This window comes from Bos grunniens, chromosome 15, assembly GCF_055505025.1.
Source record: "Bos grunniens cultivar Pamir isolate PY7600 chromosome 15, Bosgru_T2T1.0, whole genome shotgun sequence".
Taxonomy (NCBI): domain Eukaryota; kingdom Metazoa; phylum Chordata; class Mammalia; order Artiodactyla; family Bovidae; genus Bos; species Bos grunniens.
This window is the reverse complement of record NC_141179.1, coordinates 78776547-78920725: the sequence shown is the minus strand read 5'-3', so window position 1 is coordinate 78920725 and position 144179 is coordinate 78776547. Positions and strand designations below refer to the sequence as shown.

The following is a 144179-nucleotide window of genomic DNA, read 5'->3' as shown; positions in this document are numbered from 1 at the left end:
ATACACCTGTGGTGGATTCATGTTGATGTATGGCAAAAACAATACAATATTGTAAAGTAATTCGCCTCTAATTAAAATAAATAAATTTAATTTAAAACAAAGAAGTAATGAAACAATATACTTCCTAATGCATATTATGCACCCAGCATAACACTTACACCAGCATGACACAAGGGCATCAAGTGGAAATAATTAGATTAATAGCTCACATTAGCAAAGACACAAAATTTTGAACAAAATGCTTGTTTTGATTCCTTTGGGTGTTTTCTTTGAGGATTTTTTTAAAATACATTGCTGATACAGGTCTTGAAGCTGGTCCTGGGATATTCTCAGTCTAGAACTATTCATGTCCCACAACTAATGAAAATTTTTCAAAGTATTCAACCAACAGCACTGCCCCTGTAAATATGAGGTTTTCCAGAGAATGAGAGTAGGCTCTCTTCCTGACCTAGTTTGAAAACCAAGCCATCCTCTCTAATTCATCTGAGCAAATTTCTCAGATATTTCTCAGATATCAGGTGTTTTCCTCAGATGCACACACAGATCAGTTCTTTGATGTATACTTGAGATGCATCCTCTTAGCTATGCATAATTCTCTCTCTTTCTCACACTCAGCCTCTCCAGGACTATAGATGCATTTTCTGCTTTAGTGTCCTTGACCGTGAATTTCAGATTCTCAACTCAGAGGCAGCATCGTGATCTTTGGAGATCTCCCTCTCTGTGCCACATCATGGAAATTTTTGGTATTGTTGTTGTTGAGTGTCTCAGTCATGTCCAACTCTTTGTGAGCCCATGGACTGCAGCAGCCAGGCTTCCCTGTCCTTCCCCATCTCCCAGAGCTTGCTCAAACCCATGTCCATTGATGATGGTGATGCCATCCAACCATCTCATCCTCTGTTGCTTCTTCTCCTCCTGCCCTCAATCTTTCCCAGCATCAAGGTCCTTTCCAGTGAATTGGCTCTTCACATCAGGTGGCTAAAGTATTGGAATTTCGGCTTCAACATCAGTCCTTCCAATGAATATTCAGGGTTGATTTCCTTTAGGATTGACTGGGTTTATCTCCTTGCTGTCCAAGGGATTCTCAAAAGTCTTCTCCAGCAGCATGGATTGAAAGTATCTAATCTTTGGTGCTTAGCTTTCTTCATGGTCCAACTCACATTCATACATGACTACTGGACCAACCATAGCTTTGACTCTACAGATCTTTGTCGGCAAATTTATGTCTCTGCTTTTTAATATGCTGTCTAGATTTGTCATACTTTTCTTCCAAGGAGCAAGCGTCTTTTAATTTCATGGCTGTGGTCACCATCTGCAGTGATGGTCACCATCTGGAGCCCAAGAAAATAAAGTCTGTTACAGTTTCCATTGTTTTCCCCATCTATTTGCCATGTAGATGCTGCTGCTGCTAAGTCGCTTCAGTCATGTCCGACTTGGTGCGACCCCATAGACAGCAGCCCACCAGGCTCCCCCGTCCCTGGGATTCTCCAGGCAAGAACACTGGAGTGAGTTGCCATTTCCATCTCCAATTCGTGAAAGTGAAAAGTGAAAGTGAAGTCGCTCAGTCGTGTCCAACTCTTAGCGACCCCATGGGCAGCCCACCTGGCTCCTCCATCCATGGGATTCTCCAGGCGAGGGTACCGGAGTGGGGCGCCATTGCCTTCTCTGATGTAGATGCTAAGTAACACCAAAAATAGAATTATCAGCATCTGAGAACCCTGGGGAAGTCCAATTAGAATGAATTCAGTCACATTCATCCTGTCTTCTTTCATTTTGATGCTGATGATGAATTCAGAAGTGAGGAATTTACCTAAAAATAGTTTCCTGACAGATTAGAAGAGAATGGCTAGAGTAATGAACTATGCCACTTGACACTGCTGCTGATCATAGAGCTTCAACGTCTGTCTATTGTCTTTTCCCTTCACTATCGACTCTGTTCTTCTCCCTTCACCTTCCACTAACTTCTCAGCTGATTTTAGTGGCTTAGCTAGAGGTATAGCCTAGAATTTTACCCCTGCGATGCCTAATCACGTCTTCAGTCTACCCAAAATGCAGGCCAGGTTCCTGAAGTTTCTTGTTTACTGTCTCAATGTGAGTTGCAAGAGGTAGCCAAGTGTTAATAGGTCACCTGAAATGCAAAAGCATTCTGCCCTGTCTCCACTGTGGTTTAGTCCTTGTTGTATGTACCTGATGATCGAGGTCAGTTACTTCTGCCAGAGTCGTATAAAGAGCCTTTTCTCTGAGTTGTTGTAGATAGCAATCCTTCTAAGTGCCAGGTAAGTCAGATTTAAGATCAGTCAGAGAAGAAAACAACAAGAAAAGGACTCCTTTGTGGCATGTTTGATCCAATATATCAACTAACTGTGAATCTTAGGTTTTTTGAAGTTTGCAGTCATGTTAGCCAATCAACAAATATCCTTAAATTTCAAAAGCATTTCAGTTGATCTTTCTGTCACTTACAACCAAAAGGATACTACGGAAAAATCCTATGATTCTGAGTGAATTTATAAGTCCTATTACTCATTTACATTATATCTATCTTTGAACCAGTACAACATGATTTTACTTGTAACATGATAATTTGTGTTGTCACTAGAATGACTCATTACTCTTTCAAAAGTGAATTGCCAGGACTCCCTTGGTGGCCCAGTGGTTAACATTCTGCTTTCAAAGGAGTAGACACAGGTTCAGCCCCTGATTGGGGAACTGAGATCTCACATGCCACAGGGCGACTCAGCCCATGTGATACAACTAAGACCAGATGCAGTCAGAAGTATAGATTTGTTTAATTTAGTTGCTATTTGCAAAATGTTATGCTTTCTTTTTTTTTTTCTGTTCTTTTTTTTTTATTTTATTTTATTTTTAAACTTTACATAATTGTATTAGTTTTGCCAAATATCAAAATGAATCCGCCGCCACAGGTATACATGCATTCCCCATCCTGAACCCTCCTCCCTCCTCCCTCCCCATACCATCCCTCTGGGTCGTCCCAGTGCACTAGCCCCAAGCATCCAGTATCGTGCATCGAACCTGGACTGGCAACTTGTTTCTTACATGATATTTTACATGTTTCAATGCCATTCTCCTAAATCTCCCCACCCTCTCCCTCTTCCACAGAGTCCATAAGACTGTTCTATACATCAGTGTCTCTTTTGCTGTCTCGTACACTGGGTTATTGTTACCATCTTTCTAAATTCCATATACATGCGTTAGTATACTGTATTGATGTTTTTCCTTCTGGCTTACTTCACTCTGTATAATAGGCTCCAGTTTCATCCACCTCATTAGAACTGATTCAAATGAATTCTTTTTAATGGTTGAGTAATACTCCATTGTGTATATGTACCACTGCTTTCTTATCCATTCATCTGCTGATGGACATCTAGGTTGCTTCCATGTCCTGGCTATTATAAACAGTGCTGCGATGAACATTGGGGTACACGTGTCTCTTTCAATTCTGGTTTCCTCAGTGTGTATGCCCAGCAGTGGGATTGCTGGATCATAAGGCAGTTCTATTTCCAGTTTTTTAAGGAATCTCCACACTGTTCTCCATAGTGGCTGTACTAGTTTGCATTCCCACCAACAGTGTAAGAGGGTTCCCTTTTCTCCACACCCTCTCCAGCATTTATTATTTGTAGACTTTTGGATCGCAGCCATTCTGACTGGTGTGAAATGGTATGTTATGCTTTCAAATGAACCTTGGAAACATAGGAATGTCAACCATCATTTCCTTTTATGTGGAAAAGACTACACTATTGTTTTATCATTTTTCCACCCAAGGATATATACTGAGTATACTGTCAAAAATTTTTTAAAGAATTTTAGATAAGACCATTATCAAAATAAGTTAATTCAAAGTAACTTAATTAAAGGCCAAGGATTCATACATAGGTTGTAGGTAACTTACAAAAGACCATTAATTGCTTAAGATGGATTTATCTTGAGATAGACATTTTATTTTGCTTTGGACTTCACTTAGCCGGCAATCCAAAGTAACACTGAAAACACCATTAAGCTATTGGAGAGAGTTTTGTGTGAAGTAGGAAAAAATAGCTTTATTTGCTTTGCCAGGCAAAGGGGGTCAGAGCAGCCCTCAAAACCGTGTGTCTCCACTTGGAGAGGATAGTGAGAAGTTTTATAGCAATGGTTCAAAAAAATGTGAGTGGACATTATTCTGATTGGTTGGTAAGTGGGCGTCAGCATCACCAACTTTCTGGTTCCAACTGGTCTAGGGTCAAGTGCATGTGGGCAGTATACCATTGTAAACTTCTCCCACCTGGTGGGGGTTTCAGTATCTGCAGAACAGCTCAAAGTGGATGTGTGTATCCCTTGATGGGGAATTAGGATCTTCCCCAAGACTGACTATTATTTCCTGATGTTTGCTTTTCCCTTGTCTCACACCTTCTTCCTTACCTAATTAACAACTGCTTGAATCTTCCATTTGGAACTCGGGGAAGGTCAGCGATGTTGAATGAAATCAATTTTCTGTAATCAAAGAAATGAGGGACACATAAAGGTTTTTATGCCCAGGAACCCCACATGGCTTTTCTCAGTATCAACTCCCCCTTTTCTCTGATATTCATCAGTCTTGAGGAGAAAAAGTGTTGGGCAAAAATGAAATAATCATTTTGGATAGAGACGTTAGTCAAACTTAGTAGAGGAACTCGGTTTTATGGGAGATGACCTTTAATTTCCCATTAGGTTAACCTCCCCTAAGTTTTTCAGGGAATGGGGGGACAAATGCTCTGGCTACTTCCAGATGAAATGGGGCATAGTTCTGCCTCAGTTCATGGAATGAATATCAGGTTGAAATATTCCTGACTTCCAAGTTGAGTTTAGTATGATTAAGAACTCAGTCACTTGGGATTTAGAAGAATAAGTCTATCTGGGCCTGACACTCAAGGGAGACTTGCAGCCAGGTAGCCAGTTGTTTAACTTTATCTAAGTAGGTTTTAACTTCTGATGTGGTATATTGGCCACTACATATGTCTCTGCTTTTTTGTTAATATCTGACCTAAAACAATTTTAGTGTAGAAGGTCTTAAGAGTTACAGGAGGATACCTTGAAATCATAAGGTTGCAGCTACCAGTGACCAGTGCCATCCCCTAATCTGACACAGCTCAGAAAATTTAAGTTCTTAGCAATACAGGAATGTGTCTGAAATCCACAATAGCCATCTAATTTTACCTTCAGTATCTGAACTACAATTATCCCATTTTGACTTTCAAATTTATTTCCTTCCTAATGTCTGAAGCAGATGTTTCTGTTAATGATTTCAGTGCTTTTCTAGACATGAGAAGATGTAAGATTTGTGGCTCATAAAATCTTCTGAAAATATCGATCTGAAGGCCTGTTCTGCCAGCTTTTCTCAGAGCACAGAATGCCTCATTCCAAATCTCTTCCCTGAACTCCGTTCAGTTTTGAGGGTCAGTGACTGTGGTGACCATCGACTTAATCCTTGCAGAAGCTGACAAGTGCCAATTTCCAGTTGACAAGGCTCCTTCAGGGTCTTAATTTCAGATATGGCATTAAGGACATTTTATGACTATTTCAACCCATGGTGTTAGAAATGCTCATTCAAAGATCTGCTGAAAATTTCACAGAGAGGCCACTCAGTGTGCTATTATTGGACTAGGGCTTATTAACAGTAGCCCAGAGTCTCCAATTTTTGAAGTAAACAGGCAGAGGGAAAAGGAAAACATCTCAAGTCTACTCACAGAGGCATACATTACCAAATTGTTGCAAATAATAACCAACAATATATAGAGGAAGGATCTCCCAATATCTGGAAATCACAGATCAAAATCAACACCATTCTAGACAAAATCCGTAACAATTATAAGCATATTCACTAGTTCACTTAGTAACTATATATTGTCAGATATATAGTGTGTTCAATTGAATAGATACCTAAATAACATTGAATATGTAGTTACAATTTGTCATAGGAATTCACATGAGATTGGATACAGATCTGAGAGTGTGGTGGGATACATACATGTGTACTGTTGGATATAGGCCTAGGAATGTTTGAATAATCCCAAAGAAAATGAAAGTGAAAACGAATTCGCTCAGTTGTGTCCGACTCTTCACGACCCCATGGACTACTGCCCACCAGGCTCCTCCATCCATGGGATTCTCCAGGCAAGAGTACTGGAGTGGGGTGCCATTGCCTTCTCCAAATCCCAAAGAAAGGCAATGCCAAATAATGTTCAAACTAGCACACAATTGCACTCATCCCACACACTACCAAAGTAATTCTCAAAATTCTCCAAGCCAGGCTTTAACAGTATGTGAACTACAAACTTCCAGATGTTCAAGCCGGATGTAGAAAAGGAAGAGGAACCACAGATCAAATAGCCAACATCCATTGGATTATCGAAAAAGAGAGCTCCAGAGAAACATCTACTTCTGCCTTATTGACTATGCCAAAGTATTTGACGGTGTGGGCCACAACAAACTGTGGAAAATACTTCAAAAGATGTGAATACCATAACACCATATTTGCCTTCTGAGAAATATGTTTCCAGGTCAAGAAGCAATAGTTAGAACCGGACACAGAACAACAGACTGGTTCCAAATTAGGAAAGGAGTACATCAAGGCTGTATATTATCCCCCTGCTTATTTAACTTATGTGCAGAGTACATCATGTGAAATGCTGGGCTGGATGAAGCACAGCCTGGAATCAAGACTGCTGGGAGAAATATCAATAACCTCAGATACTCAGATGACACCATACTTATGGCAGAATGCAAAGAACTAAAGAGCTTCTCAATGAAAGAGAAGAGTGAAAAAGTTAGCTTAAAACTCAACATTCAGAAAACTAAGACCATGGCATCTGGTCCCATCACTTCATGGCAAATAGATGAGGAAACAGTGGAAACAGTGTCAGACTTTATTTTGGGGAACTTCAAAATCACTGCAGATGGTGACTGCAGCCATGAAATTAAAAGACGCTTGCTCCTTGGAAGAAAAGCTATGACCAACCTAGACAGCATATTGAAAAGCAGAGACATTACTTTCTAAGACAATACTTTCTTAGACATTACTAGTCTAAGCTACAGTTTTTCCAGTGGTCATGTATGAATGTAGGGTTGGACTATACAGAAAACTGAGTGCCAAAGAATTGATGCTTTTGAACTATGGTGTTGGAGAAGACTCTTGAGAGGCCCTTGGGCTGTAAGGAGATCAAACCAGTCAATCCTCAAGGACTTCAGACCTGAATATTCATTGGAAGGACTGACACTCAAGATGAAACTCCAATACTCTGGCCACCTGAGGTGAAAAACTGACTCATCAGAAAAGACACTGATGCCGGGAAAAATTGAAGTCAGAGAAGGGGACGACAGAGGATGAGATGGTTGGATGGCATCACTGACTCAATGGACATGAGTCTGAGTAAACTCCATGAGTTGTTGATGGACAGGGAATCCTGGGCTGCTGCAATCCGTGGAGGTTACAAAGAGTCGGACATGACTGAGTGACTGACCTGAACTGACTGATATACCTGTGACCTTTAGAAATGAGCTATAATTCACACCAGAAAAAGACACTGACTCTTCTCTGAGCTGTTCATTGAAAATGTGTCAGTAAATCAAATGCAAATAAGAGAGTCATCCTTTTCTATAAGAGAACGAAAAGACAAGATTTGTATACACTCTATGGAGATACTTATAAATTTTTGTTGAGACATCAGTGAATACTTTACGATATGTGTCTTATTCTGGATGAGAAAATATAATATTAAAACATGTAATTTTCATCAAAATAAATATATAGTGTTATGACAAGTTAAATATACTTTTTTTTCAGTTTTGATTTTATTTTATTTTTTAACTTTACAATATTGTGTTGGTTTTGCCATATATCAACATGAATCCACCACAGGTATACACGTGTTCCCCATCCTGAACCCTCTTCCCACCTCCCTCCCCGTACTATCCCTCATATACTTTTACGGGAAGTTTGCAAACTGTTCAAAATGAGCTTACTGTTTAGAGCAGGAGGAGAAGGTAGCAAAGGAGGAGAGTGATGAGGAAGAGCAAGTTCCTCAGAATTCAGCCTTCTAGATGGTGTAATACCTCACATAGTAAAAAGAAAATTGTCAAATAAACTGAAATTAATGATTATGTTGATAGATTATTTTGCCTGTTGGGGAAAAATAGGCTTAAATATTTCCCTATCACAAATAAAAGTAAATTCTAGATTGTTAATGAATAATTGAATTTTTATTTCTTCTATTGAAGGGTAGTTTACAATGCTTTAGTTTTTGCTACACAGCAAAGTGACTCAGTTATACATATATATATATATATATATATATATATATATATATACATACATACATACACACACTCCTTTTCGTATGTCTTATATGGTGTTTTATTGCTTTATCACAGGACATTGGATATTGTTCCCTGTGCTATACAGTAGGACCTTGTTTCCTACACAATATATACGTAATAACCTCCATCTGCTAATCTTAAATTCTCAATCCATCCCTCTCCCCGAATAACCCCCTGGCAACCACAAGTCAGTTTTCTGTGTCTTTAGTCCCTTTCTATTCTGTAGAAAATTGTATCTGTGTTATAGTTTAGATTCCACATATGAATGAGGTTGGATGCTACTTGTCTTTCTTTTTCTGACTTACTTTGGTATGATACTCTCTCGGTCCATCCATGTTTATTTTTAAAAAAAAAAAAAAGAGGTTAAAACTGTAAAATAATTGCTAGGAAATGAAACTTTTCAAAAGTAATGTGATAGAAGAAATAAAAAGGAAAAGTATGAAAATAAGAGCTATCTATAAAACACTTAAAATTTAACACAAACAACAGAATACATGATTGTAAGAGATGTCAAAGAATAGTAATATTTTTGAGTATATTTAATGTAAAAAGCTTTCAGTAAAGATTCTCACTCCAATAGATCAATAATTCTGATAACTGACAAAACTATAGAGTGGATTCTAGGTCCCATACACTGTGCAAGGAATAGAAAATACAAAGGCAGTTAGAACAATGTCCCTGACTTCAGGAAGCTCATAGACTAAGGAACATAGAGAACTAGCAAACATTTTTATCTTATTACTTGAAATAACTACACAAGTTTTAAAATTAACTAAACATATGTCTTGGTATACTTTGCATATGGCCTGTTTTTATGGAACATCATAGACTAGAAGATTAAGCAATAGGTATTTATTTTTTCAGTGGTTTGGTGGCTAGGAAATCCAAGATTAAGGTGCTGACAGATTCCATATCTGGTGAGGTCCTGTCCCTAGTTCACATACAACCTTTTTTTTTTTTTCCTGTGTCCTCATATGCCAAAGAGTTAAGTGAACTCTCTGACCTTTCTTTAGAAGGGCATCAATCCCACTCATCAGGGTGAAACTTTTATGACCTACCCATTACCCAAAGGGCTCCCCTCCTAATACCATCACACTAGAAAAGATTTAACTTATGATTTTGGAGAGGGAAGTAAACTTTCAGTCTATAGCAAATCCCAAAGTGGAGAAGTAAATTACATAAGTTCTGATAAACCCAAATGCTTGTTATTATTTGGTGATTAGTATTTTATTTGAGAAGACTTTGAGATAATAAAGGGCTTCCCTGATGGCTCAGATAGTAAAGAATCTGTGTGTAATTCAGGAGACACGGGTTTGATACCTGAGTCAGGAAGTTCTCCTGAAGAAGGAAATGGCAACCGACTCCAGTATTCTTGCCTGGAGAATTCCATGGACAGAGTAGCCTGGCGAGCTACTCATGGATCCCAGTCCATGGGGTCGCAAAACGTCGGACACGACTGAGGGACTAGCACTTTCACTGAGATAATACGAGAAATCCAGGGATTAAAATCAGGATGTACGGCTTCACACACAGTGTGATTTACTAGTAAAAAGCACTCATCACCCCGTAGCCTTAGCACCTCATGAAACCAGAGTAAACAAGAGAGGCAAAATGATAATCTTCTTTGATCACATGCACTGACCATATTAGAGGCAGATAATATTTTGTTTCAAGCCTGATTTAGAGGAGGATTTTATGAATACTGTTTCTGTCAAATGAAACAATATATCCTGGCAATCTCTATTATATTAATAAGAGAGATAATAATGGTATATATTGTCAGAATATTTCTTAACAATGATATAACTCCAAATATTTAGTGTCAAGTTCCAAACTAAATATTTAAAGTGCACGGATGATGGATTGTGCTAAATTTACGTATGAGAGAGATCCATGTGCCTGGGTCTCTACAAAAGGTTATATAAGCAAAAACAGTGACCAGGATACGGAAAATGTATCTGGGGTCTCACCAGGTTTTCTAAAGTATCTGGAAAGTGGAATGAGCCACCTTTATGAAAATGTAACTCCAAACAAAGCTGACAAAAATGAGGCAATAATATGATTACCCAATTGGAATATTGAGTAAGGTTTGTTTATTTTTCTGTAAAAATCTTTAGTCTTTCAGATTATTTTTACAAACATAACCTCCTCAATAATATTATGACTGAAACCTTCAACATTAACGTGCTAAACAATAGAAATAAAATAATGTGTATAAAGGATCTCACAGATAGAGAAATAAGAAATCTGCATCAAATATTAATATCGAATGTCTTTGTATATAGAGGAATAAACCTATTTTTTAATCATATTTTAAAAATTATTTTTCCTGAAATCTGTAATGAGCTCTATTCTGAAGAATATTATATTTTTGAAGAGAAAAACATGAGAAAACCTTTTCCTAATTAAAAAAAAGTTGCAGTATTAGCTGCAGCATAACTCATCATATAGAACATAAATCTATCACTTTAATAGAGATAATTTATACCACCAAACTATATATATATTTTCGTCCAAAACTGTGGAAATCATAAAAATGTATTTCAAACTAAATATATACTTTGCATTAGGAAAATAAGAAAATTTTATAAGCTTATTTTGATCATTCAGTTCAGTTCAGTCGCTCAGTCGTGTCTGACTCTTTGAACCCCATGAACCGCAACACGCCAGGCCTCCCTGTCCATTACCAACTCCTGGAGTTTACCCAGACCCATGTCCATCGGTTCAGTGATGCAATCCAGCGATCTCATCCTCTATCATCCCCTTTCCTCCTGCCCTCAATCTTTCCCAGCATCAGGGTCTTTTTAAATGAGACAGCTCTTCGCATCATGTGGCCAAATTATTGGAGTTTCAGCTTCAACATCAGACCTTCCAATGAACACCCAGGACTGATCTCCTTTAGGATAGACTGGTTGGATCTCCTTGCAATCCAAGGGACTCTCCAGAGTCTTCTCCAACACCACAGTTCAAAAGCATCATTTCTTTGGTGCTCAACATTCTTCACAGTCTAACTCTCACATCCATACATGACCACTGGAAAAACCATAGCCTTGACTAGATGGACCTATGTTGGCAAAGTAATATCTCTGCTTTTTAATATGCTGTCTAGTTTGGTCATAACTTTCCTTCCAAGAAGAAAGCGTATTTCAATTTCATAGCTACAATCACCATCTGCAGTGATTTTGGAGCCCATAAAAATAAAGTCAGCCACTGTTTCCACTGCTTCCCCATCTATATGCTATGAAGTGATGGGACCAGAGGCCATGATCTTAGTTTTCTGAATGTTGAATTTTAAGCCAACTTTTTCACTCTCCTCTTTCACTTTCATTTAGAGGCCCTTTAATTATTTTTCACTTTCTGCCATAAGGGTGGTGTCATCTGCATATCTGATATTATTGCTATTTCTCCCAGCAATCTTGATTCCAGCTTGTGCTTCATCCAGCCCAGCATTTCTCATGATGTACTCTGCATACAAGTTAAATAAACAGGGTGACAATATACAGCCTTGACGTACTCCTTTTCCTATTTGGAACTGGCCTGTTGTTCCATGTCCAATTCTAACTGTTGCTTCCTGACCTGCATACATGTTTCTCAAGAGGCAGGTCAGGTGGTCTGGTATTCCCATCTCCTGAAGAATTTTCCACAGTTTATTGTGATTCACTCAGTCAAAGGCTTTGGCATAGTCAATAGAGCAGAAGTAGATTGGAAGTACTCAAATGATAAACCTTTTTCATCATACCCAAGTTATTTAAACTGAGGAGACATTTATTACAGTAAAACACACACACACACACACACACACACACGACTTTCCTTGCTCATTGAAAGAGCAATTGTTTGTTGAAAATAAGTAATATATTTTGCAGCTTCTTCATTGTTTTCTTCTGATCCAGAGCTTTTTCATGGCATTTTGCATCTCTCCATTTCTCAGAGTATAGATTAGAGGGTTCAGCATGGGGGTGACAATGGTGTAAAACACAGCGAAGCATTTATCAATGGGTAAGGTAACAGGAGGTCTCACATACGTAAAAATACAGGGCACGAAGAAGAGGACCACCACTGTAATGTGGGAGCCACAGGTGGACAAGGCTTTACGCTTCCCTTCCTGACTGAGATTCTTCAAAGAGCGCAGAATGACCCCATAGGAGACGAGTAAGAGTGTGAAAATGGTCACACAGATCGCCCCATCGTTGGCAACCACTGTGACGGCAGTAATGTGGGTGTCGGTGCAGGCCAGTTTTAACAAAGGATACGTGTCACACGCAAAGTGGTCAATGACATTAGGGCCACAGAACGGAAGGTTGTAAAAGAAAATGATATGAAGTAGAGCATGTAAAAACCCACCAACCCAAGCCAATAGCAGCATCAGAACACACACTCTCTGATTCATGATTGTCAAATAATGCAAGGGCTTGCAGATGGCCAGGTAGCGGTCATAGGCCATGAAAACCAGGAGAAAAACCTCAGCACCACTAAATAGATGCTCTGTAAAAAGCTGGGTCATGCAAGCTTGAAATGAAATGGTTTTCTTCTCATAGAGTAAGTCTATAATTGTATTTGGGGTGATTGAAGTAGAATAAAAAGCATCCATAAATGATAAGTAGCCAAGAAAGAAGTACATAGGGGAATCCAATGTTGGGCTGAGTACTACAGTCAGGACAATGAGTAGGTTGCCCACCATGGTCACGATGTAGATGAGCAAGAACACGACAAATAAAATTCCCTGCCCCTGGACACTCTGAGTGAGCCCCAAGAGGACAAACTCAGTTACATTTTTCCTTTGTTCCATAGGTTCTTCTGTATGTCTTATTCCAGAGTTCAGGACAGCATTATCTATAAATACAATTATTAAAAGTGACTTCCTAAAATCTTACAATAATTTGCTTTTTATTCAACAAACAGTCCTTGTGGTTTATTATGTTTGGGTACTTTCAGATATTATAATAGAAGGCTGATTAAATCATCTTCCTTGACCACAAACTAATAGATAGGCAAATGAATTTTTAAAAAGTGGGAAAAGAATATCAAATAAGTGAAGTCCTGCAACTAATTTTCTATCTAGAAACTTTAAATTGTACATATAGCAAATATCTCAGACAAAAATAGAAGCTAATTAAAGTTTTAAAAAGAAGTAAAGCAAGTTTTAATGTCCATTTCATGAAAGAGGTGACTTTCCTCCTTCTAGGGTTGGAAGTTTACTTAACTGATTAACGTTAACTGATTAACGAATCAGTTAATCTCAAATACATATATCTGACAATTTCAAATATTTTAAGGACCTAGGAAAGTATAACAAAACACCACTGGACCAAAAAGTCTGAAGATACGCATGTTAGATGATATGCACAGAGTTATTGAAAGTAAAGATCTGTAAGCAGTTAACTAACAAAAGATAAAAATATGAAATAAATTAAAATATCTACAAAAAGAGGGAAAATGTCTAATTTTCATATTTTTATATTTCATATTTTTATCTTTTGTTGATCATTTAGACCAACAAACATATGATAGGATGCTGAAGCTCATCTGTGAATAGAAAAGTAGGACCTGAAGTCACAGCTTGCTTAGTACAGTATTTGCTTGAGTTCTTGGAAGTCAATCAGTCAAAATATACGGATGCTACCTCATCACTTAATTTTAACAGATTAACATGCTATGTTTAGAGAACATAAAAATTGAAAGTAGGGTCAGATATATAAATATCTGAAATGAAAATATTGTCAAATCATTAACCTTGAAATTACTTTCTAGGAGTACTTTCTGGAAGGTAAATTTATTTCAGATAATTAGAATATGAAATTATCCAAAAAGTGTATTGCTGAATAGAATCAATTTTTACATATTTAATAATCATGAAAGAATCCTAACATGACTGATTATGAAAATCACAAAGGAAAACTCTTAAAGGATTGAATTCTCACTCCACCAATGGACTCATAAAACAGAAAGCCTCGTTAAGAATTTTGTGTCTGAATACACTTCCTGGGTTACCTGCAGAAGATGGAAGTTATTCAATCCATGTTCTGAGCTCTGGTGCCATCTCTTTAGTCCTTCATGCACTGGTGCCATCTCTGGCAAAATAATGAGCAAGGTACATTCAGCATCACTGGATTTTGAGTCAATCTTACAGGACATGTAATTCATCTCAGACATTCAGAAAAAAAAAATACTCGTCAATTATTGGAATTTTCAAAATGAATATGAATGTCCTCTTACCTAAGGAACTCTGAATCTAGATTGTGAAAAGAAACTCAAAATGTTTACTACCATCAGAATTTGTCCTAATAACAAACAAATGTTAAATCACCATTTTAATCAGAGAAAGAGAGAGAGCGAAAACTTCAAATTATATAAGGATTGTTTAAAGTGAAAAAACTTAATCTGCTGCTTGTGTATATACCAGCGAAAGTGAAATGGACTTTGCAACATTTTGATTCTCACTTATATTGTCCTGTCTTCAAACAGCATTGTTGAATTTTGGGTTTCTTGAAGGATGGGGATAATTTCATATACACACTTTATTATGTTCTGAATCCATCATTTTAATTCTAGCAGAAGTCTGTCATGTGATTGCTGCTGCAGACAATCACTCCTCAGGTAAAGGCAAAGGGCTGTCCACACTCGGTCTGTATTTAACTGCAGTACGGACAGGTGAGGCATTCAGTAGGTACATCTCCAAGGGTGATTTTTGTCTAATTAAATTCACTGGGACTTTAATCATAATTTTGAGGGTAGAGTCTTTATCTCCAGAGATGGTACCAAACAATCACCATGTGGAACAGGACTTTTAGAATCCTGTCCTCTGGGGGGAAAATCATAAAGTGTAAATAGAGACCATATCACCAAAAGGGAAAATCAAATCTGAGCAGAAATGAAATATGTAAAAACTTTCTATCTTAAATCAAACCTTAAAAATAGGCAAATAGTTTTAAGTTTAAGCTTTGTCTTTGAAGATAATATCTGAATTTATTTCCAAATAGTATTAATGTTAACTTCAGAATAAGTTATTTAAGGTTTATTTCAAGTACAGATAAAAGTTGTCATATGATTTCAGACAGACAAGTTGATAGAATGTGTTTTAGTGTTAAAATTGTGAAAGAGAAAACATTTGTGGGATTATTCCATTTAACTCAAAGTGCTCACAGGGCCTTTGCCAAAGTAGAAACACCCTAAGCTGTGACAGAAGTCGTTGTACATTTTTAAAGATTTAAATCATAAAGCATATACCTATATATGTAAATATATACTTATAAATAAAATAAAAATATAACATTTTTCATTTACAAATTAAGCAATACAAGCCTAAAATTACCTGTGTAAATTTTCAGACATTTTCTACAGAAAGATAATGATACACATTATATAAAATAATCTATATTAAAGGTATGTAAAAAGTGAGACTTCCCAGGTGGTGCTAGTGGTAAAGAATTTACCTCCCAGTACAAGAGTTGCAAGAGATGCTGATTTGATCCCTGGGTCAGGAAGATCCCCTGGACTAAAACATAGCAACCTGCTCCAGTACTGTTGCCTGGGAAATCTCATGGACAGAGGGGCTGGTGGGCTACAATCCATGGGTCCATGGGGTTACAAAGAGACAAACATGACTGAACATACATATCTAGAAAAACAATTATATATATATATATATATATATATATATATATATATATATATAATATACACACACACACACACACATAACTTTTCTTCCAAAGAGTAAGCATTTTTTAATTTCATGGCTGAAATCACCATCTGCAGTGATTTTGGAGCCCCCAAAATTAAAGTCTAACACTGTTTCCACTGTTTCCCCATCTATTTCCCATGAAGTGATGGGACCAGATGCCATGATCTTCGTTTTCTGAATGTTGAGCTTTAAGCCAACTTATTCACTCTCCACTTTCACTTTCATCAAAGAGGCTTTTTAGTTCTTCTTCACTTTCTGCCATAAGGGTGTGTCATCTGCATATCTGAGGTTATTGATATTTCTCCCGGCAATCTTGATTCCAGCTTGTGCTTCTTCCAGCCCTTTCTCGTGATGTACTCTGCATATAAGTTAAATAAGCAGGGTGACGATATACAGCCTTGACATACTCCTTTTCCTATTTGGAACCAGTCTGTTGTTCCTTGTCCAGTTCTAACTGTTTCTTCCTGACCTACATATAGGTTTCTCAAGAGGCAGGTCAGGTGGTCTGGTATTCCCATCTCTTGAAGAATTTTCCCCAGTTCATTGAGATCCACACAATCAAAGGCTTTGGCATAGTCAATAAAGCAGAAATAGATGTTTTTCTGGAACTCTTTTGCTTTTTCCGTGATCCAGCAGATGTTGGCAATTTGATCTCTGGTTCCTCTGACTTTTCTAAAACCAGCTTGAACATCTGGAAGTTCACGTATTGCTGAAGCCTGGCTTGGAGAATTTTGAGCATTACTTTACTAGCATATGAGATGAGTGCAATTGTGCGGTAGTTTGAGCATTCTTTGGCATTGCCTTTCTTTGGGATTTGAATGAAAACTGATCTTTTCCAGTCTTTGGAGGGAACGATGCTAAAGCTGAAGCTCTGGTAGTTTGGCCACCTCATGCGAAGAGTTGACTCATTGGAAAAGACTCTGATGCTGGGAGGGATTGGGGGCAGGAAGAAAAGGGGACGACAGAGGATGAGATGGCTGGATGGCATCACTGACTCGATGGACGATGAGTTTGAGTGAACTCCGGGAGTTGGTGATGGACAGGGAGGCCTGGCATGCTGAGATTCATGGGGTTGCAAAGAGTCAGACACGACTGAGCGACTGAACTGAACTGAACTGAACTGAACACACACATAAAGGAAAATATAATATGTATATATTAACTGGATGCAACTAAAAGAGTGCTTAGAAAGAAATGTAGAGTTTTCTTTATATGCAAATATTAGAAAACAATAAATATTTTTAGAAATGGACTCAGCTATTGTCTCAAAATACTAGAAAAGAAAAATTAAAATAAACCTAGAGAGCATTGTAGTTTGAAACAGTATTGAGAACACAGATATCATTTAAAGAGGAATTCTTTAAAAATAACAAATCTATTTAAAACCAATAATTAGGTCTTTGAACTTTAAATAAATTGATACATTTCTAGCGAAATGTACAAAGAAAAAAATTATCAGAATCTAGATTGAAGAGAGGGGAAATTCCCTGATGGTCCAATATTAATAATCCACCCTACGGTGCTGGGCTGTGTGCTTAGTTGTTCAGTCATGTCTGACTTTTTGCCACCCCATGGACTGTAGCCTGCCAGACCCCTCTGTCCATGGGATTCTCCAGGCAAGAATACTGGAGTGGATTGCAATGCCCTCCTCCAGGGAATCTTCCCCATCCAGGGATGGAACCCAGGTCTCCCACATTGCAGGCAGGTTCTTTACTATCTGACTTTACTATCTGAGTCACCAAGGAATCCCCACAGTGCAGGGGATTTGGGTTCAATCCCTAGTTGGGGAACTAAGACCCCACATGTGTGTTTGTGCTAGTCGCTCAGTCATGTCCACCTCTTTTCGACACCATGGACTGTAGCCCACAGGGCACCTCTGTCCCTGGGATTTTCCAGGCAAGAATCCTGGAGTGGATTTGGAGCAAGTAAGTTCCCGCCGCATTCTGAGCCTGTGCGCTCAGAGAGTTGACACACTACAAAGAATGATCCTGCGTGAGACAACGGACATCCCTCAGGCGGAACTAAGACTGGATGCACTAATATAAATGAAATTTTAAAATAAATAAGTAAAATGTTTTAAATGGTAGATTTTAAACAAATATTGAAGAAATAGTCATCACTCTCAACTCTAGAGATCTTAAAAAGATGATACAATGATATTATAAATGAATTCACAGAAGTATACTTGCCAAGAAAAGAAAATGAAACACTGCTATGAGACAACTTTCTAATCAGACAGAGCGAGTAACTAAAAGCTGGAATAGTCTAACATCTAAATAAATCAATGCTTAGAATTACTTTCCCCTCAAAATGTCATTCTCACATGGCATTCATCAATCAGCTCTATAACAGCTAATCCATAAATGGTACCAACCTTACACAAACACTTTCACAAAAGGGAGAAAATGAACATGCCTCCTAATGCATTTTACGCCCCCAGAATAACCCTTAACAAGGGCATCACAAGGAAAATAATTGGATCAATTTCTCACATTAGTAAATACACAAAATCCTGAACATAATTCTTATTTTGATTCCTTTGGATCCTTTTTCGGGGATTTTTTTTTAACTTGTTAATATGGTTTTTGAGTCGCATCCTGAGAAGTACTCAATCTAGGACTAATCATGTCCCACTACTGACGTAAAATCTTTCTGAGTATTCAACCAACTGCACTGTCCCTGTGAACGATGAGGTTTCCCAGCTGGTGAGAATAAACACTATTCCTGGCCCAATGTGAGCTCCAAGCCCTCTTTGTAATCCATCTGGGTAAATTTCCCTCCAGCCTCAGGTATTTTCCTCAAATGCAAGCACAGATCAGTATTCTGATGAAACTTGAATAATGAGTAATCTCCCTCTCTCTCCCACAACCCTCTCAAGACTCCAGAACTATAGTTGTATCCTCTGCAGTATTTTACTCTCATAAATTTAGCTGTCTTGGTGTCCTCAGACCCTGAACATCATATTTTCAACTCAGAAAGTCTATTGGGATTTTTTTATTTTTATTTTTAAACCTTACAAAATTGTATTAGTTTTGCCAAATATAGAAATGAATCTGCCACAGGTATACAGAAGCAACACAGGTTGCTTCTATGTCCTGGCTATTATAAACAGTGCTGCGATGAACATTGGGGTACATGTGTCTCTTTCCCTTCTGGTTTCCTCAGTGTGTATGCCCAGCAGTGGGATTGCTGGATCATAAGGCAGTTGTATTTCCAGTTTTTTAAGGGGGATTTTTTTTTTTTTTGATGTATCCCTCTCTATACCACAACATGAAACATTTTTTTTAATTTTATTTTATTTTTAAACTTTACAATATTGTATTAGTTTTGCCAAATATCGAAATGAATCCGCCACAGGTATACCCGCATTCCCCATCCTGAACCTACCTCCCTCCTCCCTCCCCTACCCTCCCTCTGGGTCGTCCCAGTGCACCAGCCCCAAGCATCCAGTACCGTGCTTCGAACCTGGACTGGCGACTCGTTTCCTACATGATATTATACATGTTTCAATGCTATTCTCCCAAATCTCCCCACCCTCTCCCTCTCCCACAGAGTCCATAAGACTGATCTATACATCGGTGTCTCTTTTGCTGTCTCGTACACAAACATGAAACATTTTAAAAGTAATAAACAGGAAAACACTTGGAACTCAACTAAATTTCCATCTCTCGGTAATCACTGCCACTTAATTCTTATATCTAGTACCTCAAAAATAATCATTTTCTATTTTTTCTGAACCTGTTTGCTTGTTTCTTAAAAAGTTTACACGCATATTTACAGTAGTTTTAATCATAAGTTAAAATAGCTGGAAACAGACAAAATATCTCTTAACCAAGAAAAGCTTAAAAGGACTGTGATACATCCACAAAATGGAATGCAAATTAGGAATAAAATGAATAAACTATTGATAAACACAAGGATGTGCATAAATCTCAAATCAGAATAGGCATAATCTTTATACAGAAAATACAGACAACTGAACCAAAATTGCTGGATCTAATAAATAAATCCAACAAATTTTCAGGGTACAAAATCAACCTGCAAAAATGAGTTGCATTTACATATTTAACAATCAAATATATAAAGAGAAAATTAAGAAACTAATCCCATTTAAAATAGTATCAGTAAGAATAACATACATAGGAATAAAGTAAATAATGGAAGTGAAAATCTGCTAAACTGAAAAATATATGACATCAATGAAAGAAATTAAAGGAACAAAGAAGGATGCCCAATGTTCATGAATTGGAGGAATAAAGAAAAATATTGTTAAAGTGGCCACACTATCCAAATCAAATGGAAAAGATCAGCAATCAAAGAAAATATATGAAGTTAATTTATAAGCAGTTCATGGAAAAGGCATACAAATGCCTTAAAACATGTGAAAAGATGCCCAAACAGATGACATTCTGACAATAACTATAAACATCAAAATTTAAATACATAAAATAATTGACTCAAAAATTCCACTTCTTGGAACTCATACAGACAGATTTTAAAAACTTCATCACAGAGTTATTAAACTGAAAGAAAACATGAAAATGACCAGATGCATCAATTTTAGTGTAGCTGCATGAAAGACTTAAGTAGTAGGAACTAACTAGACTGAGTTAGGATCTAAGTAAACTGGCATGCACAGATCTCCAGGAGGCTGTGCAGTAAAATGAAAACTGTATACACTGAAGCAGAAACACAAACACATAAATGAAAATATGCCTGTATTTGCAGATTATAACTCGAGCAATCTGAGAAAGTGAATATAGTGACTGCATCTGAAAGGACTGGAAGAATCTGGGTTATGATGGGGATAAGTTTTATTGTAAATTATTTCATTGCATGAATTCCATTACTAGAATAGCATTTTTTCTTACTTAAAAAATTAAATGAATATTATGCTAAAATTTCATATGAATACAAAAGAAAGTGAGGAAAAAACATTCTATACACACAATATATTTTAACTAGTACAATAAATAGAAAGAAGATAAAAAATAAGAATCTAACAATTAAAAAAAATAAGAAAAAATAAAAGTAAACACAAATTAATTTAAAATTAGTAACTATAAAAATTTCATTGGATTCATTTTGATATTTGGCAAAACTAATACAATTATGTAAAGTTTAAAAATAAAATAAAATTTTAAAAAAAAATTTCATTGACTAATTTGTGACATATTATTTATTGACTTTCTAGTTTAAATGTATGGTACCTTTCAAGATTCAATGATAAACTAGATATTAGTCAGTTTATATGCCATCAGGGAATTGCTATTAATAAATAGCATGAACATATAATTTAATTATAATTGTCATTAATCTGTTAAAGAAATGGAAAGTATGTATCAAATTTATGAAGACTTTTACATTCTAAGGAGTTTGGCCTCAATGCTAATTTTCTAACTTCATAATGGATACTGCACTAATTTAAAACCTGGTCTGCTTTTTTTCCCTCTCCAGAGCTTATTTATAGCATTAATCATTTCAGAATTTTTTAGACTGCAGATTAATGAGCTCAGTATGAGAATTATGACTGTATAAGATACACTCAATTATTTTTAATGGGGAAGGTCTTAGCAGGTCTTCCTTATATAAAAATACCAGAACAAAGAAGCAGACAATCACAGTGATGTGGGAACCACAGATGTGAAGGGCTTTCTGCCTCCCTCCTGACTCAGGTTCTTCAGAAAGTGCAGGATGACTCCATAGGCGATCAATAAGAGCAGAAACACAATAGTGCAGATCAGTCCTCCTTTGGCCAGTACTAAGAGGCCAATAATATAGGTGTTAGTACATATGAGTTTCAATAAGTGTTCATGTTACACATAAAGTGATTAGTGACTTTGGCGCCACAGAATGGGAACCCATAATTAGTGCTAAGTTGCATCACTGAGTGCAGAAAACCTCCAACCCAGGACACTACCAGCAGTAAAACACATACCCACAGCCCCATGCATTTATGTCTATGAGTTCAAGGTCTTACTGAGAGTTTTAGTCATGATAATGTGCAGGTGGCCCACCATTATCAAAATATAAAAAGAAAGAGTGAGGCCTAAGAGAACTAAGAAATACTGTTCCTTGGTTCCATCTAGTCTGAACAGAAGCTGAGTTCACATTTTAGAAGCAGTTAACCTACAAAACAAGAGGAAACACTTTTCAATGACTTATTAGTTCACTTCAGTTCAGTCACTCAGATGTATCCAACTCTGCAATCCCATGAATCACAGCACGCCAGGCCTCCCTGTCTATCACCAACTCCCGGAATCCACCCAAACCCATGTCCATTGTGTCGGTGATGCCATCCAACCATCTCACCCTCTGTTGACCCCTTCTTCTCCTGCCCCCAATCCCTCACAGCATCAGAGTCTTTTCCAAAGAGTCAACTCTTCTCATGAGGAGGCCAAAGTACTGGAGTTTCAGCTTTAGCATCATTCCTTCCAAAGAAATCCAAGGGCTGATCTTCTTCAGAATGGACTGATAGGATCTCCTTGCAGTCCAAGGGACTCTCAAGAGTCTGCTCCAACACCACACTTCAAAAGCATCAATTCTTCGGCGCTCAGCCTTCTTCACAGTCCAACTCTCACATCCATACATGACCACAGGAAAAACCATAGCCTTGACTAGACGAACCTTTGGTGGCAAAGTAATGCCTCTGCTTTTGAATATGCTATTTAGGTTGGTCATAACTTTCCTTCCAAGGAGTAAGCGTCTTTTAATTTCATGGCTGCAGTCACCATCTGTAGTGATTTTGGAGCCCAGAAAAATAAAGTCTGACACTGTTTCCACCGTTTCCCCGTCTATTTCCCATGAAGTGATGAGACCAGATGCCATGATCTTCGTTTTCTGAATGTTGAGCTTTAAGCCATCTTTTTCACTCTCCACTTTCACTTTCATCAAGAGGCTTTTTAGTTCCTCCTCACTTTCTGCCATAAGGGTGGTGTCATCTGCATTTCTGAGGTTATTGATATTTCTCCTGGCAATCATGTTTCCAGCTTGTGTTTCCAGTCCAGCATTTCTCATGATGTACTCTGCATAGAAGTTAAATAAGCAGGGTGACAATATACAGCCTTGACATACTCCTTTCCCTATTTGGAACCAGTCTCCTTTAGGATGGACTGATTGGATCTCCTTGCAGTCCAAGGGACTCTCAAGAATCTTCTTCAACACCACACTTCAAAAGCATCAATTCTTCAGCATTCAGCTTTCTTTATAGTCCAACTCTCACAACCATATGTGACTACTGGAAAAACCCTGGCTTTGACTAGACGGACCTTTGTTGGCAAAGTAATGTCTCTGCTTTTTAATATGCTGTCTAGGTTGGTCATAACTTTCCTTCCAAGGAGTAAGTGTCTTTTAATTTCATGGCTGCAAAAATCATCTGCAGTGATTTAAGAGCCCAGTAAAATTAAGTCAGCCACTGTTTCCACTGTTTCCCCATCTATTTGCCATAAAGTGACGGAACCGGATGCCATGATCTTAGTTTTCTGAATGTTGAGCTTAAAGCCAACTTTTTCACTCTCTTCTTTCACTTTCATCAAGAGGCTCTATAATTCTTCTTCACTTTCTGCCATAACTGTGGTGTCATCTACATATCTGAGGTTATTGATACTTCTCCCAGCAATCTTGATTCCAGCTTGTGCTTCCTCCAGCCCAGCGTTTCTCATGATGTGCTCTGCATATAAGTTAAATAAGCAGGGTGACAATATACAGCCTTGACCTACTCCTTTTCATATTTGGAAACAGTCTGTTGTTCCATGTCCAGTTCTGAATATTTAGAACAACTCTAATTATAAGTTCAAATAGCTGGAAACAGCCAAAATATCTGTTAACTGGGAAAAAATAAACTGTGGCAGATCCATAAGTCACAATATTACTCAGCAATAACATGAATAACTTACTGATGAACACACTGACATGCATAAACCTCATATGCATGTTACTAAGAGCAAGTAGCCACATTTAACAGAGTACAGAGGAGACAATCTTACATATAGAAAATGCAAATAATTGCACCAAACCTGTTAGAACTACTAAACAAATCCAATAATGCTTCAAAATACAGAATCAATATAAATGTTAACTCTATGACATAACAAAGGGAAAAGCTCTATGGAAATAGCACCTATAGTTCTTCAAGGTGCTACCCATGCCAAACAGGATATCAATTACTTCAATGACTGTGCTCAGTCGCTCAGTTGGGTCTGACTCTTTGTAACCCCATGGACTGTAGCCCGCCAGGCTCCTCTGTCCATGAGATTTCCCAGGCAAGCATACTGGAGTGGGTTGCCATTTCCTTTTCCCAGGGATCTTTCTGACCCAGGGATCGAACAGTCTCTCTTGCATCTCCTATATCAGCAAGTGGATTCTTTTCCACTCCACCACCTGGGAAGCCCAATTTAATTCACAACAGAGGTAAAATTAGTAAGAATATATTACATACGAAAAGGCAAATCACTGTACTTGAGCTTCTTTGAGATCTCACATTGGATAAATGAGCATCATGTTACTGAAGGAAAGAAGTTAGATTGGGAGATTGATGTAGGGAAATAGGGTGACCACAAAACCGTTCAGCGAAAGCAAATCACAGGCAGTTAGAACAGCAGGGGAACTCGAGGGCCAGGGTTTAGATGCATAGGTCAAAGTCAGGGACAGACAGGCACAGGCTGGCGAGGAGGGAGCAGAGATCCCAGGAGAGTGGACAGAAGCTGAGTTGAAAAGAGGTTGGAAGATTGAAGGCCCAGTGAAGAAGGGGAAGTGAAAAGCACAGGGGAATTGCAACCAGAACCAACTAGAGGTGAAAGAGAGCAAGTGAGACTGTGGACGGCAAGGTTCCCATCCTGGAGGCCCAGAAGGACAGACACTGTGGAGACGGGGACAGGGTGCAGAAGACCACACTCAGGGAGAAGACGCGAGACTCTGGAGGCGGGATGTGGTGCCGGCAAACGAGACCTACTCCTAGCGCCACACAGACACAGCAGGGCAGCGCTGTTCCACCCATCAGGTCGCCAGCCAGGGCCACAGCCTCTCAGTGCTGGTTCCTGAAAGGAGAGGCTGCAGGATCCGCCAGGTACGCTGTCCGGAAAGTCTCCCCGGGGGCCACGTCCCTCCACTGTGCTGCCTGCAGCTTCAGGTCAGCAGACTTGGCTGCTGTAGGTTGTTTGTGTCTCCTCTAGACATCTCTTTTACCCAAGTGTCCCTCCCTTTGAAATGCAGCCTTGAATTTCATTTCTTGAGCCTATTATATCCCACTTTTCATGATGCCCATGAAGGATAATACATCTACCAAAAAGATATCAGCAGATGATTTTCCTTGACACAAATGGAATCAGGAGTGTGTGAGAAACCTGGGAAACTGAGACCAACAGAGAGATGAAGGAAAGAAATCTCCCCTCCAAAGAACAATAGAAGAATGCCTCAAAGACAGTCTTCACAATGTGGCCAATGATCAGACCTCTGTTTTGATATTTTCCCAACAAGGAGTGAGAAAGTAGGAAAGTGATATCTTCCCATCATGAAGTGGGATGAGTAGAGGAAGCAGAGTCTAAAAGACTTCATATTCATACTTAACTTTATTGAGTCACTTTTGTCTTGTATAAAATGGATAGAAATCTATTTACCAATACTTGTTCCTACAGTAGTAATGCATTTAAAGAACCTGTCAAGATGTATGCTTCATAGTTTATCAACAGTAATTAGCTCACTTCCCTCACTAACACCTAACATTTTCACCAAATGATATCCCAGATTAAACCAAATATGTTTATACAACAGATCCAAACATTATGTCTCACTGATTTTTAGGAGAAACACACTTATTCCCTAAATACAGATTTTTAATGAATAAAAAATAGTCACATGGCAGTTTATCCTCAGGACAGATTTTTGAGGCTGTGTAAAGGAAGATTTAAAAGAGCTTTAAATTTACTTACAATCTAGTAAAATTGCATCCACTGTGAATGCCAGACTGCTTTCATTTCCTTTTTCAGTTCTCATACCTTCCAAGTTTTCCTGTTGACAATTTATAATTTGTGCTGCTTTAATCTTACTCCTCCACTGAGCCTCCGGTCTAGCCCATAAAACATAATCATTGGCCTTAGTTTTTTTCTCTTTTTAAATGCTCTCATTGCTCTTAGAGTAGAAACCACATTTACTCAAGACTTATCCTATCCTTGAAGAAAAATGAAACTGAAGGTTTACTCACTCAGTGGTGTCCAAATCTTTGAGATTCCCTGGATCATAGCCTGCCAGGCTCCTCTGTCCATGGGATTCTTGAGGTAAAAGTGCTGGAGGGGGTAGCCATTCCCCTTCTGCAGGGGATCTTCCTCATCTAGGAATTGAACTCAGGTCTCCTCTATTGCAGGCAGATTCTTTACCACCTGAACCACCAGGGAAGCCCATGAATACTGGAGTCGGTAGCCTATCCCTTCTCCAGGGGATCTTCCCAGCCCTGGAATTGAGCTGGCGTCACCTGCATCAGGGGAATTCTTTACCAGCTGAGCTATCAGGGTGTATGTATGTATATATACTCGTTCAGATTCTTTTTCTTTATAGGTTACCATTACTATACTCATGTTGGTCTTTGTAAAAGTGAAGTGGCATAACAAACCTTCAAAAAGAGAATAAACTTGCACTGCAGAAATATGTTGTTACCTATAAGACGAGGCTGAAGCATACTGACACCATCTACTCGAAGGACAGAGTCAATCATTAAGACTGCAGATCATTTTCTCATCTATAGCCCTAAACATAAAACAGAAAACTCTCTTTCATTTGAAAGAGAGTAAGACTGAGCTTTAAAGACCTGGATTGGTATTTTGTAGGTGAAATTGTTGACAGGAAACCGCAATCCAGTGTAATATTCCTGACATACTTTAGGGGAAACACATGTGATTTGAGTCCAGTAAATTAGTAAACCTCTATTTGCTTCTCTTTGTGCCTAATAGATAATAAAGTGTTCATGTAATGTAAATATATGTATCTCACCTACATAACAATAGCTTTGGAACCTACCCATATGCTTTTTTTTTGTTGAGATTTATAAACAGATCTGTACCTTGTTTCATATGGTTCCTGAAGTCTTGGTATAGAAAATGAAAATATTTCCTTTATACACACAAAAGAATGTGAGTCATAAAGGTGTTTAACAAAACAGAGAAAATTAAGAATACCTTCAAATTTTCTGAATTATTTTTTGTTAAGAAAATAATTAAAGATAGTGAATTATTTGGTCCTCCCCAGTGGTTCAGAGGTAAAAGAATCTGCCTGCAATGTAGGAGACATAGGAGACGTGAATTCAGTCCCTGGGTCAGGAAGATACCTTGGAAGCGGAAATGGCAACCAACCCCAGTATTCTTGCCTGGAAAATTCCATGGACAGACGAGCCTGGCAGGCTAAATTCCACATGGTCTCAGAGAGTTGGACTCGACTGAGGGACTAACACACACAGACAGTGAGTTACTCTTTCCTTTTGATTAGTTCATAGTACAGAAAAAATTCCGGCTGCCCCTTCTCCACATATCTACCTAAGAATTTCTGTCCCTTATTTGCTTTACATCAGGTGAAGCAAAAATGGAAGAAGTTCTGAGATCAAAGTTCTATGGACAAGCCACCAATTTAACCCAATTAACACATATGAAGAATTTGGTAAGTAGGAAAGATAATGGAGAGATACTTACTCTACAAGCATCAAACCAAGGGTATATAGTTGTTTTTTCCATTGCTTATTCTGAATCTAATAACACAAATATAGAAACCTCAGGAAAATATATTGAAGCTTACCAAAATGCCTAAAACATGTGTAGTCAATATTAAATAATCAACAAATGTTAATTTCTGGGCCTTATATTTTTGTCCATGATGGAAAAAATTCTTCATTGTCATCCACAACTTACAACACAAATAATCTTCCCTATGTATATAAATCATTATTCTCTTGGCATCGTGAACAGCTTAAGTCACTCTCTTCTTTAACAAACTCCTCATGGCATTTTTCACTTCTGTGTTTCTCACTGTGTAAATGATAGGATTTAACAAGGGCGTGAGGATTCCATAAAACACTGTCACCAACTTGTCTGCAGGGTAAGTGGCCACAGGACGTGTGTAAGTGAATATACATGGTCCAAAAAAGAGCACCACTACTGTAAAGTGGGAGCCACATGTAGAGAGGGCTTTGCGTCGTCCTTCAGAGCTATGGGATTTCAGGGAGCTCAGGATGACTATGTAGGAAATGAGAAGCAGAAGAAAAATGAGCAAGGCCATGCCCCCAGTGTTAGCGGCCACCACCATTCCAAGCCTGTAGGTGCCGCTGCAGGAAATTTCCAACAGTGAGAAGAAATCACACATGAAGTGATCGATGACATTGGGACCACAGAAGGTCAAGTCTGTGGTGAAGAGAATCTGCACTGAGGCATGCAGGATCCCCCCTATCCAGGCCACCACCACCAGGAGCTGGCAGAGCCCCTGTCGCATGATGGTCTTGTAGTGCAGAGGCTTGCAGATGGCCACATAGCGGTCATAGGCCATGACGGTGAGGACGATGACCTCTGATGCTCCCAGGAAGTGCTCCATAAAGAGCTGAGTCAGGCAGCCTCCCCAGGAGATGGTTCTCCTCTGGTGCAGCAGGTCAAAAGTCATTTTAGGGGTGCTGACAGAGGTCAAGGAAGCATCTAACAAGGACAAATGGGTGAGAAAGAAGTACATGGGAGTGGAAAGCGTGGGGCTGAGAGAGATGGTGATGACGATGAAAAGATTGGCCAGGACAGTGAACAGGAAAATGAACAGAAAGACAACGAAGAGTACTTTCTGCAAGTGTGGATTCTGTGTGAGTCCCAGGAGAACAAATTCCGTCACATTGTTGGGAAGCCTGAAGAAATCCATTTAGAAAATAGCATGTTCCTGGGGTCTCAATTATCTACAAGGAATAAAGAATGATACCTATTAATCATGAAAGGATTGTGTTCTAAACTTATTAGAAAAAAAAACAAAACAAAACAAAAAAACAATCTATTCACTGTAACTGTGGGGCATTTCCTCAGCACTTCTGCCCCAGTATTTGTTTCAAGTCTTTATTTTCTCCATGATACTTTCCGTCTCTTCGGACACTTAGCCCCCGTCCCCTGTGAAACACCTCCACAGCAATATTTTATGTGTAATTTGCTGAGAAAACATTGGGCTGTCTACATGACATCTGGATTCTCATTCTGGTTCTCACTCATGTGACTCTGCAAAGCTATCAGAGTGTCCTAGGCTTCTGAGTTTTCCTCTGTGTCTGTGAGGTTACAAATTATACTTCTCAGATGTAACTTTTAAAGTTTACAATTGTTTCAAAGAATTAAGAATTTTTCCCACTTCCATGAGGATTTGCATTTGAATTCTCTGCTCTAAAGTAGAAGGAAAGGCACCATCAATAAGTATCTGTTATAAGAAGGGAATTTAGTAAAATGTATATTAGTCATTGGTGATACACTCCAGCTGATATCAACCAGAACACATAAACTATTCCATTGTTTTCTCACTTACCTCTAGTACCTGGCATGATGCCTGCAGTGCTTGAATCCTATCACCTGGGTGCTCAGTCGTGTCCCACTCTTTTTGAAACCATGGACTGTAGCCTGCCCACCTGTCTCCTCTGTCCATGGGGTTACCATTTCCTACTCCAGGGAATCTTCCCAACCCAGTGATTGAACCTGTATCTCCTGCATCTCTGCATTTGTTTTTTTTTTTTTTTTTTCCTCTAATTTTATTTTATTTTTAAACTTTACATAATTGTATTAGTTTTGCCAAATATCAAAATGAATCCGCCACAGGTATACATGTGTTCCCCATCCCGAACCCTCCTCCCTCCTCCCTCCCCATACCATCCCTCTGGGCCGTCCCAGTGCACCAGCCCCAAGCATCCAGCATCATGAAGATAGATTTGTTACCACTGCACTCCCACGGAAGCCCCTGAGACCCATTAGGTGATGAGTAAATACGTAGTGAATTGCCTTTTGCCCTGAGTAAAGTACAGCTGCTTCCCCTGACCACACAGCTATGATAGATTCAAGTGTTCTTTTCCCCCTGCTCTGTTTATCATTAGTCTCTACTTCATGAGAACCATAAATAAATATTTGAAAGGAACCTGCACTCCAGTTTAATAGTTCCTCACACACTGTTGTGTGGAATAAATATGAATATATCTAGTTATCTCTAGGAAAGAGTACGTTACTGGGTTACTTTACCTTCAGTGTAATTATGGTGTTTGTTTCTTGTTATTCTTTAGTCTGCAAATTATGTTCCACATACAATTTGACATAGTTATATTCAGTAACTTTACAGCTTCTGTAGATGTGGATAAACAACTCTTGCATAGGTGTTAAGTACACAAAGATCTTTCATGCAGAGGATATCCTTACTTTCAAAGTTCTGAAAGTAAAAATTTGATGTGAAGAACGAAAAGAAATAGATTGATAGGTAAGATAGAAAGTTAATGTGCCACACATATAACATGTATACGCAGACTAACACAGACGCATATGAACTCTTTTACTTAAGTACCTATCACAGGCTTACTCATTCAACAAACATTTACTGATCACTTATTGTGTGTGTTAATGTATGTTTACACAGTGTCATGAAGAGGGTCCTAGTTAAATGCATTTAATGCCTGAAATTTCATTACCAAAGAGAGGTGAGGCGTCCATCCATGGTAAGAATGGAATTCTCACTCCTTTATGTTTCTGCTACATATAGAACTGTGTCTTCTTCTCCCATCTTCCCATAGCATTCATCTTCCTGGTCCTAGGTTACCACATCATTAATAACAGAACGAAAAATTGGGAGAACATACATTTTCCAAAGAAAAGAGAAGAGAAAACATAAAATGTATTCTGCAAAACATATGTCTTTCTTTTCAAAGATAAATGGATAAAATCTTATATTTTTCAATTATCCAGAGGAAAATTTTTTATATTTATGGACAAATGTACAGCAGCTCCATTGCATTTTATTATTTTCAGGTGGGATTCCCCCAGCAGAACAAAAAAGGACATAGTATACAGAAAATAAGAGTTAGATCTACTTTAAAATGTTTTTGAAATAAATATGAAAAAATAAATCACTTTTCCATTTTTCTTTGGCTCCACAATATTCACTCTAGGAATAAACGCTGACAAAAAATACTTTTAAAGGACAAAAATAATTTATAATTATGTTCAATGCAAATATTAAGAGCTGCAGAAACTTAGAAACAGCATGGAATGTTCAAAATTGGAGAAATGGATGATTAAATGTAGGTCATTACTTTGACTACTGTGTAGATTTTTAAAATTGTTCAGTATCACTGGAAGATTCTCAATTTGTAATATAAATGGAGAAAATCTGGATGCAAATTGGAATTGTATAATTATTTTATTTTAATCCCAACTTGTGTATAACTCAAACTACATTTAAATATGTATCCATAAGAAATAAAAAACAAACTTTTTATTTCTAAAATTATATTATATATGTGTCTATCTTTCTTAAAATTTTGTATACTGAAAATGAGATTTCAATGCCAGGTGCAGATAAGCAGTGATTACATGATTTATAAGGTCAATTTAAACCCAAGAATCTATGATTATACAATTTCCTGGGGGGAAAAAATCTCACCTGCGCTCACCTATGTGTGACATGGATCCATGGCCAGGGCCTCAGGAAGCTCTTAGTTGACCAAGAAAAAAGTGAAGTTGTAAGATTTTAAAATGTCAGCTAGCTCAGCTACAATAAGTATCTTTGTTGATTTATAAATGATATCTTTGGATGAGCCTTAAAAGTATGACCATATATATTGTTTGTAGGAAAATCTATAGTTTCCTAGCTGTGGCTAATAGGACCCCAGGGGTGTTCATCATTAGCAGACCTTGCCAAGTACTCAATTATTTCATATAAGTTAACTGAAGAACACAGGAGAATTTTATAGAACCCATCTTTAATTTTGAATGCCTCTTGTGTCTACAAGAAGACAAAACATTATGACAAGAGCAAGAAAATAGTTGAGTACTTATGAATTTAGATATTTGATAACATGAGTTTATCATGAGGTCTTAATATTTAGTATTATACATATTAAACATCTAAGTGGGTAACAGATTTTAAAATTTTATTATAATAATTATTTTTAATTATTCTACTGTTCACACTAATCATAATTTTAAAATATTGCTTTCAGATATACATCATTTGTAATTATAAATCCTACTGCAGTATTGTCACTTCACATCAGGTATAGTGTACAGTTCTTTGAATTCTTTCCTGTGTCAATTCTGGAATTAGATTAGCATGATAATGTTGAAGAAAATTCTATTATTCAGTTATACAGAGAGATGTTGAACTGCATTTATTTCAGTCATTTAAATTAATTGTACAATATTTATATGGAATACAAAAAAATGGGCTTCCCTCAGAGATCAGTTGGTAAAAATATCTGCCTGCAATGCAGGAGACCAGGGTTCAATCCCTGGGTTGGGAAGATCCCCTGGAGTAGGAAATGGCAACCCACTCCAGTATTCCTGCCTGGAGAATCCCATGGACAGAAGAGCCTGGCAGGCTATAGTCCATGGGATCTCAACAGTCAGACACAACTTAGCGACTAAACCACCACCACAAAAAATGGGCAATAATATCCACAATTTATAACAGGAAAATATAAGACAGGAAAGGAGAATGTCATTTGCCAAGGAGAAATAAGAAGCCAGGAGACCAAATCTTGGACCAACATCCTTATCCAAATTATTGTTTACAACTGAAGTGACATGACACATTTAGGCTGCCACCTACTGTAAGGCCCATTACAATTGTCTATGTAAATAAATAAATACTGATGTGATATTTGAAAACATTTTATAAATAAATTTAAATAAGTTCAACTCAGAAATATTTCTGTATAGACCAACACTCATTCAGCATGTTTGATTATGCTTGCATTACTAGGAAGAAAAATACATTGTACCTAACACTCAATTATAGGGGTTCCCCAGGTGGCTCACACAGTTAAGAACTGCCTACAATGAGGAAGACCTCGATTTGATCCATGGATTGGGAAGATCCCCTGGAGAAGGGAATGGCTACCCGCTTTAGTATTCTTGCCTGGGAAATCCCATGGACGGAAGAAACTGGTGGGCTACAGTCCATGGGGTTGCACAGTGGGATACTACTGAGCGACTAATACTTTCACTTTCTTGGTGGCTCAGATGGTAAAGAATTTGCTTGCAATGCAGGAGACCTGGGTTTAATCCCTGGGTCTGGAAGATCCCCTGGAGAGGGAAATGTCTACCCACTCCAGTATTCTTGCCTGGAGAATCCTATCAACAGAGGAGCCTGGCAGGCTACCGTTCATGTAGTTGCAGTCTGACACAACTGAGTAACTAACTGGTGGTTTAGTAAAAATCAACTGGCTCCAGAGAATGTAATCACTGAGTGCAGCATGTATTATAAAAGAAAAAAGTTTAAGAAAAGTGAAACCACTTGATCAAACTTATATTCACTGGACAGTTCAGTTCAGTCGCTCAGTCGTGTCCAACTCTTTGCCACCCCATGAATTGCAGCATGCCAGGCCTCCCTGTCCATCACCAACTCCCGGAGTTCACTCAGACTCAAGTCCATCGAGTCAGTGATGCCATCCAGCCATCTCATCCTCTGTGGTCCCCTTCTCATCCTGCCCCCAATCCCTCTCAGCATCAGAGTCTTTTCCAATGAGTCAACCCTTTGCATGAGGTGGCCAAAGTACTGGAGTTTCAGCTTTAGCATCATTCCTTCCAAAGACATCCCAGGGCTGATCTCCTTCAGAATGGACTGGTTGGACCTCCTTGCAGTCCAAAGGACTCTCAAGAGTCTTCTCCAGCACCAGAGTTCAAAACCATCAATTCTTTGGTGCTCAGCCTTCTTCACAGTCCAACTCTCAATCCATGCATGACCACAGGAGAAACCATAGCCTTGACTAGACGGACCTTTGTTGACAAAGTAATGTCTCTGCTTTTGAATATGCTATCTAGGTTGGTCATAACTTTCCTTCCAAGGAGTAAGCGTCTTTTTATTTCATGGCTGCAGTCACCACGTGTAGTGATTTTGGAGCCCAGAAAAATAAAGTCTGACACTGTTTCCACTGTTTCCCCATCTATTCCCCATGAAGTGATGGGACCGGATGCCATGATCTTCGTTTCTGAATGTTGAGCTTTAAGCCAACTTTTCCACTCTCCTCTTTCACTTTCATCAAGAGGCTTTTCAGTTCCTCTTCACTTTCTGCCATAAGGGTGGTGTCATCTGCATATCTGAGGTTATTGATGTTTCTCCCAGCAATCTTGATTCCAGCTTGTGTTTTCTTCCAGCCCAGCATTTCTCATGATGTACTCTGCATGTAAGTTAAATAATCAGGGTGACAATATACAGCCTTGACATACTCTTTTTCATATTTGGAACCAGTCTGTTGTTCCATGTCCACTTCTAACTGTTGCTTCCTGACCTGCATACAAATTTCTCAAGAGGCAGGTCAGGTGGTCTGGTATTCCCATCTCTTGAAGAATTTTCCACAGTTTATTGTGATTCACACAATCAAAGGCTTTGGCATAGTCAATAAAGCAGAAATAGATGTTTTTCTGGAACTCTCTTGCTTTTTCCATGATCCAGCAGATGTTGGCAATTTGGTCTCTGGTTCCTCTGCCTTTTCTAAAACCAGCTTGAACATCAGGAAGTTCACAGTTCACGTATTGCTGAAGCCTGGCTTGAAGCATTTTGAGCATTACTTTACTAGTATGTGAGATGAGTGCAATTGTGCAGTAGTTTGAGCATTCTTTGGCATTGCCTTTCTTTGGGATTGGAATGAAAACTGACCTTTTCCAGTCTTGTGGCCACTGCTGAGTTTTCCAAATTTGTGGGCATATTGAGCACTATTTGTGGTGTCAGATGCCTAAACATCACTCATTATCAGAGAAATGCAAATCAAGACCACTATGAGGTACCATTTCACACCAGTCAGAATGGCTGCGATCCAAAAGTCTACAAATAATAAATGTTGGAGAGGGTGTGGAGGAAAGGGAAGCCTCTTACACTGTTGGTGGGCATGCAAACTAGTACAGCCACTATGGAGAACAGTGTGGAGATTCCTTACAAAACTGGAAATAGAACTGCCTTATGACTCAGCAATCCCACTGCTGGGCATACACACTGAGGAAACCAGAAGGGAAAGAGACACGTGTACCCCAATGTTCATCGCAGCACTGTTTATAATAGCCAGGACATGGAAGCAACCTAGATGTCCATCAGCAGATGAATGGATAAGAAAGCTGTGGTACATATACACAATGGAGTATTACTCAGCCATTAAAAAGAATTCATTTGAATCAGTTCTAATGAGGTGGATGAAACTGGAGCCTATTATACAGAGTGAAGTAAGCCAGAAGAAAAAACACCAATACAGTATACTAACGCATATATATGGAATTTAGAAAGATGGTAACAATAACCCTGTGTACGAGACAGCAAAAGAGACACTGATGTATGGAACAGTCTTATGGACTCTGTGGGAGAGGGAGAAGGTGGGAAGATTTGGGGGAAAGGCATTAAAACATGTAAAATATCATGTATGAAACGAGATGCCAGTCCAGGTTCAATGCACGATACTGGATGCTTGGGGCTAGTGCACTGGGACGACCCAGAGGGATGGTATGGGGAGGGAGGAGGGAGGAGGGTTCAGGATGGGGAGCACATGTATACCTGTGATGGATTCATTTTGATATTTGGCAAAACTAATACAATTATGTAAAGTTTAAAAATAAAATTAAATTAAATTTAAAAAAAGACAGTTTGAATGAGAATTTGAAACTATCTAAACAATAATTAAGGGTATGGATTTTCCTGAAGTGTCATCATGAAAATGTCATGAACTTGTCTTTGTATTTGGAATGAAAGTCAGATCAGAGAAATAGCATGGACCGACAAAGCCATCATTCCCAACTTCATAAAAGATTGAAACCCATTCGGAATTGTCTGTTAAGTGGCCATCCAGTCTCTACTTAATTAGCTACAGTGCTTGGTAAAAATTGATTTAGAACCCCTATACCTGTCTATTCAACTCCCCAAGCCCGGAAACAGCATAAAAAGGAAAGAGAGTGGGATCAGGTCCAAATCATAGAAGGTTTCCATAAAAATGTTCTTCAAAAGAGGAACACCTGGAACTATACCAGGAAAGTCTGTTTCCAGAATACAAGATCAAGGACATAGTGATTTAAAACTCCAGAGAATCAGCAACTAATAGTCTCAAAACTGAAGCGTAAATCAGAAGGAAAGCAAGAGAAATTATATATGGATCTTATTATAGTTGATCATAAATTAGTTGAAGGTTGGTCCGATTTTTGTTGTCAGGGACTGATTTTACAAAAACAAGGTACCTGCTAAAGAATTCTTATGGGCAGCTTCATGCATTTAAATAGGTAGACAAACACATCCTCAAAATAACAAAGCCCTAAGGAACAGAGATAGTATTTAGTCCAATCCGAGGACTCTTTCATCACAGAAGGACAAGGACATCTCCAAGGTTTTTTTACCAGAAATGGAAATGTTTTGGGGAGGTGAACTGTCATCCCAAAACTCCTCCAATTTTACTTCTAATTGAAGTAGAAGTAAAATAAACAATATTTATGGCAATAAATATATTGTTCTGGGTGTAATTACAGAACTTGGAAACACCTTTCAATTTACCAAAGTAAAGTACTTGTAAAACAAGGGAAAGCTGTTTAAGGTTATAGAAGATGATGGCATAGTCTGAAAGAAAACTAATGTCTCCTGATCTTGAAGTTAATGTCCTTACTCTCCATCACATTTTCATGACAATAATATGTGCTAAATATTGTTATGACATAGAGTCCATTGATTTCTTTTTTTTTAATTTAGCAACCATTTTTCATTTTTAAAAAAATTTTATTGATGTATTGTTTTTTTAATTAAATTTATTTATTTTAATTAGAGGCTAATTACAATATTGTATTGTTTTGCCATACATCAACATGAATCCGCCACAGGTGTACATGTGATCCCAATCCTGAACTCCCCTCCCACCTTCTCCCACAATATGCACTTTTGAGATAGGATGGCAGAAAACTTCATCCTAAAATTCATATGAAATCTCAAGGGAATCTAAATCGGCAGAACAATCTTGAAAAAAGAACAAATTTGTGGGTTTCCTATTTCTGGTTCTATAACATATGACAAAACAATGGTAATCACAGCAGCGTAGCTTTGGCATAAAGACAGACATATAGGAGAGAGTTGCCAACATGCAGGGTAGGAAAACCCTGAGCTTACTTCTTTCCATGGGGATACCAAAATTATAATTATTAACAGAGCACTTTTCAAGTGGCAAAGAATCTACCTGTCAATGCAGGAAATGCAAGAGATGCAGGTTGTATCCAAGTCAAGAAGATCCCTAGAGTAGGAAATGGAAACCTGCTTCAGTATTACCTGGAAAATCCCATGGGCAGAGGAGCCTGGTGGGCTATAGTCTATGGGGTCTCAAAGAGTCAGACATGACTGAGCACACACACAATAATAATAATATAGAACAATTACTAAAGAGAACAACCTGAAGACTAGCAGGATAATCCCCTACAGCAAAAGATATGATATAAAGAAGGAACCTCAACAAACAGGTAGGAAATGTGAAGACATAATATAGTCAAGACCATGACTCCGAGTGGGTGAACCACACAGGATGGTAATAACAGTTGCAGGCTTTTTCCCCAAGAAGTCAGGAGTCTGAGCCTCACTTCGAGCTCCGCAGCCAAGAGTCCTGCACCAGGAAGGGGGACCCTCAAAATATTCTGGCTTTGAAGACCAGTGGGGCTTCCTTTGGGGAGAACCAGAAGATAGCTGTAAGAACCAGACTCCAACATTAAAGAGCACACATGCAAGTCACACAGGCTCTGGCACCCAGAGGATAAACAGTATTTTGAAAAGGGCTCAGGTAGACTAAGGTGGCAATGATGATGATAAAAAAAGTAATCTGGGTTTGGTGAACAGAAGCCTGAATTGGTTGAGGAAAATCATGGCCCCTCATCTAATTACCAGATGTAAAGACTTTTTGGACTCCTCAGGTGGTGCAGTGGTAAAGAATCTACCTGCCAATGTAGGAGACATAAGAGAGGCCAACTTGATCCCTGAGTCAGATAGATGCCCTGGAGTAGAAAATTGAAACGCATTCCAGTATTCTTGCCTGGAAATTCCATGGTCAGAGCAGCTGCAGTCCGTGGGACTGCAAATAGGCAGACAACACTGACCATGCTGCTACTGCTGCTAGGTCGCTTCAGTTGAGTCCGACTCTGTGTGACCCCACAATGGCAGCCCACCAGGCTCCCCCGTCCCTGGGATTCTCCAGGCAAGAACACTGGAGTGGGTTCCCATTTCCTTCCCCAATAACACTGACCATACACACACAATTTCTTTCCAGATTTAGAGACTTCTAAATGAAAGAGTCTTCATGTATTATGGAATAAGATGTTTGCAATATGACCACACATAGGTGATGTAAGTCTTCATTCCAACCTTTCTATGAAGGATCTGAGAAAGGAACATTTAATTCACTGTATTCAGTTCAGTTCAGATCAGTTCAGTTGCTCAGTCGTGTCTGACTCTCTGCGATCCCATGAATCGCAGCATGCCAGGCCTCCCTGTCCATCACCAACACCCGGAGTTCACCCAAACTCATGTGCATCGAGTCGGTGATGCCATCCAGCCATCTCATCCTCTGTGGTCCCCTTATCCTTCTGCCCCCAGTCCCTCCCAGCATCAGGGTCTTTCCCAGTGAGTCTACTCTTCTCATGAGGTGGCCAAAGTATTGGAGTTTCAGCCTCAGCATCAGTCCTTCCAATGAACACCCAGGACTGGTCTCCTTTAGGATAGACTGATTGGATCTCCTTGCAGTCCAAGGGACTTCTCAAGAGTCTTCTCTTTTGAACCACAGTTCAAAAGCATCAATTCTTCAGCACTTAGCTTTCTTTATAGTCCAACTCTCACATTCGTACATGACTACTGGAAAAACCATAGGCTTGACTAGATGGACTTTTGTTGGCAAAGTAATATCTCTGCTTTTTAATATGCTATCTAGGTTGGTCATGGGAGAAGGCAATGGCAACCCACTCCAGTACTCTTGCCTGGAAAATCCCATGGACGGAGGGGCCTGGTGGGCTGCAGTCCATGGAGTCGCTAGGAGTCAGACACGACTGAGGGACTTCATTTTATTTTTTCACTTTCATGCATTGGAGAAGGAAATGGCAACCCACCCCAGGGTTCTTGCCTGGAGAATCCCAGGGATGGGGGAGCCTGGCGGGCTGCCGTCTATGGGGTGGCACAGAGTCAGACACGACTGAAGCGACTTAGCAGCAGCAGAAGTTAGGTTGATCATAACTTTCCTTCTAAGGAGTAAGCATCTTTAATTTCATGGCTACAATCACCATCTGCAGTGATTTTGAAGCCCAAAAAAATAAAGTGTGACACTGTTTCCACTGTTTTCCCATCTACTTGCCATGAAGTGATGGGACCAGATGCCATGATCTTCATTTTCTGAATGTTGAGCTTTAAGCCAACTTTCTCATTCTCCTCTTTCACTTTCATCAAGAAAGAGAAAAGCTTTTACTTCCTCTGAGTGCAATTGTGTGGTAGCTTGAGTATTCTTTGGCATTGTCTTTCTTTGGGATTGGCATGAAAACTGACCTTTTCCAGTCCTGTGGCCACTGCTGAGTTTTCCAAATTTGCTGGCATATTGAGCGCAACACTTTCACAGCATCATCTTTCAGGATTTGCAATAGCTCAACTGGAATTCCATCACCTCCACTAGCTTTGTTTGTAATGATGCTTTCTAAGGCCCACTTGACTTCACATTCCAGGATGTCTAGATCTAGGTCAGTGATCACACCATCATGATTATCTGGGTCATGAAGATCTCTTTTGTACAGTTCTTCTATGTATTCTTGCCACCTCTTCTTAATATCTTCTGCTTCTGTTAGGTCCATACCATTTCTGTCCTTTATCGAGCCCAAATTTGCATGAAATGTTCCCTTGGTATCTCTAATTTTCTTGAAGAGATCTCTAGTCTTTCCCATTCTGTTGTTTTCCTCTTTTTCTTTGCATTGATCACTGATGAAGGCTTTCTTAATTCTCCTTGCTATTCTTTGGAACTCTGCATTCAGATGCTTATATCTTTCCTTTTCTCCTTTGCTTTTCACTTCTCTTCTTTTCACAGCTATTTGTAAGGCCTCCCCAGACAGCCATTTTGCTTTTTTGCAGTATGTTCCATGGAGATGGTCTTGATCCCTGTCTCCTGTACAATGTCACAAACCTCCACCCACAGTTCATCAGGTACTCTGTCTATCAGATCTAGTCCCTTAAATCTATTTCTCACTTCCACTGTATAATCATAAGGAATTTGATTTAGGTCATACCTGAATGGTCTGGTGGATTTCCCTACTTTCTTCAATTTAAGTCTGAATTTGGCAATAAAGAGTTCATGATCTGAGCCACAGTCAGCTCCCAGTCTTGTTTTTGCTGACTGTATAGAGCTTCTCCATCTTTGGCTGCAAAGAATATAATCAGCCTGATTTCGGTTTTGACCATCTGGTGATGTCCATGTGTAGAGTCTTCTCTTTGTTGTTGGAAGAGGGTGTTTGCTATGACCAGTGTGTTCTCTTGGTGAAACTCTATTAGCCTTTGCCCTGCTTAATTCTGTACTCCAAGGCCAAATTTGCCTGTTACTCCAGGTGTTTCTTGACTTCGTACTTTTGCATTCCAGTCCCCTATAATGACAAGGACATATTTTTGGGGTGTTAGTTCTAAAAGGTCTTGTAGGTCTTCATAGAACCATTCAACTTCAGCTTCTTCAGCATGACTGGTTGGGGCATAGCCTTGGATCACTGTGATATTGAATGGTTTGCCTTGGAAACGAACAGAGATCATTCTGTCGTTTTTGAGATTGCATCCAAGTACTGCAAACCCCACGTTCAAGGAGCAGTGGCTGCAAGGGCGCAGGTGGGCCAAGAGAAGCTACTCCACGTTCAAGGTCAGGAGGGGCGACGTCATTCAAGGTAAGGAGCAGTGGCTGCACTTTGTTGGAGCAGCCACGAAGAGATACCCCACATCCAAGGTAAGAGAAACCCAAGTGAGATGGTAGGTGTTGTGAGAGGGCATCAGAAGGCAGACACACAGAAACTGTAATCACAGAAAACCAGCCAATCTGATCACATAGACCAGAGCCTTGTCTAACTCAGTGAAACTAAGCTATGCTGTGTGGGGCCACCCAAGACAGGCGGTCATGGTGGAGAGGTCTGACAGAATGTGGTCCACTGGAGAAGGGAATGGCAAACCACTTCAGCATTCTTGCCTTGAGAACCCCATGCACAGTATGAAAAGGCAAAATGATAGGATACTGAAAGGGGAACTCCCCAGGTCAGTAGGTGCCCAATATGCTACTGGAGATCAGTGGAGAAATAACTCCAGAAAGAATGAGGGGATGGAATCAAAGCAAAAACAATACCCAGTTCTGGGTGTGACTGGTGCTAGAAGCAAGGTCCGATACTGTAAAAAGCAATATTGCATAGGAACCTGGAATGTTAGGTCCATGAATCAAGGGAAATTGGAAGTGATCAAAAGATGGCAAGAGTGAACGTCGACATTCTAGGAATCAGCGAACTAAAATTGTTCTGGTTGGGTGAATTTAACTCAGATGACCATTATATCTACTACTGTGGGCAGGAGTCCCTAGAAGAAATGGAGTAGCCATCATGCTCAACAAAAGTGTCTGAAATTCACTGTATTACACACTTCCAAATTATGAAAATAGGGGAGCTCACACCTGGATACTGCAGTGAACATGGTTGGGATCAAGGATTAAGCACCTGTTCTATCATGTAGGGATATGGAAACTAGATTCAGGATGAAAGTTCTCTGCATGTACTTCTCAAAGTCCTTCCCAGCCTCAAGTTTATAAAGATAATTATCTTTAAACATTTAAAGTTATTTATTTCACATTTACATATATAACCCACATGGACTATACTCTTTAAAGTATAGTGTAACATGAAAATACACTGTCCTATCATAAGGATAAATAGGGACTTCCCTGGCAGTTTAGTGGTTAAGACTCTGTGCTTCCAATGCAGGGGTGCAGGTTCGACCCCAGGGTGAGGAACTAAAACCCCATGTGCCTTGTGGCACAGGCAAAAAATAAATTAATAAATTTTTAAATCATGATTTTTTTTAATAAAAAAAAGATAAAGAGATTTTCCCGGTACATATATTGAATAACAATTCTGTCTCTCAATACCCTGCAACAGCATTATTTGCAGATACAAAAATCTGTATATTTACTATTGTATTTCTTAGCTTTCTCTTTTGTTCAATCAGTATACATATCCATAAGCCAGTACCATAGTGTTCAAATTACTACAGTGTTTCAGGTACTATTGTGATATCTGAAAAAAATTCACTATTTAAATCACCAATAGTGCTCTCTTCGGCAGCACATACACAAAAATTGGAATGATAGAGAGAAGATTAGTATGGCCCCTGCGCAAGGATGACACACAAATTCATGAAGCGTTCCATATTTTTTTTTAATGGATTAAGGATCTAAACGTAAGGCCAGAAACTATAAAACTCCTAGAGGAAAATGTAGGCAAAACACTCTCTGACATAGATCACAGCAGGATCCTCTATGACCCACCTCCCAGAGTAACAGAAATAAAAGCAAAAATAAACAAACGGGACCTCAGTTCAGCTCATTTCAGTCGCTCAGTCATGTCCAACTCTTTGCGACCCCATGAATCACAGCACGCCAGGCCTCCCTATCCATCACCAACTCCCGGAGTTCACTCAAACTCATGTGCATCGAGTCAGTGATGCCATCCAGCCATCTCATCCTCTGTCGTCCCCTTCTCCTCCTGCCCCCAATCCCCCCCCAGCATCCGGGTCTTTACCAATGAGTCAACTCTTTGCATCAGGTGGCCAAAGTATTAGAGTTTCAGCCTCAGCATCAGTCCTTCCAATGAACACCCAGGACTGGTCTCTTTTAGGATGGACTGGTTGGATCTCCTTGCAGTCCAAGGGACTCTCAAGAGTCTTCTCCAACACCACAGTTCAAAAGCATCAATTCTTCAGGACTCAACTTTCTTCACAGTCCAAATTTCACATCCATACATGACCACTTGAAAAACCATAGCCTTGACTAGATGGTCCTTTGTTGGTAAAGTAATATCTCTGCTTTTCAATATACTATCTAGGTTGGTCATAACTTTCCTTCCAAGGAGTAAGTGTCTTTCAATTTCATGGCTGCAATCACCATCTGCAGTGATTTTTGAACCAAAAAAAAGTTAAAGTCTGACACTGTGGGACCTAATTAAACTTAAAAGCTTTTTCACAACGAAGGAAACTATAAGCAAAGTGAAAAGACAGCCTTCAGAATGGGAGAAAATAATGGCAAATGAAGCAACTGACAAAGAATTAATCTCAAAAATATACAAGCAACTCCTGAAGCTCAATTCCAGAAAAATAAATGACCCAGTCAAAAAATGGGCCAAAGAAGTAAACAGACATTTCTCCAAAGAAGATGGCTAGTTCAGTCATTCAGTCATGTCCAACTCTTTGCAACCCATGAACTGCAGCACGCCAGGCCTCCCTGTCCACCACCAGTTCCAGGAGTCCACCCAAACCCATGTCCATTGAGTCGGTGATGCCATCCAACCATCTCATCCTCTGTTGCCCCCTTCTCCTCCTTCCCTCAATCTTTCCTAGCATCAGGGTCCTTTCAAATGAGTCAGCTTTTTGCATCAGGTGGCCAAAATATTGGAGTTTCAGCTTCAACATCAGTCTTTCCAATGAACACCCAGGACTGGTCTGTTTTAGGGTAGACTGGTTGGATCTCCTTGCAGTCCAAGGCACTCTCAAGAGTCTTATCCAACACCACAGTTCAAAAGCATCAATTCTTCAGTGCTTAGCTTTCTTTATAGTCCAACTCTAACATCCATACATGACCACAGATGGCTAACAAACACATGAAAAGATGCTCAACACCACTCATTATCAGAGAAATGCAAATCAAAACCACAATGAGGTACCATCTCACGCCAGTCCGAATGGCTGCTATCCAAAAATCTACAAACAATAAATGCTGGAGACAGTGTGGAAAAAAGGGAACCCTCTTACACTGTTGGTGGGAATGTAAATTAGTACAGCCACTATGGAGAACATTGTGGAGATTCCTTAAAAAAAACTCTAAATAGAACTGCCATATGACCCAGCAATCCCAATGCTGGGCATACACACTGAAAAAACCAGAACTGAAAGAGACATGTGTACCCCAATGTTCATCGCAGCACTGTTTACAATAGCCAGGACATGGAAGCAACCTAGATGTCCATTGGCAGACAAATGGATAAGAAAGCTGTGTTACATATACACAATGGAATATTACTCATCAATTAAAAAGAATACATTTGAATCAGTTCTAATGAGGTGGATGAAACTGGAGCCTATTATACAGAGTGAAGTAAGCCAGAAAGAAAAACACCAATACAGTACACTAATGCATATATATGGAATTTAGAAAGATGGTAACAATGACCGTATATGCGAGACACTAAAAAAGACACAAATGTATAGAACAGACTTTTGGACTCTGTGGGAGAAGGCGAGAGTGGGAAGATTTGAGAAAATAGCATTGAAACATGTATATTATCATATGTGAAACAGATCGCCAGTCCAGGTTCAATGCATGAGACAGGGTGCTCAGGGCTGGTGCACTGGGATGACCCTGAGGGATGGGACGGGGAGGGATGTAGGAGGGGGATTCAGGATGGGGAACACATGTAAACCCATGGCTGGCTCATGTCAATGTATGGCAAAAACCACTACAGTATTGTAAAGTAATTAGCCTCCAATCAAAATAAATAAAAAATAATAAAGCACCAATATTCAGTCTATTATATTAGAGTATTTCAGTGAGTCAAGAATTTGATCCATTGAGCTGAATACTTCTGTCTCCACCTCTCTCATTTTTGCAGTTAGAAATTGTCAGACTGAAGTCATCTAAAAATTTTATTCACTCCTACATCTTGTACCGACGCTTGGAAACCTGGAAATGGGGATTGAAATAGCTCTTACTCCTTGAGATCATAAAGGTGGGTCCTAATCTGATAGAACTGGCATCCTTATAAAAAGTAGAAGGGACAAAGAGCTTTCTCTTGCACAAGTGCACAGAAGAAAGGCCATCCAAAGACAGAGTGAGAAAGTGCCCAATGCAAGGTAGGAAGAGAGGATTCACCAGAAACCAAACCTAGCAATCACCTTGACCTTGGATATCAGCCTGAAGAACTATGGGAAAATAAATGTCTGTTGTCTAAGCTCTGCAGTCTGTAGTATTTTGTTATGGCAACACATGCAGACTAAGGTGACAATGATAATGATTAAAAAAAAAAAAAATCTAGGTCTGGTGAACAGGGGCCTGAACTGAACAACCAGATTTCAACTCAGGAAAATCATGTTCCTTCATCCAATTACCAGATGCAAGTATTTTTCAAACCCAGAGATTTTTGAATTCACATATTCTTGAAGGAAAGTTATGACCAACCTAGACAGCATACTGAAAAGCGGAGACATTACTTTGCCAACAAAGGTCCATCTAGTCAAGGCTATGGTTTTTCCAGTGGTCATGTATGGATGTGAGAGTTGGACTGTGAACAAAGCTGAGCACTGAAGAATTGATGCTTTTGAACTGTGGTGTTGGAGAAGACTCTTGAGAGTCCCTTGGACTGCAAGGAGATCCAACCAGTCCATTCTAAAGGAGATCAGCCCTGGGTGTTCTTTGGAGGGAATGATGCTAAAGCTCAAACTCCAGTACTTTGGCCACCTCATGCGAAGAGCTGACTCATTGGAAAAGACTCTGATGCTGGGTGGGATTGGGGGCAGGAGGAAAAGAGGACGACAGAGAATGAGATGGCTGGATGGCATCACTGACTCGATGGACGTGAGTTTGAGTGAACTCTGGGAGATAGTGATGTACAGGGAGGCCTGGCATGCTGCAATTCATGGGGTCACAAAGAGTCGGACACAACTGAGAGACTGAACTGAACTGAATTCTTGAATAAGATGTATGCAATATGACCACAAATAGGTGGCATAAATATTCATTCCAACCTTTCTCTGATGGATCTGATACCATTTAGTTTGTGGATAGGAATTCTCAATTCTCTGAAGATACAAATGCTTTCTCAATCAAATATTACTCAAAATACTAACTCAATGTAGTTTTTACCAGACTAGCTTATTGAAACTTAATTTTAAAATGCAAATATGCAAAAATAGACATACTTCTGATAAAAAAATTATCAATGAAGGAATCCTAGGCTTTTCAGATAGTAAAGTATATTCTAAATCAAATGTACACACTTACATTGTGTGTTAAATAGCACATGAATAAAAACATCAGTGGAAGCTAGTGGAGGAATGAATTTGATGCAAACACATGCCATATTTTGGAATACAAAGTTAAGATATCAAAGCCATGGGGAAAAATAATTATGCATCTATAATAATAACAATCTAGAAAAATAATTAAAATATAATCCCTGCTTACCTCCTTATATCAAAGGAAAGTGTAAGCATAAAATGTAAAGACAAAAAATTGAATGTTGAAAATGTTAAGAATATTTTGACAACATTGAGTTAGACAAATTTAAGATATAGAGGTAAAAAATATTGATAGAATTAATTATGTAAATTATAAATATTTGTACATGCCCAAAAATATTCTTCACTGTATTAAAAAAAAATTTAAAAGAAATCACAAGTAGGAAAAATGATAATCCAAACACAGAGTAATAGGGATAATTAGTGTGTCATTCAATCATTAAAATCAGTATGGAAAAGTGTTGGCAATCAAATACAAAAATTCATTAAGAGACAATTCATGAAAAAGGACTGCAAATCACTTAAACATGGATGATACTCAAATTCAATTATGTTTATTGAATAGCAATTAAAGTATACAAATGAAACAATTTGTTTAATCACATTTTCATATACCATAAATGTTTATCAAGCACTAGTAGTTCAGCATGCTGTCAAATGTATTTTCTGAAGTGAGGAGAATAGTTTGTTCAAGCTCATAATGGCATTTTTGGAATAACTGTGAATATTGACATTTTAATACATATACCACTTAACTCAACAATTCCAATCCTAGAAACTCATGCTTAGAAAAATTTTAAAAGACTTCTTTGCAGAATTATTTATTGTAGAAAAAGAGAACAAACTTGAAGAAAACTGGATACCTAAATTTTAGAGACTTTTAAAGGAGCTGAGCAGTATGAGAAAATTAGAATGAGTTAGATCTGTAAAGACTGTATGGAAAGATCTTCAGAAAACTGAGTTGCAAAATGCAGAATTTATACACACATACATATGGGCAAACACACATGAAAATATGCTTCTCTTTGCAAAAAGCATTATTTGAATAATCTTAGAAACAGTATAGTGACTGCATCTGGGAAAACTGGGGAATTCTGATATTGGTTGGACAGGAGGCACATTTTACATGATTCTATTTCTGTAGGGATTCTATTTTTTAACATTTACTATTATACATCATACTTTCAATTTCTTATAAAATGGAAAATGTTACACTAAATGTTCATATGTAAGCAAATAAAAGTGAATGAAGAGGATAGCATATATAGTATAAAATATTTTAATTAGTACAATAAAAAGTGAGGATAAAAGGTAAGAATCTGGTTACAAAAAATGAGAAAGTAATATAAGTAATGCATGTTAGTTAATTATTTTTGTAATTCTGACCAACAAATTACATATGACTTACTGACTCTCTTTTAAATAAATTTCAACTTTCCAGTTGCAGTGATAAACTAGACATTAATGCTTACATTCAAGGAGGGAACCTGCTATTAATAACATAAACAAATATTGTATTCTTCAATAAAAACTCATGATAAATTCTTCAGAGAAAAGAAAAGTTTTCATCAAAGCAATAGAATGATATTGAAGTAAATTCCTAGTGTTAAACTACTTTCTCTGTAATGCATAAGGCACTTATTTGCTACTTGACCTCACTTTTTTGGTCCAGAGCTTCTTTGTAGCATTCATGATCTCAGAACTTCTTAGACTATAAATCAATGGGTTCAGCATGGGGCTTATGACTGTATAAAACACGCTCAATGATTTGTCAATGGGGAAGGTCTTAGCAGGTCTTGCATACATGAAAATGCAGGGAACAAAGAAGCAGACAACCACAGTGATGTGAGAACCACAAGTCTGGAGGGCTTTCCACCTCCCTTCCTGACTCAGGTTCTTCAGAGAGTGCAGGATGACTCCATAGGAGACGAGCAAGAGCAGAAACAAAAGAGTGCACATCAGTCCTCCATTGGCCACCTCTAAAATGCCAATGACAAAGGTGTCAGTACAGACGAGTTTCAATAAGGGGAACATGTCACACATAAAGTGATCAATGATATTGGGACCACAGAATGGGAGCCCATAAACAGTGCCAACTTGAACAATTGAGTGCAGAAAACCTGCAACACAGGACACCAGCAGCAGCACAACACACACCCTTTTCCTCATGACAATCAGATAATGCAAGGGCTTACAGATGGCCACATAGCGGTCATAGGCCATCACCAGCAGAAGGGATATCTCAGATCCACCAAAAAAGTGCTCTGTAAACAGCTGGGTCATACAGGATTCAAAAGATATGGTATTTTCCCCAGAGAACAAGTCTGAAATCAATCTGGGGGAAGCAGAAGAGGAATAAACTAGATCTATAAATGATAAACTAGCAAGAAAAAAGTACATTGGTGAGTTCAGTGTCTTACTGACAGCTACAGTCACAACAATAAGCAGGTTGCCCACTACAGTCAAAACGTAGAAGAACAAGAACATAACAAAAAGGACTTTCTGCTCCTTTGGATTCTGTGTGAGGCCCAAGAGGATGAAATAAGTTACATTGTTCCTTGGTTCCATCTAATCTGTATAGGTGCTGTGTTCACATGTTAGAAACGGTGTGCCTACAAAACAAGGGGAAATTTTTAAATGCATTATAATTTTCATCCTTTGTTATAAATACAATTAAAAGAATGTGTGTGGACAATCTTTCCATATCCAATGTGTTGTTGATATTTTAATTGCCAAGTTGAATAATGTAGAGTTGCTTGCCCTCATGATATAATGCATGACTAGGGATCAGATAATTCCGACCCTGTATTAAGTTATAAGGATATTCACAGAAGTTAAGAGTCACGGTACAAGGATATATCAATCAAAATTAGAATCAGAGAAGAATTTCCAGAAGAATTAATGCTTTAGCTGAGTTTTTTTTTAAGTGAATTAGCAAGAGAGGACAGGAATGGACTTCAGTGAAGTCACAAAGTGTAAAAGAGAGACTCACTTAAGGTAATTAACATAATCAATGTGAGTAGATCAAATCATGAAAAGAAGGTTTCTGTCCTGAATTGTCCCAGATCTCACTGATACTTCTCAGGTCTTTAAGTGGATATTTCCCTTTTCCTGACCAATAAACACTGCAACAGCCTAATTTTGTGCCTCCAGACCCTGTGTTTCACCTAAGTTTCAAATTATATATCTCTAATTATGGACATCCAATTTAATCCAATTTAATATTTGTAAACTCTGGGAGTTGGTGATGGACAGGGAAGCCTGGCATGCTGAGGTTCATGGGGTCGCAAAGAGTCAGACACGACTGAGCAACTGAACTGAACTGAACTAATATTTATAATACAAACTTTTTTATTCTCCACAATAAATGTAGGCATTTCTATATAAAATTTGAAGAATTATTACCTATTTATCTTGCTAAATGGTATAATTTTCCATGTTATTGCTCAGATAAAAAATTTCAGTTCTCTTCACTTATTTTTCACTGTCATAAAAATTAAACAAATCCTATTGACTCCTTTCAAAATATATCACAAATTGCAATCCCTTCTATTTTTTTCTGCTATACTTTTTTTTATTGTTATTATTCCTGGTCCACTGTGATAGCCTGCTACCAAGTCTCTCCATGTTTATTCTGGCCTCCAAAAATTGGTTCTCCTGAAGCAGTCCAAATTGTCCTTTTCAGTCTTTTTCTGCTGATATCACTCTGCTGCTCAAAAGTGTTGCAGTATATCCCAATTATGCAGTTATAGTTTAACATATCACATTTAATATTTATAGTAACATAGACTACAATCCCTGCATCATAACTGAAAACACTAAGGCTCAGAACATTTATTTCATTTTCCCAAAGTCACACATTTTTAAGTGCTATACCTGCAATTGAATCTAAGTTTCATGTATTTCAAAGTAAGTTAATTTATTTCATAATAAATTGTCACTCAATTGATAAGCTGTCTCCCAGTATTTTCCATTAGTCTTACCTTGTGGAGGCTTGTTCACAATCTGAAGAATGAGTTTTAACTCAATGTAAGCCCTGGAATTCTTTCATCCAGTATGACAGTAGAGGGCAAAGGATGTCTTTATACTTGAGGATAAAACTATGTCATTTGACTGTTCATTTTCTAAATGGATTCTTCTCCTTATTCAGAGGGTCATTTTTATATGCAGTGTAGATTGTTTGAAAAGAATTCCATGAGTACACAGAAAAACAAAGGTGTATCACATTAGGAAATTTATCAGAATGGCCAACAAATCCTATATAAACATAGGAAGATAGCAACTAGTCATTTCCTAGGGAAATTTTTCATAAGTAACCTCTTTCCTAATAACATTAAAAAGAAAAATAGCATTTGATTGTTTAGCCCTTCTCACTCTGTCACATTGACATGGCCAGATTGTATTTTTTTAAATCTAAGAAAAGACCTCCTGAAGAATTGATGCCAGTTACTAAGTGGATAGCCTTTTCTTCGACTTAAGAATGATGACCGTGAAACATTCCATCCCTTCCAGTTGCAATTATTATTGAATCTTAGATTTGGAATGTGTCCAAGACTGATTCTTGCTTAATTAATTAGTGGGATTTTCCACAAAGTTTTTAAAGAACATCTATATGTAAAGATATTAATAGGCCAAATCACATAATTCATGTCAGAAAAGTGCAACATGGGGAAAAAAACAATGCTTAAGATCTCTATCAGATGGCTACCAATCAAAAATAAAATATCAACCCAGTCATTTTGCTTCAGTGAGCTTACTTGTTGTGTATTTCCCCACCCGCAATAGCAAGATTTTCTTTACTTTTGTTTAATACTCAATTTAATCACCATAAAATTTGATTACAAATGTGAAAATTATATCAAAAGACACAAATATATTAAAATTGTAGATATAAAGCTAATAATTTCAACAATTAGTAATTTTTTTAAAAAGTAGGGCACCTCTGTAATGCCAGCAACTGTACTATAAGAGAGGACACAGCAATTAATGAAAATGGGCTAAAATCAGTAAAAGTTTCTTTTTCCTGCATTCCTTTATTTATTTTCTCATAATAAAGTTAGACAAAGAAAGAGACATGAATTATAGTTGTATTCATGGTTTGTAATATAAGAAATACTGGTAATATAAAAGTACTGCATAGAAAATAAGAGGAAGAATTCTACTATGAGTAATGTAATCAGAGACAGTCTTTCTTAAAAAGTGATGCTTAAACTGAGATTAAAAGGAAAGGAAATGGCTACCGTTAGAAGCACTGTTACAGAAAGCAAAACTAAATAAAAATTAATAACAAAATTATCTCAGTTCAGAAAACAGAAGCTATACTTAGGAAAATCTAAAATTTCCATGTCAGTACTATGTTAGAAAGGACTTGTGAGACTGTGACCATTTGTCTTCTTCAAGATTTTAATGTGGAAGTTTTAAAGCTTTAATGTTGAGGAAGATGTTAACGATGGATCTGTCACATGTGGACTTACTATGTCGTGGTACATTCCTTCTGGTGGCATCACACAGGAGACAGTGATAAGGATCATCCACAAGAAAAAGAAATGCAAAAAAGCAAAATGGCTGTCTGAGGAGGCCTTACGAATAGCTGTGAAAAGAAGTGAAACAAAAGGCAAAGGAGAAAAGGAACAATATACCCATCTCAATGCAGAGTTCCAAAGAATAGCAAGGAGAGATACTAAAGCCTTCCTCAGTGATCAGTGCAAATAAATAGAGGAAAACAATAGAATGGGAAAGACTAGAGATCTCTTCAAGAAAATTAGAGATACCAAGGGAACATTTCATGCGAAGATGAGCTCGATAAAGGACAGAAATGGTATGGACCTAAGAGAAGCAGAAGATATTAAGAAGAGGTGGCAAGAATACACAGAAGAACTATGCAAAAAAGACACAATTGCACTCATCTCACACGCTAGTAAACTAATGCTCAAAATTCTCCAAGCCAGGCTTTAACAATACGTGAACTGTGAACTTTCAGATGTTCAAGCCGGTTTTTGAAAGGGTAGACGAACCAGAGATCAAATTGTCAACATTTGCTGGATCATCAAAAAAGCAAGAGAGTTTCAGAAAAACATCTATTTCTGTCTTATCGACTATGCCAAAGCCTTTGACTGTGTGGATCACAATAAACTGGGGAAAATTCTGAAAGAGATGGGAATACAAGAGCATCTGACCTGCCTCTTGAGAAATCTGTATGCAGGTCAGGAATCAACAGTTAGAACTGGACATGGAACAACAGACTGGTTCCAAAAAGGGATAGGAGTACATCAAGGCTGTATATTGTCACTCTGCTTAGTTAACTTATATGCAGAGTACATCATAAGAAACGCTGGGCTGGATGAAGCACAAGCTGGAATCAAGATTGCCAGTGGAAATATAAAAAACCTCAGATACACAGATTACACTACTCTTATTGCAGAAAGAGAAGAAGAACTAAGGAGCCTCTTGATGAAAGTGAAAGAGGAGAGTGAAAAAGTTGGCTTAAAGCTCAACATTCAGAAAACTAAGTATCTGATCCCATCACTTCACGGCAAATAGATGGGGAAACAGTGGAAACAATGGAAGACTTCAGGTTTTGGGCTCCAAAATCACTGCAGATGGTGACCACAGCCGTGAAATTAAAAGGCTCTTACTCCTTGGAAGAAAAGTTATGACCAACCTAGAAAGCATATTAAAAAGCAGAGACATTACTTTGCCAACAAATTCCGTCTAGTCAAAGCTATGGTTTTTCCAGTAGTCATGTATGGATGTGAGTGTTGGACTATAAAGAAAGCTGAGTGCTGAAAAATTGATACTTTTGAACTCTGGTGTTGGAGAAGACTCTTGAGAGTCTCTTGGACTTCAAGGAGATCCAACCAGTCCATCCTAAAGGAGATAAGTCCTGGGTGTTCATTGGAAGGACTGATGTTGAAGCTGAAACTCCAATATTTTGGCCACCTGATGTGAAGAACTGACTCATTGGAGAAGACCCTGATGCTGGGAAAGATTGAAGGTAGGAGGAGAAGGAGACAACAGAGGATGAGATGGTTGGATGGCATCACCGACTCAATGGACATGAGTTTGAGTAAGCTCTGGGAGTTGGTGATGGTCAGGGAAATCTGGCATACTGCAGTCCATGGGATCATGACTGAGCAACTGAAATGGACTAAACTGACATTCCTTCTATTTCCGACTTGGTGAGAGTTGTTTATGAAGAGATGTTTAATTTTTATATGATCATGATCAAACCAAGGAGAAATTAAGAAAATAATTTCACTTACAAAGCACCAAGAAGAACAAAATATTAAGAGCAAACTTAACCAATGAGACAAAAGTCTTGTAAACTGAAAATCACAAAATGTTACTCAAAGTATTAGTAGAACACACACATATATGGGAAAACATTTATGATCTATAATATTAATAGTATTTAGATGTTAATATTACTTCAAGAGATCTAAAGATTCAGGACACTCCCTATCAAAACCAAAAATGTTTTTTGCAGAAGTAAAAAAATTCATGACAAAATTCATATGGAATATTAAGGACTTCAAAATTGCCAAAACAGTTTTGAAAAGGGAGAAAGTTGGAGGTCTCATAATTCCTGATTCTAAAACATACTACAAAGCTACAGTAATCACAGCACTAGTATCTGGATAAAGATGGACAACAGACTAATGAGTAAAAAGAGCCTAGAAATAAACTTTTGTATATGTCCCAGATAATTTTCAATTGCCGAGAGTATTTTATGGGAAAAGGATATAATATGACATTGAGTGAAAAAAGAGGCAGTCACAAAAAAACAAATATTGTATGATTCCACATGAAAGTGAAAGTGAAGTCTCTCAGTCATGTCTGACTCTTTTCGACCCCGTGGACTGTAGCCCACCAGGGTCCTCCGTCCATGGGATTCTCCAGGCAAGAATACTGGGGTGGGTTGCCATTCCCTTCTCCAGGGGATCTTCCCGACCCAGGGATCAAATCCACATCTCCCGCATTGCAGGCAGACACTTTAACCTCTGAGCCACCAAAGAATCAAATCATAGACCAAAAGTAGAATGGTGGTGGCCCGCAGGTCAGTGATGGAAAATGGAGAATTTTGTTTAATGGTTTTAGAATTTCATTTGAGTAGTTGAAAAAGTTCTGGATATAGACAGTGGTAATATTTGCATAACAATGAGAACTAACTTAATGGCCACTTTAAAATGATTAAAGTTATGAATTTGATTATGTGTATTCAGCCATAATTTAAAAAGTAAATTTATGAACTAAGGTGACCTCATTACTTGATTTATGATATGAACATAGAGTATAGCATGATAGCCCAAAGTAAAGGCAAATATCATTGGCCTCAGATACATCTGGGTAATTTAAGAGGTAAATATGTCAATACAGTGACAAAACTACTGAAGGAAAATTGTTATTTTTAAATTTTTATTTTAATTTGGAGCAATCATGCTTGCATGCTCGGTGGTTTCAGTCGTGCCCACTCTTTGTAAACCTGTGGACTGTTGCCCACCAGACTCCTGTCCATGGGATTTTCCTGATAAGGATATTGGACTGGGGGTGCCGTGCCCTCCTCCATGGGATGTTCCCATTCCAGAGATCCAGCCCTCATCTCCTGTAGCTCTTGCATTGCAGGCGGATTCTTTAGCACAGAGCCACTGGGGAAGCCCATATTAGAGTACAGTGTTTGGCAATGTGCTAGTTTCAGGTGTACAGCAAAGTGAGAGTTACACATATACATGTATCCACTCTTTTTCAATTTCTTTTCCCATTTAGTTTATTACAAAATATTGAGTAGAGTTCCCTGGGCTATACAGTAGGACTTGTCATAATCTATGTCAAATATGTGGTGATTTAGTTGCTAAGTCATGTCCGACTCTTGGGATACCACGGACTGCAGCTCACTAGGCTCCTCTGTTCTTGGGATTTCCCAGGCAAGAATACTGGAGTGGTTTGCCATTTCCTTCTCCAGAGGATCTTCCCAACTCAGGGATGGAACCTGGATCTCCTGTACTGTAGGTAGAGTCTCTACAGACTGAGCTACCAGATGTATTTGGGAAATCTCTGGTGGCTCAGTGGTAAAGAAACCACCTGCAATGCAGAAGACACAGGAGACGTGGGTTCCATCACTGAGTTGAGAAGATCCCTTGGAGGAGCGCATGGCAACTCACTCTAATATTCTTGCCTGGGAAATCCTATGGACAGAGGAGCCTGGTGGGCTACAGTCCATAGGGTCATAGAGTCGGACATGACAGACGTGACTGAGCATGAGCAGGAGTGTGGATTTGTCAACTTTAAATTTTTTTGTAATCAATTCAACAAATATGGAGTACCTACATGAGCTAACACTTTCAGTTTCACCATAGGCTAGGCGTTGTTCTAAGTACTCAGGATGCATCAGAAAACAAAGACAAAAAAAGAAGAAGGCAGGGAGCAAGAAGGAAACGAAACCCAAACTATTTTGGAGTTTCAAAATCAGATTTTAGATGCAAGTTAGCAAACATATTTCAAGGATTTTTGTGCTCCTCCAGAGTAGTGCAGATTGCCTGCTTTTGCAGGGGAAAGAGAGGATTTTATGACATGAAACTTCCCCCCCTACAAAGGAGTGGGAATACACACTACAGATTGTATTTCAATTCCATGCTGCAAACAGAGATGCCAAAGTGACTGATGAAACACTGATTGGAATGAGTTTACCCTCCGAGTAACAGGGAATAATTTATGCTACATGGAAGAGTGATGACTTAAATAGACATTGTAATGACTTGAAATAAATAAATATATTTGCATTTCAAAAGAACAAAATCTCTAGAACTGTATCTTAATGGCTTCTCTCTTTTTTGATTGTTAACTAGATTTTATTTGTTGTTTTGTTTGTTTGTTTATTGTTTCTGGTTGTGCCATGTGGCTTATGGGATCCTAGTTCCTTTACCAGGGACTGAAACCCTGACCTTTGTCAATGAAACCAGGTAGTCACAACCACTGGACTGCAGGAAATTCCCGAATACTAATTCTGATAGAAATTAGAGTTCAACTGACAGCTGAGCAATGCAGAAATCTAAATAGTCTTTATAATGGTAAATAATTCTCAGCCTGGATCTTTCCTCTGAGTGCCTATATTTCAAAATCAACATAATTTTGATAAGTAGTGTTCAGTTGTCCCCAATCATAAACTTGATTTTCTCTTTTCCATTTTAAAGAAAAACTCATTGTATATTGTTATAGACTCACTTTCTCATTCCAGAAATTCCTTATAACAATTTCACCTCTAAATTACTGAGTATGCAAGCTTAAGAAATTTAGCAAAGAAGTTATCATGATATGAAATGTAGCCAGGACTTGGGAACAGGTACACAAATAAGCAAACACAAAGACTAAGATGACCAGAGTAATGTGAGAGACACAGGCAGAGAGGACTTTGCCTCTCCCCTCCAACAGATACGTCTCTAGGGAGCACAAGATGACCACACAGGAGGCCTTCAAGGGAAAGTATTTAACAGGCAAATGAACACACTGCTGGTAGCAACAGAGACCAAGCGTGTGAGTGTCCATGCAGACAAGTTTCATAAAGAATTTGTCACACATTAACTGTCCCTAACCCTAACCCTAACCCTAACCACAGACAGGCAGCTGCACCGTGAAGAGAATCTGGGTGGTTCCAAGGACAAACCCTCTAGCTCGTGTTACTGGAAAGAGGAAGCCACATCTCTTTCACTCACGATGGTTTCACAGCACAGGGTTTTGCAGATGGCCACACAGTGCTTATTGTAATCACGATGGGCAGAATGATCTCATCAGAGACAAAAGATGTTCAGCAAAGATTTGAGTTCTGAACTGACAGAAAGAGAAGGGTTTTTTTGCTTTTTGTTTTTATTTTGTTTTTACAGCAGTGTCAGCCAGCATTTTAGGTGTCATAGCTGAAATACAATAGCGATCTACAAGGAATAAGAAAGCGATCTACAAGAAACACAAACAGGAACTCTAAACTCTACCCAAGCTTACAATAGGTGACTTGTTCACTGAAGATGCGTATTATGGCACCTAAATAACAGCTTTTTAAACTCTTCCTAATTTCACCTTCCTATGGTGAATCTTATTGAAAGAACTGCCTGAACATTTTTTTGTGACTAGCCTCTTTTAAATTTAACTTAATTTTAACTTTAGTTTTAAACTATATCATTTATTTTATTTACATTAAATTTATCATTAATTTTTAATAATTTTGAAATAGAAATATGTAAGTCTAGGCATATTTGTGAGAATCAATAGAAATGAGAGACTGCTAGTCTCCTCACAGATCAAAATATGTTACATATTATGGCATTTATGTGTCAACCTGCACATGAATAAAGAGATTAGTGAAACAGAAGAGTGTCAAATTGGGTCCAAATACATTGGGATTTCAGGATATAATAATCATTATTTAAGGCAATGGCACCCCACTCCAGTACTCTTGCCTGGAAAATCCCATGGACGGAGGAGCCTGGTAGGCTGCAGTCCATGGGGTCGCTAGGAGTGGGACATGACTGAGCGATTTCACTTTCACTTTTCACTTTCATGCATTGGAGAAGGGAATGGCAACCCACTCCAGTGTTCTTGCCTGGAGAATCCCAGGGATGGGGAGCCTGGTGGGCTGCCATTTATGGGGTTGCACAGAATCGGACACGACTGAAGTGACTTAGCATAGCATAACATTTCAAAATAATGGCCAAAGATAATCATGTAACTATTTTTTAAAATCATAAAATATTGAGAAACCACTAGAATTGCAATCCCAATTTGATTGAAATTGCAACTCTTATACCAAAATAAATTTGAGATGAATCAAAAATTTTAATATAAGATTAAAAATGCTTTAAAAATTGAAATTTGAGATGAATCAAAATTGAAATTGCAACTCCTATACCAAAATAAATTTGAGATGAATCAAAATTTTTAATATAAGATATAAAAATGCTTTAAAAATTAAACATTGAAAAAAAATTTAAGAATATTTGACACAAGTGGAATGGGAAAAATCTTTCTAAGCAAGGTAAAATTTTTTTTTAATTTGAATACCAAATGTAAAACAATTACATGCAAAAAGCATTCTACATAGTTTAAAAATTTAAAAACATATAACCAGAAAATATTCACTACACATGCAGTGGTAAAAGTGATCTTTTCTTTAGTATATAAATATCTCATAAAATTCAGTATGGAAAAGATTAACCATTGAGTTAAATAGAAAAAAGTTGAATGAATATAAGTATATAATTTTTGTATTTATATACACATAAATACACACAAAAATAATACAAATCAAAATAAACATATGGCTAATTACTTTACAATATTGTATTGGTTTTGCCATACATCAACATGAATCTTAGCCTCTAATTAAATAAATAAATTTAAATTTTAAATAAATAAATAAATAAACATATGGAAAGATTATCAAATTCAATTATATCAAAAGAGTTGTGGTTAAAGTATGAGTTACTTTAATCAGATGTCATAAATACTTTATCAGGTACTGGTTATTGAGATGTGGACAAAAGAATTCTCACAGAATGGACAGGACTGTAACTATTTAAACAACGTCAAATATGGTAGCTTGGCAATAGCTACAAAAATCAACATTTTTACAAAAAAAAAATCAACATTTTTAATGCCTATATTACCTGATTAAATATCATAGGAATAATCCTATGCTTATTAATTCATATTTGCACATATATAAAATATGTATTTATTGGAATATTATTTGTTATAAAAAAGTTTAGCAACCACATGAAGAGAAATGTGCATATTAATTTTGTATAAATTTATAAGAATTTTGTACCATAAGAAAAATTAAGATATATATATGTTAAGATAAGGTATATATATATAGATATATAGATATGGACTTGGGCTTCCCAGGTGGCACAGTGGTAAAGAGTTCATCTGCCAATGCAGGAGACGCACAAGACACAAGATTGATCCTGGATTGGGAAGATCATCGGCAGTAGGAAATGGCAACCCATTTCAGTATTCTTGCCTGGGAAACGTCATGGACAGAGGGACCTGGCAGTCTACAGTCCATGGTATCTCAAAGAGTCAGAAACTATAAGTGACTGAGCATGCATGCACAAAATATATGGACTGGTATGGAAACATATTCAAGATATTGAATAGTAAAAGCAAGTGTTATATATATTGAAAGAAACAAATACATGTATGCTAATTACATTTGCATTTGCAAAGATTATTACAAGATGAAAAGAAACAAATTTAAGGCCAACAATTAGGGCTGGAAAATGCTGAGAAAAAAATAGCAAATTCATTTGACACTTCATACCATATTGTCTGGTTTCCATTACTGCTGTTTACTAATATCTGTTTTACTTCACTTCTTGTAAACAGGAAAAGCATTAAGTTAAAAATCTTGTGTATAATGCAACTGAAATATAGTAAAGAAGGCAATATATATAGAATTAAATACTTTAAATTGTATAAATTAAAAGTTCATTTACATGATAAGAATCTAAATAAAAGTGAATCTGTCCTGAAAAAGAGATGTTGTTGCTTTCAGTCTCTAAGTCATGTCCAACTCTTTGTTACCCCATGAACTGGAGCATCATATTTACTTTTTTTTCATGAAAAAGAGTAAAAAATATAAATCCATAAATTGGTTGGGCTTCCCAGGTGGCTCTAGTGGTAAAGAACCCGGTAGCCAATGCAGGAGACATAAGAGATGCCAGTTAGATCCATGGTTTGGGAAGATCCCATGGAGGAGGGCATGGCAACCCACTCCAGTATTCTTGACTGGAGAATCCCATGAGCAGAAGAGCCTGACAAGTTACAATCCATGGGGTCACACAGAGTCAGACATGACTGAAGCGACTTAGAACACATAAACTGGTATAAAATCAGTGTACTTTCTCATGATTTCATTCAGTTCAGTTCAGTTCAGTTCAGTCACTCAGTCGTGTCTGACTCCTTGCAACCCCATGAATCACAGCACACCAGACCTCCCTGTCCATCACCAACTCCCACAGTTCACCCAGACTCACGTCCATCGAGTCAGTGATGCCATGCAGCCATCTCATCCTCTGTCGTCCCCTTCTCCTCCTGCCCCCAATCCCTCCCAGCATCAGAGTCTTTTCCAATGAGTCAACTCTTCGCATGAGGTGGCCAAAGTACTGGAGTTTCAGCTTTAGCATCATTCCTTCCAAAGAAATCCCAGGGCTGATCTCCTTCAGAATGGACTGGTTGGATCTCCTTGTGGTCCAAGGGACTCTCAAGAGTCTTCTCCAACACCACAGTTCAAAAGCATCAATTCTTCAGCGCTCAGCCTTCTTCACAGTCCAACTCTCACATCCATACATGACTACACGAAAAACCATAGCCTTGACTAGACGGACCTTTGTTGGCAAAGTAATGTCTCTGCTTTTGAATATGCTATCTAGTTTGGTCATAACTTTCCTTCCAAGGAGTAAGTGTCTTTTAATTTCATGGCTGCAGTCACCATCTGTAGTGATTTTGGAGGCCAAAAAAATGATTTCATTACATATTATTAATTCTTTGCTATATAGGCATTATACTATTCTGGGTACAGAGCTGAACAAGTTAATTGTAGACTTTACATTCTAGTAGGGAGGAAAGCTGTTATTAATGCCAGAGTTGTACAATTGTAATCTTTATTTATAATTATCATAAACTTGTTGAAGAAAGAGAAACAAGAATCAAATTGCAAAATGGCTTCAGTGGTGGCTCAGATGGTAAAGAATCTGTCAGCAATGAGGTAGACCTGGATTTGATCCATGGGTTGGGAAGATCTCCTGGAGGAAGACAGGGAAGCCCACTCTAGTATTCTTCTCTGGAGAATCCGCATGGACAGAGAAGCTTAGCGGGCTACAGTTCATGGGGTCACAGAGAGTTGGACACAACTGAGGGACTAAGCACAAAATGACTTTTGCATTCAAAGGAAATGGAACCTGATGTCAAATGACTCCTTTCATAGAAACTAAAGCACTTAGTTAAAATGAGCTATGATGTTCCTTCTACAGACCTTCTTCATAGACTTACTTAACTCAGAATTTATTAGAATGTCTATTAATGGGTCCTGCACACACTCAATGATTTGTCAATGGGGAAGGTCTTAGCAGGTCTTGCATTTACAAATAGAGAGGGAACAAAGAAGCAGACAACCACAGTAATGTGGGAACCACAGGTCTGGAGGGCTTTCTGCCTCCCTTCCTGAGTCAGGTTCTTCAGAGAGTGCAGGATGACTCCATAGGAGACGAGCAAGAACAGAAACATGACAGTGCAGATCAGCCCTCCATTGGCCAGCAGTAAGATGCCAATGAGATAGGTGTCAGTACACACGAGTCTCAGTAAAGGGAACATGTCACACATAAGGTGATCAATGACATTTGGGCCACAGAATGGGAGCCCAAAAACAGTGCTAAGTTGAATAACTGAGCGCAGAAAACCCCCAACCCAGGACACCATTAGCAACACAGCACACACCCTCTGCCTCATGATCACCAAGTAATGCAGGGCTCACAGATGGCCACATAGCGGTCACGGGCCATCACCAGCAGAAGGATGATCTCTGATCCACCAAAAAAGTGCTCTGTAAACAGTTGGGTCATGCAAGATTCAAATGATATGATTTTTTTCCCTGCGAACAAGTCTGAAATCATTCTAGGGGTAACACAGGAAGAATAAGTGACATCCATAAAAGAGAAGCTAGCAACAAAAAAGTACATCGGTGAGTTCAGGGTCTTGCTCACAGGTATAGTCATGATAATGACCAGGTTGCCTACCAGGATCAAAATGTAGAAGAACAAGAACATAACAGAAAGTACTTTCTGTTCCTTTGGATTCTGTGTGAGGCTCAGGAGGACAGAGTAAGTTACATTGTTCCTTGGTTCCATCCAGTCTGGACAGAAGCTTAGTTCAGGTATTAGAAGCAGTTGGTCTAAAAGACAAGGGGAGGGATGGTATGGGGTGGGAGGTGGGAGGGGTGTTCAGGATGGGGAACACATGTACACCCGTGGCAGATTCATGTTGTTGTATGGCAAAACCAATACAATATTGTAAAGTAATTAGACTCCAATTAAAATAAATAAATTTATATTTAAAATAAAAAGACAAGGGGAAAAAACACTTAAATTGAAAAAGAAAAAAAAACACTTAAAGAGGAAAACAGTTCAATGTACAATTTTTATTTAACCATTCATTAGAAGAATGTATATAGAACATCTATTTGTGTCTAATATGTCGTGGCCATTTGATTACCAAGTTGAATACGATAGTTTCTTTCCCTCAGTGATATGGTACATAACAAGGGATTCAGTTCGGTTCAGTTCAGTCACTCAGTCGTGTCCAACTCTTTTCGACTCCATGAATCGCAGCACGCCAGGCCTCCCTGTCCATCACCAACTCCCGCAGTTCACTCAGACTCACGTCCATCGAGTCAGTGATGCTATCCAGCCATCTCATCCTGTCGACCCCTTCTCCTCCTGCCCCCAATCCCTCCCAGCATCAGAGTCTTTTCCAATGAGTCAACTCTTTGCATGAGGTGACCAATGTACTGGAGTTTCAGCTTTAGCATCATTCCTTCCAAAGAAATCTCAGGGCTGATCTCCTTCAGAATGGACTGGTTGGATCTCCTTGCAGTCCAAGGGACTCTCAAGAGTCTTTTCCAACACCACAGTTCAAAAGCATCAATTCTTCAGCGCTCAGCCTTCTTCACAGTCCAACTCTCACATCCATACATGACCACAGGAAAAACCATAGTCTTGACTATGGCAAAGTAATGTCTCTGCTTTTGAATATGCTATCTAGGTTGGTCATAACTTTCCTTCCAAGGAGTAAGTGTCTTTTAATTTCATGGCTGCAATCACCATCTGCAGTGATTTTGGAGCCCAAAAAAATAAATTCTGACACTGTTTCCACTGTTTCCCCATCTATTTGCCATGAAGTGATGGGACCAGATGCCATGATCTTCGTTTTCTGAATGTTGAGCTTTGAGCCAACTTTTTCACTCTCCTCTTTCACTTTCATCAAGAGGCTTTTTAGTTCCTCTTTACTTTCTACCATAAGGGTGGTGTCATCTGCATATCTGAGGTTATTGATATTTCTCCCGGCAATCTTGATTCCAGTTTGTGCTTCCTCCATCCCAGTGTTTCTCATGATGTACTCTGCGTATAAGTTAAATAAGCAGGGTGACAATGTACAGCCCTGACGTACTCCTTTTCCTATTTGGAAGCAATTTTCCCATTTAGTTTATTACAAAATATTGAGTAGAGTTCCCTGTTCTATACAGTAGGACTTGTCATAATCAATGTTAAATATGTGGTGGTTTAGTCTTAAGTCATGTCTGACTCTTGCGATACTATGGACTGCAGCCCACTAGGATCCTCTGTCCATGGGATTTTCCTGGCAAGGATACTGGAGAGGGGTGCCATGCCCTCCTCCACGAGATCTTCCTGACCCAGGGATCCAGCCCACATCTCCATTAGCTCTTGCTTTGCAGGCGGATTCTTTACCACAGAGACACCCGGAAAGCCCATATTAGGATATAGTGGTTAGCAATGTCTACATTGCTACAATTATCTACATTGCTAAAAAAAATGACTACAGCAAAGTGACTGAGCTATACATATACATGTATCTACTCTTTTTCAAATTCTTTTCCCATTTAGTTTATTACAAAATATTGAGTAGAGTTCCTTATGCTATAGAATAGGCCTTGCTATAATCTATTTTAAATATATTAGTGTGTATCTGGGGCTTCTCTGGTGGTTCGCTGGTAAAGAATCCACCTGTAATGCAGAAGACACCAGAGACCTGGGTTCCATCACTGGGTTGAGAAGATCCCTGGAGGAGGGCATGGCAACCCTCAAGCCTAGGTATATTTGTGAGAGACAATAGGAATGAGACACGGCTAGTATCCTCACAGATCAAAATGTGTTACATATTATGGCAGTTATGTGTCAGCCTGTACATGAAAAAAGAGACTAGTGAAACAGAAGAGTGTCTTGAATTGGGTCAAAATAAACTGGGATTTCAGGAAACAAAACTCAGGATTTCAAGTTAATGGCAAAAAGATAGTTATGCAACTATTTTTAAAAACCATAAAATATAGATAAACCACTAAAATTTCAATACCTATTTAACTCTTATAGCAAAATAAATTCAAGATTAATCAAAAGTTTTACTATAATATATAAAAATGTTTTAAAAAAATAAGCACTGGAAAAGAATTGAAGACTATTTGGCACAAGTGGAATGGGAAAATGTATCTTTCTAAGCAAGATACACAAATGAAAAAAATTGAATATAAAATGTAAAAAAAAAAAGTACATGCAAAAATCATTCTACATAGTTTAAAAAGTTAAAAACATGGAACCTGGAAATGGAGAAGGAAATGTCAACCCACTCCAGGATTCTTGTCTGGGAAATCCCATGGACAGAGAAGCCTGGTGGGCTACAGTCCGTAGGGTAGCAAAAGAGTCAGAAACAACTTAGCAACTAAACAACAAGAAATCTAATTTTTAAACCTAATTTGATGACATATTGTGCATGTATTTTTAATTACCCCTTTTGAACTAACGTATCATGCACTTTTTCTCACATCTTCAAATTTTCTTTGAAAACACAATTTTTTTAAATTTTATTTTATTTTTAAACTTTACATAATTGTATTAGTTTTGCCAAATATCAAAATGAATCCACCACAGGTATACATGTGTTCCCCATCCTGAACCCTCCCCCCTCCTCCTACACAATTTTTAATAGCTGCATGATAACCCATCTTATGAACAGATTGTATTCATTTACTTGTCAAATATTTTTGGTTGTTTAGGTTTTTGCTTTTCACTACAGTGAGTGGTACCATAGTCCTCAGTGTTTTTATTCTATTTGTTTAGCAGCTGGTGGCTCAGACGGTAAAGAATCCACCTGCAATGTAGGAGACCTTGGTTCAGTCCCTGGGATGGGAAGATCCCCTGGAGAAGGGCACAGCTACCCACCTCAATATTTTGGCCTGGAGAATTCCATGGACAGAGGAGCATGGCAGGTTACAGTCCTTGGGGTCACAACAAGTAGGACACAGCTGAGACACTTTCACACAAGCAGAAAATACAAATTGCTCATGCAGTGGTAAAAGTAATCATTTCTTAGCATATAAATATCTCATAAAAATCAGTATAGAAAAGAGTAACCATTGAATTAAATAGGTAAAATTTGAATGAATATATACATATAAATGTGTTTATATAAATATATACATATAAACTCACAGAAAATTAATACAAATCAAATGAAATGTGTGGAAAGATGATTGAATTCAATTATATCAAAAGGGTTGTGGTTAAAGAATAAGAGTAACTTTAATCAGATGTCATAAATATTTATCAGGTACTGATGATTGAGATGTGGACAAAAGAATTCTCATAGAGTGGACAGGACTGTAACTACTTAACCTCAAGTATGGTAATTTGACAATAACTATCAATATCAACATTTAAATGCATATATTACCTGACCATTCATTCAAATATCATAGGAACAATGCTATCCCTATAAAATTATATTTTCATATACATAAAACTTATATTAACTAGAATATTATTTACCATAGAAAAGTTTAGCAACCACATTAATAGAAATTTACATATTAATTTTACCATAAATTTATAAGGAGAACTGTGCACCATAAGAAAAATTATATATATATGTGTGTATATATATATATGACTAGGCTTCCCAGGTGGCCCAGTAGTAAAGAATCTGCCAGCCAGTGCAGGAGACGCAGAAGACACAAGCTCGATCCTGGGTCAAGAAGATCCCCTGGAGTATGAAATGGCAACCCACTCCAATATTCTTGCCTGGGAAATTCCATGGACAGAAGGGACTGGCAGGCTATACTCCATGGGATCTCAAAGGGTCAGAAACTACAAGCGACTGATCATGCATGTACAAAATATATGGACTTGTATAGAAACATCTTCAAGATGTTGTATAGTAAAAGCAAGTGTTACATATATCAGATCAGTCGCTCAGTCGTGTCCGACTCTTTGCTACCCATGAATCGCAGCACGCCAGGCCTCCCTGTCCACCACCAACTCCCGGAGTTCACCCAGACTCACATCCATCGAGTCAGTGATGTCATCCAGGCATCTCATCTTCTGTCATCCCCTTCTCCTCCTGCCCCCAATCCCTCCCAGCTTTTCCAAGGAGTCAACTCTTCACATGAGGTGGCCAAAGTACTGGAGTTTCCGCTTTACCATCATTCCTTCCAAAGAAATCCCAGGGCTGATCTCCTTCAGAATGGACTGGTTGGATCTCCTTGCAGTTGGAGAAGAGTCTTCTCCAACACCACAGTTCAAAAGCATCAATTCTTCAGCGCTCAGCCTTCTTCACAGTCCAACTCTCACATCCATACATGACCACAGGAAAAACCATAGTCTTGACTATGGCAAAGTAATGTCTCTGCTTTTGAATATGCTATCTAGGTTGGTCATAACTTTCCTTCCAAGGAGTAAGCGTCTTTTAATTTCATGGCTGCAGTCACCATCTGCAGTGATTTTGGAGCCCAGAAAAATAAAGTCTGACTCTGTTTCCACTCTTTCCCCATCTATTTCACGTGAAGTGGTGGGACCGGATGCCATGATCTTCGTTTTCTGAATGTTGAGCTTTAAGCCAACTTTTTCACTCTCCACTTGCACTTTCATCAAGAGGCTTTTCAGTTCCTCTTCACTTTCTGCCATAAGGGTGGTGTCATCTGCATATCTGAGGTTATTGATATTTCTCCCAGCAATCTTGATTCCAGTTTGTGTTTCTTCCAGTCCAGCGTTTCTCATGATGTACTCTCCATATAAGTTAAATAAACAGGGTGACAATATACAGCCTTGATGAACTCCTTTTCCTATTTGGAACCAGTCTGTTGTTCTAGATCTGATAGATCTGATAGATAGAGTGCCTGATGAACTATGGAATGAGGTTCGTGACATTGTACAGGAGACAGGGAGCAAGACCATTACCATAGAAAAGAAATGCAAAAAAGCAAGATGACTGTCTGGGGAGGCCTTACAAATAGCTGTGAAAAGAAAAGAAGCGAAAAGCAAAGGAGAAAAGGAAAGATATAAACATCTGAATGCAGAGTTCCAAAGAATAGCAAGAAGAGATAAGAAAGCCTTCTTCAGTGATCAATGAAAAGAAATAGAGGAAAACAACAGAATGGAAAAGACTAGGGATCTCTTCAAGAAAATCAGAGATATCAAGGGAACATTTCATGCAAAGATAAGCTTGATAAAGGACAGAAATGGTATGGACCTAACAGAAGCAGAAGATATTAAGAAGAGATGGCAAGAATACACAGAAGAATTGTACAAAAAAAGATCTTCACGACCAAGATAATCACAATGGTGTGATCACTGACCTAGAGCCAGACATCCTGGAATGTGAAGTCAAGTGGGCCTTAGAAAGCATCACTACGAACAAAGCTAGTGGAGGTGATGGAATTCCAGTTGAGCTATTGCAAATCCTGAAAGATGATGCTGTGAAAGTGCTGCACTCAATATGCCAGCAAATTTGGAAAACTCAGCAGTGGCCACAGGACTGGAAAAGATCAGTTTTCATTCCAATCCCAAAGAAAGGCAATGCTAAAGAATGCTCAAACTACCACACAATTGCACTCATCTCACACGCTAGTAAAGTAATGCTCAAAATTCTCCAAGCCAGGCTTCAGCAATATGCGAACCGTGAACTTCCTGATGTTCAAGCTGGTTTTAGAAAAGGCAGAGTAACCAGAGATCAAATTGCCAACATCCGCTGGATCATCGAAAAAGCAAGAGAGTTCCAGAAAAACATCTATTTCTGCTTTATTGACTATGCCAAAGCCTTTGACTGTGTGGATCGCAATAAACTGTGGAAAATTCTTCAAGAGATGGGAATACCAGACCACCTGACCTGCCTCTTGAGAAATTTGTATGCAGGTCAGGAAGCAACAGTTACATATATAGAAAGAAGCAAATATGTATATGTTAATTACACTTGCATTTGTAGAGATTATTACCAGATGAAAAGAAACAAATTAGGGCCAACAATTAGGGCTGGAAAATGCTGAGAAAAAAGTGGGAATTTCATGCGACACTGCATACCATATTGTTTGGTTTCCATTTATGCTGTTTATTGATATCTGTTTTACTTCAGATCTTCTTGTAAATAGGAAAGTATTAAGTTAAAGATTTTTTGCATAATGCCATGGAAGTATAGTTTAAAAAAAGGCAATATATATATAAATAAATATTTTAAGTTCTATCAATAAAAAAGTTCATTTAAATGATAAGAATCTAAATAAAAATCATTCTGTCCTGAAAAAGAGTGGTTATTGTTGTTCAATCACCAAGTCCAACTCATTGCTACTCCATGAACTGCAATATCTTTTTTTCTCTTTTTTTTTTTTCATGAAAAAGAGTAAAAAATATAAGTCCATAAATTCGTTGGGCTTCCCAGGTGGCTCTAGTGGTAAAGAACTCAGCAGCCAATGCAGGAGGCATAAGAGATGCCAGTTCAATCCCTGGGTCAGGAAGATTGCATGGAGGAGGGCATGGCAACCCACTCCAGTATTCTTGCCTGGAGAATTCCATGAACAGAGAAGCCTGATGAGCTACAGTCTGTAGGGTCACATAGATTCAGACATGACTGAAGCGACTGAGCATACATAAATTAGTTAAAAATCAGTGCAATAATTTTCTCATGAATTCATTATACATTTTTTTTTTTTGCTATATAGGTTTTATACCATTCTGGGTACAGTTATATACAAGTAATTATAGACCTTACATTCTAGTAAGGAGGAAAACTGTTATTAATAGCACAGATGTATAATTGCAATCTTTAATTATGATCATCATAAACTTGTTGAAGAAAGAGAAATCAGAATCAAATTGTAAAATGGCTTCCCTGGTGGCTAATATTGTAAAGAATCTGCCTGCAATGGGGGAGACCTGGGTTCGATCGCTGGGTTGAGAAGATCACATGGAGGAGAGCAAGGCAATTCACTCCAGTATTCTTGTCTAGAGAATCCCCATGGACAGAGGAGCCTGGCAGGCTACAGTCCATGCAGTTGCAAACAGCTGGACATGACCGAGTGACTAAGCACAAAATGACTTCTGCATTCAAAGGAAATGTCCCCTGATGTCAAATGATTCCTTTCATAGTAATTAATACACTTAGTTAAAATGAGATATGATGTTCCTTCTCCAGACCTTCTTCATAGCATTAGTTAACTCAGAGTTTCTTAGACTGTAGATTAATGGGTTCAGCCTGGGACTTATGACTGTATAAAACACGCTCAATGATTTGTCAAAGGAGAAGGTCTTAGCAGGTCTTGCCTTTACAAATATAGAGGGAACAGAGGAGCAGATAACCACAGTGATGTGGGAACCCCAGGTCTGGAGGGCTTTCCGCCTCCCTTCCTGACTCAGGTTCTTCAGAGAGTGCAGGATGACTCCATAGGAGACAAGTAAGAGCAGAAAGCCAAGAGTGCAGATCAGCCCTCCATTGGCCAGCACTAAGATGCCAATGAGATAGGTGTCAGTACACACGAGTCTAAGTAAAGGGAACATGTCACACATAAAGTGATCAATGACATTTGGGCCACAGAAAGGGGGCCCACAAACAGTGCGAAGTTGAGTTGCTGAGTGCAGAAAACCCCCAACCCAGGACACCACCAGCAACACAGCACACACCCTCTGCCTCATGATCACCAAAGAATGCAAAGGCTTACAGATGGCCTCATAGCAGTCATAGGCCATCACCAACAGGATGATCTCTGATCCACCAAAAAAGTGCTCTGTATACAGCTGGGTCATGCAAGATTCAAATGATATGATCTTTCCCCCTAAGAACAAGTCTGAAATCATTCTAGGGGTAATACAAGAAGAATAAGTGACATCAATAAATGATAAGCTAGCAAGAAAAAAGTACATCGGTGAGTTTAGGGTCTTACTGACAGTTATATTCATAATAATGACCAGGTCACCCATCAGAGTCAAAATATAGAAGAAGAACATAACAGAAAGTACTTTCTGTTCCTTTGGATTTTGTGTGAGGCCCAGGAGGACAAAGTAAGTTACATTGTTCCTTGGTTCCATCCAGTCTGGACAGAAGCTGAGTTCAGGTATTAGAAGCAGTTGGTCTAAAAGACAATGGAAAAAAAAAAAAAAAACACTTATACTGGGGGAAAAAAAGCACTTAAAGGGGAAAACACTTACATGTACAATTGTTTATTTACACATTCTCTTGAAGAATGTATATAGAACATCTATGTGTCTATATGTCATGGACATTTTGATTACAAGTTGAGTACAGCATAGTTTCTTTCCCCCAGTGATATGGTGCATAACAAGGGATCAGACAATTCCAGACCCAAGTTATATATGCCATCAATATTTGGCTTCTCTGGTGCCCAGATGGTAAAGAATCTGCTCACAGTGCAGGAGACCTAGGTTTGATTCCAGGATTGTTAACATCCACTGGAGAAGGAAATGGCAATGCACTCCATTATCTTGCCTGGAAAATTCCATGGAGAGAGGAGCCTGGCAAAGTATAGTCCAAGCAGTCACAAAGACTCAGACATGACTGAGCAACTGTTTTGTTTTTTGTGTTTCTTTTAATGAATATCAAACAGTGCTTAGGATCATAGGTGCCTCAGATGGTAAAAGCATCTGTCTACAGTGAGGGAGACCCGGCTTTGATCTCTGCGTCAGGAAGATCCCCTGGAGAAAGAAATAGCAACCCACTCCAGTACTCTTCCCTGGAAAACCCCATGGATGGAGGAGCCTTGTAGGCTACAGACCATGGGGTCGAAAAGAGTCGGACACGACTGAAACTTCACTTTCACTTTCCTTCACTTTAGGAGTATATCAAACTGTAATCAAAGAAGGCTTCCTGGAGGAAGCAACACTTTGGTTGAGTTTAAAAAAAAAATTGAAAGTATAAAATAGATGGGAGAGAATTCCATGAAAAAGTGCATCATTTATAGAGTCAGAAAGTATAATAAAATAGACCCATTTCAGGTAATTTACAATGTAGGTAGATCAAACTGTGGACAGAAGATCCTTGTCCTGAATTGTCTCAAACCTCACTGACACTTAGGTCTTTAGGTGGATATTTCCCTTTTTCTGACAATGCTGCAACAGTCTAATTTTGGGTCAGCCCCTGTTTCTCCCCTAATTTTCAAACATGTGTACGCAATGAGGCTGAATTCACCCTGATTATTTAACTTATATGCACAGTACATCATGAGAAACACCAGACTGAATGAAGCACAAGCTGGAATCAAGATTGCTGGGAGAAATATCAATAACCTCAGATATGCAGATGATACCACCCTTAAAGCAGAAAGTGAAGAATTATAGAGCCTCCTGATGAAAATGAAAGAGTAGAGGGAAAAGTTGGCTTAAAACTCAACATTCAGAAAACTAAGATCATGGCATCCAGTCCCATAATTTCATGGCAAGTAGAGGGGGAAACAGTGGAAACAGTGACAAACTTTATTTTGGGGCTCCCAAATCACTGTAGATGGTGACGGCAGCCATGAAATTAAAAGACATTTGCTCCTTGGAAGAAAAATTGTGACCAACCTAGACAGCATATTAAAAAGTAGGGACATAAATTTGCCAACAAACCGATCTGTCTAGTCAAAGGTATGGTTTTTCCACTAGTCATATATGGATGTGAGAGTTGGACTATAAAGAAAGGTGAGCACTGAAGAATTGATGCTTTTGAACTGTGGTGTTGGAGAAGACTCTTGAGAGTCCATGGGACTGCAAGGAGATCCAACCAGTCCATCCTAAAGGAAATTGGTCCTGAATATTCACTGGAAGGACTGATGCTGAAGCTGAAACTCCAATACTTTCGCCACCTGATGTGAAGAACTGACTCATTGGAAAAGACCCTGATGCTGGGAAAGATGGAAGGTGGAGGAGAAGGGGATGACAGAGGATGAGATGGTTTCTTAGTATCACCAACTGAATGGACATCAGTTTGAATAAACTCTGGGATTTGGTGATGGACAGGGAGGCCTGGCATGTTTCAGTCCATGGGATCGCAGTGTGGGATATGACTGAGTGGCTGAACTGATATGCAACATCTCTAATTTTAGCATAGTTTAATGGCAATGTAGTACTAATAAAGCTAACTTTTAAAAGTTCTACTATAAATATAAGAATTCCCTATACAAAATTTAAACAGGTGCTCCCTATTTGTCTATTAAATCTTATTATTTTCCATGTTATTGTTCAGACAAAAATTTCAATACTCTTCACTCATTGATACACTCATAAAAATTTAATAATTCCTATTTATTTGATTTTCAAAATATATCACATTTGATCATACCCTACTTCTTAATTTCTTCCTGGTCTACTGCAGTAGCCAAATGTCTCCATGTTTATTCTGGCCTCCAAAAGATGATTCTCCTGAAGCAGCCCAAATTGTCCTTTTAAATTTTATTCTGATGACATCATCCTGCACCTGAAAAGTCTTAACCGTATATTCCAATCACAGATTCATAGTTTAATGTATCACATTTTATGTTTAGAGTAACAAGAACTGGAATTCCCATTTTATAATGGAAGAAACTAATGCTCAGAATATCTCATTCATTTTCCACAATCACATATTTTTAAGGGTTACATCTAGAACTGAATCTAGGTTTGATTGATTCCAAAGTAATATACTTTTTTTTACAATAAAGAACATCCCACACTTGTGAGTCTTGTTCCCATGATTTACCATTAGTCTTACCTTTAGAGGCTTCTTCAGAATCTGAACAATGCCTTTAAGTTACTCATATACACTAAGAATTATTTTTCATCCAGTTTGACAACAGAGGGCAAAAGGCTTCCTTATTATTTGAGGATAAATCTGATTTCATTTGGCTGTCTGTCCATTTTCTTCATGGAGTCGCATGATTATTCAAGTCATTTTTATGTGCAGTGTAGATTATTTGAAAGGAATTCCAGGGTGCATACAGAGAAACAAAAGTTTATCAGATTAGAAATTTATCAAAATGACCAAGAAATCCTATATATACATAGAAGATATCAAGTAGCCATTTCCCGGGAAAATTTTTTACAAGTACTTCTTTAGACCAACTTGGAAAAAAAAAAAAGTAGCATTTTGTTGTTTAGCCCTTCTCATTCTGTCATGCTAGCATGGCCAGATTAGTTGACCTAAGATTTTGAAAGATATTCCTGTGATTTTTTTTTTAAGTCGTACTTTAAGTCTAAGAAAAGACCTCAGGAAACTGATGCCAGTTACTAAGTGGATAGCATCTTCTTACCCTTAGGGGTGAAGATCATGGGATATTTCATCCCTTCCAGCTGCAATTATCATTGAGTCTTGGAACTGGAATATGTCCAAGACTGATTCCTATTTAATTAATTCACTGGGACTTTCCCCAAAGTTTTTAAAGATCATCTATATGTAAAGATTTTAATAGGACAAGTCACATAATTCATGTCAGAAATGTCCAACATGGGAAAAAACTTCATGAGAATGAGAACTTCATGAGAAAAAAAGAATCACCATGAGACTAAAGACAATCAAGATTAATATAAAAACCCAGTCATTTTACTCCAGTGAACAGACATGTTATGTACTTCCCCACCTGCCATAGCATGATTTTCTGTCCTTTTATTTAAGATGTAATTTAATCACCTTAAATTTTGGTTAGATGTATGAAAGTTACATCAGAAAACACAGTTAAATGCCTTAAAATAAAATATATAGTAGCTAATTTTAAATTCACCATCGTGGTTATCTTGTTTGTTAAGATCTTTTTTGTATAGATCTTATGTGCATTCTTGCCACATTTTCTTAATATCTTCTGCTTCTGTTAGGTCCAAAACATTTCTGTCCTTTATTGTGCCCACCTTTTCAAGAAATATTCCCTTGGTATTTCTAATTTTTTTTAAGAGATCTCTAGTCATTTTCATACTACTATTTTCCTTTATTTCTTTGCATTGATCACTTAGGAAGGCTTTCTCATCTCTCCTTGCTATTCTTTGGAACTAGCTATTTCCTTTGGAATTAAGAAATATGTCAAGAATACACAGAAGAACTATACAAAAAAGATTTTTATGACCCAGATAATTACAATGGTGTGATCACTCAGCGATAGCCAAACGTCCTGGAGTCCAAAGTCAAGTGGGCCTTAGAGATCATCACTACAAACCTAGTGGAGGTGAAGGAATGCCAGGTGAGCTATTTCAAGACCCAAAAGATGACTGTTAAAGAGCTGTGAAAGTGCTGCACTCAATGTGCCAGCAAATTTGGAATATTTGGCAGTGGCCACAGGACTGGAAAAGCTGTTTTCATTCCAATCCCAAAGAAAGGCAATACCAAAGAATGTCCAAACTACCACACACTTGGACTCATCTCACACGCTAACAAAGTAATGCTCGAAATTCTCCAAGCCAGGCTTCAACAATACGTGAACCGTGAACTTCCAGATGTTCGAAAACTAATACAATTATGTAAAGTTTAAAAATAAAATAAAATTTAAAAAAAAAAAAAAAGAAAAGGCAGAGGAACCAGAGATCAAATTTACTACATTTGTTGGATCATCAAAAAACCAAGAGAGTTCCAGAAAAACATATACTTCTGCTTTATTGACTATGCCAAAGACTTTGACTGTGTGGATCACAAAAAACTGTGGAAAATTCTTCAAGAGATGGGAATAGCAGACCACCTTACTTGCCTCCTGAGAAATCTGTATGCAGGTCAAGAATCAACAGTTAGAACTGGACATGGAACAACAGACTGTTTCAAATTTGGGAGAGGAGTACATCAAGGCTGTATATTGTAACCCTGCTTATTTAACTTCTATGCAGAGTACGTCATGCAAAATGCCTGGCTGGATGAAGCACAAGGTAGAATCAAGATTGCCAGGAGAAATATATAACCTCAGACATACAGATGACTCCATGTTTATGGAAGAAAGAGAAGAAAAACTGAAAAGCCTGTTGACGAAAGTGAAAGAGGAGAGTGAAAAAGCTGGCTTAAAACTCAACATTCATAAAACTAAGATCTTGGGATCTGGCCCCATCAATTCATGGCAAATAGATGGGGAAACAATGGAATTATTGAGAGACTTTATTTTCTTGGTCTCACAAATCACTGCAGATGGTGACTGCAGCCATGAAATTAAAAGACACTTGCTCCTTGGAAGAAGCTATAACCAACCTAGACAGCAAATTAAAAAGCAGAGACATTATTTTGCAGACAAAAGTCCATCTAATCAAAGATATGGTTTTTCCAGTAGTCATGTATCGATGTGAGAGTTGAACTATAAAGAAAGCTGCAAGCCAAAGAATTGATGTTTTTGAACTGTGGTGTTGGAGAAAACTCTTGAGAGTCCCTTAGACTGCAAGGAGATCCAACCAGTCGATCTTAAAGGAAATCAGTCCTAAATATTCATTGGAAGGACTGATGCTAAAGCTGAAACTCCAATACTTTGGCCACCTGATGTGAAGAACTGACTCATTGGAAAAGACACTGTTGCTGGGAAAGATTGAAGATGGGAGCAGATGGGGATGAAACAGGATAAGATGTTTGAAGCCATCACTAACTCAATGGACATGAGTTTGAGTAAGCTCCCGGAGTTGGTGATGGACAGGGAAGCCTGGCATGCTGCATTCCATGGGGTTGCAAAGAGTCGGACACACCTGAGCGACTGAACTGAACTCTGCATAGTGAAGCAGGAGAGTGAAAGAGTCAGCTTCAGACTAAATATTAAAAAACTAAGATTGTGTCATCTGGCTCCATTACTGCATGGCAAATAGATGGGTAGAAGGTGGAAGCAGTGACAGATTTCCTCTTCTTGGGCTCCAAAATCATTGTGGATAGTACTGCTGCCATGAAATCAAACGATGACTGCTTTTTGGCAGGAAAGCTATGACAAACCTAGCTAGTGTGTTGAAGAGCAGAGACATTACTCTGCTGACAAAGGTCCAGATAGTCAAGGCTATGGTCTTTCCAGTGGTCATGTACCATTGTGAGAGCTGGACCGCTGGACCATAAACAAGGCAGAACACCAAAGAATTGATGCCTTCCAAGTGTGGTGATGGAGAAGACTCTTGAAAGTCCTCTGAACAGCAAGAAGATCAAACCAGTCTATCTTATGGAAGGTAAACCCTGAATATTCACTATAAGGACTAATGCTGAAGCTGAAGCTCCAGGAGTTTCATCATCTGACACAAACAGATGACTCATTGGAAAAGTCCCTGATGCTGGAAAGACAGAGGGCAAAAGTAGAAGAGGATGTCAGAGGATGAGATGGCTGGATGGCATCACAGATGCAATGAACATTAACTTGGGGAAACTCCAAGAGAATGTGAGGGACAGGGGAGGCTTGTCATGCTGCATTCCATGGAGTCACAAAGAGTCGGACATGACTGGGTGACTGAAAACCACAACACTCTGCAAAGAAGTTAAATTGCAGGGTGACAATATATAGCCTTGGCATACTCCTTTCCCATTTGGAACCAGTCTACTGTTCCATGTTGAATTCTAACTGCTGCTTCTAGACCTGCATACAGTTTCTCAGAAGCTGTGTAAGGTGGTCTGGTATTCCCAACTCTAAGAATTTTCCACAGCTTATTGTGATCTATGCAGTGAAAGGCTCAAGTGTAGTCAATGAAGCCGATGTTTTTATGAATTTCTTGCCTTTTCTATGATCCAATGGATGTTGGCAATTTGATCACTACTTCCTCAGGCTTTTCTAAATCCACACTGTATTTCTGAAATTTCTTGGTTCCCATACTGTTGAAGCCTAGTGAAGGATTTTGAGCACTACCTTGCTAACATGTGAAATGAGCACAGTTTTACAATAGTTTGAACATTCTTTGGGATTGATGGTACAAAAACTGACCTTTTCCAGTCCTGTGGCCATTGCTAAGTTTTTCAGATTTGTTGGCTTATTGAATACAGCAACTTAAACACCATCATCTTTTAGGATTTGAAGTAGCTCAGCTGGAATTTTTTCACCCCCTCCCCCTCAGCTCTGTCCATAGTAATGCTTCCTAAGGACCACTTGAATTCATACTCCAGGATATCTGCTTCAGGTGAGTGACCAGACCATCATGGATATCTGGGTCATGAAAACCTTTTTTTGTACAGTTTTTCTGCATATTTTTGCCATCTCTTAATATCTGCTGCTTCTTTTAGGTCGATACCATTTCTGTCCTTTATTGTGCCTGTCCTTGCATGCAAAGTTCCTTTGGTATCTTCAACTTTTTAGAAGAAATATCTAGTCTTTCCTACTCTATTGTTTTAATCTATTGATTTGCATTGTCCACTTAAGAAAGCTTTCTTATCTCTCCTTGCTATTCTTTCAAACTTTGTATTCAGTTGGGTGTATCTTTCCCTTTCTCCTTTTACTTTCATGTTTCTTCTTCTCTCCGCTATTTGTAAGTCCTCCTCAGATAACCAATTTGCATTGTTGCATTTCTTTTTCTTGGGGGTGGTTTCGGTCACCACCTCCTGGGTAGTGTTACAAAGTTCTGTTGATAGTTCTTCAGACATTCTGTCTATGAGATTTAATCCCTTGAATGTATTTGCCACTTCCACTGTATAATCATAAGTGATTTGATTAGGTCAAACCTGAATGGTCTAGTGGTTTTCCCTACTTTCTTCAATGTAAGTATGAACTTTGCTAGAAGGAGCTTACAATCTGAGCCACAGTCAGCTCCTGCTCTATTTGCTGACTGTATAGAACATTTCCATCTTTGGCTGCAAAGAATATAATCAATCTGATTTTGGTATTGACCATCTGGTGATGTCCATATGTAGAGTCTTCTCTTGTGCTGTTGAAGAGGGAGTTTGCTATTACCAGTTGGTTCTCTTGGCAAAACTCTGTTGGCCTTTGCCCTGCTTCATTTTGTACTCCAAGACCAAACTTTGCTGTTTCTCCAGGTATCTCTTGACTTCCTACCTTTGCATTCCAATGCCCTATAATAAAAAGGAAATCTTTTTTTTTTTTTTGGTGTTAATTCCAAACGTTCTTGTAGGTCTTCACAGATCCATTTGACCTCAATGTCTTCAGCATTAGTGGTTGGCGCATAGGTTTTGATTACTGTGATGTTAAATGGTTTGCCTTGGAAATGAACTGAGATCATTCTGTCTTTTTTGAGATTGCACCAAAATACTGCATTTCGACCCTCTTGATGACTATGAAGGCTACTCCATTTTTTCTAAGGAATTTTTGCCCAACGTAGCAGGTATAATGGTCATCTTAAGTAAATGTGCCCATTCTCATCCATTTTAGTTCACTGATTCCTAAGATGTCAATGTTCACTCTTGTCATCTCCTGCATGGCCACACCCAGTTTACCTTGACTCGTGGACCTAACACTCCATACTGTTCATGGGGTTCTCAAGGCAAGAATACTGAAGTGGTTTGCCATTCCCTTCTCAAGTAGACCACAGTTTGTCAGAACTCTCCACCATGACCTGTCCATCTTGGGTAGCCCTGCACAGCATGGCTCATGGTTTCATTTAGTTAGACAAGGCTGTATTTTGGGTGCTCCAAAATCACTGCAGATGGTGACTGCAGCCATGAAATTAAAAGATGCTTACTCCTTAAAAGAAAAGCCATGGCCAACCTAGACAGCACATTAAAAAGCAGAAACATAACTTTGCCAACAAACCAGTCCATCTAGTCAAAGCTATGGTTTTTCCAGTAGTCATGTATGGATGTAAGAGTTGGAGTATAAAGAAAGTTGAGCACCAAAGAATTGATGCTTTTGAACTGTAGTGTTGGAGAAGACTCTTGAGAGTCTACTGGACTGCAAGGAGATCAAACCAGTCAATCCTAAAGGAAATCAGTCCTGAATAATTGGAAGGACTGATGCTGAAGCTGAAGCTCCAATACTTTGGCCACCTTATGGGAAAAATTGACTACCTTCAAAAGACCCTGATGCTGGGAAAGATTGAAGGTGGGAGGAGAAGGGGACAACAGAGGATGAGATGGTTGGATGGCGTTACCGACTCAATGGACATGAGTTTGTGTAAGCTCTGGGTGGTGGTGATGGTCAGGGAAGCCTGGCGTGCTGCAGTCCATGGGATCACAAAGAGTCATACATGACTGAGGGACTGAACTGAAATGAACTGAAAAGGTGATGTTTGAGCTGTGATTGAAAGGGTAGGAAGAAGCTGCCATTAGAAGCACTGTTACAGAAAGCAAAACTAAATAAAAATTCATAGATAAAATTATCTCACTTCAGGTGGATTAACCTAGAGCCCATTATACAACATGAAGTAAGTCAGAAAGAGAAAAATATTGTATAATAATAATGCATATATATGGAACCTAGAAAAATGGTACTGTCGAACCTATCTGCAAGACTGCAATAGAGGTGGATACAGTGGAGGATGAAGAGGGTGGGACAAATTGAGAGAGTAACATTGAAGCATATACATTACAATATATAAAATAGATTGCTAATGGAAAACTGCTGTGTAATACAGGGAGCTCAACCTGGTGCTCTGTGAGAGCCTAGAGGGGTAGAATGGGGCAGGCAGTAGGAAGGAGGTTCATGAGGGAGGGGACGTACATATACCTATGGCTGATTCATGCTGATGTATGGCAGAAACCAACACTACATTGTAAAGAAATTATCCTCCAATTTAAAAAAAAATTGTTAAATTATTAAAAGAGGTCAGGAGTACCTCAGCCACCTGATAAATAAAAAATCCATATCTGGTCCCTGTGTGTGTATGTTCAGGCATGTTCAACTCTTTGTGACCACATGGACTGCAACCCACCATGTTCATCTGCCCATGCGATATTCCAGGCAACAATTTTGGAGTGAGTTGCCATTCCCTTCTCCAGGGGATCTTCCCAACCCAGAAATTGAACCCACTCCTCTTATTTCTCCTGCATGGGCAGGCAGATTCTTTCCTACTGAGTCACCTGGGAAGCTCCCAGCCAATCCATACACAGGAAATAAGTAAATAGACCCTATTTAGTATAAGGTCTTCCCAGGTGGTACAGTAGTTGAAACTTCACCTTTCAAAGCATGGGATGCAAGTTCAATCCCTGGTTGGGGAGTTAAGATCCCACATGACTCGCGGCCAAAAAACCAAAACATACAACAGATGCAATATTGTAAAAATGTTGTAAGAAATTCATGAAGACTTTAAAAATGATCCACATTTTTAAAAATTTAAAAAAGGAAAATATAAAAAAAAGAGATTGCATCCTCAAAAGCAACAAAAATATAAATGCTTAGTTCAGTACAGTTCAGTCACTCAGTCAAGTCTGACTCTTTGTGACCCCATGAACCACAACACACCAGGCCTCCCTGTCCATCACCAACTCCCAGAGTCCACCCAAACCCATGTCCATTGAGTCAGTGATGCCATCCAACCAACTCATCTTCTGTCGTCCCCTTATCCTCCTACCCTCAATCTTTCCCAGCATCAGGGTCTTTTCAACTGAGTCAGCTCTTCTCATGAGGTGGCCAAAGGATTGGAGTTTCAGCTTCAACATCAGTCCTTCCAGTGAACATCCAGGACTGGTCTCCTTTAGGATGGACTGGTTGGATCTCCATGCAGTCCAAGAGACTCTCAAGAGTCTTCTCCACACCACAGTTCAAAAGCATCAATTCTTCGGCACTCAGCTTTCTTTAGAGTCCAACTCTCACAACCACACATGACCACTGGAAAAACCATAGCCTTGACTAGACAGACCTTTGTTGACAAAGTAATGTCTCTGCTTTTTAATATGCTGTCCAGGTTGGTCATAACTTTCCTTCCAAGGAGTAGGCATGTTTTAATTTCATGGCTGCAATCACCATCTGCAGTGAATTTGGTGCCCAGAAAAATAAAGTCTGACACTGTTGCCACTGTTTCCCCATCTATTTGCCATGAAGTGATGGGACCGGATGCCATGATCTTCTTTTTCTGAATGTTAAGCTTTAAGCCAACTTTTTCACTCTCTTCTTTCACTTTCATCAAGAGGCTCTTTAGTTCTTCTTCACTTTCTGCCATAAGGGTGGTGTCATAGAATTAACAGTAAACTAGAACCACACAAGACTTACATTTAAAGTATAATATATACTTAAGAAGTTCAAGAATGCTGCATATTTTTGGATAGGAAAATAATTGAAAAGATAACAATTTATTCCCCAACATTATCTATGTATTCAATTCAATCCCAGTAAATATCACCACCAAAACTTAAAAGCAAAACAAAAACAAAAGTACCTCACAAGGGCTGTACTTGGAAAACTCTAAAATGTTCATATAAAATTATATGTAAGTACTATATTAAAAAATGTGTGCCTGCTCATTCTGTTCCAGATTTTAATGGGAAGCTATAAACTTTTAAATGTGAGTGTATTAGCTGTGGATCTCTCATATTTGGACAGTATCATGTTGAGTTACACTCCTATTTGCAGCTTATTGAAAGTATTTTTGTGAAATGATGTGAAAGTTTATATGATCATAAACAACTCAAGGAGAAATTAAGGAAATAATTCCACTACAACATCAGAAAGAATAAAATAGTTAAGAGTAAGCTTAACCAAGGAGACAATAGTCTTGTCAATTGAAAACTATAAGCATTACTCAGAGATATTATAGAACACACACATATATGGGAAGACATTTATGAGCTGGAATATTTAACAGTATTAAGAAATTAATACTACCTCAAGTGATATAAAATATAGTGCAATCTCTATCAAAACACCAAAAATATTTTTAGAAAAAATAGAAAAATCCATGCTAAAATTCATATGGAATCTCAAGGACTACAAATTGCCAAAGCAATATTGAAAATGAAGTTAGAGATCTCATACTTCCACATTCTAAAACAAGCTACAAAGCTATAGTAATCACAGCACCCATATTGAAACAAAGATGAATAACAGATTAATGAAATATAATAGACAGCCTAGAAATAAATCTCTAAATAATAATCTCTAATATTTAATAAATTTCAACAAAGGTGTCAAGAACATTTAATGGAAAAAGGGTTTTATATGACCTTAATTGAAAAAGGCAGTCACACACACACACACACACAAAAGCAGATTTTGTATGATTCCAACTGACTGAGACAAATAAAATAGATTAATACAAAGTAGAAGGGAGGTTGCCTGGGTCTCTGTGAGTGAAAATGGGAAATTTTCTTGAATAGTTGTGGACTTTCAGTGTGTGAAGTTGGACAGTTCTCAAGATAAACATTAGTAACATTTATACAACACCATTAATTAAATTAATACCACCTTAAGATGGTGAAAATTGTAAATTTTATTATGTAACAGTTTAGTTCAGTTCAGTCACACAGTCATGTCCAACTCTTTGCAATCTCATGAAATGCTCCACACCAGGCTTCAGTGTCCCTCACCCAATTCCTGTCCGTTCACTATTCCCAGAGCTTGCTCAAACTCATGTCTGTTGAGTTGATAATGCCATACAACCATCTCATCCTCTGTCATCCCCTTCTCCTCCCGCCTTCAATCTTTCCCAGCATCAGGGTCTTTTCCAGTGAGTCAGTTCTTTGCATCAGGGGGTCAAAGTATTGGAGTTTCAGCTTCAGCATTAGTCCTTCCAATGAATATTCAGGATTGATTTCCGTTAGGATGGACTGGTTGGGTTTCCTTGCAGTCCAAGGGACTCTCAAGAGCCTTCTCCTATACCATAGTTCAAAAGTGTCAATAGTTAACACTCAGCTTTCTTTATTGTCCAACTCTCACATCCATACATGACTACTGGTAAAACTATAGCTTTGACTAGATGGACCTTTGTTGGCCAAGTAATGTCTCTGCATTTTAATATGCTATCTGGCTTGGTCATAATTTTCTTCCAAAGAATAAGCATCTTTTAATTTCATGGCTGCAGTCACCATCTGCAGTGATTTCGGAGCCAAAAAAATTAAGTCTCTCCCTGTTCCTTTTTTTCCCCCATTTATTTGCCATGAAGTGATGGGATTCGATCCCATGATGTTAGTTTTTCAAATGTTGAGGTTTTTTTCTTTTTTTTTTCTTTAAGCAGTTCTGTTTATTAGATATGTAGGTTTTTTCTGCTGTTTTAACTCTTGTAAGTGGCACAACTGTGAACATCTTTTTTTTCTTTGTTTCATTAATTTTTTATTTTTATTTTTTAATTAATTTATTTGTTTTAATTGGAGGCTAATTAATGTTGAGCTTTAAGCCAACTTTTTCACTACTGTCTTTCACTTTCATCGAGGCCCTTTAGTTCTTCTTCACTTTCTGCCATAAGTGTGGTGTCATCTGCATATCTGAGGTTATTAATATTTCTCCTGGCAATCTTGATTCCAGCTTGTGCTTCATCCAGCCCAATGTTTCTCATGATGTACTCTGCATATAAGTTAAATAAGCAGGGTGACAATATATAGCCTTGATGTCCTCCTGTCCCAATTAGGAACCAATCCTTTGTTCCACGTCTGGTTCTAACTGTTGCTTCCTGACCTGCATACAGATTTCTCAGAAGCAAGTAAGGTGGTCTGGTATTCCCATCTCTTGAAGAATTTTCCACAGTTTCTTGTGATCCACAAAGCCAAAGTCTTTGGCATTGTCAATAAAGCAGCAGTACGTGTTTTTCTGGAACTCTCTTGCTTTTTCAATGATCCAGCGGATGTTGGCAATTTGATCTCTGGTTCCTCTGCCTTTTCTAAATCCAGCTTGAACATTTGGAATTTCACAGTTCACATACTGTTGAAGCCTGGCTTGGGGAATTTTGGGGATTAATTTGCTAGCATGTGAGATGAGTGCAATTGGGTGGTAATTTGAACATTCTTTGGTATTGTCCTTCTTTGGGATTGGAATAAAAACACCTTTTCCAGTCCTGTGGAAAATATAAATTTATTATGTATAGTTGAACGTAATTTAAAAAACAAATTTAAGAACTAAAGTCACCTCATTAATTGACTTATAATGTGAATCTGGACCAAAGTACAATAGGCAAATAACCCAATAGCTCCCAATATATGCAAATATCATTGGCTTCAGATACACATGGGTAATTTGTTTAAGAGATAAACCTGTCAATCCAATAGAGAAGGAAGTGGCACCCCACTCCAGTATTCTTGCCTGGAAAAGTCCCTGGACAGAGCAGCGTGGTGGGCTATAGTCTATGAAGTCACAAAGTTGGACATGACTAAGCAACTAACACTTGGTTTCGTGTCAATCCAATGACAAACTATTAAGTTAGAACCTCTAGTTTCAAATTTTTAGTTTATATTTAAGTATAGTTGATTAACAATGTGTTAGTTGCAGGTGTACTGCAAAGTGATTCAAAATATATAAATATAGGTAGTTAGATAGATGTATATGTGTGTGTGTATGTATATATGTATACATACACACACACCTGTATCTATGTATCTATTTTTTCTCCATTTTTTTTCATTTAGGTTTTTACAAAATAGTGAGTAGAGTTCCCTGTGTTATATAGTATGTCTTGTTGACTATGTACTTTAAATATAGTAGCATATATTTGTCAATTTCAAATTTTTTATAATCAATTAAGCAAATATTAAGTACCTACTATGGACTAGGCACTGTTCTAAGTACTCAGGATGCATCAAAAAAGAAAGGAGGCCCAAACAAGCCTGGGCAAGAAAGAAAGAAATGAAATCCAAATTTTTTATTTTGAAGTTTCAAAATCAGATTTTGGATGTAAGTTAGCAAACATATTTGAAGGATGTTGTACTCCTCCAGATGCGTTCAGATGGCCTGGTTATGAATGGCGAAGAGGGGACTTTATAAAGTGAACATCCCTCTCTTCAAAGCAGTGGAAATATACACAACACGGATTATACACCATAGACTGAACTTAAACTCTACGCTGCAAAGAAAGGCACCAAAGTGACTGGTGGACCCCTGATTGGGAAGAGTTTGCTCTCAGAGTGACAGGGAATAATCCGTGCTACGTAGAAGAGTGACAGCTTAAGTAGAAATTGTATTTAATAAAATAAACATGTTTGCATTTCAAAAAGTAAAATCTCTATAACTGTATCCTAACAACTTCTCTTTTTTTGATTATTTCTTAACTAGTTTTTATTTGTATGTTTTTCTTGTTATTGCTTGTTTGTTTCTGGTCATGCTATGTGAACTGTGGGATCCTACTTTTACCAGGGACTGAATCTAAGCCCTAGGCGATGCAAGTCTGTAGTCCCAACCACTGGAAACCCAGGGAATCTCAGAACCATAATGAATTCTGAACTGGGCAATACGTAAATTTAAATACAATTTTCATAATGGTTAGTGATTTCCTGCCTGGACCTTACCCCTGAGTACTTTTATGTCAAAATCACCATACTTTTGATAAGCAATGTTCAGCTGGCCCTGAACCATAAAATTGTATTTATTTTCTATTCACCATTTAAAATAGAAAGCCATTTCATATTGTTATGATTATTTCCCAAGCTCACATTTTCTGTCCAAAAATTCCTCATAGCATTTTTTTCACCTCTCAATTTCTGAATGAATAAGTTTAAGAAGCTTAACAAAGGAGTTATCATGATATAAAATGAGCCAGGCCTTCAGTGCAAATAAGCAGGGCACAAAGATGACAATGACCACAGTGATGGGAAAGACACAGGTGAAGAGGACTTTGCCTCTCCCTTCCAACCTATAAGCCTCTATGCAGCACAGGCTGACCACATGGGAGACCACCAGGGCAAAAATATTCAACAGATCAATGAACCCACTGTTAGCAGCAAGAGAAGCCAAGGGTGTGACAGAGTCCATGCAGACAAGTTTCAATAAAGGGTTTAGATTACACATGGATGGTCTGTGACATGGGAGCCACAGACAGGCAGCAGCACTATGAAGAGAATCTGGGTGGTTGCAAGGACAATCCTATAGCTCCTATACCTGGAAGAGTAAGCCACATTCCTTCCTGTACTGTGAAACCATCATGTCACTCATGGTATGATGGTTTTGAAAGGTTGCTGCTACAAGCAGGGAACGACGCTGGGATTTGTGGCCTCCAGAGGAGAGGAATTAGATCCAGGGCCAGAGACAAGGCTTGATCACTCGGAGCTTTTTGTGTAGCAAGGTTTTATTACAATATAAAAGAGACAGTGAAATCTGACATAGACATCAGAAGGGGACAGATAGAGTGCCGCCTTGCTAGTTTTTAGCCAGAAGTTACATGCCTATTTGCAAGTTCCTAATTAGAGAAAGGAAATGCCTGAAAACAGAGAGAGTTGCGCCAGGCCCCTCAGCCACAAAATGCATTTTGAGATAGCATTGGCTTTTTCACTCTTCTCTTTCACTTTCATCAAGATGCTGCAAGTAGTTTAAAAAGAGAAAAACATATAATCAGAAAATATTAGTTACATATGCAATGGTAAAAAGATCTTTTTTTTTCCTTCCTTCTATTTTATTTTTAAAATTAGGAAAGTATTATAACACATTTACAGGAGACTTGGAAATACAGAACAAAGTTACATATAGTTCCAATGTGTGTGCGCTGTGTGCTCAGTCACTCTGCTGCTGCTGCTGCTGCTAAGTCGCTTCAGTCGTGTCCGACTCTGTGCCACCCCATAGACAGCAGCCCACCAGGCTCCCCCATCCCTGGGATTCTCCAGGCAAGAACACTGGAGTGGGTTGCCATTTCCTTCTCCAATGCATGAAAGTGAAAAGTGAAAGTGAAGTCACTCAGTCATGTCCAACTCTTAAAAGACCCCATGGACTGCAGCCTACCAGGCTCCTCCGTCCATGGGATTTTCCGGGCAAGAGTACTGGAGTGGGGTGCCATTGCCTTCTCCTGCTCAGTCACTCAGTCATGTCCAATTCTTTGTGACCTCATGGACTGTGTCCCATGAAGCTCATCTGTCCATGGGATTTTTCAGACAAGAGTACTGTAGTGGGTTGCCATGCCTTCCTCCAAGGGATCTTCCAAACCCGGGAATGGAATCCACATCTCCTGTGTCTCCTGCATTGCAGGCAGGGTTCTTTATCTGCTGAGCCATTAGGGAAGTTCATAGTTCCACTATATATTAGAATTATTTTTTAAGTATATAAATTAACATTGTTATTTGGAATTTCAATATCAAAACTCAAAAATTAATAACACACTCTAGTGAGTGGGTTCTTCACAGCAAATGGCCAAAGTATTGGAACTTCAGCTTCAACATCAAAAGAATAAAAAAATACAAATCAAATTAAACATATGGGAAAAAGTCCAAACTCAATTATATCAAAAGAGTGGTGGTTAAAATGTAAAATTAACTTTAATCAGATATCATAAATATTTATCAGTGACTGGTCTTGAGAATGTGGACAAAGACTTCTCACAGACAGTGTACAGGACTGTAGCTGTTAGAACAACCTCAAGAATGGTAGTTTGGCAATAACTATCAATTTCAATATTTTTAATGCATATACTACTTTACCACTAATTCAAATACCATAGCTACAATTCTATGCCTGTGAACTATATTTGTACATACTCAAAACCGTATGTTCATTGGAAAATTATTTGTCACAGAAAAATTTAGCAGCCAATGTTATGACCAATCTAGATAGCATATTCAAAAGCAGAGACATTACTTTGCCAACAAAGGTTCGTCTAGTCAAGGCTATGGTTTTTCCTGTGGTCATATATGGATATGAGAGTTGGACTGTGAAGAAGGCTGAGCACCAAAGAATTGATGCTTTTGAAACGTGGTGTTGGAGAAGACTCTTGAGAGTCCCTTGGACTGCAAGGAGATCCAACCAGTCCTTTCTGAAGGAGATCAGCCCTGGGATTTCTTTGGAGGGAATGATGCTGAGGCTGAAGCTCCAGTACTTTGGCCACCTCATGCGAAGAGTTGACTCATTGGAAAAGACTCTGATGCTGGGAGGGATTGGGAGCAGGAGGACAAGGGGATGACAGAGGATGAGATGGCTGGATGGCATCACTGACTCGATGGACGTGAGTCTGAGTGAACTCCGGGAGTTGGTGATGGATAGGGAGGCCTGGCGTGCTGCAATTCATGGGGTCACAAAGAGTCGGACAGGACTGAGCGACTGATCTGATCTGATCTGGTCATATTAATTTTAATTTTATCATATAAAATTATGAGGAGTATTGTGCATCATAAGAAAGGTTATGAGATTTATAACCTTTATAGATATATATATAAAGATATATATATATATAAAACTCCTACAAAAACATTTTTCCAAGACATTGCATAGTAAAAGCAAGGATTATATACAAAGAAAGTAACAATATCCGTATGTTAAACACATTTGCATTTGCAAAGATTATTGCCAAATGAAAATTAATAAATAAAATTAGGGTTTACATTTATGAAGACTAGAAAATGCTGGGAGAAAAATAAGAAATTTGGAAATTTATTTGAGACTTAATCCTATATTGTTTGGGCTTCCCTGATAGCTCAGTTGGTAAAGAAACCGCCTGCAATGCAGGAGATCTCAGTTCAATTTCTGGGGTGGGAAGATCCACTGGAGAAGGGATATGCTACCTACTCCAGTATTCTTGGGCTATCCTTGTGTCTCAGCTGGTAAAGAATCTGCCTGCAACGCGGGAGAGCTGGGTTTGTTTCTTGGGTTGGGAAGATCCCCTGGAGAAGGGAAAGGCTACCCACTCCAGTATTCTGGCCTGGTGAATTCCATGGACTATACAGTCCATGGTGTTGCAAAAAGTCCGTCATGACTGAGCAAATTTCACTTTCTTTCAATCCTATATTGTTTGGTTTCCATATATGCTGTTAATTAATTCATATTTTACTTTGAATTTTCTTGTAAACAGTAAAATATTTCAGTTAAAATTTTGGGGCATAATGTGATGCAAATATAGCAAAGAAGACAATCTATATAAAATTACAATTTTTAAGTTATATAAATAAACAAGCTCACTTAAATGACAAGAATTTAAATAAATATTACTCTGTGTCTGAACAAGAGTAAAAAAGATGAAAGCATAAATGATCAAAAATCAGTGTAACTATATAATAGTAACCTTGCAAGTTAATTACGTATTATTATCTTGCTGCATAGGCATTAAATCTTGCTAGCTACAGTGATAAATAGGTATTTATAGGCTTTATACTCTAATAGAGAGGGAAACTGTCTTAACAGCACAGTTGTACAATTATCTTTAATTATAATTATAATAAAGTTTTTGCAAAAAAGAGAAATCAGCATCAAATTTTAAAATGACTTCTGCATTCTAAGGAAATGGACCCTGATGTCAAAAGACTCCCTTCATGGTGGATGATGTACTTATTTAATATGAGATATGATGTTTCTTCTCCAGAGCTTCTTCATAGCATTAGTTAACTCAGAGTTTCTTAGACTGTAGATTAATGGGTTCAGCATGGGACTTATGACTGTATATAACACACTCAATAATTTGTCAATGGGGAAGGTCTTAGCAGGTCTTGCATTTATGAAAATACAGGGAACAAAGAAGCAGACAACCACAGTGATGTGGGGACCCCAGGTCTGGAGGGCTTTCCGCCTCCCTTCCTGACTCAGGTTCTTCAGAGAGTGCAGGATGACTCCATAGGAGATGAGTAAGAGCAGGAACACTATAGTGCAGATCAGTCCCCCATTGGCCAGCACTAAGATGCCAGTGACATAGGTGTCAGTACAGATAAGTTCCAATAAAGGGTACATGTCACACATATAGTGATCAATGACATTTGGGCCACAAAATGGGAGCCAATAAATAGTGCTAAGTTGAATTACTGAGTGCAGAAAACCTCCAACCCAGGACACCACTAGCAACACAACACACACCCTCTGCCTCATGATCACCAAGTAGTGCAAGGGCTTACAGATGGCCACATAGCGGTCATAGGCCATCACCAGCAGAAGGAAGACGCCTGATCCAGCAAAAAGGTGCTCTGCAAACAGTTGGGTCATGCAAGATTCAAAGGATATGTATTTTTCCCCAAATAACAACTCTGAAATCAATCTGGGGGTGATAGAAGTGAAGTGACATCCATACAGGATAAGCTAGCAAGAAAAAAGTACATCGGTGAGTTCAGGGTCTCACTGACAGCTATAGTCACTATAATAAGAAGGTTGCCCACCAGAGTCAAAAGGTAGATGAACAGGAACAAAACAGAAAGGACTTTCTGCTCCTTTGGATTCTGTGTGAGGCCCAGAAGGACAAAGTACGTTACATTATTTCTTGATTCCATCCAATCTGGACAGGAGATTACTTCACATACTAAAGCAGTTTACTTTAAAAAAAAAAAAAAAAAAAGAGGGATAACACTTAAAGGGGGAAAATGATCAAATGTAGAAGAATTTTTATTTATTTATTCATTCATTGGAAGAATGTCAATAGAACATCTATTTGTGTCTAATGTGTCATAGAAATTTTGATTACCAAGTGGAATAAGGCATAGTTGTTTTTTGTTTTTTTGTTGTTTAACCTCAGTGATATGACATGGAACAACAACAACAAAAAAATTCCTGACACATGTATGAAGTTGCATTAAATTCACACATGGCTGAGGAGTCAGAATATAGGAGTATATCAAGTGAGTGTCACAGAAGTCTTTTAAGAGGAAGTAATGCTTAAGATGAGTGTAAAAAATAATTGAAAGTATAAAGAAATAAATCCATGAAAAGGTGCAGCATTTATAAAGACACAAAGTATAATACATGAAACACACTCAAGGTAATACACATAATCAGTGTGGGTAGATGAATGTGTGAATAGATGAATTCCTTATCCTGAATTGTCTCTAACCTCACTGACACTTCTTTGGTCTGTACGTGGTTATTTCCCTTTTTTGATCAATAAATTAGACTGCAGCAGTCTAATTTTGTATCTCCAGGCCTTACCTTTCCCCTAAATTTCAAAAGTTTATTTGCACCATCTCTAATTTTGAAATCCAACTGAATAGCAATTTAATATTTATAAAACATAACTTTTAAATTCTCCACAATAAACATGAGCATTTTCTAAATATAATTTAAAGAGCATTCCTTATTTATCCCACTAAATATTATAATTTTCATGTTAGTGTTCAGAAACAAAATTTCAGTGCTCTTTACTCATTTGTCACTCTCATGAAACTTAAATAAATCGTACTAACCCTACTTTCAGAATATATCACAAATTTGATCATTCACTATTTCTTAATTTCTTCCTGTTGCACAGTAACAGCCTCCTGCTAAGTCTCTCCACATTTATACTGGCCTCAAAAGTCAGTTCTCCTGCTGCAAACTAAACAGTCCTTTTGAACCTTCTTCTGATAACATCACTCTACTTCTCCAAACTCCTACAGTATATTCCAATCACTCACTCATAGTTTAATAGAACACACTTAATATTTACAGTAGCAAGAACTGTAATCCTTATTTCATAAGTGAAGAACTTAAGGTTCAGAATATCTAATTCATTTTCTCAAGTACACATTTTTAAGTCATATACCTAGAATTGAATTTGTTTGATTGAATGTAAAGTAATTTATTTTCTTATATAAGAAATAAGGTCTCACAACTGTCAGCTTGGTTCCCACTATTTAATGTTAGTCTTACCTTCTGGAGGCTTGTTCAGAACCTGAAGAATAACTTGAAGTTACTCAGAAACACTTGGAATTATTTTTCATCCAGTTTGATAAAGAGGACAAAAGGCCACTTTATTACTTGAGCATATAGTTTATTTGACTGTCCATCCATTTGCTTCATGGAGTCTTCTGATTATTCAGGTCATTTTAAATGCAGTGTAGATTATTTGAAGGCAATTCCACGGTGCACACACTGAAAAACAAGTTTATTGCTTTGGGAAATATATCAAAATGTCCAGCATATACTACATACACATAGAAGAAATCAACTAGTTATGTGGCAGGGAAATTGTTCAAAAGTAACTTCTTTATTCCTAACTTCAAAAATATAAATAGTATTTGACTGTCCACTTCTTTTCACTCTGTCATATTAACATGACCAAACTAGTTGAGTACTTGAAAGACTTTCCTGTGATTCCTTTTAAGTCACGCTATAAATCTAAGAATGAGCCACCTTAAAATTTTATGGCAGTTACTAAGCGAATAGCATCTTCTTCCTTTTAGGGGTGAAGATCACAGGCTATTTCACCCCTTCCAGCTGCAATTATCACTGGGTCTTGGAATGTGTCCAAGGCTGATTCTTGTGTAATTAATTCAGTGGGATTTTCCTCAAAGGTTTTAAAGAACATCTATAGGGGGTTCATCGAAAAAGCAAGAGAGTTCCAGAAAAACATCTATTTCCACTTTATTGACTATGCTAAAGCCTTTGACTGTGTGATCACAATAAACTGTGGAAAACTCTTAAATAGATGGAAATATCAGACCACCTGAGCTGCCTCTTGAGAAACCTGCATGCAGGTCAGGAAGCAACAGTTAGAACTGGACATGAAACAACAGGCTGGTTCCAAATAGGAAAAGGAGTACATCAAGGCTGTATATTGTCACCCTGCTTATTTAACATATGCAGAGTACATCACAAGAAATGCTGGGCTGGAAGAAGCTCAAGCTGGAATCAAGATTGCCAAGAGAAATATCAATAACCTCAGATATGCAGATGACACCACCCTTATGGCAGAAAGTGAAGAAGAACTAAATAGCCTCTTGATGAAAGTGAAAGAGGAGAGTGAACAAGTTGGCTTAAAATTCAACATTCAGAAAACTAAGATCATGGCATCTGGTCCCATCACTTCAAGGCAAATAGATGGGGAAACAGTGGAAACAGGGTCAGACTTTATTTTTTGGGTCTCCAAAATCACTGCAGATGGTGATTGCAGCGATGAAATTAAAAGATGCTTACTCCTTGGAAGGAAAGTTATGATCAACCTAAACAGCATATTAAAAAGCAAAGACATGACTTTGTTAACAAAGGTCTGTCTAGTCAAAGCTATGGTTTTTCCAGTAATTGTGTATGGATGTGAGAGTTGGACTATAAAGAATGCTGAGCACCAAAGAATTGATGTTTTTGAATTGTGGTGTTATGAAAGACTCTTAAGAGTCTCTTGGATTGCAAGGAGATCCAACCAGTCCATCCTAAAGGAGATCAGTCCTGGGTGTTCCCTGGAAGGAGTGATTTGAAGCTGAAACTCCAGTCCTTTGGCCACCTGATGCGAAGAGCTGACTCATTGGGAAAGGCTCTGATGCTGGGAGGGATTGGGGGCAGGAGAGAAGGGGACGACAGAGGATAAGATGGCTGGATGGCATCGCCAACTCCACAGACATGGTTTTGGGTGGACTCCAGGAGTTGGTGATGGACAGGGAGGCCTGGCGTGCTGCAGTTCATGGGGTCTCCAGGAGTCGGACAAGACTGAGTGACTGAATGGAACTGAACTCTTAGGGGCTTTCCTGGTGGCTCAGTTATGAAGAATTCACTTGCCAATGCATAAGATGCAAGTTTGTCCCCTAGTTTGGTTTATGATATGAACATGAACTATAGCATGATAGCCACCGTGTCTAGCTTTAGATACACCTGGGTTTAAAAGGTAAATGTGTCAATTTAATTACAAAAAAACTAAATTAATATTTCTATTTTTTAATAATTCATTTATTACTTCAATTGGAGGATGATAGCCTCTGCTGCATACTTGTGTCCCCTCCCTCCTGAACCCCTCACCCTTTCCCCGCTGATCCACCCCTCCAGGTTGGCACAGAGCACTGAATTGGGTGCCCTGTGTCTTACATCAAACTCCCTCTGGTTGTCTGTTTTACACACGGTAAAGGTGTGCGTTTCAATGCTATTCTCTCAAGTCATCCCACTCTCTCCTTCTTCCACTGAGTCCAAACATCTGTTCTTTACAACTGTCTCCTTTGCTGCCCTTCACATAGGATCATCAGTACTATCTTTCTAGATTCCATATATATACTTTAATACATAATATCTATTTCTGACTTACTTCATGCTTATAATAGGCTCTAGCTTAATCAACCTCATTAGAACTGACTTAAATGTGTTCCTTTTTATAACTGAGTAATTATTCCATTGGGTATATATACTACAACGTTCTTAACCATTCATCTGCCAGTGAACATCTAGGAGTCCAATGACATAATTACTAAATTAAAATTTCTACTTTTTACTATTAAATATTTATTTTATATTGGATTATAGCTGACTAACAACATTAGCTTCAGGTGTTCAGCAAAGTGAGTGAGTTGCACATATACACGTACCTATTATTTTTCAAATTCTTTTCCCATTTAGGTTATTATAGGATGTTGAATAGAATTTCCTGTGCTATATATGGTAGATCCTGGTTGGTTATCAATTTTAAATATACTAGGGTGTATTGTCAATACCCAAGTATTATGTAATCAACTCAACCAACATTGAGTATCTACCATAGGCCAGGCATTGTTCTAAGTACTCAGGACTCATCAATAAACAAAGCAGACCTGAAATAAGTTTGGAGTCTGAAAATCAGATTTTAGGTGCAAGATAACAAACATTTTTGAAGTATTTTGTGCTCCTCCAGACTAGCTCAGATTGCCTGGTTATTCAGGGGAGGAGGGCATTTTATAATATGAAACTTCCTCCCTACAAAGCAGTGGGAATATACACCCAAATTACACACCACAGATTGGACTTCAACTCCACTCTGCAGAGACACCAAAGTGACTGATGAAACACTGAGTGTGGTGGGTTTACCCTCAGAGTGACAGGGAATAAATTATGCTATGTGGAAACATGATGACTTAACTAGAAACTGCAATGAGTCATAGTAAAATAAACATTTGCATTTCAAAAAAACTTTCGAACTGTATTATAACAAACTCTTTTTTTCAATATTCCATGCCTACTTTTTTGTCTGTCCGTTTGTCTGTTTTGGTGTGGCTTTTTTATGTGTGTGGCTGTGTGGTATACCTTGTGGGATTCTAGTCCTTCTACCAGGGGCTGAACATAGGCCTGGGCAATGAAAGTGTGTAGTCCCAACCTCTGGACTGGCAGGGAATTTCCAAGTCCTAACTAATTCTGACAGTAAATAAAAGTTAACTACCAACTGAGTAATACATAAACCTAAACATAATGTTATAATGGTAAATCACTCTCTACCTGGAACTTGCCTCTGTGTGGCTATATGTCAAAAACAACATGCTTTTGTTAAGTAGTGTACAGTTGTCTTCAATCATAAAATTTTATTTTCTCATATAGATCAATGGAATAAAATAGAAAGCTCAGAGATAAATCCACAGACCTATGGACACATTATCTTTGACAAAGGAGGCAAGACTATGCAATGGACAAAAGACAATCTCTTTAACAAGTGATGCTGGGGAAACTGGTCAACCTTTTGTAAAAGAATGAAACTAGAACACTTTCTAACACCATGCAAAAAAAATAAACTCAAAATGGATTAAAGATCTAAATGTAAGACCAGAAACTTTAAGACTCCTAGAGGAAAACATAGGCAAAACACTCTCTGACATAAATCACAGCAGGATCCTCTGTGACCCACCTCCCAGAGTAATGGAAATAAAGGTAAAAATTAACAAATGGGACCTAATTAAACTTAAAAGCTTTTGCACAATGAAGGAAACTATAAGCAAGTTAAAAAGACAGCCTTCAGAATGGGAAAAAAATAATAGCAAATGAAGCAACTGACAAACAACTAATCTCAAAAACATACAAGCAATTCATGCAGCTCCATACCAGAAGAATAAATGGCCCTATCAAAAAATGGGCCAAAGAACTAAGCAGACATTTCTCCAAAGAAGACATACAGAGGGCTAACAAACACGTGAAAAGATGTTCAGCATCACTACTGTCAGAGAAATGCAAACCTAAATCACAGTGAGGTACCATTTCACACCAGTCAGAATGGCTGCTATCAAAATGTCTACAAACCATAAATGCTGGAGAGAGTGTGGAGAAAAGGGAACCCTCTTACACTGTTGGTGGGAATGCAAACTAGTACAGCCACTATGGAGAACAGTGTGGAAATTCCTTACAAAACTGGAAATAGAACTGCCATATGACCCAGCAACCCCACTGCCGGGCATACACACCGAGGAAATCAGAATTGAAAGAGACGCATATACACCACTATTCATCACAGCATTGTTTACAATAGCTAGGACATAGAAGCAACCTAGATGTCCATTGGCAGACAAATGGATAAGAAAGCTGTGGTACATATACACAATGGAATATTACTCAGCTATTAAAAAGAATGCATTTGAATCAGTTCTAATGAGGGTGGATGAAACTGGAGGCTATTATACAGAGTGAAGTAAGCCAGAAAGAAAAACACTAATAAAAGATATTGATATATATATATGGAATTTAGAAAGATGGTAACAATGACCCTATATGCAAGACTGCAAAAGAGGCACAGATGTAAAGAACAGACTTTTGGACTCTGTGAGACAAGGTGAGGGTGGGATGATTTGAGAGAATAGCATTGAAACATGTACATTACCATATATGAAATAGATCGCCAGTCCAGTGTCGATGCATGAGACAGGGTGCTCAGGGCTGGTGCACTGGGAGAACCCTGAGGGATGGGATGGGAAGGGAAATGGCAGCGGGGTTCAGGATGGGGAACACATGTACACCCTTGGCTGATTCATGTCAAAGTATGGCAAAAACCACTTCTATATTATATAGTAATTTACTATATTGTAAAGTAGTTAGCTATCAGTTAAAATAAATAAATATATTAAAAATAAAATAAAAATTGTATTTTCTCTTTTCCATTTTAAAAACAAACTCACTTTTTATTGTTATGATTATTTCCCAAAGACACTTTATCATCCCAGAACTTCCTCATAGCATTTTCACGTCTAAATTTCTGAGCTTGAAGTTTAAGAAGTTTAACAAGGGCCTTATCATGATATAAAATGTACCCAAGCCTTGGATACAAATGCACAAATAAGCAGGGCACAAAAACTAAGATGACCACAGTGATGTGAGAGACACAGGTGGAAAGAATTTTGCATCTCCCCTCCAAGCTATCTCTCTAGGGAGGACAATGACCACATAGGAGACCAACAAGGGAAAATATTTTAATGGATAAATGAAGCAATGATTGGCAGCAACAGAGACCAAGGATATGAATTCCATGCAGACAAGTTTCAACAAAGGGTTAAGACACACAAGAATGGTCTTTGACATTGAACCACAGACAGGCAGCCATACTATGAAGATCTGTGTATTTGCAAGTACAACCCTCCAGCTCCTATTACTTGAAAGAGGAAGCCACAATCCTGTCACTCATGATGGTTTCACAGTCTGGGGCTTTGCAGATGGCCACATAGTGCTCATTGGCAACCACTATGGGCAGGAAGATCTCAGCAGCAAAAGATGTTCAGCAAAGACGTGAGTCCTGGACTTACTGAAGGAGATGATTCCTTTCTTACAGCAGGTGTCAGTTGGTATTTCAGGTATCATAGATGAAGAACAGGACATGTCCACAAGGACAGAAACACAAGCAGGAACTGTAATTCCTGCTTTACCCAAATTTACAAAAGGTGACTTTTAACTGAAAACATCTTTTCATACCTGGGTCACAGTTTTATATTCTAAAGACTCAACTCCTCTAAAATGACCCTTCTTAAAAAGAATCTTGTGAGAAGGCAATGACAAGCCACTCCAGTACTCTTGCCTACAAAATCGCATGGACGGAGGAGCCTGGTAGGCTGCAGTCCATGGGGTCGCGAAAAGTCGGACACGACTGAGTGACTTCACTTTCACTTTTCACTTTCACGCAACGGAGAAGGAAATGGCAACCCACTCCAGTGTTCTTGCCTGGAGAACCCCAGGGACGGATAGACCCTGATGGCCTACTGTCTACGGGGTCGCACAGAGTCAGACACGACTGAAGCGACTTAGCAGCAGCAGCAGCAAAAAGAATTTTATTGACAATAACAATGGAATATTATTTTGTGAAGAAACCATTTTAAATTTATTTTAACTTCATTTTAAACTCAGAGGAGGCAATGGAAACCCACTCCAGTACTCTTGCTTGAAAATTCCATGGACTAAGGAGCCTGGTAGGCTGCAGTCCATGGGGTCGGGAAGAGTCAGGCACGACTGAGCAACTTCACTTTCACTCTTCACTTTCATGCATTGGAGAAGGAAATGGCACCCCACTCCAGTGTTCTTGCCTGGAGAATCCCAGGGACGGGGGAGCTTGGTGGGCTGACATCTATGGGGTCGCACAGAGTCGGACATGACTGAAGTGACTTAGCAGCAGCAGCATTTTAAACTACATTATTTATCTTATTTATATTCAATTTATTATTTTGTATGTAATAAATTGGAACAGAGATATACAAGCCTAGGCATACCTCTGAAAAAGAATAGTAATGAGGGACTGCTAGTCTCTTTACTCATCAAAATGTGTTATATATCATAGCAATCGTATTATGTGCCAATCTGCACATGAATAAAGAGATCAATGAAAAAGAATAGAGTCTTGAATTAGATCCAAATACATTGGACTTCAGGATACAATAGTCAGGATTTTAAATCAATGGCAAAAATATATTTACTTGACCATTTAAAAGAAACCTAAAATTTAGAGAAACAACTAAAAATTCAATCCATATTTACCTCCAATAGCAAAATTAATTCAATACAAATCAAAAGTTTCCATATGACATCAAAAATGTTTTAAAAATTAACATAGGCAAAACACTCTCCGAAATACATCATAGCAGAATCCTCTATGATCCACCTCCCAGAATACTGGAAATAAAAGCAAAAATAAACAAATGGGGTCTAATTAAAATTAAAAGCTTCTGCACAACAAAAGAAACTATAAGCAAGGTGAAAAGACAGCATTCAGAATGGGAGAAAATAATAGCAAATGAAGCAACTGACAAACAACTAATCTCAAAAATATACAAGCAACCCCTGCAGCTCAATTCCAGAAAAATAAACGACCCAATCAAAAAATGGGCCAAAGCACTAAATAGACATTTCTCCAAAGAAGACATACATATGGCTAACAAACACATGAAAAGATGCTCAACATCACTCATTATCAGAGAAATGCAAATCAAACCACAATGAGGTACCATTTCACACCAGTCAGAATGGCTGCGATCCAAAAGTCTATGGGCAATAAATGCAGGAGAGGGTGTGGAGAAAAGGGGACCCTCTTACACTGTTGGTGGGAATGCAAACTATTACAGCCACTATGGAGAACAGTGTGGAGATTCCTTAAAAAACTGGAAATAGAACTGTCATACGACCCAGCAATCCCAATGCTGGGCATACACACCGAGGAAACCAGAATTGAAAGAGACATGTCTACCCCAATGTTCATCTCACCACTGTTTATAATAGCCAGGACATGGAAGCAACCTAGATGTCCATCAGCAGATGAATGGATAAGAAAGCTGTGGTACATATACACAATGGAGTATTACTCAGCCATTAAAAAGAATACATTTGAATCGGTTCTAATGAGGTGAATGAAACTGGAGCCTATTATACAGAGTGAAGTAACCCAGAAAGAAAAACACCAATACAGTATACTAATGCATATATATGGAATTTAGAAACATGGTAATGACAACCATGTATGCGAGACAGCAAAAGAGACACAGATGTATAGAACAGTCTTTTGGACTCTGTGGGAGAGGGAGAGGGTGGGATGATTTGGGAGAATGGCATTAAAACATGTATAATATCATATAAGAAATGAATCACCAGTCCAGGTTCAATGCAGGATACAGGAAGCTTGGGGCTGGTGCACTGGGATGACCCAGAGGGATGGTATGGGGAGGGAGGTGGGAGGGGGTTCAGTGGCAGATGCATGTTGATGTATGACAAAACCAATACAATATTGTAAAGTAAAAATAATAATAATAATAAAATAAATACTAAAAAAGAATTAAAAAATTGTCACAAGTGAAATGAAAAAATTCTTCATAAGCAATATACAAAAAACCTGAATATAAAGTATAAAAATATTACATGCAAAAAGCACTCTACATAGGATAAAATTTAAGAACATATAACCAGAAAACATTAATTATATATACAATGTAAAAGATCATTTCTTTAATATATAATCTCATAAAAATCAAAAATTGAGTGCAATAAAGACATACATATAAAATATCTACCAAAAAATAAATATGACTCAAGTTAAATGTATTGAATGATGCTGAGCTAAATTATATAAATAGTGTAGCAAGGTATAAAAATAACTTTAATCAGGAGCAGGAGCTAAGATGGTGGAGGAGTAGGATGGGGAGAACACTTTCTCCCACACAAATTCAGCAAAAGAACATTTAAACGCTGAGTAAATTCCACAAAACAACTTCTGAATGCCAGCAGAGGACATCAGGCACCCAGAAAAGCAACCCAAGTCTTCGAAATGAGGTAGGAAAAAATATAAAAGACAAAAAAAGAGACAAGAGGGAGGGCCGGAGTTCCATCCCAGGAAGGGAGTCTTAAAAAGAGAGAAGTTTCCAAACACCAGGAAACCTTCTCACTGCCGAATCTGTGCCAAGCCTTGGAAGCACAGAGGGCAACATAACAGGGAGAAAAAATAAATAAACAATTAAAACCTGCAGATTGCGAACCCTACGGTAACTCCCCCAGCGGAGAAGCAGGGCAGATGCCTGCACACGCCACTAGCAAGCGGGGGCTGGGCAGGGAGGTGCGGCGCGGGCTGCATCGCTTAGAGTAAAGATCTGGCCTAAATACCCCAAGCGCTATGTGAGTGAAATAATTTGGGCTAGCAAACCAGACTGTGGGATATCTACTAGGCAAAAAGCCAGCCCTAACCTAAGACACCACCAGGCCCGCACACAGAACAAAGGACTAAACACAGATAGCCGGCTGCAGACCATCCCCCTCCAGTGACAGGCAGCCAGAGCCAGAAGAGGGCAATCGCAGCCCCAGGGAGACATTATCTATAAAACTGTAAGCAGGGTATTTTGCTAACTAAGATTTCTTGGGGGTCTGGACGGTCAACATCTGCCTGAGAAGGTGTGCCAGTTGTACACCTAGATAACCAAGCGGCGGGAAGGCGATAAGTCGCAGCAATCGCGCTCGCCAGACACCTCATCACCTGAGCTGCTCGGACCTGGGAAGGGCACAAAACGCAGGCCCAACCGAGTCTGCACCTCTGAGGACTACCCGAGTGCCTGAACCTGAGCAGCTAGGACCTGGGAGGTGCAAGCAGCCCAGGGCTGGCCACAGATGCCGCTGGAGCAACCTAGAGCCTGAGCAGTGTGGGCAGGGAGGCTACTCGTGCCGTGAGCGGGGGCAGACCCAGTGTGGCTGAGGCACTGCGAGCACACGCCAGTGTTATTTGTTTGCAGCATCCCTCTCTCCCCACAGCGCAACTGAACAAGTGAGCCTAAAAAAAAAAAAAGTGTCCACCACCGTCCCCTTTGTGTCAGGGCAGAAACCAGACACTGAAGAGACCAGCAAACAGAAGAAACTATAACAGAAGGAACCGCCTTGGAAGCTACAGGCAATAGATTAAACCCTGTGGTTAGTACCGACTACATAGGAAGGGGCCTATAGATCTTGAAAAATATAAGTCGGACCAAGGAACTAGCCGAAAATGAACTGATTCCACAATACTCTCAACAAAACCAGAGAAAGTTCTAGATATATTTTTACTATCTTTACGATCATTCTTTCTTTCTTTTTTTTTTTAATTTTTAAAAGAAATTTAGGTCCTCTATTATTCCTTTAATTTTCACTCTTATAATCTACATTTACTTTGCCAAAAAAAAAAGATCCTATTTTTTTAAAGCAAACTTCATATATATAATTTTTATAATTTTTGTGACCTTTTTTTCCTTCTTTTCTTTAACATTGTATTTTTGAAATTCCAATCTCTACTCTAGATTTTTAATTTTAGCTTTTTGGTATTTGTTATCAATTTTGTACCTATATTTTCGTTTATAATTTTTGTGACTTTTTTTTCCCCTCTTTTTCTTTCTCTTCTTTTTTTATATAACATTGTATATCTGAAATTCCAAACTCTATTCTAGATTTTTAATTTATGCTTTTTGGTATTTGTTATCAATTTTGTACCTATATTTTCTTTTATAACTTTTGCAACTTTGTTAGATTTTGGGGTTTTTTTCTCTCTTTCTTTTTCTTCTTTTTTTTTAACATTGTATTTCTGAAATTCCAAACTCTACTCTAGATTTTTAACTTCTGCTTTTTGGTATTTGTTAACAATTTTGTACCTATATTTTCTTTATAATTTTTGCGACTTTGTTTGTTTTTGTTTGCTTGTTTTTCTCTCTTTCTTTTCCTTCTTCTTTTCTTTAACATTGTATTTTTGAAATTTGAAACTCTACTCTAGATTTTTAATTTTTGCTTTTATGTATTTGTTACCAATTTTGTACCTTTAAGAACCCAATCTTCAGTACCCATTTTTCACTAGGGAGCGAGATTACTGGCTTGACAGCTCTGTCTCCCTTTGGACTCTCCTTTTTCTCCACCAGGTCGCCTGTGTCTCCTCCCTAACCCCTCTCTACTCTACCCAACTCTGTGAATTTCTTTGTGTTCCAGACGGTGGAGAACACTTAGGGAACTGATTACTGGCTGGATCTGTCTCCCTCCTTTTCATTCCCCCCATTTATACTCCTGGCCACCTCTGTCTCCTTCCTCCTTCTTCTCTTCTCTGTATAACTCCACGAACAACTCTGAGCAGTCCAGTTGTGGAGTGCACATAAGGAAGTGATTACTGGCTAGCCCACTCTCTCCTCTATTGATTCCACCTCATCTCATTCGGGTCACCTCTAACTCCCTCCTCCTCTTCTCTTCTCCATGTAACGCTGTGAACCTCCGTGGGTGACCCTCACAGTGGAAAAACTTTTCATCTTTAACCTAGATGTTTTATCAATGGTGCTGTACACAAAGAGAAGTTTTGAAACTACTGTAAAAATAAGACCGATAACTGGAAGCAGGAGGCTTAAGTCCAAACCCTGACACCAGGGAACACCTGACTCCAGGGATCATTAATTGACAGGAGCTCATCAAACGCCTCCATACCTACACTGAAACCAAGCACCACACAAGAGCCAACAAGTTCCAGGGCAAGACATACCAAGCAAATTCTCCAGCAACACAGGAACACAGCCCTGAGCTCCAAGACACAGGCTGCCCAAAGTCACCCCAAAACCATAGACATCTCATAACTCATTACTGGACACTTCAGTGCACTCCAGAGAGAAGAAATGCAGCTCCACCCACCAGAACACCGACACAAGCTTCCCTAACCAAGAAACCTTGACAAGCCACCTGTACAAACCGAGATACAGTGAGGAAATGCCACAATAAAGACAACTCCACAAACTGCCAGAATACAGAAAGGACACCCCAAACTCAGCAATTTAAAAAAGATGAAGAGACAGAGGAATAGCCAGCAGATAAAGGAACAGGATAAATGCCCACCAAACCAAACAAAAGAGGAAGAGATAGGGAATCTACCTGATAAAGAATTCCGAATAATGATAGTGAAATCGATCCAAAATCTTGAAACTAAAATGGAATCACAGATAAATAGCCTGGAGACAAAGATTGAGAAGATGCAAGAAAGGTTTAACAAGGACCTAGAAGAAATAAAAGAGAGTCAATATATAATGAATAATGTAATAAATGAAATTAAAAACACCCTGGAGGCAACAAATAGTAGAATAACAGAGGCAGAAGATAGGATTAGTAAATTAGAAAATAGAATGGTAGAAATAAATGAATCAGAGAGGATAAAAGAAAAACGAATTAAAAGAAATGAGGACAATCTCAGAGACCTCCAGGACAATATTAGACGTTACAACATTCGAATCATAGGGGTCCCAGAAGAAGACAAAAAGAAAGACCATGAGAAAATACTTGAAGAGATAATAGTTGAAAACTTGCCTAAAATGGGGAAGGAAATAATCACCCAAGTCCAAGAAACCCAGAGAGTCCCAAACAGGATAAACCCAAGGAGAAACACCCCAAGACACATATTAATCAAATTAACAAAGATCAAACACAAAGAACAAATATGAAAAGCAGCAAGGGGAAAAGAACAAATAAAACACAATGGAATTCCCATAAGGATAACCACTGATCTTTCAATAGAAACTCTTCAAGCCAGGAGGGAATGGCAAGACATACTTAAAGTGATGAAAGAAAATAACCTACAGCCCAGATTATTGTACCCAGCAAGGATCTCATTCAAATATGAAGGAGAAATCAAAAGCTTCTCAGACAAGCAAAAGCTGAGAGAATTCAGCACCACCAAACCAGCTCTCCAACAAATACTAAAGGATATTCTCTAGACAAGAAACACAAAAACAGTGTATAAATTTGAACCCAAAACACTAAAGTAAATGGCAACGGGATCATACTTATCAATAATTACCTTAAACGTAAATGGGTTGAATGCCCCAACCAAAAGACAAAGACTGGCTGAATGGATACAAAAATAAGACCCCTACATATGCTGTCTACAAGAGACCCAAATCAAAACAGGGGACACATACAGACTGAAAGTGAAGGGCTGGAAAAAGACTTTCTATGCAAATAGGGACCAAAAGAAAGCAGGAGTAGCAATACTCATATCAGATAAAATAGACTTTAAACAAAGGCTGTGAAAAGAGACAAAGACAGTCACTACATAATGATCAAAGGATCAATCCAAGAAGAAGATATAACAATTATAAATATATATGCACCCAACACGGGAGCACCGCAATATGTAAGACAAATGCTAACAAGTATGAAAGGAGAAATTAACAATAACACAATAATAGTGGGAGACTTTAATACCCCACTCACACCTATGGATAGATCAACTAAACAGAAAATTAACAAGGAAACACAAACTTTAAATGATACAATAGACCAGTTAGACCTAATTGATATCTATAGGACATTTCATCCCAAAACAATGAATTTCACCTTTTTCTCAAGTACACATGGAACCTTCTCCAGGATAGGTCATATCCTGGGCCATAAATCTAGCCTTGGAAAATTCAAAAAAATAGAAATCATTCCAAGCATCTTTTCTGACCACAATGCAGTAAGATTAGATCTCAATTACAGGAGAAAAACTATTAAAAATTCCAACATATGGAGGCTGAACGACACGCTGCTGAATAACCAACAAATCACAGAAGAAATCAAAAAAGAAATCAAAATTTGCACAGAAACGAATGAAAATGAAAACACAACAACCCAAAATCTGTGGGACACTGTAAAAGCATTCCTAAGGGGAAAGTTCATAGCAATACAGGCATACCTCAAGAAACAGGAAAAAAGTCAAATAAATAACCCAACTCTACACCTAGAGCAACTAGAAAAGGAAGAAATGAAGAACCCCAGGGTTAGTAAAAGGAAGGAAATCTTAAAAATTAGGGCAGAAATAAATGCAAAAGAAACAAAAGAGACCATAGCAAAAATCAACAAAGCCAAAAGATGGTTTTTTGAAAGGATAAATAAAATTGACAAGCCATTAGCCAGAGTCATCAAAAAACAAAGGGAGAAAAATCAAATCAATAAAATTAGAAATGAAAATGGAGAGATCACAACAGACAACACAGAAATACAAAGGATCATAAGGGACTACTATCAACAATTATATGCCAATAAAATGGACAATGTGGAAGAAATGGACAAATTCTTAGAAAAGTACAACTTTCCAAAACTGGACCAGGAAGAAATAGAAAATATTAACAGATCCATCACAAGCACAGAAATTGAAATGGTAATCAAAAATCTTCCAGCAAACAAAAGCCCAGGTCCAGATGGCTTCACAGCTGAATTCTACCAAAAATTTAGAGAAGAGCTAACACCTATCCTACTCAAACTCTTCCAGAAAATTGCAGAGGAAGGTAAAATTCCAAAGTCATTCTTTGAGGCCACCATCACCCTAATACCAAACCTGAAAAAGATCCCACAAAAAAAGAAAACTACAGGCCAATATCACTGATGAACATAGATGCAAAAATCCTTAACAAAATTCTAGCAATCAGAATCCAACAACACAATAAAAAGATCATACACCATGACCAAGTGGGCTTTATCCCAGGGATGCAAGGATTCTTCATATCCACAAATCAATCAATGTAATAAACCACATTACAAATTGAAAAATAAAAACCATATGATTATCTCAATAGAGGCAGAGAAAGCCTTTGACAACATTCAACATCCATTTATGATAAAAACTCTCCAGAAAGCAGAAATAGAAGGAACATACCTCAACATAATAAAAGCTATATATGACAAACCCACAGCAAACATTATCCTCAATGGTGAAAAACTGAAAGCATTTCCTCTAAAGTCAGGAACAAGACAAGGGTGCCCACTTTCACCATTACTATCCAACATAGTTTTGGAAGTTTTGGCCACAGCAATCAGAGCAGAAAAAGAAATAAAAGGAATCCAAATTGGAAAAGAAGAAGTAAAACTCTCACTGTTTGCAGATGACATGATCCTCTACATAGAAAACCCTAAAGACTCCACCAGAAAATTACTAGAGCTAATCAATGCATATAGTAAAGTTGCAGGATATAAAATCAACACACAGAAATCCCTTGCATTCCTATACACTAATAATGAGAAAACAGAAAGAGAAATTAAGGAAACAATTCCATTCACCATTGCAACGGAAAGAATAAAATAGTTAGGAATATATCTACCTAAAGAAACTAAAGACCTAAATATAGAAAACTATAAAACACAGGTGAAAAAAATCAAAGAGGACACTAATAGATGGAGAAATATACCATGTTCACGGATTGGAAGAATCAATATAGTGAAAATGAGTATACTACCCAAAGCAATTTATACATTCAATGCAATCCCTATTAAGCTACCAACGGTATTCATCACAGAGCTAGAACAAATAATTTGACAATTTATGGAAATACAAAAAACCTCGAATAGCCAAAGCTATCTTGAGAAAGAAGAATGGAAATGGAGGAATCAACCTACCTGACTTAAGGCTCTACTACAAAGCCACAGTCATTAAGACAGTATGGTACTGGCACAAAGACAGAAATATAGATCAATGGAACAAAATAAAAAGCCCAGAGACAAATCCACACACATATGGACACCTTATCTTTGACAAAGGAGGCAAGAATACACAATGGATTAAAGACAATCTCTTTAACAAGTGGTGCTGGGAAAACTGGTCAACCACTTGTAAAAGAATGAAACTAGAGCACTTTTCTAACACCATACACAAAAATAAACTCAAAATGGATTAAAGATCTCAATGTAAGACCAGAAACTATAAAACTCCTAGAGGAGAACATAGGCAAAACACTCTCCGACATACATCACAGCAGGATCCTCTATGACCCACCTCCCAGAATATTGGAAATAAAAGCAAAAATAAACAAATGGGACCTAATTAAACTTAAAAGCTTATGCACAATAAAGGAAACTATAAGCAAGGTGAAAAGACAGCCTTCAGAATGGGAGAAAATAATAGCAAATGAAGCAACTGACAAACAACTAATCTCAAAAATATACAAGCAACTCCTACAGCTCAATTCCAGAAATATAAATGACCCAATCAAAAAATGGGCCAAAGAACTAAATAGACATTTCTCCAAAGAAGACATACAGATGGCTAACAAACACATGAAAAAATGCTCAACATCACTCATTATCAGAGAAATGCAAATCAAAACCACAATGAGATACCATTTCACGCCAGTCAGAATGGCTGCGATCCAAAAGTCTACAAGCAATAAATGCTGGAGAGGGTGTGGAGAAAAGGGAATCCTCTTACACTGTTGGTGGGCATGGAAACCAGTACAGCCACTATGGAGAACAGTGTGGAGATTCCTTAAAAAACTGGAAATAGAACTGCCTTATGACCCAGAAATCCCACTGCTGGGCATACATACTGAGGAAACCAGAACTGAAAGAGACACATGTACCCCAATGTTCATGGCAGCACTGTTTATAATAGCCAGGACATGGAAGCAACCTAGATGTCAATCAACAGATGAATGGATAAGAAAGCTGTGGTACATATACACAATGGAGTATTACTCAGCCATGAAAAAGAATACATTTGAATCAGTTCTAATGAGGTGGATGAAACTGGAGCCTATTATACAGAGTGAAGTAAGCCAGAAAGAAAAACACCAATACAGTATACTAACGCATATATATGGAATTTAGAAAGATGGTAACAATAACCCTGTATACGAGACAGCAAAAGAGACACTGATGTATAGAACAGTCTTTTGGACTCTGTGGAAGAGGGAGAGGGTGGGATGATTTGGGAGAATGGCATTGAAATACATGTAATATCATATATGAAACGAGTCACCAGTCCAGGTTCGATGCGCGATGCTGGATGCTTGGGGCTGGTGCACTGGGATGACCCAGAGGGATGGTGTGGGGAGGGAGGAGGGAGGAGGGTTCAGGATGGGGAACACATGTATACCTGTGGCGGATTCATTTCGATATTTGGCAAAACCAATACAATATTGTAAAGTTTAAAAATAAAATAAAATTTAAAAAAGATAATAACTTTAATCAGTTGTTATAAATATTTATCAGGTACTAGTCTTGAAAATATGGACAAACGAATTCTCACTGACAGAGGACAAGACTGTAGTTGTTATACAACCTCCAGAAAAATAGTTTGTCAATAACTATCAATATCAACATTTTAAATGTGTGTGTTACCTGATCATTGATTCAAATATCAAATCAACAATTTTATGCCTTGGTATTCATATTTGCACATATTCAAAACCATATATTTATTTGAAAACTGCTTATCATAAAAAAGTTTAAAAGCACATGAAAAGGAATGGGTATATGAATTTTAATATAAATTTATAAGAAGTATTGTGAAACATGAGAAAAGTTAAGGGATATGTTTGAGCTGGCATTGAAATAGCTTTAAGATGTGGCATAGTAAAAGCAAATGTGATGTATATAGAAAAAGCAAATATATATAGGGCAAATACACTGGCATTTGCAAAGATTTTTAGTAGATGAAAATTAAGAAAAAAAAAATCGATTCTACCTCTTAGCATGAAGATTGGCAAATATTGAGAGAAGAGGGAGAAATTTGTTTGACACTTCACCCCATATTATTTGGTTTTATTTATGTTGTTTATTATTATCTGCTACTGCCACTACTGCTAAGTCACTTTAGTCGTGCTCGACTCTGTGTGACCCCATGGACGGCAGGCTACCAGGTTCCCCCGTCCCTGGGATTCTCCAGGCAAGAACACTGGAGTGGGTTGCCATTTCCTTCTCCAATGCATGAAAGTGAAAAGTGAAAGTGATGTCGCTCAGTCATGTCTGACTCTTAGTGACCACATGGACTTCAGCCTACCAGGCTCCTCCGTCCATGGGATTTTCCAGGCAAGAGTACTGGAGTGGGGTGCCATTTCCTTCTCCCTTATTATTACCTATATTACTTCAATTTTCTTGTGAACACTAACAGTAAAACATTTGTGTATAATGCAATGAAATATACTAACAAAGGGGCCTATATAGATTTATATATTTTACATTGTAAAAATTAAAAAGTTTATGTATATTAAGAGCAACTAAATAAAAATTATCTTGTCACTGAAAAAGAGTAAAAAAACTAAATGCATAAATTGACTAAAAATCAGTGTTACTATATAATGCTTTCCCACTTAATCATTATTTGTTATTAAGTCCTTACCATACAGTCATTACACATTTCTAGGTACAGTGATAAAGAAGTAACTATGAACCTTACATTCTAGTATGGAGGAAACTGTTATTTATAGCACAGCTGTATAATTAGAATCTTTCATCGCAATTATCATAAACTCTTTGAAGACAGAGAAATTTTCTTTTTAAAGAAAAAATTTTAAATCAGAATCAAATTTTGAAATGATTTCTGCTTTCTAAGGAAATGGAACCTGCTGTCAAATGGCTCCCTTCATGGTAGATGATGCACTTATTTATTATGAGATATGATGTTTCTTCTCCAGAGCTTCTTCATAGCATTAGTCAACTCAGAATTTTGTAGACTGTAGATAAATGGGTTCAGCATGGGGGTTATGACAGTATAAAACACACTCACAGATTTGTCAATGGGGAATGTTTTAGCAGGTCTCACATACATGAAAATGCAGGGAACAAAGAAGCAGACAACCACAGTGATGTGGGAACCACAGGTCTGGAGGGCTTTCCCCCTCCCTTCCTGACTCAGGTTCTTCAGAGAGTGCAGGATGACTCCATAGGAGACGAGCAAGAGCAGAAACACTATAGTGCAGATCAGTCCTCCATTGGCCAGCACTAAGATGCCAGTGACATAGGTGTCAGTACAGACAAGTTCCAATAAGGGGTACATGTCACAAATATAGTGATCAATGACATTCGGGCCACAGAATGGGAGCCCATAAATAGTGCTAAGTTGAATTACTGAATGCAGAAAACCTCCAACCCAGGACATCACCAGCAGCACAACACACACCCTCTGCCTCATGATCACCAAATAATGCAAGGGCTTACAGATGGCCACAAAGCGGTCATAGGCCATCACCAGCAGAAGGAAGACCCCTGATCCAGCAAAAAGGTGCTCTGCAAACAGTTGGGTCATGCAAGAATTAAAGGATATGTTTTTTCCCCCAAATAACAGCTCCGAAATCAATCTGGGGGTGATGGAAGTGGAGTAAGTGACATCCATACAGGATAAGCTAGCAAGAAAAAAGTACATCGGTGAGTTCAGGGTCTCACTGACAGCTATAGTCACTATAATAAGAAGGTTGCCCACCAGAGTCAAAAGGTAGATGAACAGGAACAAAACAGAAAGGACTTTCTGCTCCTTTGGATTCTGTGTGAGGCCCAGAAGGACAAAGTACGTTACATTATTTCTTGATTCCATCTAATCCGGACAGGAGCTGACTTCACATATTAAAGCAGTTTACCTAAGAAAAACAAGGAGGGGAACACTTAAAGGGGGAAAATGCTCAAATGTAGAAGAATTTTTATTTATTTATTCATTTATTGGAAGAATGTCAATAAAATATCTATTTGTGTCTAATGTGTCATAGAAATTTTGATTACCAAGTGGAATAAGGCATAGTGGTTTTTTGTTTGTTATTTAACCTCAGTGATATGACACAGAACAACAACAACAAAAAAATTCCTGACACGTGTATGAAGTTCCATTAAATCCACACAGTGCTGAGGAGTCAGAATATAGGAGTATATCAAGTGAGTGTCACAAAAGTCTTTTAAGAGGAAGTAATGCTTCAGCTGAGTGTAAAAAACAATCAAAAGCATAAAGAAATAAAGCCATGAAAAGGTGCAGCATTTATAAAGACACAAAGTATAATACATGAAACACACTCAAGGTAATACACATAATCAGTGTGGGTAGATGAATGTGCGAATAGATGAATTTCTTATCGTGAATTGTCTCTAACCTCACTGACACTTCTTTGGTCTGTAGGTCGTTATTTCCCTTTTTTGATCAATAAATTAGACTGCAGCAGTCTAATTTTGTATCTCCAGGCCTTACCTTTCCCTTAAATTTCAAATGTTTATTTGCAACATCTCTAATTTAGAAATCCAACTGAATAGCAATTTAATATTTATAAAACATAACTTCTAAATTTTCCACAATAAACATGAGCATTTTCTAAATATAATTTAAACAGCATTCCTTATTTATCTCATTAAATACTATAATTTTCAAGTTAGTGTTTAGAAACAAAATTTCAGTGCTCTTTACTCATTTGTAACTCTCATGAAACTTAAATCGTACTAACTCTACTTTCAGAATATATCACAAATTTGATCATTCCCTACTTCTTAATTCCTCCTGCTAAGTCTCCACATTTATACTGGCCTCAAAAATCAGTTCTCCTGCTGTAGCCCAAAAATGTCCTTTTTAACCTTCTTCTGAAAACATCACTCTACTTCTCCAAACTCCTACAGTATATTCCAATCACTCACTCATAGTTTAATAGAACACATTTAATATTTACAGTAGCAAGGACTGTAACCCTTATTTCATAAGTGAAGAATTTAAGGTTCAAGATATCTAATTCATTTTCTCAAGTACACATTTTTAAGTCATATACCTAAAATTGAATTTGTTTGATTTTAATGTAATTTATTTTCTTATATAAGAAATAAGGTCTCGCAACTGTGAGCTTGGTTCCCACTATTTAATGTTAGTCTTACCTTCTGGAGGCTTGTTCAGAACCTGAAGAATAATTTGAAGTTACTCAGAAACACTTGGAATTATTTTTCATCCAGTTTGACAAAGAGGATAAAAGCCCACTTTATTACTTGAGCATATAGTTTATTTGACTGTCCATGCATTTGCTTCATGGAGTCTTCTGATTATTCAAGTCATTTTAAGTGCAGTGTAGATTATTTGAAAGCAATTCCACGGTGCACACACTGAAAAACAAGTTATTGCTTTAGGAAATATATCAAAATGTCCAGCATATACTACATACACATAGAAGAAATCAACTAGTCATTTGGCAGGGAAATTGTTCACAAGCAACTTCTTTCCTCCTAACTTCAAAAATATAAATAGAATTTGACTTTCCACTTCTTTTCACTCTGTCATATTAACATGACCAAACTAGTTGAGATCTTGAAAGATATTCTTGTGATTCTTTTTAAGCCATGCTATGTGTCTAAGAATGGGCCTCCTTAAAATTTTGTGGCAGTTACTAAGCGAATAGCATCTTCTTCCTTTTAGAGGTGAAGATCACGGGCTATTTCATCCCTTCCAGCTGCAATTATCACTGGGTCTTGGAATGTGTCCAAGGCTGATTCTTGTGTAATTAATTCACTGGGATTTTCCTCAAAGGTTTTAAAGAACATCTATAGGGGGTTCATCAAAAAAGCAAAAGAGTTCCAGAAAAACATCCATTTCTGCTTTATTGACTATGCCAAACCTTTGACTGTGTGGATCACAATAAACTATGGAAAATTCTTAGATGGGAATACCCGACCACCTGACCTGCCTCTTGAGAAACCTGCATCCAGGTCAGGAAGCAACAGTTAGAACTGGACATGGAACAACAGACTTGTTCCAAATAGGAAAAGGAGTACATCAAGGCTGAATATTGTCACCCTGCTTATTTAACTTATATGCAGAGTACATCATGAGAAACGCTGGGCTGGAAGAAGCACAAGCTGGAATCAAGATTGCCAAGAGAAATATCTATAACCTCAGATATGCAGATGACAACACCCTTATGGCAGAAAGTGAAGAGGAACTCAAAAGCCTCTTGATGAAAGTGAAAGAGGAGAGTGAAAAAGTTGGCTTAAAGCTCAACATTCAGAAAACGAAGATCATGGCATCTGGTCCCATCACTTCATGGCAAAGTATGGGGAAACAGTGGAAACAGTCTCAGACTTTATTTTTGGGGGCCTCCAAAATCACTGCAGATGGTGATTGCAGCCATGAAATTAAAAGATGATTACTCCTTGAAAGGAAAGTTGTGACCAACCTAAACAGCATATTAAAAAGCAAAGACATGACTTTGTTAACAAAGGTCCGTCTAGTCAAGGCTATGGTTTTTCCAGTAGTCCTGTACAGATGTGAGAGTTGGACTATAAAGAAAGCTGAGCGCCGAAGAATTGATGTTTTTGAACTGTGGTGTTGCAGACGACTTGAGAGTCCCTTGGACTGCATGGAGATCCAACCAGTCCATCCTAAAGGAGATCAGTCCTGGGTGTTCCCTAGAAGGACTGATGTTGAAGCTGAAATTCCAATCCTTTGGCCACCTGATGCGAAGAGCTGGCTCATTTCAAAAGAGTCTGGTGCTGGGAGGGATTGGTGGCAAGAGGAGAAGGGGACGACAGAGGATGAGATGGCTGGATGGCATCACCAACTTGACAGACATGGGTTTGGGTGGACTCCAGGACTTGATGATGAACAGGGAGGCCTGGCATGCTGTGGTTCATGGGGTCGCCAGGAGTCAGACACGACTGAATGGAACTCAACTGATAGGGGCTTTTCTGGTGGCTCAGTGATGAAAAATTCACTTGCCAATGCATAAGATGCAAGTTTGTCCCCTAGTTTGGTTTATGATATGAACATGTACTATAGCATGATGGCCAACGTGTCTGGCTTTAGATACACCTCGGTTTACGAGGTAAATATGTCAATCTAATGAAAAAACAACTAAATTAAAATCTCTATTTTTTAATAATTTTATTTTTAATTTATTTATTTACTTCATATGGAGAATAATTCTTTTGCAATATTTTGATAGCTTCTGCTGCATATTTGTGTCCACTCTCTCCTGAACCCCCTCCCCTCCCCACCGATCCACCCCTCCAGGTTTTCACAGAGCACTGGCTTGGGTGCCCTGTGTCTTACATCAAACTCCCTCTGGTTGTCCGTTTTACACACGGTAAGGTGTGTGTGTCAATGCTACTCTCTCAAATCATCCCACTCTCTCCTTCCACTGAGTCCAAACATCTGTTCTTTATGACTGTCTCCTTTGCTGCCCTTCACATGGGATCATCAGTACTATCTATCTAGATTCTGACTTACTTCACGCTTATAATAGACTCTGGCTTAATCCACCTCATTAGAACTGACTTAAATGTGTTCCTTTTTATAACTGAGTAATTATTCTATTGGATATGTACACTACAACTTTCTTATCCATTCATCTGCCAATGAACATCTAGGAATCCAATGACATAATTGCTAAATTAAAATTTCTATTTTTTAATATTCAATATTTATTTTATATTGGATTATAGCTGACTAACAATATTAGCTTCAGGTGTTCAGCAAACTAAGTGAATTGTACATATACACGTACCTATTATTTTTCAAATTCTTTTCCCATTTAGGTTATTATAGGATGTTGAATAGAGTTCCCTGTGCTATATATGGTAGACCCTTGTTGGTTATCAATTTTAAATATGCTAGTGTGTATTGTCAATACCCAAGTATTATGTAGTCAACTCAACCAACATTGAGTATCTACCATAGGCCAGGCATTGTTCTAAGTACTCAGGATTCATCAGTAAACAAAGCAGATCAGAAAGAAGAAAGTTTGGAGTCTGAAAATCAGATTTTAGGTGCAAGAGAGCAAACACTTTTGAAGAATTTTGTGCTCCTCCAGAATAGCTCTGATTCCCTGATTCTTCAGGGGAGGAGGGCATTTTAAAATGCATATGAAACTTGCTTCCCTACACAGCAGTGGGAATATACACCTAGATTACACACCACAGATTGGACTTTGACTCCACTCTGCAGAGACACCAAAGTGACTGATGAAACACTGAGTGGGGTTGGTTTACCCTCAGAGTGGCAGGGAATAAATTATGCTACATGGAAGCATGATGACTGAAATAGAAACTGCAATGAGTCATAGTAAAATAAACATTTGCATTTCAAAAAAACTTTAGAACTGTGTCATAGAAAACTCTTTTTTGCAATATTGATTGCCTAGATTTTTTGTTTGTTTATTTATTTATTTTTGGTGTGGCTTTTTTATGTGTGTGGCTGTGTGGTGTACCTTGTGGGATTCTAGTCCTTCTACCAGGGGCTGAACACAGGCCCTTGGCAATGAAAGTATGTAATCCCAACTTCTGGACTGGCAGGGAATTTCCAAATTATAACTAATTCTGACAGTAAATAAAATTTAACTACCAACTGAGTAATACATAAAACTAAGTATAATTTTATAATGGTAAATGATTCTCTATCTGGAACTTGCCTCTGTGTGGCTATACGTCAAAACCAGCACGCTTTTGTTAAGTAGTGTACAGTTATCGTCAATCTTAAAATTCTATTTTCTCTTTTCCATTTTAAAGACAAACTCACTTTTTATTACTGTGATCTTTTCCCAAATTCACTTTTTCATCCCAGAACTTCCTCACAGCATTTTCACATCTAAATTTCTGAGGGTGAACTGTAACTTTAACAAAGGACTTATTACAATATAAAATGTGCCCCAAATTGGGTACAAATGCACAAATAAGCAAGACACAAAAACTAAGGTGACCACAGTGATGTGAGAGTTACAGGTGGAGAGGGCTTTGTATGGAGCAAACTGTTATTAATACCAAAGCTGTATAACAATGATCTTTAATTGGAATGATAATAAACTCTTTGAAGAAAGAGGATTTTTTTCTTTTTAAAGAAAAAATTTTTAATCAGAATCAAATTTTAAAATGACTTCTGCATTCTAAGGAAATGAAACCTGCTGGCAAATGACTCCCTTCATGGTAGATCATGCACTTACTTAATATGAGATATGATATTTCTTCTCCAGAGCTTTTTCATAGCATGAGTTAGCTCAGAACTTCTTAGACTGTAGATTAATGGGTTCAGAATGGGGGTTAAGACTGTGAAAAACACGCTCAATAATTTGTCAACAGAGAACGTCTTAGCAGTCCTTACATACATGAAAATGCAGGGAACAAAGAAGCAGACAACCACAGTGATGTGGGAACCACAGGTCTGGAGGGCTTTCCCCCTCCCTTCCTGACTCAGGTTCTTCAGAGAGTGCAGGATGACTCCATAGGAGATGAGCAAGAGCAGAAACACTACAGTGCAGATCAGTCCCCCATTGGCCAGCACTAAGATGCCAGTGACATAGGTGTCAGTACAGACGAGTTCCAATAAGGGGTACATGTCACACATATACTGATCAAAGACATTCGGGGCACAGAATGGGAGCCCATAAATAGTGCTAAGTTGAATTACTGAATGCAGAAAACCTCCAACCCAGGACACCACCAGCAGCACAACACACACCCTCTGCCTCATGATCACCAAATAATGCAAGGGCTTACAGATGGCCACATAGCGGTCATAGGCCATCACCAGCAGAAGGAAGACCCCTGATCCAGCAAAAAGGTGCTCTGCAAACAGTTGGGTCATGCAAGAATTAAAGGATATGTTTTTTCCCCCAAATAACAGCTCCGAAATCAATCTAGGGGTGACAGAGGTGGAGTAAGTGACATCCATACAGAATAAGCTAGCAAGAAAAAAGTACATCGGTGAGTTCAGGGTCTCACTGACAGCTATAGTCACTATAATAAGAAGGTTGCCCACCAGAGTCAACAGGTAGATGAACAGGAACAAAACAGAAAGGACTTTCTGCTCCTTTGGATTCTGTGTGAGGCCCAGAAGGACAAAGTATGTTACATTATTTCTTGAATCCATCCAATCTGGACAGGAGCTGACTTCACATATTAAAGCAGTTTACTTAAAAAAAAAAAAAAAACAAGAGGGATAACACTTAAAGGGGGAAAATGCTCAAATGTATAAGAATTTTTATTTATTCATTCATTGGAAGAATGTCAATAGAACATCTATTTGTGTCTAATGTGTCATAGAAATTTTGTTTACCAAGTTGAATAAGGCATAGTTGTTTTTTGTTTGTTTGTTGTTAACCTCAGTGATAAGACACAGAACAACAACAACAAAAAATTCCTGACACATGTATGAAGTTCCATTAAATTTACACAGTGCTGAGGAGTCAGAATATAGGAGTATATCAAGTGAGTGTCACAGAAGTCTTTCAAGAGGAAGTAATGCTTCAGCTGAGTGTAAAAAATAATTGAAAACATAAGGAAATAAAGAAAGCCATTAAAAAGTGCAGCATTTATAAAGACACAAAGTATAATACATGAAACACACTCAAGGTAATACACATAATCAGTGTAGGTAGATGAATGTGTGAATAGATGAATTCCTTATTCTGAATTGTCTCTACGTCACTGACACATCTTTGGTCTGCGTAGGTGGTTATTTCCCTTTTTTGATCAATAAATTAGACTGCAGCAGTCTAATTTTTTATCTCTAGGCCTTACCTTTCCCCTAAATTTCAAAAGGTTATTTGCAACATCTCTATTTTTGAAATCCAAATGAATAGCAATTTAATATTTATAAAACATAACTTCTAAATTTTCCACAATAAACATGAGCATTTTCTAAATATAATTTAAAGAGAATTTCTTATTTATCTCATTAAATACTATAATTTTCATGTTAGTGTTCAGAAACAAAATTTCAGTGCTCTTTACTTAAATTTGTCACTCTCATGAAACTTAAATAAATGTACTAACTCTATTTTCAGAATATATCACAAAATTGATCATTCCGTACTTTTAATTTTTTCCTGTTCCATGGTAACAGCCTCCTGCTAAGTCTCTCCACATTTATATTGGCCTCAAAAGCTGGTTCTCCTGCTGCAGCCCAAAATGTCCTATTTAACCTTCTTCTGATAACATCACTCTACTTCTCCAAACTCCTACAGTATATTCCAATCACTCACTCATAGTTTAATAGAACACATTTAATATTTACAGTAGCAAGAACTATAATCTTTATTTCATAAGTGAAGAACTTATGGTTCAGAATATCTAATTCATTTTCTCAAGTACACATCTTTAAGTCATATACATAGAATTGAATTTGTTTGATTGATTTTTTTTATTTTTTATGATTGATCTTAAAGTAATTTATTTTCCTATGTAAGAAATAAGGTCTAACAACTGTGAGCTTGGTTCCCACTATTTAATGTTAGTCTTACCTTATGGAGGCTTGTTCAGAACCTGAAGAATAACTTGAAGTTACTCATAAACACTTGGAATTATTTTTCATTCAGTATGACAAAGAGGAAAAAGGGCCAATTTATTACTTGAGCATATAGTTTATTTGACTGTCCATCCATTTGCTTCATGGAGTCTTCTGATTATTCAAGTCATTTTAAGTGCAGTGTAGATTATTTGAAAGCAATTCCACGGTGCACACACTGAAAAACAAGTTATTGCTTTAGGAAATATACCAAAATGTCCAGAATATACTACAACACATAGAAGAAATCAACTAGTTATGTGGCAGGGAAATTGTTCAAAAGTAACTTCTTTATTCCTAACTTCAAAAATATAAATAACATTTGACTTCCACTTCTTTTCACTCTGTCATATTAACATGACCAAACTAGTTGAGATTTTGAAAGACATTCCTGTGATTCTTTTTAAGTCATGCTATAAGTCTAAGAATGGGCCTCCTTAAAATTTTGTGGCAGTTACTAAGCGAATAGCATCTTCTTCCTTTTAGGGGTGAAGATCACAGGCTATTTCATCCCTTCCAGCTGCAATTATCACTGGGTCTTGGAATGTGTCCAAGGCTGATTCTTGTGTAATTAATTCACTGGGATTTTCCACAAAGTTTTTAAAGAACATCTATAGGGACTCCATCGAAAAAGCAAGAGAGTTCCAGAGAAATATCTGTTTCTGCTTTACTGACTATGCCAAACCTTTGACTGTGTGGATCACAATAAACTGAGGATAATTCTGAAAGATATGGGATTATCAGACCACCTGACCTGCCTCTTGAGAAATTTATATGCACTTCAAGAAGCAACAGTTAGAACTGGACATAGAATATGGAACAACAGACTGGTTCCAAATAGGAAAAGGAGAATGTTGAGGCTGTATATTGTCACTCTGCTTATTTAACTTATATGCAGAGTACATCACGAGAAATCTTGGGCTGAAAGAAACACAAGCTGGAATCAAGATTGTTTGGAGAAATATCAATAACCTCAGATACGCAGAAGACACCACCCATATGGCAGAAAGTGAAGAAGAACTGAAGAGCCCCTTGATGAAAGTGAAAGAGGAGAGTGAAAAAGTTGGCTTAAAGTTCAACATTCAGAAAATTAAGACCATGGCATCTGGTCCCATCAGTTCATGGCAAATAGATGGGGAAACAGTGGAAACAGTGTCAGACTTTATTTTTGGGGGCTCCAAAATTACTGCAGATGGTGATTGCAGCCATGAAATTAAAAGATGCTTACTCCTTGGAAGAAAAGTTATGACCAACCTAGACAGCATATTAAAAAGCAAAGACATGACTTTGTCAACAGAGGTCCGTCTAGTCAAGGCTATGGTTTTTCCAGTAGTCGTGTACGGATGTGAGAGTCGGACTATAAAGAATGCTGAGCGCCGAAGAATTGATGTTTTTGAATTGTGGTGTTGTGGAAAACTCTTGAGAGTCCCTTGGACAGCATGGAGATCCAACCAGTCCATCCTAAAGGAGATCAGTCCTGGGTGTTCCCTGGAAGGACTGATGTTGAAGCTGAAACTCCAGTCCTTTGGCCACCTGATGCGAAGAGCTGACTCATTGGAAAAGACCCTGATGCTAGGAGGGATTGGGGGCAGGAGGAGAAGGGGACGACAGAGGATGAGATGGCTGGATGGCATCACCGACTCGACAGACATGGGTTTGGGTGGACTCTGGGAGTCGGTGATGGACAGGGAGGCGTGGCGTGCTGCGGTTCATCGGGTCGCCAGGAGTCAGACACGACTGAGTGACTGAATGGAACTGAACTGATAGGGGCTTTCCTGGTGGCTCAGTGACAAAGAATTCACTTGCCAATGCATAAGATGCAAGTTTTGTCCCCTAGTTTGGTTTATGATATGAACATGAACTATAGCATGATAGCCACCGTGTCTAGCTTTAGATACACCTGGGTTTAAAAGGTAAATATGTCAATCTAATGACAAAACTAAATTAAAATTTCTATTTTTTAATAATTTTATTTTTAATTTATTTATTACTTCAATTGGAGGATGATAGCCTCTGCTGCATACTTGTGTCCCCTCCCTCCTGAACCCCCACCCTCTCCCCCCCGATCCACCCCTCCAGGTTGGCACAGAGCACTGGCTTGGGTGCCCTGTGTCTTACATCAAACTCCCTCTGGTTGTCTGTTTTACACACAGTAAAGGTGTGTGTTTCAATGCTACTCTCTCAAATCATCCCACTCTCTCCTTCTTCCACTGAGTCCAAACATCTGTTCTTTACGACTGTCTCCTTTGCTGCCCTTCACATAGGATCATCAGTACTATCTTTCTAGATTCCATATATATACTTTAATACACAATATCTATTTCTGACTTAATTCACACTTATAATAGGCTCTAGCTTAATCCACCTCATTAGAACTGACTTAAATGCGTTCCTTTTATAACTGAGTAATTATTCCATTGGATATGTATACTACAACATTCTTATCCATTCACCTGCCAATTAACATCTAGGAATCCAATGACATAATTGCTAAATTAAATTTTCTATTTTTTAATATTCAATATTTATTTTATATTGGATTATAGCTGACTAACAACATTAGCTTCAGGTGTTCAGCAAAGTGAGTGAGTTTTACATATACACGTACCTATTATTGTTGAAATTCTTTTCCCATTTAGGTTATTATAGGATGTTGAATAGAGTTCCCTGTGCTATATATGGTAGATCCTTGTTGGTTATCATTTTAAATATACTACGGTGTATTGTCAATACCCAAGTATTATGTAATCAACTCAACCAACATTGAGTATCTACCATAGGCCAGGCATTGTTCTAAGTACTCAGGATTCATCAATAAACAAAGCAGACCTGAAATAAGTTTGGAGTCTGAAAATCAGATTTTAGGTGCAAGAGAGCAAACATTTTTGAAGTATTTTGTGCTCCTCCAGACTAGCTCAGATTGCCTGGTTATTCAGGGGAGGAGGGCATTTTATAATATGAAAATTCCTTCCCTACAAAGCAGTGGGAATATACACCCAGATTACACACCACAGATTGGACTTCAACTCCACTCTGCAGAGACACCAAAGTGACTGACAAAACACTGAGTGGGGTGGGTTTACCCTCAGAGTGCCAGGGAATAAATTATGCTACATGGAAGCGTGATGACTTAAATAGAAACTGCAATGAGTCATAGTAAAATAAACGTTTGCATTTCAAAAAAACTTTCGAACTGTATTATAACAAACTCTTTTTTCAATATTCCATGCCTACTTTTTGTCTGTCCGTTTGTCTGTTTTGGTGTGGCTTTTTTATGTGTGTGGCTGCGTGGTGTACCTTGTGGGATTCTAGTCCTTCTACCAGGGGCTGAACACAGGCCCTTGGCAATGACAGTGTGTAGTCCCAACCTCTGGACTGGCAGGGAATTTCCAAATCCTAACTAATTCTGACAGTAAATAAACGTTAACTGCCAACTGGGTAATACACAAACCTAAACATAATGTTATAATTGTAAATCATTCTCTACCTGGAACTTGCCTCTGTGTGGCTATATGTCAAAATCAGCAAGCTTTTGTTAAGTAGTGTACAGTTGTCTTCAATCATAAAATTGTATTTTCTCATATAGATCAATGGAATAAAATAGAAAGCCCAGAGATAAATCCACACACCTGTGGACACATTATCTTTGACAAAAGAGGCAAGACTATGCAATGGAGAAAAGACAATCTCTTTAACAACTGGTGCTGGGAAAACTGGTCAACCTTTTGTAAAAGAATGAAACTAGAACACTTTCTAACACCATGCAAAAAAATAAACTCAAAATGGATTAAAGATCTAAATATAAGACCAGAAACTATAAGACTCCTAGAGGAAAACATAGGCAAAACACTCTCTGACATAAATCACAGCAGGATCCTCTATGACCCACCTCCCAGAGTAATGAAATAAAGGCAAAAATTAACAAATGGTACCTAATTAAACTTAAAAGCTTTTGCACAATGAAGGAAACTATAAGCAAGGTAAAAGGACAGCCTTCAGAATGGGAAAAAAGTAATAGCAAATGAAGCAACTGACAAACAACTAATCTCAAAAACATACAAGCAATTCATGCAGCTCCATACCAGAAAAATAAATGGCCCTATCAAAAACTGGGCCAAAGAACCAAGCAGACATTTCTCCAAAGAAGACATACAGATGCCTAACAAACACGTGAAAAGATGCTCAACATCACTACTGTCAGAGACATGCAAATCAAAACCACAATGAGGTACCATTTCACACCAGTCAGAATGGCTGCTATCAAAATGTCTACAAACAATAAATGCTGGAGAGGGTGTGGAGAAAAGGGAACCCTCTTACACTGTTGGTGGGAATGCAAACTAGTACAGCCACTATGGAGAACAGTGTGGAAATTCCTTACAAAACTAGAAATAGAACTGCCATATGACCCAGCAATCCCACTGCCGGGCATACACACCGAGGAAATCAGAATTGAAAGAGACGCATATACACCAATATTCATCACAGCACAGTTTACAATACCTAGGACATAGAAGCAACCTAGATGTCCATTGGCAGACAAATGGATAAGAAAGCCATGGTACATATACACAATGGAATATTACGCAGCTATGAAAAACAATACATTTGAATCAGTTCTAATGAGGGTGGATGAAACTGGAGGCTATTATACAGAGTGAAGTAAGCCAGAAAGAAAAACACTAATACAAGATATTGATATATATATATATATATGGAATTTAGAAAGATGGTAACAATGACCCTATATGCAAGACTGCAAAAGAGGCACAGATGTAAAGAACAGACTTTTGGACTCTGTGAGACAAGGTGAGGGTGGGATGATTTGAGAGAATAGCATTGAAACATGTACATTACCATATGTGAAATAGATCGCCAGTCCAGTGTCGATGCATGAGACAGGGTGCTCAGGGCTGGTGCACTGGGAGAACCCTGAGGGATGGGATGGGAAGGGAGGTGGCAGCGGGGTTCAGGATGCGGAACACATGTACACCCTTGGCTGATTCATGTCAAAGTATGGCAAAAACCACTTCTATATTATATAGTAATTTACTATATTGTAAAGTAGTTAGCTATCAATTAAAATAAATAAATATATTAAAAATAAAATAAAAATTGTATTTTCTCTTTTCCATTTTAAAGACAAATTCACTTTTTATAGTTATGATTATTTCCCAAAGACACTTTATCATCCCAGAACTTCCTCATAGCATTTTCACGTCTAAATTTCTGAGCTTGAAGTTTAAGAAGTTTAACAAGGGCCTTATCATGATATAAAATGTACCCAAGCCTTGGATACAAATGTACAAATAAGCAGGGCACAAAAACTAAGATGACCACAGTGATGTGAGAGACACAGGTGAAGAGAACTTTGCATCTCCCCTCCAAGCTATCTCTCTAGGGAGGACAAGATGACCACATAGGAGACCAACAAGGAAAAATATTTTAATGGATAAATGAAGCAATGATTGGCAGCAACAGAGACCAAGGATGTGAATTCCATGCAGACACATTTCAACAAAGCATTTAAGGCACACAAGAATGGTCTTTGACATTGAACCACAGACAGGAAGCCACACTATGAAGATCTGTGTGGTTGCAAGTACAACCCTCCAGCTCCTATTACTTGAAAGAGGAAGCCACACCCCTGTCACTCATGATGGTTTCACAGCCCGGGGCTTTGCAGATGGCCACATAGTGCTCATTGGCAACCACTATGGGCGGGAAGATCTAAGCAGCAAAAGATGCTCAGCAAAGACATTAGTCCTGGACTTACTGAAGGAGATGATTGCTTTCTTACAGCAGGTGTCAGTTGGTATTTCAGAGTCATAGATGAAGAACAGCAGATGTCCACAAGGGACAGAAACACAAGCAGGAACTGTAATTCCTGCTTTACCCAAATTTACAAAATGTGACTTTTAACTGAAAACATCTTTCATACCTGAAAGTGAAGTCGCTCACTCGTGTCCAGCTCTTAGCGACCCCATGGACTGCAGCCCACCAGGCTCCTCCATCCATGGGATTTTCCAAGCATGAGTACTGGAGTGGGGTGCCATCACCTTCTCTGTACCTTCTTCATACCTGGGTCAAGTTTAAAACTCTAAAGACATCAACTCCTCTAAAATGACCCTTCTTAAAATGAATCTTACTGAAAATAATAACTGAATATTATTTTGTGACTAAACTATTTTAAATTTATTTTAACTTCATTTTAAACTCAGAGGAGGCAATGGCAACCCACTTCAGTACTCTTGCCTGGAAAATCCCATTGACAGAGGAACCTGGTAGGCTGCAGTCCATAGGGTCACTAGGAATCGGACATGACTGAGTGACTTCACTTTCATTTTTCACTTTCATGCATTGGAGAAGGGAATGGCAACCCATTCCAGTGTTCTTGCCTGGAGAATCCCAGGGAAGGGGAAGCCTGGTGGGCTGCCATCTAGGGGGTGGCACAGAGTCGGACACGACTGAAGCAACTTAGTAGCATCAGCATTTTAAACTATACTATTTATCTTATTTATATGCAATTTATTATTTTATTTGCAATGATTTGGAACAGAGATATACAAGCCTAGGCATACCTCTGAAAAAGAATAGTAACAGGGGACTGCTAGTCTCTTTACTTATCAAAATCTGTTATATATCATAGCAGTTATATTATGCGCCAATCTACACATGAATAAAGAGATCAATGAAAAAGAATAGAGTCTTGAATTAGATCCAAATACATTGGACTTCAGGATACAATAGTCAGGATTTTAAGTCAATGGCAGTTCTATTTCCAGTTTTTTAAGGAATCTCCACACTGTTCTCCATAGTGGCTGTACTAGTTTGCATTCCCACCAACAGTGTAAGAGGGTTCCATTTTCTCCACACCCTCTCCAGCATTTATTGCTTGTAGACTTTTGGATTGCAGCCATTCTGACTGGCGTGAAATGGTACCTCATTGTGGTTTTGATTTGCATTTCTCTGATAATGAGTGATGTTGAGCATCTTTTCATGTGTTTGTTAGCCATCTGTATGTCTTCTTTGGAGAAATGTCTATTTAGTTCTTTGGCCCATTTTTTGATTGGGTCGTTTATTTTTCTGGACTTGAGCTGCAGGAATTGCTTGTATATTTTTGAGATTAGTTGATTTTCAGTTACTTCATTTGCTATTATTTTCTCCCATTCTGAAGGCTGTCTTTTCACCTTGCTGAGAGTTTCCTTTGTTGTGCAGAAGCTTTTAATTTTAATTAGGTCCCACTTGTTTATTTTTGCTTTTGTTTCCAATATTCTGGGAGGTGGGTCATAGAGGATCCTGCTGTGATTTATGTCAGAGGGTGTTTTGCCTCTGTTCTCCTCTAAGAGTTTTATAGTTTCTGGTCTATGTTTAGATCTTTAATCCATTTTGAGTTTATTTTGGTATATGGTGTTAGAAAGTGTTCTAGTTTCATTCTTTTACAAGTGGTTGACCAGTTTTCCCAGCACCACTTGTTAAAGAGATTGTCTTTAATCCATTGTATATTCTTGCCTCCTTTGTCAAAAATAAGGTGTCCATAAGCGTGTGGATTTATCTCTGGGCTTTCTGTTTTGTTCCATTGATCTATATTTCTGTCTCTGTGCCAGTACAATACTGTCTTGATGACTGTGGCTTTGTAATAGAGACTGAAGTCAGACAGGTTGATTCCTCCAGTTCCATTCTTCTTTCTCAAAATAGCTTTGGCTATTCGAGGTTTTTTGTATTTCCATACAAATTGTGAAAGTATTTGTTCTAGCTCTGTGAATAATACCATTGGTAAATTGATAGGGATTGCATTGAATCTACAGATCGCTTTGGGTAGTATACTTATTTTCACTATATGGAAATTCACTTCCAATCCATGAACATGGTATATTTCTCCATCTATTAGTGTCCTCTTTGATTTCTTTCACCAGTGTTTTATAGTTTTCTATATATAGGTCTTTAGTTTCTTTAGGTAGATATATTCCTAAGTAGTTTATCCTTTTCATTGCAATGGTGAATGGAATTGTTTCCTTAATTTTTCTTTCTATTTTCTCATTATTAGTGTATAGGAATGCAAGAGATTTTTGTGTGTTGATTTTATATCCTGCAACTTTACTATATTCATTGATTAGCTCTAATAATTTTCTGGTGGAGTCTTTAGGGTTTTCTACATAGAGGATCATGTCATCTGCAAACAGTGAAAGTTTTACTTCTTCTTTTCCAATTTGGATTCCTTTTATTTCTTTTTCTGCTCCTGCCTTATGACCCAGCAATCCCACTGCTGGGCATACACACCGAGGAAACCAGAATTTAAAGAGACACGTGTACCCCAATGTTCATCACAGCACTGTTTATAATAGCCAGGACATGGAAGCAACCTAGATGTCCATCAGCAGATAAATGGATAAGAAAGCTATGGTACATATACACAATGGAGTATTACTTAGCCATTAAAAAGAATACATTTGAATCAGTTCTAATGAGGTGGATGAAACTGGAGCCTATTATACAGAGTGAAGTAAGCCAGAAAGAAAAACACCAATACAGTATACTAACGCATATACATGGAATTTAGAAAGATGGTAATGATAACCCTGTATGCGAGACAGCAAAACAGACACAGATGTATAGAACAGTCTCTTGGACTCTGTGGGCGAGGGAGAGGGTGGGATGATTTGGGAGAATGGCACTGAAACATGTATAATATCATATAAGAAATGAGTCACCAGTCCAGGTTTGATGCAGGATACAGGATGCTTGGGGCTGGTGCACTGGGATGACCCAGAGGGATGGTACGGGGAAGGAGGTGGGAGGAAGGTTCAGGATGGGAAGCATGTGTACACCCGTGGAGGATTCCTGTTGATGTATGGCAAAACCAATACAATATTGTAAAGTAATTAACCTCCAAAATAAATAAATTTAAATTAAAAAATAATTTTTTTAAATCAATGGCAAAAAGATCTTTGCGTGACCGTTTGAAAGAAACCTAAAATTTAGAGAAACAACTAAAAATTCAATCCATATTTATCTCCTACAGCAAAATTAATTCAAGACAAATCAAAAGTTTCCATATGATATCAAAAATGTTTTAAAAATTAAATACTTAAATTAAATTTAAATTCTTTAAAAAAAGAATTGAAAAATTGTCAAAAGTGAAATGAAAAAATTCTTCATAAGCAATATACAAAAAACCTGAATATAAAGTATAAAAATATTAAATGCAAAAAGCACTCTACACAGGATAAAAATGTAAGAACATATAACCAGAAAATATTAATTATATATACAATGTAAAATAGATCATTTTTTTAATATATAATCTCATAAAAATCCAAAATTGAATGCAGTAAAGACATACATATAAAATATCCACCAAAAAATAAATACAACACAAGTTAAATGTATTGAATGATGCCCAGCTAAATTATATCAAAGGGGTAGCAAAGTATAAAAATAACTTTAACCAGTTGTTATAAATATTTGTCAGGTACTGGTCTTGAAAATATGGACAAATGAATTCTCACTGACAGAGGACAAGACTGTAGTTGTTATACAACCTCCAGAAAAATAGTTTGTCAATAACTATCAATATCAACATTTTAAATGCGTGTGTTACCTGATCATTGATTCAAATATCAAATCAACAATTTTATGCCTTGGTAATCATATTTACACATATTCAAAACCATATATTTATTTGAAAACTGCTTATCATAAAAAAGTTTAAAAGCACATGAAAAGGAATGGGTATATGAATTTTAATATAAATTTATAAGAAGTATTGTGAAACATGAGAAAAATTAAGGAATATGTTTGAGCTGGCATTGAAATAGCTTTAAGATGTGACATAGTAAAAGCAAGTGTGATATATACAGGAAAAGCAAATATATATATATATGGCAAATACACTGGCATTTGCAAAGATTTTTAGTAGATGAAAATTAAGAAAAAAAATTAGATTCTACCTCTTAGCATAATTGGAAAATATTGAGAGAAAAGAGAGAAATTTGTTTGGCACTTCACCCCATATTATTTGGTTTTATTTATGTTGTTTATTATTATCTATTTTACTTCAATTATTTTGTGAACACTAACAGTATCAAAGTAAAAATTTTGTGAATAATGCAACTGAAATATACTAACAAAGGGACTTATATAGAATTAAATATTTTACATTTGTTTACAATTTTTAATTGTAAAAATTAAAAAGTTTACTTAAATTACAAGAAACTAAATAAAAATAAATGTCTCTGAAAAAGAGTAAAAAAGCTAAATGCATAAACTGAATAAAAATCAGTGTTACTATATAATAGTTTTCCCACTTAATCATTATTTATTATTAACTCCTTATCATACAGGCATTATACATTTCTAGGTACAGTGATAAAGAAGTAATTATGGACCCTATGTTCTAGTATGGAGGAAACTATTATTAATAGCACAGCTGTATAATTGTAATCTTTAATCACAATTATCATAATATCTTTGAAGACAGAGAAATTTTCTTTTTAAAGAAAAATTTTTAATCAGAATCAAATTTTAAAATGATTTCTACATTCTAAGGAAATGGAACCTGCTGTCAAATGGCTCCCTTCACGGTAGATGATGCACTTATTTATTATGAGATACAATGTTTCTTCTCCAGAGCTTCTTCATAGCATTAGTCAACTCAGAATTTCTTAGACTATAGATAAATGGGTTCAGCATGGGGCTTATGACTGTATAAAACACACTCACAGATTTGTCAATGGGGAATGTTTTAGCAGGTCTCACATACATGAAAATGCAGGGAACAAAGAAGCAGACAACCACAGTGATGTGGGAACCACAGGTCTGGAGGGCTTTCCCCCTCCCTTCCTGACTCAGGTTCTTCAGAGAGTGCAGGATGACTCCATAGGAGACGAGCAAGAGCAGAAACACTATACTGCAGATCAGTCCCCCATTGGCCAGCACTAAGATGCCAGTGACATAGGTGTCAGTACAGACGAGTTCCAATAAGGGGTACATGTCACAAATATAGTGATCAATGACATTCGGGCCACAGAATGGGAGCCCATAAATAGTGCTAAGTTGAATAATTGAGTGCAGAAAACCTCCAACCCAGGACACCACCAGCAGCACAACACACACCCTCTGCCTCATGATCACCAAGTAATGCAAGGGCTTACAGATGGCCACATAGCGGTCATAGGCCATCACCAGCAGAAGGAAGATCTCTGAACCACCTAAAAAGTGCTCTGTAAACAGCTGGGTCATGCAAGATTCAAAGGATGTGTTTTTTCCCCCAAATAACAGCTCTGAAATCAATCTGGGGGTGATAGAAGTGGAGTAAGTGACATCCATACATGATAAGCTAGCAAGAAAAAAGTACATCGGTGAGTTCAGGGTCTCACTGACAGCTATAGTCACTGTAATAAGAAGGTTGCCCACCAGAGTCAAAAGGTAGATGAACAGGAACAAAACAGAAAGGACTTTCTGCTCCTTTGGATTCTGTGTGAGGCCCAGAAGGACAAAGTAGGTTACATTATTTCTTGATTCCATCTGATCCGGACAGGAGCTGACTTCACATATTAAAGCAGTTTACCTAAGAAAAACAAGGAGGGGAACACTTAAAGGGAAAAAGGTGCTCAAATGTATAAAAATAACTTTTAATTTATCCATTCATTGGAAGAACATGTATTTGTGTCTAATGTGTCATAGACATTTTGATTACCAAATTGAATAAGGCATAGTTTTTTGTTTTCTGTTTTTTGTTTGTTTGTTTGTTTTAACCTCAGTGATATGACACAGAATGAAAAAGCAAGCAATTCCAGACACGTGTATTAAGTTCCATTAAATTCACACAGTGCTGAAGAGTCACAATATAGGAATATATCAAATGAGTATCACAGAAGACTTTCAAGAGGAAGCAGTACTTGAGCTGAGTGTATAAAATAATTGAAAGTATAAAGAAATAGGAAGAGAAAGCCATGAAAAGGTGCAGCATTTATAGACACAAAGTGTAATATATGAGACACACTTAAGGTAATACATGTAATCAATGGGTAGATGAATGTGTGAATAGAAGATCCTTGTCCTGAATTGTCTCTAACCTCACTGACACTTCCTAGGTCTTTAGGTGCATATTTCCCTTTTCTGACCAATAAGTTAGACTGCAGCAGTCTAATTTTGCATCTCCAACCCCTAAATTTCAAACATCTCTAATTTTCATATCAAATCGAATAGCAATTTACTATTTGTAAAACTAACTTCTGAATTTTCCACAATACACATGAGCATTTTCTAAACAAAATTTAAAGAGGCATTCCTTATTTATCTCATTAAATACTATAATTTTCCATGTTATTGTTCAGAGACAAAATTTTAGTGTTCTTTACTCATTCGTTACTCTCATAAAATTTAAATAAATCCTACTAACTCTACTTTCAAAATATATCACAGATTTGATCATTCCCTACTTAATTTCTTCCAGGTCCACCATAATAGCCTCCTACTAAGTCTCTCCACATTTATATTGGCCTCAAAAGCTGGTTCTCCTGAAGCAGCCCAAACTGTCCTTTTTAATCTTATTCTGATAACATCACTCTACTTCTCCAAACTCCTACAGTATATTCCAATCACACACTCATAGTTTAATGCAATGCACTTAATATTTACAGTAGCAAGAACTGTAATCCTTGTTTCAGAAGTGAAGAAATTAAGGCTCAGAATATCTAATTCATTTTCTCAAGTACACATTTTTAAGTCATATACCTAGAATGGAATCTAAGTTTGATTTACTCTAAGTAATTTACTCTCTTATATAACAAAGAAAGTCTCACAACTATGAGCCTGGTTCCCAGTATTTAATATCAGTCTTACCTTCTGGACACTTGTTCAGAACCTGAAGAATAACTTGAAGTTACTCATAAACACTTGGAATTATTTTTCATCCAGTTTGACAAAGAGGGCAAAAGGCCACCTTATCACTTGAGCATATAGTTTATTTGACTGTCTGTCCATTTGCTTCATGGAGTCTTCTGATTATTCAGATTTTTATATGCAGTGTAGATTATTTGAAAGGAATACCATGGTGCACACACTGAAAAACAAGTTTATTACATTAGGAAATATATCAAAATGCCAAGCAAATCCTACATATACATAGAAGAAATTAACTAGTTATTTGGCAGGGAAATTTTTCACAAGTAACTTCTTTCCTACTAACTTCAAAAAGAAAAATAGCATTTGACTGTTCAGTTCTTTTCACTCTGTCATATTAACATGACCAGACTCGTTGTCTGAAATTTTGAAAGACATTCCCATGATACTTTTTAAATCATGCTATAAGTCTAAGAATGGACCTCCTGAAATTGTTATGCCAGGTACTAAGTGAATAGGATCTTCTTTCTATTAGGGGTGAAGATCGTGGGCTATTTCATCCCTTCCAGCTGCAATTATCACTGAATCTTGGAATGTGTCCAAGGCTGATTCTTGTTTAATTAATTCACTTGGATTTTCCACAAAGGTTTTAAGGAACATCTGTAGGAGCTTTCCTGATGGCTCAGTGGTGAAGAATTCACTTGCCAATGCATAAGATGCAGGTTTGAGCCCTGGGTTGAGAAGGTTCCCTGGAGAAGGAAATAGCAAACCATTCTAGTATCCTTGCCTGGGAAATCTCATGGACAGAGGAGCCTGGCAAGCTACAGTCCATGGGGTGGCAAAAGAATTGGACATGACCTAGGAACTAAACAACAACGAAAAATATGTGACGATATTACTAGAGCAAATCACATAATTAATATCAGAAAGGTATAACATGCAAAAAAAGTAGCTTTAGAATCGTTATGAGGCTGCTGCCAATGAGATAAAATATAGATGCACTCATTTTGATCTACTGGACTTATTAATATATTCTCCCCTGCCATGGAAAGAATATCTTTCCTTTTATTCAATACTAGATTTAATCACCTTAAAATTTGGTTCAGTTCAGTCAGTTCAGTTCAGTTGCTCAGTTGTGTCCAACTCTTTGCAACCCCATGAATTGCAGCATGCCAGGCCTCCCTGTCCATCACCTACACCCGGAGTTCACTCAAACTCATGTCCATCAAATCGGTGATGCTATCCAGCCATTTCATCCTCTGTCGTCCCCTTTAAATAAATAAAACTATACTAAAAATAAAATTAAATGTTTTATTTTTTTCAAAATGTTTTATTTTATTTTTAATATAAATTTATTTATTTATTTATTTATTGGAGGCTAATTACTTTACAATATTGTATTGGTTTTGCCATACATCAACACGAATCTGCCACGGCTGTACACATGTTCCCCACTCTGAACCCCCCTCCCACCTCCCTCCCCGTACCATCCCTCTGGGCCATCCCAGTGCACCAGCCCCAAGCATCCTGTATCCTGCATCGAATCTGGACTGGCGATTCGTTTCATACATGATATTATACATATTTCAATGCCATTCTCCCAAATCATCCCACCCTCTCCCTCTCTCACAGCGTCCAAAAGACTGTTCTATACATCTGTGTCTCTTTTGCTGTCGCGCATACAGGGTTATCGTTACCATCTTTCTAAATTCCATATATATGTGTTAGTATACTGTATTGGTGTTTTTCTTTCTGGCAGTTTTAGATGTAAAAACTAATAATTTATCCAATTATTAATTGTTTTTAAAAGTTAGGGCATATCTCTTATGCCAGCAACTGTGCTATGAGCTAGGACACAGCACTTAATAAAACCGGAGGGAAAATCACGTAAAAATAATTTTTTTTTTCCTGCATGGATATTATAATAGGTCAGACAATAAAGAAGGAGACGTTTAATAAAGTAGTTATAGTCTTAATCAGGGCTTATAAGGTAAGAAATAGAATAATGAGACAGAAGAGAAGAGGGAGAATTCTACTGTGGATAATATAATCAGAGAAGACCCTTAAAAGGTTATCTTTAAGCTGTGATTGAAAGGTATGAAGTGACTGCCATTAGAAGCACTGTTCCAGAAAGTAAAACTAAATAAAAATTAATAAAATTATCTCCTGTCATCAGAGATGACAAGACCTATGTTTAGAAAAATATAAACTTTTCACAGGAATTTTTATGGCAGTGCTATGTTATAAAAGGACTTGTTATAAAAGGACTTGTCTTATTCTAGATTTTAATTGGGCAGATTTCAACCTCTCTATGTTGGGGATGATGTTAGCTATAGATCTGTTATATATGGACTTTTTTTATGCCAAGGTGCCTTCCTTCTATTTCCAATTGTTGAGAGTTTTTTTACGAAATGATGTTGAATTTCTATGTGTAATTAGCAACTCAAGGAAAAATTAAGAAAGTAATTCCATGTACAAAAGCATCAAAAAAGAATAAAATATTTAAATAAACTTAACCAAAGAGATAAGTCCTGTAAACTGAAAACTACAAAAGGTTACTGAGAGATATTATGGAATACACACAAATGTGAAAGGACACTTATGATCTGGGACACTTAAAAGTATTAAGTTGTTAATACTACCTCAAGTGATCTACAGATCAAAATAGCAAAACTGATTTTGCAGCAACAGAAAATCCATGCTAAAATTCATATGAAATCTCAAGGACTTGAAATTGCCAAAACAATCTTGAAAAGAAAGAAAGCTGGGGGTCTCATACTTCTTGACTCTAAAACATATTATACAAAGCGATGGTAATCATAGCACCAGTATTCGAATAAAGATCGATGATGGACTAATGGAATAAAATAGAAAGCCTAGAAATAAACCTTTGTATATGTCTTTAGATAATTTTCAACAAGGGCACCAAGAGTATTTGGGTACTCTTGGTACCAAGAGTGGGGAAAATATAACAAGTTATAAAAAGGCAATCACAAAAAAGCAATTATCATATGATTTCACTTACATGAAGCACTTAAAGCAGTCAATTCATAAACAGAAAGTAGAATGGTGGTTGCCTGGGGCTCCATAAGCTTATATGGAGAACTTTGTTTGATGACTGAAATTTCAGTTTGGGAAGTTGGAAAAGTTTACAGATGGATAGAGGTAATGTTTGCATAACAAGTAGGTGTCACTTTAAAATGATTAAAATTGCAAATTTTGTTATGTATGTGTTACTAAGCCATGTCCAACTCTGCTGACCCCATGGACTGCCGCACACCAGGCTTCCCTGTCCTTTGTTAATCTCCCAGAGTCTGCTCAAAGTCATGCTCACTGAGTTCGTGCTCCTATCTAACTGTCTCATCCTCTGTCATCCCCTTCTCCTGCCTTCAATCTTTCCCAGAATCAGGGTCTTTCCAATGGGTTGGCTCTTTGTATCAGGTGGCCAAAGTACTGGAGCTTCAGCTTCAGCATCAGCCCTTCCAATGAATAGTCAGGGTTGATTTCCTTTCAGATTGGTTAGTTTGATCTCTTTGCTGCCCAAGGGACTCCCAAGAGTCTTCTCCAGCAACACAATTCAAAAGCATCAATTCTTTGACACTCAGCCTTCTTTATGTATATATGAGCACAATTTTCAAAATAAATGTAAGAACTAAGGGACCTCCCTGGTGGTGCAGTGATGGGAATCCACCTGCCAGTGCAGGGGACATAGGTTCAATCCTGGTCCGGGAAGATTCCACATGCTGCAGAGCGATTAAGCCCCTGCTCTGTAACCACTGAGCACACGCTCTAGAGCCTGAGAGGTACAACTAGAGAGCCCGCACGCCACAACTACCGAAGTCTGCATACTCCAGGGTCCTCTAGCCACAACTAATGAGCCTCGGTGCTGCAATTACTGAAGCCCAGGAACCCTAGAGGCAGCAAGTCAGAACTACTGAGCCCTCAGGATGCAACTATTGAAACCCGTGCACCTAGAGCCTGTGCTCCTCAACAAGAGAAGCCACAGAAATGAGAAGCCCATGCACCACAACTAGAGAGCAGCCCCCACTCTCCACAACTATAGAAATCCCGTGTGCAGCAACGAAGACCCAGTGCAACCAATAAATAAACAAAACAGTGTATGTGTTAGTTGCTCAGTCATGTCCAACTCTGCAACCCCATGGACTGTAGCCCGCCAGGCTCCTCTGTCCATGGGATTCCCCAGGCAAGAATACTGGAGTGGGTTGCATTCCATGTCAAAAACCAAAAAAAAAAAAAAATGAAGTTAGTTTCCTAAAAGGAAAAAAAAAGAAAAAAAAATCTAAGGTGACTTCATTAGTTGAAATATGAGGGGAACATAAACTGTACCTCTATAGCCCAAAGTATATGCAAATATCATTGGCTTCAGATAATCTTGGGTAACTTATTTAAGAGGTAAATATGTCAATCCAATGGCAAAACCACTAAATTAAAATCTTTGTTTTTTATTTTTATTTTATATTAGAGTACAGTTGATCAACAATGTGTTAGTGTCAGGTCTAATTCAAAGGGTCTGAGTTATACATATATGTGTATCTATTTTATCAAATTCTTTTTCCATTTAGGTTATTACAAAATATTCAGTTACCTGTGTTATAGAGTAGGTCCTTGTTGATTATCTATTTTAAATATACTAGTGTGTATTGTCAATATCCAAGTGTTATGTAATCTACTTGAGTAGCCTGCCAGGCTCCTCTGTCCATGGAATTTTTCAGGCAAGAATACCGGAGTGGGTTGCCACTTTCTGCTCCAGGGAATCTTCCCAGTCCAGGGAGCAAACCCAAATCTCTTGCATTGGCAGGTGGATTCCTTACCACTAGCGCCACCTGGGGTTGTAATAAGTCATAATAAAATAAACATGTTCTCATTTCAGAAAAAAAATCTCTAAAACTGCATCCTAACACATTTTTTTAGTCTATTTTTCTTTTTCTTTCTTTCCTTCTTTCTTTTTTTTTTTTGTGTGGCTATATTCTTCCTGGCAAAGCCCGTGGACAGAGAATCCTGGCGGGCCACGGTCCACACAGTTGCAAAGAGTCAGACAGGACTGAAGCGACTTAGCACAGCACATAGAAAAAAGATCTCAGCAGCACAAGATGCTCAGCAGTGATTTAAGTCCTGAACTTCCTTGAAAGAGATGATTTTTTCCTAAAGCAAGTGTCAGGTAGCATTTTAGGTGTTATAGCTAAAGAACAGCAGCTATCTACAAGGGATTAGAAACACGGGCAGGAACTGCAAGTTCAACCCAATGTTACAATAGGTGGATTGTTAACTGAAGATACCAATTCTTATCTGGATAACAGTTTTTTTATACTTTAAAGGCATAAACTCTTCTTAACCTTCTTAATGGGAATCTTAATGAAAATAATAATTTTGAACATATTTTAAGTTTATTTTCACAATTTTAAGCTAACTTTAAACAGTTTTATCTTATCTATATTTAATTTATTATTTAAGTTTTAATAATTTTGAAATAGACATATACAGGCCTAGGCAAAATTCTGAGAAATACTAATAAGTGACTGCTAGATTCTTCACATGTCAAAATATCTTATATATCATAGCAATTATGTGCCAATGTGTACATGAATAAAGAGATCAGTGAAAAAGATTAAAGTTTTGAATTGGACCCAAATACATTGGGAGTTCAAAATACAGTAGTCAGAATTTCAAATCAATGGCAAAAAGATAATATGTGAATATTTTTTAAAAATTCTAAAATTTACAGAACAAATAAAATCAACCCCTATTTAAACTCCTAAATAAATTCAAGATGAATCAAATGTTATAAGATGTAAGATATGAAAAATGCTTGAAAAATTAAATGCAAAAAAAAAATTGAAGAATTTTTGGCTCAAATGAAATGAGAAAATTCTTCCTAAGCAAGATATAATTTTTTAATTTAATATAAGCTACAAAAATTTTACATGCAAAAATAATTCTACATAGGATAAAAAGTTAAAAACATATAGCCAGAAAACATTAACTATATATACAATGTAAAGAGATAATTTCTTTTGCTTAAAATTCTCTCATAAAAATCAAAAATTGAATGAATCAGATTAAAGACATATATATATAATCCACAAATAAATACAAATCAAATTAAAAATGTAAGAAGATACTCAAACTCAATTATATCAAAAGGTTTGCAGTTAAAGTAAAAAGTAAATTTAATCAGATGTGATAAATGTCTATTAGGTACTGGTCATTGAAAATGTGGTCAAGAAAATTCACATGGACTATAGGGTCGCACAGAGTCGGACACGACTGAAGCGACTTAGCAGCAGCAGCAGCAGCATGGGCAGGACAGTAGTTGTTAGTGGGGCTTTCTCGGTGGTTCAGTGAATAAAGAAGACACAAAGGACACAGGTTCGATTCCTGAGTGAAGATCCTCTGGAGGAGGAAATGGCAACCCATTCCAGTATTCTTGCCTGAAAAATCCCAAAAACAGAGAAGCCTGGCAGGCTACAGTCCGTGGAGTCACAAGGAGTAGGACACAGCTGAGCAGCTAAGCACAGACACAGTAGCTGTTAGTACAACCTCAAGAGCAATAGTTTGGAGTGAAGTAAGTCAGAAAGAGAAAAACAAATATAGTATATTAACGTATCTATATGGAATCTAGAAAAATGGTGTTGATGAACCTATTTGCAGGAAAGAAATGGAGACACAGATATAGAGATGGGAGTCGTGGACACAGTAGGGGAAGGAAAGAGTGAGATAAACAGAGAAAGTAGCATCGGCATATATACACTTCCTTGTGTAAAACAGATAATGTGAGAAGTTTCTATATAACACAGGGAGCCCAGCTTGGCACTCTGTGGTGACCTACAGGGGTGGAGTCAGGGGAGGAGAGGGAGGCTCAAGATGGAGGTGGTGCTGGTTCAGCCACTAAGTCGTGTCCGACTCTTGCAACCCCATGGTCTGTAGCCTGTCAGGCTCCTCTGTTCATGGGACTCTCCAGGCAAGAATTCTGGAGTGGGTTGCCATTTCCTTCTCCAGGGGATCTTCCCAACCCAGGAATCAAACCCAGGTCTCCTGCATTGCAGGCAGATCCTTTACTGACTGAGCTACGAGGGAAGGTGACATATGTATAATTAAATCCGATTTGGGCTGTTATATGGCAACCAACACAATATTATAAAGCAATTTTCCTCCAATTAAAAATTAATTTTAAAAAAGAGGATTATAGTTTGGCAATAAATATCAATATCAGCATTTTAAATGCATATACTATTTGACCATTGAACCAAATGTAATATCAACAATTCTACACCTAAGAACTATATTTGCACATACTCTAAAACATACATTTATTGGAAATATAACTGTCATAGAAAAGTTTGGGGCTCTCATGAAAGGAATGGACATATTAATTTTGATACAAATTTATGAGGAGTGTTTTGCAAAATGAGAAAATTTAAGAAATATATATGGACTGGCATGGAAATATCTTTAAGATATTGCATAGCAAAAGCAAGTGATACATATATAGAAAGAAACAAATACATATACATATAGAGAATACACTTGCATCTGCAAAGATTATTACTAGATGAAAATTAAGAAACAAATTTAGGGTCAACCTCTGAGAATGAGGACTGAAAGAAGCTGAGAGAAAAATAGAAAATTCATTTTACATTTCACCCATATTGTTTGGATTTCCTTGTGGCTCAGACAGTAAAGAAACCGCCTGCAATACGGGAGACCTGGGTTTCACCCGTGGGTTGGGAGGATCCCCTGGAAAAGGCAATGGCAATCCACTCCAGTATTCTTGCCTATAGAATTCCACGGGCAGAAGAGCCTGGTGGACTAGAGTCCACAGGGTTGCAAAGAGTCAGACACTACTGAGTGACTACACTTTCGTAGCATTTAGTTTTCACTTATGCTATTTATTATTATCTATTTTACTTCAGCTTCATTGTAAACACTAAAAGTACAAACGTAAAAGTGCTGTGTAATGCAAATGAAATACAGTAAAGGCAAGCCATGTATAATTATGTATTTTAAACTGTATAAGTAAAAATGTTAACTTAAATGACAAGATGCTAAATAAAAATTACACTGTCTCTGAAAAAGAATAAAAAATGTAAATGCATAAGTTGGTGAAAAATCAGTATAACTATGAACAATTTACTCGCTAATTCATTACATATTAATTCCTTGCTATGTAGGCATTACACCATTCTAGGTACACTGATAAACAAGATAATGAATTCTAGTACATAGGTAATTATATATTATAATTATACCCTGTTATTATACCCTGGTTGTTTAATTGTAATCTTTAATTATAATTAACATAAACTCTTTGAAAAAGAGAAATCACAACAAATTTTAAAATGACTTCTGCATTCCAAGAAAATGAACCATGATGTCAAATGACTCCCTTCATGATGGATGATGCATTTATTTAATATGGGATATGATGTTTCTTTTCCAGAGCTTCTTCATAGCATAAATTAACTCAGAATTTCTTAGACTGTAGATTAATGGGTTCAGCATGGGGGTTATGACTGTATAGAACACGCTCAATGATTTATCAATGTAGAAGGTCTTAGCAGGTCTTACATATACGAAAATACAGGGAACAAAGAAGCAGACAACCACAGTGATGTGGGAACCACAGGTCTGGAGGGCTTTCCGCCTTCCTTCCTGACTCAGGTTCTTCAGAGAGTGCAGGATGACTCCATAGGAGACGAGCAAGAGCAGAAACACTATAGTGCAGATCAGTCCCCCATTGGCCACAACTAAGATGCCAATGACATAGGTGTCAGTACAGACAAGTTTCAATAAGGGGTACATGTCACACATAAAGTGATCAATGACATTCGGGCCACAGAATGGGAGCCCATAAATAGTGCTAAGTTGAATTACTGAATGCAGAAAACCTCCAACCCAGGACACCACTAGCAACCCAACACACACCCTCTGCTTCATGATCACCAAGTAATGCAAGGGCTTACAGATGGCCACATAGCGGTCATAGGCCATCACCAGCAGAAGGAAGACCCCTGATCCAGAAAAAAGGTGCTCTGTAAATAGCTGGGTCATGCAAGATTTAAAGGTTATGGTTTTTTCTCCAAAGAACAAGTCTGAGATCAATCTGGGGGTAATAGAAGAGGAATAAGCAATATCCATACATGATAAGCAAGCAAGAAAAAAGTACATTGGTGTGTTCAGGGTCTTACTGACAGCTACAGTGACTATAATTAGAAAATTGCCCACCACAGTCAAAAGGTAGACAAACAGGAACATAAACAAAAGTACTTTCTCCTCCTTTGGATTCTGTGTGAGTCCCAGGAGAACAAAGTAGGTTATATTGTTTCTTGATTCCATCTAATCTGAACAGGAGCTGACTTCATACAGTAGAAGCAACTTACCTACAAAACAAGGAGGGGAAGATAAAGGGGTAAAATGCTAAAATGTATGAGAATTTTTTTTTTCCATTTGTTGAAAGAATGAGTATAGAACAACTATTTGTGTCCAATGTGTCATGGGCATTTTTATTATTATCAGGTTGAAGGCAGAGTTTCTTTCCTTCAGTGCTATGACACATAACGAGAAATCAACCGATTCCAGACCCACGCTATTAGTGCCATTAAATGAATATTCAAACAGTGCTAAGAGTCATACTACAGGAGTATATCAAATAGGTATGACAGAAGACTTTCCAGAGGAAGCAAAGCTTCAGCTGAGTGTAAAAAAGAATTGAATGAATAAAAAAATTAAGGAGGAGAAATCCAAAAAGTCCAATATTTATAAAGCCACAAAAGTCTAATACTTGAGGCCCACTTAAGGTAATTTACATAATCAATGTGGGTAGATCAAACTGTGAGGAAGTTCCCTGTACTGAATTGTCTCAGACCTCACTGACACTTCTTAGGTTTTTAGATGGTTATTTCCCTTTTCCTGACAATTAAATACTACAGCAGTAATTTTGTGTCTCCAACCCCTACCTCTCCTCTTAATTTGAAAACTTGGATATGCAACATCTCTAATTTTGACATCCAAGTGAATAGTAATTTAGTATTTAAAAACTTTTGAAATGTCCATAATAACCATAAGCATTTTCTATACAAAATTTAAAGAGGTGTTCCCTATTTATCTCATTAAATGCTGTCTTTAGTATTCTTGCCTGGAAAATCCCATGGACAGAGGAGCCTGGTAGACTACAGTCCATGGGGTCGCAAAGAGTCGGACACGACTGAGCAACTTCACTTCACTTTCACTTTATCATGTTATCGTTCGGACAAAAAATTGCTGTACTCTTCATTCATTTGTTACTCTTATAAAACTTTAATAAATCCTATTCACTCTACTATGAAAATATATCAGAAATTTGATCATTCCCTACTTCTTAATTTCTTCCTGGTCCACAGCAATAGATGCCTATCAAATCTCTCCATGTTTATTCTAGCCTCCAAGAATCAGTTCTCCTGAAGCAGCTCAAATGACATCACGCTACTGCTCAAAAATCCTAGAGTATAATCTAATCATACTCATAGAAGAGGAATAAGCAATATCCATACATGATAAGCAAGCAAGAAAAAAGTACACTGGTGTGTTCAGGGTCTTACTGACAGCTACAGTGACTATAATTAGAAAATTGCCCACCACAGTCAAAACATAGACAAACAGGAACATAAACAAAAGTATTTCCCCCTCCTTTTAATATTGACAGTAACAAGAACTGTAATCCTCTTTTTATAGTTGAAGAAACTAATGCTAGAAGATCTCATTCATTTTCCCGAAATCACACATTTCTAAGGGACATACCTAGAACTGAATCTAAGTTTGATGGATTTCAAAGTAATTAAATTTCTTACATAATAAAGACAATCCCCAATAATGAGCCTGGTTCCCACTATTTACTGCTAATCTTACCTTGTGGAGGCTTGTTCAGAATCTAAGGGTGACTTAAAGTTACACACAAACACTTGAAATTATTTTTCATCCAATTTAACAACAGAGGACAAAAGGTCACCTTATTACTTGAGGACACATTTCATTTTATTTGACTCTCAGTCCATTTTCTCCATGGAGTCTTCTGATTATTCAGAGGCACATTTTTATGTGCTGTGTTGAGTTTTCCAAAAGAATTCCATGGTGCACACCTAGAAAAACAAAAGCTTACCACATTAGGAAATTTATCAAAATGACCAGCAAATCTTACATATACATAGAATAAATCAACTGGTTATTTGGCAGGGAAGTTTTCACAAGTAACGTCTTTCCTACTAACTTCAACAAGAAAAATAATATTTGACTGTCTAGCCCTTTTCATTCTGTCATATTAACATGACCAGACTCGTTGACTGAGATTTTGAAAGACATTCTCTTTTTTTTTTTTTTGTCATGCTTTAAGTCTATAAAAGGGCCACCTGAAAAATTGATTCCAGTTACTAAGTGGATAACATCTTCTTCTTATTAGGGGGGAAGATCATGGGATATTTCATCCCTTTCAGCCACAATCATCGAGTCTTAGAATTGGAATGTGTCCAAGACTGATTCTTGTTTAATTAATCACTTGGATTTCCCCTAGAGTTTTTTTTTTTTTTTTATCTATAGGCAAAGTCACAAAAATAATATCAAAAAAGTACAATACCCAAAACAAAACAGCTTTAGAATCTTTAAGAGGCTAAAGTCAATCAAAAATAATAAAACATTTGTCCCAGTGCACTTATTTGTTATTTCTTTCCCCACCTGCCATTGCAAGATTTTCTTTCCTTTTGTTTAGTACTCAATTTCATCACCTTAATTTGGTTAGATATATGAAAATTATATCAAAAAAACACAATTAAATGTATTAAAATTTTAGATATAATAGCTAATTATCCAATTATTATCATTTGTTTTTTTTGAAGTCTGGGCACCTCTGTCATGTCAGCAACTGTCCTCTGAGTGAGGACACAGGGATGAGTGAAACCTGGGAGAGCACATGAAGGTTTCTTCCTGCCTGGATCTTCTTTCTTAGAGCCAGACAATAAAGTATGAGACAACTTGACAAAGTAGCTGCAGTCTTATTCACTGCTTATAAGAATTAGAATACTGTGAAAAAAGATAGGTAGAGTTCTACTGTGGAAAGCGTACAGATGACCTTTCTTCAAAGGTGATGTTTAAGCTGAGATTAAAAGGATAGCGAGTGGCTACCATCAGAAGCACTGTTACAGAAACTAAAACTAAATGAAATTAATGAATAAAACTATCTCACTTCAGAGAAAACAAGAGCTATACTTAGAAAACTCTAAAATTTTCACAGAAATTTTTATGGCAGTACTATGTTAAAAAGGACCAGAGAATATATGCCCTCTTGTCTTATT

General features: G+C 37.8%; 7 protein-coding genes, 1 non-coding gene and 3 pseudogenes across 8 annotated transcripts; 1 reads left to right on the top strand and 10 right to left on the bottom strand.

Moving 5' to 3' along the window:
• Positions 1–12214: 12214 nt before the first annotated feature.
• On the bottom strand, positions 12215–13132 carry LOC147358594 (olfactory receptor 4A47-like). Its single transcript, XM_086342067.1, has one exon. The coding sequence runs from the start codon at positions 13130–13132 to the stop codon at positions 12215–12217; it is 918 nt and encodes a 305-aa protein (XP_086198193.1).
• A 14791-nt stretch (positions 13133–27923) lies between these two features.
• On the bottom strand, positions 27924–28900 carry LOC147358593 (olfactory receptor 4C12-like). The gene has a single exon (XM_086342066.1). The coding sequence runs from the start codon at positions 28898–28900 to the stop codon at positions 27974–27976; it is 927 nt and encodes a 308-aa protein (XP_086198192.1). The 3' UTR covers positions 27924–27973.
• A 13627-nt stretch (positions 28901–42527) lies between these two features.
• On the top strand, positions 42528–42634 carry LOC147358592 (U6 spliceosomal RNA). Its single transcript, XR_015142529.1, has one exon. It is a non-coding gene; the product is annotated as a U6 spliceosomal RNA (small nuclear RNA).
• A 5490-nt stretch (positions 42635–48124) lies between these two features.
• Positions 48125–49200, bottom strand: LOC147358591 (olfactory receptor 4A47-like). The gene has a single exon (XM_086342065.1). It carries the CDS (start codon positions 49052–49054, stop codon positions 48125–48127), a length of 930 nt encoding a protein of 309 aa, XP_086198191.1. The 5' UTR covers positions 49055–49200.
• A 12272-nt stretch (positions 49201–61472) lies between these two features.
• LOC147358590 (olfactory receptor 4A47-like) lies at positions 61473–62379 on the bottom strand (annotated as a pseudogene).
• Positions 62380–69481: 7102 nt separating this feature from the next.
• On the bottom strand, positions 69482–70679 carry LOC147358589 (olfactory receptor 4A47-like). Its single transcript, XM_086342063.1, has one exon. It carries the CDS (start codon positions 70609–70611, stop codon positions 69688–69690), a length of 924 nt encoding a protein of 307 aa, XP_086198189.1. The 5' UTR covers positions 70612–70679; the 3' UTR covers positions 69482–69687.
• Positions 70680–89735: 19056 nt separating this feature from the next.
• LOC147358588 (olfactory receptor 4A47-like) lies at positions 89736–90661 on the bottom strand (annotated as a pseudogene).
• Positions 90662–110270: 19609 nt separating this feature from the next.
• Positions 110271–112826, bottom strand: LOC147358587 (olfactory receptor 4A47-like). Its single transcript, XM_086341724.1, has 2 exons — positions 112605–112826; positions 110271–111340 (listed from the first exon to the last, which is right to left on the bottom strand). The coding sequence occupies exon 2, from the start codon at positions 111295–111297 to the stop codon at positions 110368–110370; it is 930 nt and encodes a 309-aa protein (XP_086197850.1). The 5' UTR covers positions 111298–111340; positions 112605–112826; the 3' UTR covers positions 110271–110367.
• A 2368-nt stretch (positions 112827–115194) lies between these two features.
• On the bottom strand, positions 115195–117579 carry LOC147358586 (olfactory receptor 4A47-like; annotated as a pseudogene).
• Positions 117580–129484: 11905 nt separating this feature from the next.
• LOC147358584 (olfactory receptor 4A47-like) lies at positions 129485–142975 on the bottom strand. The gene is made up of 3 exons (XM_086341723.1): positions 142844–142975; positions 131842–132061; positions 129485–130564 (listed from the first exon to the last, which is right to left on the bottom strand). The coding sequence occupies exon 3, from the start codon at positions 130519–130521 to the stop codon at positions 129592–129594; it is 930 nt and encodes a 309-aa protein (XP_086197849.1). The 5' UTR covers positions 130522–130564; positions 131842–132061; positions 142844–142975; the 3' UTR covers positions 129485–129591.
• Positions 140266–141195, bottom strand: LOC147358585 (olfactory receptor 4A47-like). The gene has a single exon (XM_086342062.1). It carries the CDS (start codon positions 141193–141195, stop codon positions 140266–140268), a length of 930 nt encoding a protein of 309 aa, XP_086198188.1.
• Positions 142976–144179: the final 1204 nt, after the last annotated feature.

Coding starts and splice junctions, on each gene's coding strand:
- LOC147358585 (XM_086342062.1), bottom strand. CDS start 141,195: ATGGAATCAAGAAACAATATAACCTACTTTGTTCTCCTGGGACTCACA.
- LOC147358587 (XM_086341724.1), bottom strand. CDS start 111,297: ATGGAATCAAGAAATAATGTAACGTACTTTGTCCTTCTGGGCCTCACA.
- LOC147358589 (XM_086342063.1), bottom strand. CDS start 70,611: ATGGAACCAAGGAACAATGTAACTTACTTTGTCCTCCTGGGCCTCACA.
- LOC147358584 (XM_086341723.1), bottom strand. CDS start 130,521: ATGGAATCAAGAAATAATGTAACCTACTTTGTCCTTCTGGGCCTCACA.
- LOC147358591 (XM_086342065.1), bottom strand. CDS start 49,054: ATGGAACCAAGGAACAATGTAACTTATTTCATCCTCTTGGGCCTCACA.
- LOC147358593 (XM_086342066.1), bottom strand. CDS start 28,900: ATGGATTTCTTCAGGCTTCCCAACAATGTGACGGAATTTGTTCTCCTG.
- LOC147358594 (XM_086342067.1), bottom strand. CDS start 13,132: ATGGAACAAAGGAAAAATGTAACTGAGTTTGTCCTCTTGGGGCTCACT.